General features: G+C 41.9%; 6 protein-coding genes across 17 annotated transcripts; 4 read left to right on the top strand and 2 right to left on the bottom strand.

The window, feature by feature from the left end:
• Window positions 1-5,623: 5,623 nt before the first annotated feature.
• LOC105009678 lies at window positions 5,624-12,768 on the top strand. 4 transcript variants are annotated; one of them, XM_034294982.1, is made up of 8 exons: window positions 5,624-5,920; window positions 8,200-8,391; window positions 8,985-9,087; window positions 9,224-9,620; window positions 9,707-9,743; window positions 9,933-12,215; window positions 12,348-12,405; window positions 12,573-12,768. In XM_034294982.1, exons 1-8 carry the CDS (start codon window positions 5,906-5,908, stop codon window positions 12,728-12,730), a joined length of 3,243 nt encoding a protein of 1,080 aa, XP_034150873.1. In that variant the 5' UTR covers window positions 5,624-5,905; the 3' UTR covers window positions 12,731-12,768. The 4 variants fall into 4 exon arrangements, with proteins under 4 accessions (XP_034150873.1, XP_019906209.3, XP_019906210.3 ...); XM_020050650.3 differs by having other exon boundaries at window positions 5,624-7,299; XM_020050651.3 differs by having other exon boundaries at window positions 5,624-8,391; window positions 8,985-9,066.
• Window positions 12,769-21,877: 9,109 nt separating this feature from the next.
• LOC114840420 lies at window positions 21,878-28,669 on the top strand. Of its 4 annotated transcripts, none has more exons than XM_029123791.1 (8): window positions 21,878-21,929; window positions 24,196-24,387; window positions 24,985-25,087; window positions 25,224-25,521; window positions 25,608-25,644; window positions 25,834-28,116; window positions 28,249-28,306; window positions 28,474-28,669. In XM_029123791.1, the coding sequence occupies exons 1-8, from the start codon at window positions 21,915-21,917 to the stop codon at window positions 28,629-28,631; spliced, it is 3,144 nt and encodes a 1,047-aa protein (XP_028979624.1). In that variant the 5' UTR covers window positions 21,878-21,914; the 3' UTR covers window positions 28,632-28,669. The 4 variants fall into 4 exon arrangements, with proteins under 4 accessions (XP_028979624.1, XP_028979622.1, XP_028979625.1 ...); XM_029123789.1 differs by lacking the exon at window positions 21,878-21,929 and adding an exon at window positions 21,936-23,308; XM_029123792.2 differs by lacking the exon at window positions 21,878-21,929 and having other exon boundaries at window positions 21,936-24,387; window positions 24,985-25,066.
• Window positions 28,670-39,698: 11,029 nt separating this feature from the next.
• Window positions 39,699-53,016, top strand: LOC105009676 (C-type lectin domain family 1 member B). 4 transcript variants are annotated; one of them, XM_020050628.3, is made up of 9 exons: window positions 39,699-39,982; window positions 40,140-40,241; window positions 41,596-41,703; window positions 43,039-43,143; window positions 43,323-43,493; window positions 43,720-43,865; window positions 43,989-44,086; window positions 44,273-44,401; window positions 52,359-53,016. In XM_020050628.3, exons 1-8 carry the CDS (start codon window positions 39,904-39,906, stop codon window positions 44,397-44,399), a joined length of 936 nt encoding a protein of 311 aa, XP_019906187.1. In that variant the 5' UTR covers window positions 39,699-39,903; the 3' UTR covers window positions 44,400-44,401; window positions 52,359-53,016. The 4 variants fall into 4 exon arrangements, with proteins under 4 accessions (XP_019906187.1, XP_010867409.1, XP_019906188.1 ...); XM_010869107.3 differs by lacking the exon at window positions 52,359-53,016 and having other exon boundaries at window positions 41,599-41,703; window positions 44,273-44,803; XM_010869105.5 differs by lacking the exon at window positions 52,359-53,016 and having other exon boundaries at window positions 39,701-39,982; window positions 44,273-44,803.
• A 3,542-nt stretch (window positions 53,017-56,558) lies between these two features.
• LOC105028341 (cysteine protease ATG4D) lies at window positions 56,559-63,980 on the bottom strand. Of its 3 annotated transcripts, none has more exons than XM_020050550.2 (11): window positions 63,950-63,980; window positions 61,832-62,067; window positions 61,676-61,759; window positions 61,371-61,544; window positions 59,198-59,474; window positions 59,034-59,098; window positions 58,771-58,916; window positions 58,053-58,131; window positions 57,886-57,962; window positions 57,653-57,772; window positions 56,559-57,382 (listed from the first exon to the last, which is right to left on the bottom strand). In XM_020050550.2, the coding sequence occupies exons 2-11, from the start codon at window positions 62,013-62,015 to the stop codon at window positions 57,197-57,199; spliced, it is 1,392 nt and encodes a 463-aa protein (XP_019906109.2). In that variant the 5' UTR covers window positions 62,016-62,067; window positions 63,950-63,980; the 3' UTR covers window positions 56,559-57,196. The 3 variants fall into 3 exon arrangements, with proteins under 3 accessions (XP_019906109.2, XP_010899313.2, XP_010899314.2); XM_010901011.4 differs by lacking the exon at window positions 63,950-63,980 and adding an exon at window positions 63,652-63,826; XM_010901012.4 differs by lacking the exon at window positions 63,950-63,980 and having other exon boundaries at window positions 61,676-61,745; window positions 61,832-61,907.
• Window positions 63,981-66,036: 2,056 nt separating this feature from the next.
• Window positions 66,037-108,514, bottom strand: LOC105028362 (microtubule-associated serine/threonine-protein kinase 1). The gene is made up of 26 exons (XM_013135980.4): window positions 107,727-108,514; window positions 99,173-99,204; window positions 84,483-84,580; window positions 84,310-84,385; window positions 83,682-83,754; window positions 82,362-82,598; window positions 81,763-81,972; window positions 81,368-81,469; window positions 80,136-80,268; window positions 79,969-80,036; window positions 79,670-79,746; window positions 79,196-79,404; window positions 78,554-78,692; window positions 78,313-78,445; window positions 74,415-74,580; window positions 74,227-74,328; window positions 73,975-74,097; window positions 73,455-73,564; window positions 72,354-72,514; window positions 71,984-72,240; window positions 71,654-71,884; window positions 71,286-71,515; window positions 70,031-70,153; window positions 69,812-69,948; window positions 68,491-68,678; window positions 66,037-68,090 (listed from the first exon to the last, which is right to left on the bottom strand). The coding sequence occupies exons 1-26, from the start codon at window positions 107,763-107,765 to the stop codon at window positions 66,037-66,039; spliced, it is 5,508 nt and encodes a 1,835-aa protein (XP_012991434.3). The 5' UTR covers window positions 107,766-108,514.
• Window positions 108,515-127,395: 18,881 nt separating this feature from the next.
• On the top strand, window positions 127,396-135,857 carry rtbdn (retbindin). The gene is made up of 6 exons (XM_029123033.2): window positions 127,396-127,572; window positions 128,281-128,488; window positions 128,633-128,726; window positions 128,868-128,996; window positions 129,471-129,567; window positions 134,008-135,857. Exons 2-6 carry the CDS (start codon window positions 128,326-128,328, stop codon window positions 134,377-134,379), a joined length of 855 nt encoding a protein of 284 aa, XP_028978866.1. The 5' UTR covers window positions 127,396-127,572; window positions 128,281-128,325; the 3' UTR covers window positions 134,380-135,857.
• Window positions 135,858-137,921: the final 2,064 nt, after the last annotated feature.

Raw genomic sequence — 137,921 nt, 5'->3', positions numbered from 1 at the left:
TCTACAGGTTGGTCTGGAAATGCCAGTCTCTATTGATTCTGTTGAAGTTGGGTATTATTTAAAATGACTGAGCCATATATCCACCTGACCGAAAAACACTGCCTTGGTCAATTACGATGCGCTTGGAGGCACCAAACATGTAAACGTTTTTTATAATGCAGGACGCCACTTCCTCTGCAGTTTGAAGAATGGGGAAAGCCAATCATCCATTTTGTGAAATAATCTGTGAAAACACAAATTTACTGGTTTCCACTGGATGTCCCTGTCATTTCCCCCCACAAAGTTCATACAGACCTGCTCCCATGGTTGCTTGACTTACAGGATAGTAAGGCAATGTTTACTGGATGATCATTTCGGTGTAAGAATACCATTGTAAAGAACATACACTGAATGTAATGCCATGTACAACTTCAAACATACAACTCTGGGAGTAAATGTGTCTTGTTTAAAGGAGATATTCCTTTAACCTGCCGATTAATCAAAAACATAAAGACAATATACACTCACCTAAAGGATTATTAGAAACACCTGTTCAATTTCTCATTAATGCAATTATCTAATCCACCAATCACATGGCAGTTGCTTCAATGCATTTAGGGGTGTGGTCCTGGTCAAGACAATCTCCTGAACTCCAAACTGAATGTCAGAATGGGAAAGAAAGGTGATTTAAGCAATTTTGAGGGTGGCATGGTTGTTGGTGCCAGGCGGGCCGGTCTGAGTATTTCACAATCTGCTCAGTTACTGGGATTTTCACACACAACCATTTCTAGGGTTTACAAAGAATGGTGTGAAAAGGGAAAAACATCCAGTATGCGGCAGTCCTGTGGGCGAAAACGCCATGTTGATGCTAGAGGTCAGAGGAGAATGGGCCGACTGATTCAAGCTGATAAAAGAGCAACTTTGACTGAAATAACCACTCGTTACAACCGAGGTATGCAGCAAAGCATTTGTGAAGCCACAACACGCACAACCTTGAGGCGGATGGGCTACAACAGCACAAGACCCCACCGGGTACCACTCATCTCCACTACAAATAGGAAAAAGAGGCTACAATTTGCACGAGCTCACCAAAATTGGACAGTTGAAGACTGGAAGAATGTTGCCTGGTCTGATAAGTCTCGATTTCTGTTGAGACATTCAGATGGTGGAGTCAGAATTTGGCTTAAACAGAATGAGAACATGGATCCATAATGCCTTGTTACCACTGTGCAGGCTGGTGGTGGTGGTGTAGAGGTGTGGGGGATGTTTTCTTGGCACACTTTAGGCCCCTTAGTGCCAATTGGGCATTGTTAAAATGCCACAGCCTACCTGAGCATTGTTTCTGACCATGTACATCCCTTTATGACCACCATGCACCCATCCTCTGATGGCTACTTCCAGCTGGATAATGCACCATGTCACAAAGCTCGAATCATTTCAAATTGGTTTCTTGAACATGACAATGAGTTCACTGTACTGAAATGGCCCCCAAAGTCACCAGATCTCAACCCAATAGAGCATCTTTGGGATGTGGTGGAACGGGAGCTTCGTGCCCTGGATGTGCATCCCACAAATCTCCATCAACTGCAAGATGCTATCCTATCAATATGGGCCAACATTTCTAAAGAATGCTTTCAGCACCTTGTTGAATCAATGCCACGTAGAATTAAGGCAGTTCTGAAGGCGAAAGGGGGTCAAACACAGTATTAGTAAGGTGTTCCTAATAATCCTTTAGGTGAGTGTATTATGGCAATGTTTAATGGATTATTTGGGTGTCAGAAAACTTACTACTATGAGACTGCATTTCTCTTGTTTAACCTTTTCACTCGTGAGTTTCAAATCGTAACAGTCTGTTGTTTTGCATGTGATTTCAGTACTCACTCAGAGGTCCAGAATGTGATTATGACGTCACAATGTATTTCATTGGGCTGGAACGCTGTGCAAAAGATACTGGCACGATTCAGTTGTATTAATAAAACATGCTAACTATCAGGCAATAGTGTGTAAATCATTTATGTAATTATTCAGAAACCCTCAAAAGTTTATGACAAATTATGAATTCCAATTATTGCATTAGTAATGGACAAATACGATGAATGAAAAAACTGATTTTTGAAGATTACATTGAGCTTTTTCCCCAAGAGCAATTCCTGAGGGAGACACCAAAAGTAGAGGTGTAATACTGTTTCAGTTTGCGCCATCGTTTTGCTCTCTATGGTAGACCTGCAAATTCATTATGTGAGAACCCTACCAACATAAAACAAACTGACTGGATTAACCCCACGTTATAGCTACGTGCGTTGAGTTCCTTTCAGACGGTTGACACGAACACAGTCAGCTTGCCAGCTAAGAAGCACATACAATAAATACACTGCATTGGAAGCTTCTGTCATTGACTCGAATTCAAACAGCTCTAACACTGGTTGATGTTACTGTAGGTAGCTAGCAAACGTAAGCTAACCGCTAGCTAACAAAGTGTGATCTGTAATTCAATGCAGCGAAAATGAAGATTGGTGACGGATATAAATGTGTCTTATTGTATTGAGCGGTTGACGTAAAGAAATCTTTGTTTGAACTAGTTACTGAAAGTAAGCGAACGACCGACTCCCTCAGATTCCCACACGTGGACATGTACATACAGTGGCATACATGGCAATTCTAAATGTGCAGTGCAGGCAAAGTTGCAAGATGGCATGGGCAACTGAAATGCAGGGATAGCAGGAATGAGGTTTCCGAGATATCTCATTTTTATATTTAAAAATAATAGAATTCAAGTAGTGTATCTTACCTTATGAGTTTCTCACTGTTAAGACTATAAAACACTTCAGACTAGGCCGTTTGACATGCTGGATCTCTCACTCTATAAGAACGCGTTACAAAGATTCTTTAGAGCCAGGTTAAGAAGTTCCAGAGAAGCTTCTACAAACTGGACACTCCTGAGCCTTGCCTTCCCAGCATATGTACAAACAACTGACCCAATAATCGTGGAACTATTAAAACGAATATAGTGAAGATTCGTTATATATTTAAAACGCAGAACGTATTCTAACTTAAAAATGTAAGGCACCTGAAAATTCGAGACCATATTATAGGGCTGTTGTTACTTTTCCAAACGTCTATAAAATATATGAATATAGTAACAACTATACGGCACCAGCTGATACACATTGCCATATGCCTAATAGTTTCTATGTTTTTTTATTATTATTATTGTTGCGTTTATTTAAAAAAGAATAATAATCACCGTCGTAAGACCAGGCCGACAAGAATATCAGAATTTAAAGTCCTGTCCGGTCGTGATCGGGTTCGGGCTGAGAATGAACACGTGTGTACGAACAAATCTGATCTTAAAACGATAGTACCATCATTTCACCGACTGTTCGGAGACCGTGTTAAGCAGAGGTGGGGGACTCGAGTCACAGGACTTGTGACTTGCTTGATTAAAGTATGAAAATGACTTGACTTTGACTTGAGAACAAGTTACTTGAGACTTGACTTGAAGTGGAAGACTCGACAATGACTTGAACTTATAATAAACAAACAGCAATACAATTATTTTATATGTTTTGACATCAGCACCACTAATCAGCGTATGTGCCTTTAACGCTGCACAATTCAAACCTTGCCAAACATGGCAGACAGTAACGTTAGTCGAGCTCCACAAATAGTATCGTTTGGATAAAAGGACTTTGAACTGGACCGTGTGAATAAAAAAAGATTTTCCAGATGCAAAATATGCAACAACGTCAAATTTCATTCGTTATTTTAAGAACCACAAGGAAAGGTAAGAATGTAATCTCTTTATATTCAGTTTTACTAAGATCTATAACGATTAAGTTACTAATGCAATGAATTAATCTTTTGTTTGTCATAATTTGGCCTTGGTTGCACTTTTTTTTTTCTTGTTAGAAATGTGACCATTATCATTACTGAATACGTCTGGTAAATAGATGTAAGGGAATTTGACTATAACAGTGGCATTTCCTTTATTTTAATGTTGATGGGCATCTTAAAATGAGCGGGCATGTATATTACACAAGTGTTTGTGGACTGCGTGTGGAAACTAAAAAGCATTGTGCTTACACCATAACAGTTAACTGTACTGCATGAAAGGCTAACATGGAGGCGCCGATTACTAGCACCTAAACATTTCGAAGAGTTTTTTTTTTACTCATACAGCCAAGAATAATTACAGCGTAATTACATATTAGGCAGTTTTTCAGTCACACTAATTAGTTTATTAGGTTGTTATTATTAGCCCTTATTACATGGATTGGCTGAATTCCAGTGCAGAATGCGTGTTATTTCTTGATAACAGACCGTTGCCATGAAAAACAGCGCGTTGCTATGGACGCAGCAGGATTCTAACCAGAGACGGAACGGACTATTTTCTTTAGAGGAAGCAATACAATCGTTTTTAAATCAATAAATTCCTTTTGAAATCAATATTTTGTGTCAAATTATAGATTTATTTGGTAGGTAGCCATGTAATAAGCGGGGTAAGGTATAGCGAGGCGGTTGTTATAGCGAATACAACCCCTTCAGGCTGATTCAAGATCCCTCCGCTTCGTCCCCCAAAAAAATTGTACCGCGGAGGAGAAAAATATTTGATTTTGAAATCGAGCTTCGCACCGAGCGCACGTCAGAAACAGAGGACAGTGTGTGTGTGTGTGTGTGTGTGTGTGTGTGTGTTCATCTCTTTAGTACTGTGACTTGACTTGACTTGAAACTTATAAGGACTCGACTTGACTTGCTTAGGGTGAACCCTTGACTTGACTTGCTTGATTTATCTGAACTGTGACTTGATACTTGACTCGAGACTTGATGGTTAAGACTTGAGACTTGCTTGGACTTGACCATGTGTGACTTGTCCCCATCTCTGGTGTTAAGTAAAAAAATAAGATAATGCTTGATTCGCAATAAGACCGATCATTATTACAACATTCGTAACAGCCTCAGTAACAACAGCCACAATGATATTAATGATAATAGAGGAATAACACAGAAACGTACCACAATATTAAATATTGTATCACACCGTATTAATGTATAATAATAATACATTTTATTTGAGGGATGCCTTTCAAAACACTCAAGGCCATCCTACGTGGGCCTATAGCCTAAGTGAATTAGCCAACGTTGCAAGTTTTAATAAGTCTACAATCGGGACAAATAAAACAAACTAACAGGGTAAAGATAGGAAAGGCTAGTTTGTAGGCAGGACGGAATATATGTCTTGAGACAACAAATAAGTCACTAAATTACCTAGAGATAATAAGGATAATACGAAATAAGTTACGAATAGACCACTGCTGGGCACTGCACCTCGTGTGGTCGTTTGCCAAGAATTTCTCCGACAGCGGGCAGCAGGAAAGCCCTTCAGCAGATGCGTCGCTAGGAACACAATACATTCGGGTTTATAGCTCACCCTCCCGCCCCGATCGGGACAGAAATTACAGGGTTTTGAATGTATCGGAATTATAGATGAATAGATCACGGGATATTTTTTTATTACTATAATTTTTGTTCGACTTGAGATATGGAGTTATTCATAAAAGACGCCCAGGGCTAACAACACCACTGCCCTTCAGTATCCAATATATTTAAATATCTACATAATTTGATTAATGTAATGCGTGAAAACAATAACCAAAACAATAAATGGTTGCTGGAGTTAAAGTGTTTGGATCCCTTTTCCTCAGTTTTTCCATACAAACTTATCGGTGACCATGGGTAACGAAATGTGCGTCCCCGGCTTCCCCCAAATAGTCCGTGGAGTTTGTAACTCGGAGGCGTGGTCAATCGCCTTTATGACGTCATAGTTAGGCACAATAGACTGGGTATAAATAGGGGCAGCTCGGTTATTATGCCATTATTATTCAGTTGCAAGTGGAACGCAGATACACTGTAGCCATCGAAGTTTACTATGGAGAATCAAAAGGTAAGTCTATACATAATATGCTATAAGAGGTAGAATCCCAAAGCAGCATTGATTCTGATTATGGCTGGGGTCTATGCAAGGTGCCAAAATAAGCAACCTATTATTTTTAAATCTTTCTCAAAACATGTTGATGGAGAAATCCCGACGTACCTGGCCGCTAGCATTCTCTTTAATTTCCTGGTTGCATTTATTGCTCGCTTTTCCTTATATGATTTGCTACCTACGTCCTTACCTTAATTCCTAACTTCCTTAGTCCCTTTCCTAGTTCCCTTTATTGCCTTATTTCATTTTCTGCTTCCTTAGCTTCAAGTTTCAGTGGGCCATGCTACAGCTGGATGCCATAAGGCAGAGGAAGAATGGACATGGCACCATTCTACATGTATAAAAATATTATAATGTATTTAAATAGATATGAATCCCGAATGCTGATTGGCTGATGCCGTGATATTGGACAGGGTATACCACGAGTAGAGCCAGGTTAGGAGGTTCCAGAGAAGCTTCTACAAACTGGACACTCCTGAGCCTCGCCTTCCCAGCATATGTACAAACAACTGACCCAATAATCGTGGAACTATTAAAACGAATATGAAGATTCGTTATATATTTAAAACGAAGAACGTATTCTAACTTAAAAATGTAAGGCACCTGAAAATTCGAGACCATATTATAGGGCTGTTGTTACTTTTCCAAACGTCTATAAAATATATGAATATAGTAACAACTATACGGCACCAGCTGATACACATTGCCATATGCCTAATAGTTTCTATGTTTTTTTATTATTATTATTGTTGCGTTTATTTAAAAAAGAATAATAATCACCGTCGTAAGACCAGGCCGACAAGAATATCAGAATTTAAAGTCCTGTCCGGTCATGATCGGGTTCGGGCTGAGAATGAACACGTGTGTACGAACAAATCTGATCTTAAAACGATAGTACCATCATTTCACCGACTGTTCGGAGACCGTGTTAAGTAAAAAAATAAGATAATGCTTGATTCGCAATAAGACCGATCGTTATTATAACATTCGTAGCAGCCTCAGTAACAACAACCACAATTATATGAATGATAATAGAGGAATAACACAGAAACGTACCACAATATTAAATATTGTATCATACCGTATTAATGTATAATAATAATACATTATATTTGAAGGATGACCATGGGTAAAGAAATGTGCGTCCCCGGCTTCCCCCAAATAGTCCGTGGAGTTTGTAACTCGGAGGCGTGGTCAATCGCCTTTATGACGTCATAGTTAGGCACAATAGACTGGGTATAAATAGGGGCAGCTCGGTTATTATGCCATTATTATTCAGTTGCAAGTGGAACGCAGATACACTGTAGCCATCGAAGTTTACTATGGAGAATCAAAAGGTAAGTCTATACATAATATGCTATAAGAGGTAGAATCCCAAAGCAGCATTGATTCTGATTATGGCTGGGGTCTATGCAAGGTGCCAAAATAAGCAACCTATTATTTTTAAATCTTTCTCAAAACATGTTGATGGAGAAATCCCGACGTACCTGGCCGCTAACATTCTCTTTAATTTCCTGGTTGCATTTATTGCTCCCTTTTCCTTATATGATTTGCTATCTACGTCCTTACCTTAATTCCTAACTTCCTTAGTGCCTTTCCTAGTTCCCTTTATTGCCTTATTTCATTTTCTGCTTTCTTAGCTTCAAGTTTCAGTGGGCCATGCTACAGCTGGATGTCATAAGGCAGAGGAAGAATGGGCATGGCACCATTCTACATGTATAAAAATATTATAATGTATTTAAATGGTTATGAATCCCGAATGCTGATTGGCTGATGCCGTGATATTGGACAGGGTATACCACGAGTATGACATAGCTTGTTAATGATTTCATTGTGTTAATAAAGGGTTTATAAGCGTCAGGCATCTCAGTGGTTTGTGATTATATGTTGAATCCAAACTGTGACCTGATCCAATGTAAAACCAGAGGTTTGAATCCCTCAGCTTACCAGGTGAAAAAGTCTGTTCCTGTGTTATTGAGCAAGGCACTTGACTCTTCTTGCATTTGTATGGTGCTATGGATAACAGCATCTGCTAAATGACAAAAATGTAAATGTAAAAATTGGATTATCATTAATAGTAGGCTAAATGTAGGCTCTGTGATGTTTGTAGAAATGTGTTATTGTGGTGAAATGTACAACCTATAGTGTGTCTCTGTGTCTGGAGTTAAGGAGTTAAATGAATCATGCACCCTAGCTTTTCTCATTCTGAATGATCTATGTCTTTGACTGTAATACAGCATAGCAACCTGCATGCAGCCGGCTGGTTCCTGACCCTACTCAGCCTGTTCGGTGTTGTTTGGCCCAAGGATGGGAAAGCAGACACCGTTGGAAGTGGTGTGGGACGGCCAGTAGGAGGCGCTCGCTGTGAGGTAAAGAAGGATCTCCTGCCTCAGACTGAGCAGAGGTTCGAGAACAGAAAGAAAGTCAAGGTGAGAAATCAGAATGGAGGTGACCTGGATATTTTTGTGATGTGTTTTCAGTCTCTGCAAGTTGTTCTGAGGACAGTAAATTGTACATACTATAAAAAAAATTGCCCGGACCATGTAAGCGGTTTTATTGGGACTGTTTCTAGCATGGCATAGTTCATCTTCAGTCTCTCTAGAAATTGCTCGATTCTTATGATTATTCCTAGGAAGTTAGTAGATACTAGTAACCCTATTACTGGCTAATAAGCTGTTAAAACAGCCAGTGGCAAAAGCAATACAGTTCATAGACGCTATTTGGCCAATTAACTATTAAAACAGCCAGTGGCTAAAGAGGATTTGTTCAAGATAGAGACAAGAAGCTATACTGACACCCAGCACCTGTACAGCTCTGTGGTGTAGTGCCTAAGGACCCAGCCTTTCATGTGGGTGACCTGGGTTTGAATCTCCAGGGGGCAATGTTTTATATTGCATGCCAGCTGAACTAGGCTTGCCTGGTTTCTTGTTTCTATAAAATGAAATAATCAATGTTATTGCTCTCCTAAAAGGGCTGTATTGAAGTGTCTTTAAACATGTAAATTACTGTATTTTCTTTTAAGACAAAACGGATGAAGAGAAACAAAGTGGAGCCAATCTCAGAGAGAGATCGAGGTCCGAAGTTAAACTCTCCGTTAACAACAGGTAATCGACTTGCATTTAAAGGTGATTTAGAGATATCATTTTAGTTATAATTTTACTAGGGACTTAAAATGACCAGGCTCAAAGTTGGCACATACTTGATTCAGAATGTCACATGATTATAACATATTTACCCTAGTGAATGCTGCTTTGTGCACAGGTCCCTCCACATCAACAGGATCACTTGGCATGGATGGACCTCAACCCGTACAGTCTGGAAAGAATGCCCAGACTCAGACCACCAGGACCAATCAGACCTATGGGACCAGTCAGACCCGTCAGACCAACGGGACCAGTCAGAACAATGGGACCAGTCAGACCAATGGGACCAGTCAGACCCGTCAGACCAACAGGACCAGTCAGACCAATGGGACCAGTCAGACCCGTCAGACCAATGGGACCAGTCAGACCAATGGGACCAGTCAGACCCGTCAGACCAATGGGACCAGTCAGACCAATGGGACCAGTCAGACCATCGGGGCTCCTCAACTCCAAGCCATCAATACAGATTCCTTTAATTCTGTTATCAACTGTTTTCTTGAAAAACTAACAGAGGAGTAAGTCGAAGCTTCTTTTGTATTCAGCTGTATAATGGTCTGGTTTTTGGGTTCATGTTTGTGCTAAATTATATTATTTTCCGCAGGCAATTGAAGCTGTTAAGAGGTGGCAATATGGACCCTGTAAGTTTGTTTTTTACCTAATCTGTAAATCATGATTATTAATATATTGTATGTGAAATAATGTTTCAATAAAATTAGATACAAGCCCTTGATTTACAAGAATAAAAACATTTTTAGATTGTTTTGTCTTTGAGGAGCTTGGCTACAGAGACCGGCTTTTAGGTTACCTAAATCTTTTCTGTCCTACAGGTGATGAAGACATTACTTGCCATGGTGATTTCAGAAAGTGTACTGTTTGCGTCCGAGGCCGTCCTGGAGGTGATTATGCCTGCAGTTGAGCGTTTTGTTAAAACACACAGGTCTCGTAACAGTTCGGAGGAAAAGTTAAAACATGGACAGGCTCACCTCGGTGTCAACAGTACAAAAGCCAACATAAGCCTGTCAACACAGAGTATGGACAGGTTACTTACTGAGGAGTTTCACACCAAAGCCTCTGAAACGATCAGGGATGTTGTAAGAAGATTCATCTATTGCATGTCTTGTTGTACTATACCTCCATCCACTATCTCAACACCTAGCTCAAGTCTCACGCAATCTATCGGATCAGCCAGCTCTCCAGCAGAGAGAGAGCAGATCCTTTCTTGCACTGTTGGTTGTTATAACCGCATGAAGAACAGGCTGAAGAGGATTTTTCCGTGTCTCATTAAAGAAGATCTCTCCGGTACATTTGTGGAGCCCACCACTGATTCTTCAGCACCGATTCCAACATTGAGCCCTGGTCTCTCCTCCCAAATGTTAATGCAAGACCATGTCCTCTTTCACACCGCTAAAGAGATTGTCAACCAGGTTCTGGCCTTGTCGAAGTCTGTGGTGGAGAAGGACAGCTTATCTAATGGAAGGCATCATTCCGAAGAGTCCTTTGTCCTCGATGGATTTGTGGATGCCATCTTGGCTGACTTGAATGGTTCCAATAGTTTGGTTGCGTCTGCCAGCAAACAGGGCCTCTCTGGGTTTACTTCTTTGCCATCTGTATCCCTAAGTTCTGAGGAGTTTCAAACTAAAGCCTCAACTGCAGTTAATGGGATCCTTCATTCAGGTTTGATTGACTTTGTAAATACTACAAGCCTAGATGGTAGAAGTGAGGAGTTTTTGAACAGAACAAGTATTGATAGTGATAGAGATGTCCAAAGATTCCAAAAGACTAGAACTGAATCTTTATCCACCTCTTCTCACACCAGAGCTGTAGCCTCTGAAATAGTAAAAAACATTTCTAAAAACTTTGAAAGCTTTGCCCTAATGACTCAGGCGTCTGACACCGCAATGTCTGGTCAGTTAGAGAATTCCTTGTTCGCTTCAAGCCTTCCTTCCACTGTGCTTGATAGAGTCAACATGAAAGGAAAAGAAATGCATGCACACACTTTTTTGCTGCTCAACACTGTGTTCACCAAGGTCAAAGATTTTTTTGTCAAGCAACAACCAGTCCTCATAGCAAATGTTGCTGAAGCTCCAAAACACCATGAATCTCTTAGCAGAATAGCCACTCCCATACATGTGTCAGGTACTGAACAACCCACCAGCCAGTCCTGCATTGAGCGGAATTGCAGAGCCATTGTAATTGAGACATTGAAGTGTATCCAGGACAGAATGACCAAGTCAGAGAGGTCGAGGACCTCAGCAGAAGGCCTACTGACTTGCTCCATCGTGCGCTGCATGTTGGAGGAGCTTGATGGGATGAGTCGGGACCGTAATGTTGGAACAAGCCAGGCATCTTCAGGCAGGCAGTCTTCCCGCTTCATCAGCTCTTCCAAATCCAGAGCATCCCAGTATGAAGAGGTTAGGAATTCTGTACCAGGCACTCCAATCCCAAATGAGTTGCCTGTTGAAAGTGACTGCCCTATCATTAGGAGCTCGGACAGTGACATGGGTAAGTCCAAAACCAAACCAGTGCCACCAAACGAGTTAAGACAAACAATCACTGCAATAGTTAACACAGTTATGGAGATCGTTCAAAGACAACAAAATGATGAGAAGGACAATGCAACACTCAGTTCCAGTCTTCGCTACTTTTCACGTGAGCTCACGGACAAAGTTTATGAACTCATAAACAGTCACAACAGACCCCAGGAACTTGTTGTGCCTGCCAGGAAGGCAGTGACTGATTCAAATCTTTTGAAGCTGACGACCGGATTGGAAACTACTCAAAAAGCCTGGGAGACTGAGCTGGTGAACTCCTTTACTAGGGAGTCAGTAAGACATCTGCTAGAGGATCAGATCTTGTGGCATCCTCCACAGCCTCAACTATCAGGTGCCAGCCAAACTATTGCCTCTGATGCTTCTGACAAGGCCTTGGTGAAATCATTAACCAGGGAACTACAGAACAAATGCAATGAGACCAGCTCTTCACCTCCCTCTGCGACCAAGAAGTCCTCAGACACGGCACTTGGCAGTGACAAGACCAACCCAGTTAGGCTTTGGGCCGGTGAAGAGGAAAAGAGAACAGCATTCTGTATTCGGTTTCCACTCTTCTCAAAGGTATTTATGTCATAAACATAATAATACGAATTATAAAGATTGTGTTGATTAATTATTTAGTGTGATGCTTAATACTATACCTTAATACTATAACTATTTTGTGGAATTCCTCCCACCTTTCAAATGACTTAGCATTCGAAGAAGGTCCACTGTCCTACCCAGAACCGGAACCCTGCTGTCAGTAAACAAGGTATGTCAACGCTCTCCAATATACTTGTTGTCCCAAATTAAAAATGAAACTTTTTTTATACTTAAAATTCTGCATTTTACTGAATTATAGGTACCTAAATTAGGAAGGTATGTTAAATATCCAAAGGAATTGGATTCCATTACAGATTTTTTAAAATTATTTTTCAGCAATTGTCAACGATGAAAACACAGGAAAAACTGAGAATGTTTCCTCCACCAAGAAGAAATCAAAGAAGAAATCAAGGAAGCAGTTCTTTGCAGAGGCATTTTCAGATGTCAGAAATGCCATTTCCAGTGTCTTTGCCTCTTGCAGTGGGTCTACCTGACCTGATTATTAATAATATAAAAAATATTATTAATTTCATCAACTCTTCATGTTGTTTTTTCTCATACAGTTTTAGTAGTTATAATGGTAGTATGGTTAATTATTACCTGAACTTCCAGAGTCTGAAACCACTGTAGAACTATATAAAGTGTTTACTTAGGTTCACTGCAATACCAATGATCAAAGAGAGGGAGCACTCTTTCATCTCTAATCACACACACCAGGAGGGGGCAAACACTAAAATAAATGAATGGTAAGAGGGGGAAGGTGTCCAGAAGAGGAGCTGCTGGGAGCTCTTACTCATGCCTTAGCTTTCTATAACAACAGACTTTAAAGAACATCTGTATTTGTCTGTGTAACCGTGAGTTCCATGTCAGAAGGTAACCCCAGACAGGGCCCATTGGTCTGGAAGGAACTCCACCCACTTTGCTATGTATCTGACCTAAGGGACACCAACCAATCACAACCACCCTGATAGGGGGCTGAGTATTTCCCAGAGTTCACTCCCTGGAACAGAGAACCACAGTAAGCAGGTTACTCCGCCCGCAGGTGGCATTGCAGTGAGGACATCGCACTGGAGATGAGAGACTGGTTGGTAAAGACAGCAAGGGTGGATTGTAAATCATTCCTAGACACTTACCGGTGGGGACTGAGTTCCAGCCTAAATGTTATTATTGGCTCATTAGAAAGATGAATGTGTTGAAATCATTGATCTAATGCAGAATCTTCATCTACCTTACTGTACTGCGCTCCAGCCTGAGCTGTGTGTAGTCCCAGTTTCTATCACCTGAGAACACAAAATACGAATTGGTAGCTTATCTTACAATACATTTTCACTTAGAGGTGAAGTGTATAGTTCACACAAAGCACATTATATTGAGTTTTTTAACCTCTGTTTAACCTGAATCTCCTGGTCCATATGTTAAATTAAAAAGATTAATTAGGCCCGAATCAGATCTAGAATATAAAGTATTTTTTTGTTGTTGAGACATAAATTAACATTGCATGGGTATTTAATTATACACTGATTAAGTTGTTAACACTCTGGTCCAGAACTGCTAAAAGTTCCCCCTACATGTACAATGTAGGGATGCACTCATTATTTCATAGTTTGGATTGATGTAAGACTAAACTATAAAACAAGGCCTTTGTACTGAGATGAAGACACATTTAGTCAAAGTGGCTAAGTTATAGCCTGTCAAAGAAAACAGACGAGCTGCCTAGTCATAGCATCTGGAGGCACCACTGACAATCAAGCATTACATTGATCAATATAGTTTTAAATGACATGAACCATAGATACATGCCACACTCCAAATTGCTTAAATCACCTTTCTTTCCCATTCTGACATTCAGTTTGACGGGCAACTGAATGTCTCTTGCACTGAGTTTGCATTTCTAACCTTAATTGGCAGATCAGTGAAGCTCTATGAGAAAAAGCCCTGCCGCCAGCTGTTTGTTTAGAAATTCTAAGTACAATTAAAAGGCCTGCATCTTGCGATCGTGGTTACGTGTAGGTATGTATGGCTGGATCATTTCAGCAAGGTATGTAGGACCAAGTCCATGTATTGATTTATAGGTTAAGAGTAAAACCTTAAAATCAGCCCTAACCCTAACAGGCAGCCAGTGTACAGAGGCTAGTACAGGAGTAATGTGTTCAAAAATTGTTGTTCTAGTTAGGATTCTAGCAGCCGTGTGCAGCACTAATTGAAGTTTATTTATTAGTTTGTCTGGATAACCAGAGAGAAGAGCATTGTAGTAATCTAGTCTAGAAGTAATGAAAGCATGGATACATTTTTCTGGATCAGTTTTTGATAGAAAGTTTCAAATTTTTGCAATGTTTCGAAAATGAAATATTTTATATGTTCTTCAAAGGAGAGGTCAGGGTCAAGGGTAGGTTTTTTACAGTTTTTTGGGCTGTAGCTATGTAATAGAAAGCCTAAAATAGATAGACAGACACTTTGCTGGCTACACAATTCTTTCGTCTTTTCGCTTAAACAAAAAAGTCAGTTATTGTAACCTATTTTTATAGATACTGTATCAAGGCTGTGTGTGGCTTTTTGTAAAAGCACTTTGTGAAAACTGCTGATGTAAAAAAGCTGTTAAAACGGCCAGTGATATAAGATATACATTCCATAGATGCCATTTGTCTTAGAGGTAAACTTAAGAAACGTTACTCAGTTTAACACAATGCTTCTCATGCACATGCTTTACTCAGGGTTAAGGTTGACTGAACCTATTGTTACCACATGTTCTGAAAGTTTGACAGCTCAGAGTCAGTCAACACAGAGTTTTTGTTTAAACTCAGGAAACGTGAACCTGCTTTCTAAAATACCCCCACTATCTTACAAAACCCAAACGGACGCAGTTGAACTAAACAAACGTGATTACGTCCCAAGCCTCGCATTCCTTAAAGCTACGGATCTAAAAGTTACGAATCCAGGTGCATTTTTTCAATGCGCAAATGCAAATGACATATTTGTAGGTCTATGTGTAAATTAATTTGTGAGCAATGTTAAATATATACATAGATCATGAATATATTTGTGACTTCTACTGAACATGCATACTGATCATATTTTATTAGCAAGTTTTTGAATACATAAATCATTGTTCTATTTGTGAGTTTCATAAACATGCATTGTGGAACATTTGTTCTCTAAATTTGACTCTTATTGAGCTTCATTGTTGTCGATGTTCTGCAACGTTTTCTAATAAAATTAAATCAATGTCCTGGTCTGACGGACTCCAGCATTGCAACCTCTTCTGCATTTTCTTTGAATACTCTCTAAAGAATGTAATATCTTTGGCAGTTTCAATTCCATCTGCAATAGAAAGCATTTTCCTAACCAATGGCTCTTTTCCACTGCATGGTTCCGGCTCAACTCCACTCACCTTGATTCTACCAGGGGAGCTTTGCCACCGATATGCATAGACATCATATATAAAGGCTAGATACCTTGTCCGCGCTAAAGGCTAATGGAGGTCGACGTCCGCACATGGCGGCCATCTTGTCACAGGCCGCTCGCTCACTTGTAACATTGTGTTTTATGGTGCATGTACTTTTAAATAACCATAACTTGCAAATTTTTCTACCGATTTTCAAACAGTTTGGTTTATTATAAACGTCAGAGATAAAGTTATGACACTGCATACATATGAACCATTAAAACCATGGACTTCCATATGAAAATATCATTGAACAGAACCAGATAGGTGTAATGAATATACAAACAAGGTATGTATGTTAAATCAATAAATAGGCTACAGAATGGCAACAAGACATATACACTTTTGTACTATTATAATAAAATTACTATTATAAAATAATTTTAATTACTACATGTTTTTTCTTTATGCCGGATTACAAGCATCTCTGAACTGACCACATTTCAGCCCTCTAGGTCACTTGATATGACTTTAGAAACAACTGAGCCCTAGCACCAGGTCTTGTGAAGCTGTGTGCAAAAGCAGATCAATATAGAATGAAATTGAGTACTTTAGACCATTATTTGCCAAGGTATGGTCATGCGTATTGTAAAATGCCCTATGGAAACTCCCCATAGGTCTTTGTCAGACAAAATGCTGACAATAAAATGCTTACTGTGGGGCTACCTCTTCGTGTTAAAGCATAATGAAATCAAATCAAATTAAAGGTAACACTGATGTTACTTGTAGACTATTTGGATTGTATGTCAGGGGTTCTGATATAGAATGACTACAAAAAATATGGAATAATTACACAAGTCTCTATTTTTAAACTATTATAAAGGTGACATTTATTTGCACACAAAAAATAGGTACATGATTCCCCTTTACAAATATAAATAAATCATTTATATATACAAATAAATAAATGCTGTAGAGAGCACTACACTACTGTTGAAGTAAAAGAGGACAGTACTTTGAAAACACATACCTTGGGCTAATGCCCTTTGAAAAGGACAGTTTTATTAAGTTTCTGTTGCATGTTGTTGCTCTGTGAGCTGAGGATTGTAATTCTGGCGATGTGGTGCAGCCTTAACTTAAAAAACAGGGACAGAATTATTTTTAACAGCCTATGGTGGTGGATGTCTATCCCATACTGTCTATCCCAACACAAACATCCTCTGAACCGATCCTTTTTCAGACAATGTAAACAACCTCAAGCAGTTTGATGGGCTGTGATCGTCTGGTACTGCCTGATGACTGCCGAATGACCCACTCTGCTGCCCTGACGACACTCACGGTTCCCTCTGATGGAATCAGCAGACCTCCATTGTTTTTAAAAATTCAGCAGGTGGTAGCTCTGGTCCTTGATGGCAGATTTAGCATGTCACCAGGCTGGCACGGCAGACATCACACGAAAGCTTCTTCAGAGCCTGTAGCACAACCAATCCTGAAATTTTAGTTAGTAATATCATAACTAATAACAATAATCATTAATAAGCATGGGGAAATTAAGGGAACACTTCCCTTTTTGGACAATCGTGAGATAGTTTTTCCCCAGATTGTGACTACTTTTGGTTATAGGGAAAAACGACTTTCAGTTAGCCTTCACCTGAAATGTACATGAGAGCGTTGTCCACAAGACCATCGAAGTGGACGGGAAGGTAGCTGTGATCATGTACTAGGGCAGGAATGTCAGCAAACGGGGATGGAAGATCTTCTCCTCCTGCTGCAGAGGACACATCTACAGCTGACAGGCTTGTAGATGTGTCGATGACATCCTGTGCCGTCACATTGCCTCTGCATGGTTTAACAACCCCACACTGGGCCATCAGCTTTACATCCTAAAGATGTACTTGAACTGGCTGGCATTAGGGTTGTTATTCGTTTAAGGAAAAAAAAAGATATACAAGAATAGTACACAGATATTCAATACATGCTTTAAAATGTTTTATGCTTAAAACATTTTTTACAAAAAAAGACTAATTAGAACTAGCCACCCCTGAATGATCTTTCCACATAAAATAGGTTGAATGACATTATCATACAATTCAGACTGTATCAGTGATGATAAGTTCTGCAAACAAATATTCAAACACAGGCATTTTTCTAAATACTCAAAATGGTTTGTGACACTTCCAGGTATTGTGTGTGTCTTAGGGTTAAGGTGTGTCCGCAGAAAACACATGTTACCAAAAGTAAAAAAACATCTCCACTACAAATAGGAAAAAGAGGCTACAATTTGCACGAGCTCACCAAAATTGGACAGTTGAAGACTGGAAGAATGTTGCCTGGTCTGATAAGTCTCAATTTCTGTTGAGACATTCAGATGGTAGAGTCAGAATTTGGCTTAAACAGAATGAGAACATGGATCCATAATGCCTGTTAACACTGTGCAGGCTGGTGGTGGTGGTGTAGAGGTGTGGGGTGTCAGGACTCAGCCCTCCTGAGCTGTTTCTGACATTACACCTCCCCAAGTACCAGTCTCCTTGTTCCCGGCACTCCATGAAGGCATCCGTATTTCATTGGGCTGGAACGCTGTGCAAAAGATACTGGCACGATTCAGTTGTATTAATAAAACATGCTAACTATCAGGCAATAGTGTGTAAATCATTTATGTAATTATTCAGAAACTCTCAAAAGTTTATGACAAATTATGAATTCCTATTCTTGCATTTAGTAATGGACAAATATGATGAATGAAAAAACAGATTTTTGAAGATTACATTGAGCTTTTTCCCCAAGAGCAATTCCTGAGGGAGACACCAAAAGTAGAGGTGTAATACTGTTTCAGTTTGCGCCATCGTTTTGCTCTCTATGTTCAAAGTGTATTCTGTAATTCAATGCAGCGAAAATGAAGATTGGTGACGGATATAAATGTGTCTTATTGTATTGAGCGGTTGACGTAAAGAAATGTTTGTTTGAACTAGTTACTGAAAGTAAGCGAACGACCGACTCCCTCAGATTCCCACACGTGGACATGTACATACAGTGGCATACATGGCAATTCTAAATGTGCAGTGCAGGCAAAGTTGCAAGATGGCATGGGCAACTGAAATGCAGGGATAGCAGGAATGAGGTTCCCGAGATATCTCATTTTTATATTTAAAAATAATAGAATTCAAGTAGTGTATCTTACCTTATGAGTTTCTCACTGTTAAGACTATAAAACACTTCAGACTAGGCCGTTTGACATGCTGGATCTCTCACTCTATAAGAACGCGTTACAAAGATTCTTTAGAGCCAGGTTAAGAGGTTCCAGAGAAGCTTCTACAAACTGGACACTCCTGAGCCTTGCCTTCCCAGCATATGTACAAACAACTGACCCAATAATCGTGGAACTATTAAAACGAATATAGTGAAGATTCGTTATATATTTAAAACGCAGAACGTATTCTAACTTAAAAATGTAAGGCACCTGAAAATTCGAGACCATATTATAGGGCTGTTGTTACTTTTCCAAACGTCTATAAAATATATGAATATAGTAACAACTATACGGCACCAGCTGATACACATTGCCATATGCCTAATAGTTTCTATGTTTTTTTATTATTATTATTGTTGCGTTTATTTAAAAAAGAATAATAATCACCGTCGTAAGACCAGGCCGACAAGAATATCAGAATTTAAAGTCCTGTCCGGTCGTGATCGGGTTCGGGCTGAGAATGAACACGTGTGTACGAACAAATCTGATCTTAAAACGATAGTACCATAATTTCACCGACTGATCGGAGACCGTGTTAAGCAGAGGTGGGGGACTCGAGTCACAGGACTTGTGACTTGCTTGATTAAAGTATGAAAATGACTTGACTTTGACTTGAGAACAAGTTACTTGAGACTTGACTTGAAGTGGAAGACTCGACAATGACTTGAACTTATAATAAACAAACAGCAATACAATTATTTTATATGTTTTGACATCAGCACCACTAATCAGCGTATGTGCCTTTAACGCTGCACAATTCAAACCTTGCCAAACATGGCAGACAGTAACGTTAGTCGAGCTCCACAAATAGTATCGTTTGGATATAAGGACTTTGAACTGGACCGTGTGAATAAAAAAAGATTTTCCAGATGCAAAATATGCAACAACGTCAAATTTCATTCGTTATTTTAAGAACCACAAGGAAAGGTAAGAAAGTAATCTCTTTATATTCAGTTTTACTAAGATCTATAACGATTAAGTTACTAATGCAATGAATTAATCTTTTGTTTGTCATAATTTGGCCTTGGTTGCACATTTTTTTTTCTTGTTAGAAATGTGACCATTATCATTACTGAATACGTCTGGTAAATAGATGTAAGGGAATTTGACTATAACAGTGGCATAGCCTTTATTTTAATGTTGATGGGCATCTTAAAATGAGCGGGCATGTATATTACACAAGTGTTTGTGGACTGCGTGTGGAAACTAAAAAGCATTGTGCTTACACCATAACAGTTAACTGTACTGCATGAAAGGCTAACATGGAGGCGCCGATGTGATTACTAGCACCTAAACATTTTGAAGAGTTTTTTTTTTACTCATACAGACACGAATAATTACAGCGTAATTACAAATTAGGCAGTTTTTCAGTCACACTAATTAGTTTATAAGGTTATTATTATTAGCCCTTATTACATGGATTGGCTGAATTCCAGTGCAGAATGCGTGTTATTTCTTGATAACAGACCGTTGCCATGAAAAACAGCGCGTTGCTATGGACGCAGCAGGATTCTAACCAGAGACGGAACGGACTATTTTCTTTAGAGGAAGCAATACAATCGTTTTTAAATCAATAAATTCCTTTTGAAATCAATATTTTGTGTCAAATTATAGATTTATTTGGTAGGTAGCCATGTAATAAGCGGGGTAAGGTATAGCGAGGCGGTTGTTATAGCGAATACAACCCCTTCAGGCTGATTCAAGATCCCTCCGCTTCGTCCCCCAAAAAAATTGTACCGCGGAGGAGAAAAATATTTGATTTTGAAATCGAGCTTCGCACCGAGCGCACGTCAGAAACAGAGGACAGTGTGTGTGTGTGTTCATCTCTTTAGTACTGTGACTTGACTTGAAACTTATAAGGACTCGACTTGACTTGCTTAGGGTGAACCCTTGACTTGACTTGCTTGATTTATCTGAACTGTGACTTGATACTTGACTCGAGACTTGATGGTTAAGACTTGAGACTTGCTTGGACTTGACCATGTGTGACTTGTCCCCATCTCTGGTGTTAGGTAAAAAAATAAGATAATGCTTGATTCGCAATAAGACCGATCATTATTACAACATTCGTAACAGCCTCAGTAACAACAGCCACAATGATATTAATGATAATAGAGGAATAACACAGAAACGTACCACAATATTAAATATTGTATCACACCGTATTAATGTATAATAATAATACATTTTATTTGAGGGATGCCTTTCAAAACACTCAAGGCCATCCTACGTGGGCCTATAGCCTAAGTGAATTAGCCAACGTTGCAAGTTTTAATAAGTCTAAAATCGGGACAAATAAAACAAACTAACAGGGTAAAGATAGGAAAGGCTAGTTTGTAGGCAGGACGGAATATATGTCTTGAGACAACAAATAAGTCACTAAATTACCTAGAGATAATAAGGATAATAAGAAATAAGTTACGAATAGACCACTGCTGGGCACTGCACCTCGTGTGGTCGTTTGCCAAGAATTTCTCCGACAGCGGGCAGCAGGAAAGCCCTTCAGCAGATGCGTCGCTAGGAACACAATACATTCGGGTCTATAGCTCACCCTCCCGCCCCGATCGGGACAGAAATTACAGGGTTTTGAATGTATCGGAATTATAGATGAATAGATCACGGGCTATTTTTTTATTACTATAATTTTTGTTCGACTTGAGATATGGAGTTATTCATAAAAGACGCCCAGGGCTAACAACACCACTGCCCTTCAGTATCCAATATATTTAAATATCTACATCATTTGATTAATGTAATGCGTGAAAACAATAACCAAAACAATAAATGGTTGCTGGAGTTAAAGTGTTTGGATCCCTTTTCCTCAGTTTTTCCATACAAACTTATCGGTGACCATGGGTAACGAAATGTGCGTCCCCGGCTTCCCCCAAATAGTCCGTGGAGTTTGTAACTCGGAGGCGTGGTCAATCGCCATTATGACGTCATAGTTAGGCACAATAGGCTGGGTATAAATAGGGGCAGCTCGGTTATTATGCCATTATTATTCAGTTGCAAGTGGAACGCAGATACACTGTAGCCATCGAAGTTTACTATGAAGAATCAAAAGGTAAGTCTATACATAATATGCTATAAGAGGTAGAATCCCAAAGCAGCATTGATTCTGATTATGGCTGGGGTCTATGCAAGGTGCCAAAATAAGCAACCTATTATTTTTAAATCTTTCTCAAAACATGTTGATGGAGAAATCCCGACGTACCTGGCCGCTAGCATTCTCTTTAATTTCCTGGTTGCATTTATTGCTCGCTTTTCCTTATATGATTTGCTACCTACGTCCTTACCTTAATTCCTAACTTCCTTAGTCCCTTTCCTAGTTCCCTTTATTGCCTTATTTCATTTTCTGCTTTCTTAGCTTCAAGTTTCAGTGGGCCATGCTACAGCTGGATGCCATAAGGCAGAGGAAGAATGGACATGGCACCATTCTACATGTATAAAAATATTATAATGTATTTAAATAGATATGAATCCCGAATGCTGATTGGCTGATGCCGTGATATTGGACAGGGTATACCACGAGTAGAGCCAGGTTAAGAGGTTCCAGAGAAGCTTCTACAAACTGGACACTCCTGAGCCTTGCCTTCCCAGCATATGTACAAACAACTGACCCAATAATCGTGGAACTATTAAAACGAATATGAAGATTCGTTATATATTTAAAACGAAGAACGTATTCTAACTTAAAAATGTAAGGCACCTGAAAATTCGAGACCATATTATAGGGCTGTTGTTACTTTTCCAAACGTCTATAAAATATATGAATATAGTAACAACTATACGGCACCAGCTGATACACATTGCCATATGCCTAATAGTTTCTATGTTTTTTTATTATTATTATTGTTGCGTTTATTTAAAAAAGAATAATAATCACCGTCGTAAGACCAGGCCGACAAGAATATCAGAATTTAAAGTCCTGTCCGGTCATGATCGGGTTCGGGCTGAGAATGAACACGTGTGTACGAACAAATCTGATCTTAAAACGATAGTACCATCATTTCACCGACTGTTCGGAGACCGTGTTAAGTAAAAAAATAAGATAATGCTTGATTCGCAATAAGACCGATCGTTATTATAACATTCGTAGCAGCCTCAGTAACAACAACCACAATTATATGAATGATAATAGAGGAATAACACAGAAACGTACCACAATATTAAATATTGTATCATACCGTATTAATGTATAATAATAATACATTATATTTGAAGGATGACCATGGGTAAAGAAATGTGCGTCCCCGGCTTCCCCCAAATAGTCCGTGGAGTTTGTAACTCGGAGGCGTGGTCAATCGCCTTTATGACGTCATAGTTAGGCACAATAGACTGGGTATAAATAGGGGCAGCTCGGTTATTATGCCATTATTATTCAGTTGCAAGTGGAACGCAGATACACTGTAGCCATCGAAGTTTACTATGGAGAATCAAAAGGTAAGTCTATACATAATATGCTATAAGAGGTAGAATCCCAAAGCAGCATTGATTCTGATTATGGCTGGGGTCTATGCAAGGTGCCAAAATAAGCAACCTATTATTTTTAAATCTTTCTCAAAACATGTTGATGGAGAAATCCCGACCTACCTGGCCGCTAACATTCTCTTTAATTTCCTGGTTGCATTTATTTATATGATTTGCTATCTACGTCCTTACCTTAATTCCTAACTTCCTTAGTGCCTTTCCTAGTTCCCTTTATTGCCTTATTTCATTTTCTGCTTTCTTAGCTTCAAGTTTCAGTGGGCCATGCTACAGCTGGATGTCATAAGGCAGAGGAAGAATGGGCATGGCACCATTCTACATGTATAAAAATATTATAATGTATTTAAATGGTTATGAATCCCGAATGCTGATTGGCTGATGCCGTGATATTGGACAGGGTATACCACGAGTATGACATTGCTTGTTAATGATTTCATTGTGTTAATAAAGGGTTTATAAGCGTCAGGCATCTCAGTGGTTTGTGATTATATGTTGAATCCAAACTGTGACCTGATCCAATGTAAAACCAGAGGTTTGAATCCCTCAGCTTACCAGGTGAAAAAGTCTGTTCCTGTGTTATTGAGCAAGGCACTTGACTCTTCTTGCATTTGTATGGTGCTATGGATAACAGCATCTGCTAAATGACAAAAATGTAAATGTAAAAATTGGATTATCATTAATAGTAGGCTAAATGTAGGCTCTGTGATGTTTGTAGAAATGTGTTATTGTGGTGAAATGTACAACCTATAGTGTGTCTCTGTGTCTGGAGTTAAGGAGTTAAATGAATCATGCACCCTAGCTTTTCTCATTCTGAATGATCTATGTCTTTGACTGTAATACAGCATAGCAACCTGCATGCAGCCGGCTGGTTCCTGACCCTACTCAGCCTGTTCGGTGTTGTTTGGCCCAAGGATGGGAAAGCAGACACCGTTGGAAGTGGTGTGGGACAGCCAGTAGGAGGCGCTCGCTGTGAGGTAAAGAAGGATCTCCTGCCTCAGACTGAGCAGAGGTTCGAGAACAGAAAGAAAGTCAAGGTGAGAAATCAGAATGGAGGTGACCTGGATATTTTTGTGATGTGTTTTCAGTCTCTGCAAGTTGTTCTGAGGACAGTAAATTGTACATACTATAAAAAAAATTGCCCGGACCATGTAAGCGGTTTTATTGGGACTGTTTCTAGCATGGCATAGTTCATCTTCAGTCTCTCTAGAAATTGCTCGATTCTTATGATTATTCCTAGGAAGTTAGTAGATACTAGTAACCCTATTACTGGCTAATAAGCTGTTAAAACAGCCAGTGGCAAAAGCAATACAGTTCATAGACGCTATTTGGCCAATTAACTATTAAAACAGCCAGTGGCTAAAGAGGATTTGTTCAAGATAGAGACAAGAAGCTATACTGACACCCAGCACCTGTACAGCTCTGTGGTGTTGTGGTTGACCCATCCTTTCATGTGGGTGACCTGGGTTTGAATCTCCAGGGGGCAATGTTTTATATTGCATGCCAGCTGAACTAGGCTTGCCTGGTTTCTTGTTTCTTGTTTCTATAATATGAAATAATCAATGTTATTGCTCTCCTAAAAGGGCTGTATTGAAGTGTCTTTAAACATGTAAATTACTGTATTTTCTTTTAAGACGAAACGGATGAAGAGAAACAAAGTGGAGCCAATCTCAGAGAGAGATCGAGGTCCGAAGTTAAACTCTCCGTTAACAACAGGTAATCGACTTGCATTTAAAGGTGATTTAGAGATATCATTTTAGTTATAATTTTATTAGGGACTTAAAATGACCAGGCTCAAAGTTGGCACATACTTGCTTCAGAATGTCACATGATTATAACATATTTACCCTTGTGAATGCTGCTTTGTACACAGGACCCTCCACATCAACAGGATCACTTGGCATGGATGGACCTCAACCCGTACAGTCTGGAAAGAATGCCCAGACTCAGACCACCAGGACCAATCAGACCAATGGGACCAGTCAGACCCGTCAGACCAACGGGACCAGTCAGACCAATGGGACCAGTCAGACCAATGGGACCAGTCAGACCAACGGGACCAGTCAGACCAATGGGACCAGTCAGACCATCGGGGCTCCTCAACTCCAAGCCATCAATCCAGATTCCTTTAATTCTGTTATCAACAGTTTTCTGGAAAAACTAACAGAGGAGTAAGTCCAAGCTTATTTTGTATTTAGCTGTATGATGGTCTGGTTTTTGTGTTCATGTTTGTGCTAAATTATATTATTTTCCGCAGGCAATTGAAGCTGTTAAGAGGTGGCAATATGGACCCTGTAAGTTTGTTTTTTACCTAATCTGTAAATCATGATTATTAATATATTGTATGTGAAATAATGTTTCAATAAAATTAGATACAAGCCCTTGATTTACAAGAATAAAAACATTTTTAGATTGCTTTGTCTTTGAGGAGCTTGGCTACAGAGACCGGCTTTTGGGTTACCTAAATTATTTCTGTCCCACAGGTGATGAAGACACTACTTGCCATGGTGATTTCAGAAAGTGTACTGTTTGCGTCCGAGGCTGTCCTGGAGGTGATTATGCCTGCAGTTGAGCGTTTTGTTAAAACACACAGGTCTCGTAACAGTTCGGAGGAAAAGTTAAAACATGGACAGGCTCACCTCGGTGTCAACAGTACAAAAGCCAACATAAGCCTGTCAACACAGAGTATGGACAGGTTACTTACTGAGGAGTTTCACACCAAAGCCTCTGAAACGATCAGGGATGTTGTAAGAAGATTCATCTATTGCGTGTCTTGTTGTACTATACCTCCATCCACTATCTCAACACCTAGCTCAAGTCTCACGCAATCTATCGGATCAGCCAGCTCTCCAGCAGAGAGAGAGCAGATCCTTTCTTGCACTGTTGGTTGTTATAACCGCATGAAGAACAGGCTGAAGAGGATTTTTCCGTGTCTCATTAAAGAAGATCTCTCCGGTACATTTGTGGAGCCCACCACTGATTCTTCAGCACCGATTCCAACATTGAGCCCTGGTCTCTCCTCCCAAATGTTAATGCAAGACCATGTCCTCTTTCACACCGCTAAAGAGATTGTCAACCAGGTTCTGGCCTTGTCGAAGTCTGTGGTGGAGAAGGACAGCTTATCTAATGGAAGGCATCATTCCGAAGAGTCCTTGGTCCTCGATGGATTTGTGGACGCCATCTTGGCTGACTTGAATGGTTCCAATAGTTTGGTTGCGTCTGCCAGCAAACAGGGCCTCTCTGGGTTTAATTCTTTGCCATCTGTATCCCTAAGTTCTGAGGAGTTTCAAACTAAAGCCTCAACTGCAGTTAATGGGATCCTTCATTCAGGTTTGATTGACTTTGTAAATACTACAAGCCTAGATGGTAGAAGTGAGGAGTTTTTGAACAGAACAAGTATGGATGGTGATAGAGATGTCAAAAGATTCCAAAAGACTAGAACGGAATCTTTATCCACCTCTTCTCACACCAGAGCTGTAGCCTCTGAAATAGTAAAAACCATTTCTAAAAACTTTGAAAGCTTTGCCCAAATGACTCAGGCGTCTGACACTGCAATGTCTGGTCAGTTAGAGAATTCCTTGTTTGCTTCAAGCCTTCCTTCCACTGTGCTTGATAGAGTCAACATGAAAGGAAAAGAAATGCATGCACACACTTCTATGCTGCTCAACACTGTGTTCACCAAGGTCAAAGATTTTTTTGTCAAGCAACAACCAGTCCTCATAGCAAATGTTGCTGAAGCTCCAAAACACCATGAATCTCTTAGCAGAATAGCCACTCCCATACATGTGTCAGGTACTGAACAACCCACCAGCCAGTCCTGCATTGAGCGGAATTGCAGAGCCATTGTAATTGAGACATTGAAGTGTATCCAGGACAGAATGACCAAGTCAGAGAGGTCGAGGACCTCAGCAGAAGGCCTACTGACTAGCTCCATCGTGCGCTGCATGTTGGAGGAGCTTGATGGGATGAGTCGGGACCGTAATGTTGGAACAAGCCAGGCATCTTCAGGCAGGCAGTCTTCCCGCTTCATCAGCTCTTCCAAATCCAGAGCATCCCAGTATGAAGAGGTTAGGAATTCTGTACCAGGCACTCCAATCCCAAATGAGTTGCCTGTTGAAAGTGACTGCCCTATCATTAGGAGCTCGGACAGTGACATGGGTAAGTCCAAAACCAAACCAGTGCCACCAAACGAGTTAAGACAAACAATCACTGCAATAGTTAACACAGTTATGGAGATCGTTCAAAGACAACAAAATGATGAGAAGGACAATGCAACACTCAGTTCCAGTCTTCGCTACTTTTCACGTGAGCTCACGGACAAAGTTTATGAACTCATAAACAGTCACAACAGACCCCAGGAACTTGTTGTGCCTGCCAGGAAGGCAGTGACTGATTCAAATCTTTTGAAGCTGACGACCGGATTGGAAACTACTCAAAAAGCCTGGGAGACTGAGCTGGTGAACTCCTTTACTAGGGAGTCAGTAAGACATCTGCTAGAGGATCAGATCTTGTGGCATCCTCCACAGCCTCAACTATCAGGTGCCAGCCAAACTATTGCCTCTGATGCTTCTGACAAGGCCTTGGTGAAATCATTAACCAGGGAACTACAGAACAAATGCAATGAGACCAGCTCTTCACCTCCCTCTGCGACCAAGAAGTCCTCAGACACGGCACTTGGCAGTGACAAGACCAACCCAGTTAGGCTTTGGGCCGGTGAAGAGGAAAAGAGAACAGCATTCTGTATTCGGTTTCCACTCTTCTCAAAGGTATTTATGTCATAAACATAATAATACTAATTATAAAGATTGTGTTGATTAATTATTTAGTGTGATGCTTAATACTATACCTTAATACTATAACTATTTTGTGGAATTCCTCCCACCTTTCAAATGACTTAGCATTCGAAGAAGGTCCACTGTCCTACCCAGAACCGGAACCCTGCTGTCAGTAAACAAGGTATGTCAACGCTCTCCAATATACTTGTTGTCCCAAATTAAAAATGAAACTTTTTTTATACTTAAAATTCTGCATTTTACTGAATTATAGGTACCTAAATTAGGAAGGTATGTTAAATATCCAAAGGAATTGGATTCCATTACAGATTTTTTAAAATTATTTTTCAGCAATTGTCAACGATGAAAACACAGGAAAAACTGAGAATGTTTCCTCCACCAAGAAGAAATCAAAGAAGAAATCAAGGAAGCAGTTCTTTGCAGAGGCATTTTCAGATGTCAGAAATGCCATTTCCAGTGTCTTTGCCTCTTGCAGTGGGTCTACCTGACCTGATTATTAATAATATAAAAAATATTATTAATTTCATCAATTCTTCATGTTGTTTTTTCTCATACAGTTTTAGTAGTTATAATGATAGTATGGTTAATTATTACCTGAACTTTCAGAGTCTGAAACCACTGTAGAACTATATAAAGTGTTTACTTAGGTTCACTGCAATACCAATGATCAAAGAGAGGGAGCACTCTTTCATCTCTAATCACACACACCAGGAGGGGGCAAACACTAAAATAAATGAATGGTAAGAGGGGGAAGGTGTCCAGAAGAGGAGCTGTTGGGAGCTCTTACTCATGCCTTAACTTTCTATAACAACAGACTTTAAAGAACATGTGTATTTGTCTGTGTAACCGTGAGTTCCATGTCAGAAGGTAACCCCAGACAGGGCCCATTGGTCTGGAAGGAACTCCACCCACTTTGCTATGTATCTGACCTAAGGAACACCAACCAATCACAACCACCCTGATAGGGGGCTGAGTATTTCCCAGAGTTCACTCCCTGGAACAGAGAACCACAGTAAGCAGGTTACTACGCCCGCAGGTGGCATTGCAGTGAGGACATCGCACTGGAGATGAGAGACTGGTTGGTAAAGACAGCAAGGGTGGATTGTAAATCATTCCTAGACACTTACCGGTGGGGACTGAGTTCCAGCCTAAATGTTATTATTGGCTCATTAGAAAGATGAATGTGTTGAAATCATTGATCTAATGCAGAATCTTCATCTACCTTACTGTACTGCGCTCCAGCCTGAGCTGTGCGTAGTCCCAGTTTCTATCACCTGAGAACAAAAAATATTAATTGGTAGCTTATCTTACAATACATTTTCACTTAGAGATGAAGTGTATAGTTCACACAAAGCACATTATATTGAGTTTTTTAACCTCTGTTTAACCTGAATCTCCTGGTCCATATGTTAAATTAAAAAGATTAATTAGGCCCGAATCAGATCTAGAATATAAAGTATTTTTTTTGTTGTTGAGACATAAATTAACATTGCATGGGTATTTAATTATACACTGATTAAGTTGTTAACACTCTGGTCCAGAACTGCTAAAAGTTCCCCCTACATGTACAATGTAGAGATGCACTCATTATTTTATTAGTTCATTTTATAGTTTAAACTATAAAACAAGGCCTTTGTACTGAGATGAGGACACATTTAGTCAAAGTGGCTAAGTTATAGGCTGTCAAAGAAAACAGACGAGCTGCCTAGTCATAGCATCTGGAGGCACCACTGACAATCAAGCATTACATTGATCAATATAGTTTTAAATGACATGAACCATAGATACATGCCACACTCCAAATGGCTTAAATCACCTTTCTTTCCCATTCTGACATTCAGTTTGACGGGCAACTGAATGTCTCTTGCACTGAGTTTGCATTTCTAACCTTAATTGGCGGATCATTCCACAGGAGTGGAGCTCTATGAGAAAAGGCCCTGCCGCCAGCTGTTTGTTTAAAAATTCTAGGTACAATTAAAAGGCCTGCATCTTGCGATCGTGGTTACGTGTAGGTATGTATGGCTGGATCATTTCAGCAAGGTATGTAGGACCAAGTCCATGTATTGATTTATAGGTTAAGAGTAAAACCTTAAAATCAGCCCTAACCCTAACAGGCAGCCAGTGTACAGAGGCTAGTACAGGAGTAATGTGTTCAAAAATTGTTGTTCTAGTTAGGATTCTAGCAGCTGTGTGCAGCACTAATTGAAGTTTATTTATTAGTTTGTCTGGATAACCAGAGAGAAGAGCATTGTAGTAATCTAGTCTAGAAGTAATGAAAGCATGGATACATTTTTCTGGATCAGTTTTTGATAGAAAGTTTCACATTTTTGCAATGTTTCGAAAATGAAAATAAGCAACTCTTGAGACATATTTTATATGTTCTTCAAAGGAGAGGTCAGGGTCAAGGGTAATGCCTAGGTTTTTTACAGTTTTTTGGGCTGTAGCTATGTAATAGAAAGCCTAAAATAAAACAGTTCTGTTGGATATTAGGATTTGTTCAAGATAGACAGACACTTTGCTGGCTACACAATTCTTTTGTCTTTTCGCTTTAACAAAAAAGTCAGTTATCGTCACCTATTTTTATAGATATTGTATCAAGGCTTTGTTGTGTTGCTTTTTGTAAAAGCACTTTGTGAAAACTGCTGATGTAAAAAAGCTGTTAAAACGGCAAGTGATATAAGCTATACATTTCATAGATGCCATTTGTCGTAGAGGTAAACTTAAGAAACGTTACTCAGTTTAACACAATGCTTCTCATGCACATGCTTTACTCAGGGTTAAGGTTGACTGAACCTATTGTTACCACATGTTCTGAAAGTTTGACAGCTCAGAGTCAGTCAACACAGAGTTTTTGTTTAAACTCAGGAAACGTGAACCTGCTTTCTAAAATACCCCCACTATCTTACAAAACCCAAACGGACACAGTTGAACTAAACAAACGTGATTACGTCCCAAGTCTCGCATCCCTTAAAGCTACGGATCATATTTGTAGGTCTATGTGTAAATTAATTTGTGAGCAATGTTAAATATATACATAGATCATGAATATATTTGTGACTTCTACTGAACATGCATACTGATCATATTTTATTAGCAAGTTTTTTAATACATAAATCATTGTTCTATTTGTGAGTTTCATACACATGCAATGTGGAACATTTGTTCTCTAAATTTGACTCTTATTGAGCTTCATTGTTGTTGCATTGCAACCTCTTCTGCATTTTCTTTGAATACTCTCGAAAGAATGTAATATCTTTGGCAGTTTCAATTCCATCTGCAATAGAAAGCATTTTCCTAACCAATGGCTCTTTTCCACTGCATGGTTCCGGCTCAACTCCACACCTTGATTCTACCAGGGGTGCTTTGCCACCGCTATGTACCGACTTGACTCGGTTCTACACGCCCCGCCTCGGGTCGTTTCCCACTGCAGATGGTACCCTGTGCCCGCCCACAGTGACATCACAGGAAAACTGCCACATGGGAACAACAGTGGAGGATATGGTACAACCACACCTGATACCGGAGAAAGGCCGGCGTTTTCCCACTAACATAAACCCTGCAGCGAACGGAAAACCTTTGAATGAACTCCATCAATTTTCTTCTAAACTGACAAGCTTTGAACATAAAATGCAAATCAAAAGTAAACTAAATCTGGATCACATGGCAACAGAACCTGTTTGACCCCTACAGTACAAAAGATAACTGTGCAAATGTTCTGTTAGATTTAAGTGTATATACTTAACTACAAACCAACACATTTAAAACAACCTACATAATTGCCGGCAATAATACTACACAGACTGACTCAAGAGTAGCTTACTGTACACAAGGCAGCGTTTACCTCTGAAGAGACCTCAGCCAAACTGCAGAAAAGCACAAGGTTAAATCAGAGCCGTGAGACAGGCATGAAGTCAGGACAAACTCTGAATATGTAGATCGTATTTGTTTGAACATCCGAATCACACCACTGAAATCATGGAACCCTCTTTCAGGTCTCCACATCAAAATAAGACCATCCCCACGGTTGTGTGATGGATAGTTGATATTTGAGAGTGGATACTACTTTGACCAGTGCCAGTTAGCCAATAGAAAAACCCAGCGGAGGAAAAAGATGATGTCCTTTTGTCCAAATGAACAGGCTACAAAAACGGCATGCCTTTGCGGGTCTCTCACAAGGGTTCCGATGGGGATAACGAGTGGATTTCAACGCCAGTGCATAGTTTCAAACCGAGAGGGATTTCGGCACAATACAATTGCTTAAATTACGAGTCTGATCATATGAACCCATTTCAATACAAGGACTCCTGGGACAGACCCGCAAAGACGCGCCATTCTCAGACGGCTAAAAGCAGAACAGCTTGTTTAGCTTTGCCGCACTCTGGGTTTACAGCGGTTTATGCAGGATGTCCTGTGTCGCAGTGAGTGACGAGTGACTCTTATCCAATCAAAAGTCTTCCGTCTTTTCACTTCACCTTTTGGTGTCGCCTCAGCTCGCTTGGGACCTCGACAGTGTTGACGCTGCTGCTGGAACGCAGAGTGGATACGGTTGTTATGTTGTGGTAGAGTGCAGTGCGATATTCATATCCTTCCATTTACACCTACCAAAATCTAATCCTCAACATGGGCAACACAACAGTTGTTGTTTAAAACACAAACTAAGTTGACACATGTTAACACGGTGCACAAAGTTCAATATGCAGTGCAATCTCTAGGTCATCGTACAGTTGTAAGGAGTGACTCATTATTGTGACTGAAGGAAAGACAACTAGTTATATCAATTACTTTATTTTAAAGTCTACAGCCCCTACAGACAGTCCCCCTTTGTGGAGGGGTGGCCAACACACACTGTGTGGTACCACATGCCACAGGTGGTGCACTCGATCTGAAAGGGAAAACTAGAAATATACAATAACTGTTGTATTCTGAGAGTTCACCCAGTGACATTAAGGTAGCCTATCCAAGGTGAATCCCGGTCTTCCAGCCAAGTGTCAGTCTGCAGCTGAATTTAGCTTCTTACCGTACTTTAAGTATAACTGGTAGAGTACTGCATACCGGTGTCATTTAACAAGGACCTTTCTATGTCCAGCCTTCATTTTGCCACACCCTCCTGGTCCACAGGGTACTTGCTCTGCAAGCTAAAAACATTCAGTATAATTATGTTAACTTGTTGATGATTGATGGCCACAGAAAGAACACTTACCTTGCACACACAAACACACCACATTATGTTGTGTCCTGCTGTTTGGGATGCTGTGGAGCATGTCCACTTCCCAATAGCTGGACAATGTCTCTGCACAAATGCTCTACATAGAGTGTATCTCAGGTATCTGGGAACAAAGATCGACCACTGGCTGTCCTTCACCCAGCATGCAGACAGAGTCTACAAAAAGGCCCATCAGCGCGTGTTCCTCCCATGGAAGCTGAAACGTTGTAATGTCAAAAACCTTAAAAGCTACACAAACATCAAACACATAAACTTTTAATAAGCGATTCAATCATTTAGTGAAAAAATATTTTGCACCTGCTATTGAAACAAAAAATAAATAAAGGCTAGACAATTACATCTTTAAGCAAAATGCATTTGTTTTTTCATCTGATTCAATCTACATTGGACATTTGAAATAGAGTAAAAGGGAACTACAAGAGAAAACAGGTTCAAGTGCCTTGCACAAGGCCACAGACAGAAGTTCAAAGTAGGAACATTTCATTTTCTGGACCAAAGCACTAGGTTTTCTGCTGCTGATGTCACTGATGCCAACCGTGTTGGATACTGGTATCTACAAATCCCTCGCCTGCCAATATTGGACTCAGCACATCAATGTGGATACAGGAACCATCAGCATAGGAGTTCGGGAAGTCTAAAAGCAAATCTAGACATACCATATGTTGGAGCTGACAGTAGACATTAAGGGCCGGTTTCGCAGACACGGATTATGCCCAGTCAAGGACAAAAAAAAGATTGTCCACTAAATAAGCAAACAAAGAAAATACACTGCTCCAAAAAATGAAGGGAACACTTAAATCACACATTGGGCTTCAATTAACAAAATATATTAAAGGTGAAAATCTTTACTGTACATTGTGTAATTCCTTGAGAACAAAATGACGTAACGGTCAATGGAAATCAAAATCACCCACCGATTGAGGGGTGGACTCAAACACAGGCTGTTCCAACTTCATCACAGCAACTCATAATGTGACGTTGGTGTGTGTATGGACCCTAACCCTAACCCTAACCCACCCAGACCTGGATCAGGGCGTCAGTGAGCTCCCGCTCAGTCTGTGGCGAAACCTGGTGGTGTCGGATGCACTGATACATAACGTCCCAGAGGTTCTCAACTGGATTCAGGTTGAGGGAAAGTGAGAGCCAGTCAATGGTATCAATGCCTTCGTCATGAACTGCCTACACATTCTGGCCACATGAGGCCGGGCATTGTCCTGCACCAGGAGGAACCCAGGGCCTGCTGCACCAGTGTCAAGTCTGACGATGGTTCTGAGGATTTCATCCCGGTACCTAACAGCAGTCACTACCGTTGGCTAACATCTGGAGGTTTGTGCGACCCTCCAAGGATATTCTTCCCCAGACCATCACTGACCCATCACCAAACCGGTCATGCTGGTTGATGTTGCAGGTACTATAACATATACCAGGGCGTCTTCAGACTCTGTCACGTGCTCAGTGCGAACCTGTTCTCATCTGTGAAGAGAACAAGGCGCCAATGGCAGACCAGCCAATTCTGGTGTTCTCTGGTGCGCCAATCAAGGTGCACAGTGCTGGGCTGTGAGCACAGGTTGCACTAGAGTACATTGGGCCCTCATGACCCCGCTGGAGGTCATTTTGTAGGGCTCTGCCAGTTCTTCTCCTGTTCCTTGCACAAAGAAGCATATATCGGTCCTGTTGGTGGGTTGATGCCCTTCTATGGCCCCATCCAGCTCTCGTTGTGTAACGGGCCATCACCTGGTATCTCCTCCATGCTCTGGAGGAGACTACTGGGAGACATAACAAACCTTCTTGCGATGGCACATATGGATGTGCCATCCTGGAGGACCTGGACAACCTGTGCAATCTGAATGGGCTGCAGGTACCGCTACCAGTAGTGACAAGGAAAATAGCAAAACAAAAAACTAGAGAAGAATCAATCAGGAAGCATATGGAGAGAGCAATTGTCTGTGGCCACCACCTGCAAAACCATTCCCTTTTAGGGGTGATCTTGCTGTTGCCTCTCCAGTGCACCAGTTGTCACTTTCATTTGACAGCAGAGGCTTCTTCCTAGCAACCCACCCATGAATGCCATTTTGATTCAGTGTTCTTATTGTGAAAGCATAGTAACCTAAGACACAGCTTAAAAAGATCTGCAAATTTCCAGGTGTATTTGGTTTGGCATTAATCCAATTTGATTGTTTTTCTTGTGGGTATTTTGGGAGGGCAACCACATCTAGGCTGAGTTGCTGTCGAGTTAAATGCTTTCCATTTGTAAGTGATTTGCCTCACAGTTGGGCTCAAATCTTTTGTATAGCTTTCCCCAGGCTGATGTGCTCTCATTACCTCCCTGATGTCCTCTGAGATCTCCTTTCCTAGCGGCATGGTGTTTTTTACATTCCCCTCTATGGGTAACACCAAACTGACCAGGTTTCTTGTCTCAATTTATCACTCCAACTCAAGCTATTTCCTACAGATTCCTCCTTTGATTGGTTAATTGGTTAATATAATAAATTAACCACTTGATTCAAACAAGGCAACTTGGAGTAAATTTTTTTCCACCTGCATTAAATCCTTTTTAGTTTCATCTAACTACATGCACAATTTCCTCCAAACCTACATATGGAATTAGTATGTATAAAACTTAAGTCTTAACTAAAAAAATAAATTATTTTCAATGAAGATGTCATGGTGAACACAAAGATATATAAACTTTTAAGCAGCACTGTATATCATTATTAAAAAATCGAATGCATTGTGAACAGTAGCCATTAATTTTTGTTGTTGGACTATCTGTCCTTGAGAAACACACACACACATACACACAACACACAGAGGGAGGGAGTTTTTATGACGTTTTTAGAATAAAAATAATCTCCACACTTTTGCCTTCCCAATACTTTGATCTAGGTTCACCTTTGTCTCATATGTCCATAAAACTCTGCTTTCAAACTTTACTGACTGGTCTCTGTACCGTATTTTTACCATTGTTTCCTTGTGTTTATTGCTGGCTATGGATATGGGACTCAACATTATCTCATCAAAGTTGGATTGGGCATCTTTGTGTAAGAACAAAGCTGCCTTATCTATTATTTACAAAGCAGTCCTGCCGAAACACATTTTGTAAATTTATTACATTTAGAAGCACCTATTCTCAGGGAGGCAGAACCCTTTGTTCTCGACAGAATTAGTAAAATCTCTGACATTAGATGTTCTGGTGCCTCAGGCCATTTGTATTGATTAAGGACATGAACTGCATGTGGATGAATTTCATTGCGTTTCCACTGTTTTCATTTAGTTATTTGTTTATATTATTGTGTTATAGTGTATATGTAGGGCTCTTTTGTAAAATGGTGTCATAATAGTTGTGCTGACAAAACTGGCCTTCATCTATAGCAGCAGCATGTGTGTTCGATTAAAGGTTCAAAAACAAAGAATTTTCTTCTGGAACTCATCTGTCTATTCTCGTTCTGAGAAATGAAGGTTGTTCCATGCGAGAAACTGCCAAGAAACTGAAGATCTCGTACAATGTAGTGTATTACTCCCTTCAATGTCCTTTGCAAACTGGCTCTAACCAGAATAGAAAGTGAGAGGCTCTGGTGCAAAACTGATCAAGAGGACAAAAACATTAGTGTCCAGTTTGAGAAACAGACACCTCACAGGTCCTCAATTGGCAGCTTCATTAAAAAGTCAACAGTGAAGAGGCTACACAAGGATGCTGGCCTTCGAGGCAGGGTTGCAAAGAAAAAGCCATATCTCAGACTGGCCAATAAAAAGTAAAGATTATGTTTGGCAAAAGAACACAGATACTGGACAGAGGAAGATTGGGCGGAGGTCATTATCCCGGAGTTGCCTCTTCACTGTAGAAAACCTTTGAACAGTAAGAGTCGCCAATTCTTTTTAATGAAGTGGCCATTTCGGGACCTGTGAGGCGTCTTTCTCAAACTAGACACTGTAATGGACATTACTAAGTGACCCAATATGTACGTGTGTGAGGGTGCACTACCATTCAAAGGTTTGGTGTCACTTAGAAATGTACTTATTTCTAAGTGATACCAACTTTTTTGTCCAATAAAATAACATCAACATACAGTGTAGGCATTGTTAAGGTTGTAAATGATGGTGGCCACACAACATATTGACACTTTGGGCCCAATTTGGACATTTTCACTTAGGGGTGTGTTCACTGATGTTGCCAGCGGTTTAGACATTAATGGCTGTGTGTTGAGTATTTTGAGGGGACAGCAAATGTACACTGTTATACAAGCTGTACACTCACTACTTTACATTGTAGCAAAGTGTCATTTCTTCAGTGTTGTCACATGAAAAGATATAATCAAATATTTACAAAAATTTGAGGGGTGTACTCACTTTTGTGAGATACACATACTCACAGTTCCTGAAAAAATTAAGAGACTACTGCCCCTTTTTCTTTCCTTTCCAAAAAAGTTGAAAAGGAAGGTTTTGAGTGAGGAACAGAAGGGTTAAAATGAAGAGACCACTGCAAACTGAACGCTTCTGTTCCTCACTCAAAACGTTACGTTTCAACTTTTTTGGAAAGGAAACAAAAAGATGCCGTGGTCTCTTATTTTTTTCCGGCGATGTGTGTGTGTGTGTGTGTGCATCCTTAGTAAGCAAGGGTTAGTGCTTAAAATGCCTCCACGGGTTGTTTAAAAACGTGTGTGTGTACATGAGTGGTAGAGATTCTGGAGACCATTGATTCTTCAGGAATGTGTGGTTGGGCAAAGATGGATGGTTAAAGAGAGACTCAGTGTTTCAGGGGGTGAGTGTTTTTGGCACATGTTTAAAAAGGTGTGGGTGTATTTCAGTTTAATATTTAGCTTTTTAGTTCCTCCTAGGGAGTGTTGCAAGATCTGTGTCTTGTACAGATCTGTATTAAACGTATAACAGAATATTGGCAACCTTGGCTTTAATTCTTTCAAAGTTCAAAGTATTATTTTAAATTACTTTAAACCCTACTTTTTGCATGATTGATTGTAATACCATGTCCAAAGGTGGTGGTCTTGATGTTTTTAAAACCACTTCTCATAAGAACTCTTAAAATAATGAAAAGAAAGTCATAACATTGCCAGAAATTAACTTTTTATACATTATTAACTCTGTAATTGCTAAATATTGAATATAAAATTACTCAATGGAGTGTAAATTAGGGAATGTAAATATGTGTTTAGTAATGCATTAGTCAAATATTATTATATTAGGAACATGCTGTTTACAGTTACAATTTATATATAGAAGGTATTTGTTTTTAAATGAAATTTGTTTCAGACATTAATCTAATGATTGCTAGAATGAGTAAAACATCCCAGTAGGCAATGCACTAGAATATACAAAGTTCGAAACAGCCACTTAGAAAAGACTAGGGATGTCATGGTTGGAAGTTTGGATAAAATGCCCTGGATGCAACATCCTAAAATATACAAAAAAAACAATCCCCCAATTTGGAAAGACTAGGGAGGCCATTATGTGTCATGGTTGGTAGTAAGAGCAGCACATGCCAGAATACAAAGCATTAATTATATACTGTATGTAAAAAATTAAAAAAAACACTAGATAAGACTAAGGATGTAATTTTGCACCTTGACTGCAAGTTTGAGTAACACTTCCCAGAATGCATTGCATTTAAAGACACATCAGTTGGTCCCTGATGATTTTTCCATTACAAATATCATAATTCTTAGATATGGATGTTACAGACATACAGGATTTACCATAACATTGGGCATGACTACTAGTCTCATGGTTTCCACTTTGGCCGATTACCCAGTATTCTTTGCAGTTAGGGTTGTCATCTAGAAAAGAACAGAAAGAGAACAGGTGGTCCTGTGAGCTGTAACTTATCAGCAGTCATGGAAAATTGTCAGAAAATATGTCGCTGTCTAAATGTATGAATCTTATTACACTCAGTTCTCATTAGACAAAAATATTCTATAATCTGAAGTAAATGCTTTTACATTGTCTATGAATTACAGAATGTTTGCAACAACTATTATTGTTTCAAATTGTTTAATTTTGTTTGACATTAAACAAGGTTGTCAGTCTAAAAAGACCAAAACATTTCCTGGTGTACTGCGTTCAATGAGTCAGTAATATAAATAGGGGGCGTGGCCAGTGAAGAGAAAACAACAAAGCCTTTTGTACCTAGATTGATTGATTACTCAGAATGCGGTCTTTCTAGGCGGCCGTATGTTGATTTTCCCAAGTGCATGTAAAAATAAAAAACCTTTATTGAACTTTGGACTCAAGGTCAACAGTGTTTTCTTTCACAAAAAGAACTTCAATTATTAACAGTAATGGTGATTAGGTGGCATGGCGAAATGTTTTATGAGTTGGCGAGCCAAAATCAAGGAGGAAGTATGATTGGTTAATGAAATGACGACTCACTTAATCCAGTGTTTAAACGCATTACTTTCATTTATGTGGCTCTATCTACAGATACTTTTGTATGTGACTTGCTACACTGACTTGCAAAACCAGAACCTTTCTCTGTCACTGACATCTCGAAAGTTAGAGAAGTAGACAGCAAAAACAAGACAGTCATGGAGTTGCATGAAATTACTGGAAAGATGGACAGAATTTCTGAACTGGAAGAAAGTAAGAGAGTACTGGAGACCTCAGGTACAAAAAGAGCACACCATCACCAAAGTTGAGCATTGCCTTTTCAATCTGAAATTATTTAAATTTCTACCTTAAAATACATTTTGTTCAGGCTGCATAATCTTTTGTTCTGTCCTGAAAACCTTCCCTGTAACTTGTCTATCTGCATTTTTGTCAGTGGAAGAACGTGGATCACCAGTCTCCTCCAAACAGAAGAGTGCATCAGAGAACATTTCTGTTGAAACTTCTCCTGGCCAGCTTCTCACCACAGTCTTGCCAGGTATAGATTACTGCAACACTCTCTTATTACATTAATGATCACATTTACTTTACTTTATAAATCCTTTTTAAATAAGAAGTCACAAATGGCTTCATAGATAATCACCCTAAACCTCAAAGATTATTATTATTATTGTTAGACAACATTTATATTAATTATTCCTAAATAAAATGATATTTGAAAATGTGAGTGCTACATTTTATTTCCCCTTTAAAGGGGCCATAATGGAAGATTTTTACTGTACTGCTAGCATAAACACAAGCATAAATTACCAGAAGACATCGTCAGTCATTGTTTTAAGGTCGTGTTAAAAACAAAATGTCTGAAATTTGTGCCTGAGATTTTCCCCACTGGAACTTTCTCAACCTCCATCTAGCAATTTGCACTGGCCTGTCTCCTCATGCAGGCTTCTGACACTTGCAAAGCAACCCATTCTAAACCCCCTGGAATAGATAACTAGCCCTCTCCCAACCCCCCTGAAATACAGTGGGTAATATTATTCCAGTTTTGTTTAAGAATAAAGATGGGGAGGGGTTCATCACTCCGTGAAAGACTGCGCAGGCAAATAGTGCAACAATTAAAAAATAAAGTTTCACAGCGAAAATTGGAAACAGGGTTGTATTTACAAGAAATTCTCTCCTAAAATCTTCCCCTCCCCTTACTCCCCATCTTTACTTCTGAAAGGCTTATGCCCTCTGGGATGCTCTTTTTGTACCTAATCATGTTACTGACATGTTTCACCAGGGTTTTCTTTTAGCATTACACTACTTTTACTGTCTTTTTGTTGCCCCTGTCACTTCTTTATTAAAAAGTGTTGCTGGCATTAAATTCAAAGTGGGCATAAACTATTCTCAGTTTCAACATTTGATGTCTTGTCTTTGTACTATTTTCAATTAAATAGAGGGATAAATAATTTGCACACCATAGCGCTCGGTTTTTCTTTGCATTTTATGCAGCGTCCCAGCGTTTTTGCAAACAGGGTTCTATCAGAGGCAGGTTTTTACACCTATCGTGTGCGAGTGAGAGAGTCAAGATGACCTTTATTTGCTGTATACATTGGGACATCCTCGCAGTTTTACTGGGTGTAATGGTTCTGCTAGGAGTGAACAGCATTTGGAGACGGGACAGGCAAGGTTTACTTAAAGAGAGGAAAAGATGGTATGAATAGAGAGAGACTGAAATATTTTGTGTGTTAGAGAGAAAGACAGTGGTCGATGTTACAATAAAAGTACAGTTTTCCCAGTTCCCAAATTTTCATTAGAATCACATTGCCTTGGGTTGGCCTTGAATTTCAGGTTGCGTGTTCTTGTTTTACCATCCTAAAACTGTTTCTGTGTCTCCATCTCTTTGGAAGAAGCAGAATCAACTGTCTACTCCAAACTGAGCGGTCCATCAGAAGATATTGATGCTGGATCTTCTGCTGACTGGGCCTCTGCCGCAAGTGTGACAGTGCCGCTTTTGGGTAGACAATACTCTGCCCCGGGATTCACAGGGTTAACATAAAGACAGGGAAGAGGGATAGGGAGAGTCTGAAAGAGATTGCACGTGGCAATCCCAAAGCCTTACAATAATCTCCTGTTAAAATAACTTCAAGGACTAGATGGCTCTCTGGGGCGTTTACAACTCACTCCTGCGTGTGAATTCACACCCACATATGCAATCGCACGCACACACACACGCACACACACACGCACACACAAGATCATGAATTCTCCATCTCTATCAAGCACACAAATGCAAGTAGCTAAATGTCCAGACAGCTTGGGATTCTCTCTCTCATACATACACACGTTTGGTTACAGTGTTGTGAAAAAGTATTTGCCCCCTTCCTGATTTCCTCCATTATTGCATATTTGTCACACTGAATGGTTTCAGATTCTCATTCAAAATGTAATATAGGAGGAAGCGGACCTGAGTAAACACAAAATGTTGTGTTTAAATTGTCAGATTTCTACTATCCTACTAACATAAATACAAGCACAAATGACAAGAAGACATTGCAATAGATGTGGCGAGAGCCTAAATTATTCCCCATTTTAACTTTCTCACTGGTCCATCTATCAGTTTGTATTGACTTGTAGTCCACATACTGCTTTTAGACACTACTAACCCCCCATCGCTAACCCCCCCTGGACTAACTAATACTATCCCCCACCCTAAACCACCCTGGACTAACTAATACTATCCCCCATCCTAAACCCCCAGGACTAACTAATACTATCCCCCATCCTAAACCACCCTGGACTAACTAATACTATCCCCCATCCTAAACCACTCTGGACTAACTAATACTATCCCCCATCCTAAACCACTCTGGACTAACTAATACTATCCCCCATCCAGAACAATTGGAGAAGTCCAAGCATGAGCCCAATCTGTTGTTTAAAAATCAGTCTCCAGGCCATTTACAACTCTATGTCAAACACATGTATAATCTCTCTATCGCACACACACAGACACACACGTGCGTGCGCAGAGAGGCAACAACAGAATTATGGGACAAACTGAACATTGTGTTTCAGGAATTAATTATGAAAAGGGGATGTTTCTGTAGACCACAGAGATGGCAGTGCTTTTGGCCTTCGGTCACACTCTGCCATGGGTCAGAAACGGCAACATGTTATACCACATTTTGTCGTATTGTAAGTGGAAGGCATGCCAAATTATCGGACGAGGCAAACACAGAGTTATCGGTAGAACTGAAGAAACAAAGTGGGCAAGGCAGGCAGGAACTCAACAGTTGGTTGTAGCAATTACTTATAAAATGTCAGTCTAAGACTAGTGTTTCCCTGTGTAGATCCGAAGGTCTGGAATAAATTTGGGGTGTACCGGGCCCTTTGCTTAATGCTGTCTTTCCTCTGTCTGGCTCTACTGGTGGTCGTCATCATCCTCAGTGTCAAATGTGAGTGTCATGGCAATACATTCTAAAATCCTGTTTTAGAAACAGGCAGTACTGGTTTTACTCTGGTAAAATATCTGGCTCTACACGGCCTCCTTGAAACTGTGTGCCAAAATAATGAAATAAGAAATAATAAACATTGTGATGTGAGAATTATCTTATACCTATTCTTAATTTTGTAGCACAGTCCCAGCCCCCAGTCTGCAATGAGACTGTGAAGCGGGGCGAGGCCAAAGTGGAGGGAGGCTATGTGATTGGTGAAAGGAATGAGGGGGAGGTGGAGCGTTCCCGCTCCACTCAGGTGTGCAACCTGAAGAAATGTAAAGCACTTTACTGGGAACAGCTGAATCGTGGTAGGTCCACTACTTCATGGTGTTGGTCTAATGTAGCCTAATGAATGGTGTTGTAATGCTGCCAAAGTGAGTTGTCAGTGGATGGATCCAAAGCTCTAGATCTCTACAAATCCTCAACATAATTCCATGCTCACAACTGAAATGTACTTGACTAACCTGAGGTGTGAACTGAATTGTACATTATTGTTTAATTAAAAGTACTTTCTCTCCTTAAATCCACATTCAGACTGCGAGAAATGTGAAAAGGGCTGGCTGCACTTTGAAAGCTACTGCTACTTCCTCTCCAGGAACAGAATGACATGGAACGAGAGCAGGGAGGAGTGTCAAAAGAGAAAGGGAGATCTGGTCGTCATAGACAACCAAAGACTCCAGGTTGGTCCGCCACAACTCTAATTCTAATCTACACCTTTGTGGCCTAATTCTATAATGGTGACCAAGGGTTTTGGTAAAACAATTTTTTTTGGACCAATTGGTAACACCAAATGATTCTTCCAGACCTTTCTAACGAACAATGGGAACCTGCTGTACTGGATTGGCCTGAGACAAAGGACAGGGACCTGGGTCTGGGTGAACAACACAGTGCTGGGACAAAGGTGAGGGACTGTTGATGATGATCAGGACGACGATGCGTGAGTTACCCTTCAATAGGTCTTCAACAGATATACCGTGTCTTCTATTCTCTACCACAGCAGAAATAAAAACCGCTTTCTGTCATCCAGAACTGTTATGTGTTAGTATGGACAGTACTGAGCCATTCTCTCTCTTCCTCTTATTGATAGTTACTGGTCAGAGTCCAGTGGACAATACGACTGTGGCTTAATAATGGGCAGGGATCCTCCAGAGAGAAGCTGGAAAACTTCACCTTGTCACATCTCCACCTTCTACATCTGTCAGAGAGGGTACTAAAGGTCAGACTGCTCCATCACCAGGCTCTGGTCTTTGATAGGGTTACTGCCACATGCCAACCAGCAGCAGACTAAGCTGCCTTCTGAAATAGCATCTATGCCATATATCATTCATTACAAATCAATACTATTTTACATCATGATTATGCATCTCTATCAATAGCCTATCATTCATCATTCTAGTCTACCAGTCACCATATATCAGGGGTGTGCTGGTAAATATAATGAGATTACAGTTTTGAGAGGAAGTAACCTACATACTCAGGTGCTTTTGGATTTGGACTTAGAAATGATACCTCTTGCACTTATTTGTTGTTTTGTTAAGACGTTTTATATGCTTTATTAATTACTTTCAATGTAATAATGATCTACATCCTGCTGTGCATTAAATATCATCAGGTTTTGTATTGTGGTTGAAAATCATTTAAAAGACAAATGTATTTATCATTTGTCAGGGTAATAAAATTTCATTTGTTGTACTTACCAACAATAAAATAACATACGTGAAGAATCAAACCTGCAGCAAAGTCTATATACACTGCTTAAAAAAATTACAGGAACACTGAAATCACACATCGGGTCTTGGCAAACAAAATATTATATTAAAGATCAAACTCTTTACTGTACACTGTAATTCGTTGAGAACAAAATGACGTAAAAATTGTCTGCCAGAAAGGGAGTCCCATTTTTATTAAATGAAACTCTAGAATGAAATTAAATTTCTGAAATTTTTGGTGAGGGAAAGACACAAAACTGGGTAATCTTTGGATAAATCACTGTGTACGTATACTGTACAGTATGTATACTGTGTGTATATATATATATGATTCCTGTATGTAATCTATATACAGCTTTGAAACAAACCTTTTGCAGCTGTCTATCAGTTTGCCCTTTGATTTATATCTGTGGGCCACTATAGAATTTATTTTATGTTGTATGAAAAGATGGGGTGCGGGCCCCTTTATGTAGGGGGCTTTAGCAGAAACATCCAGCATGCATCACTTCACAAATTAAAGTTAAAACAATTAATGATTATTACACAAAAACACAGGAGGAGTGTGTGCTGGATATCCCAGGGGTAGCCTTTTTACTTATCTTGACTCATTTAACTTCTCCCAGTCAGCTTTTACCACTGTTGTAAATTGCATTTAAAAAGCTCAGTGTGAAACACACCAGCATTCAGCTAGGCGATAAGGTAGAACAAAACTGACATTTATGTATAACAAACATTTCCAGGGATAACCGCCATGGTGAAAGAAAATCTAAACATTTTGACCAGTACGTCTCAAACAATGAGGGGAAGAAAGTTTACTGAAATAATTTAATTACATATTAACTAGGTTTTGAAGCATGAATTAAATGTTTTGGGTGAGTTACTACATTCTGCAGACATGCAATGGAGTTGTGATGCCCCATGAAACTGTTGTGACGATTGCACTTACCGTTAAGAGAATGTTAAGACTGTTAAAACATTTTTGCCAAAGCAATTGAGAAAAACAGTAATATGATCATATATTGGGCAAGAGATTGCAGCTTCGTTACATTACTGTAGTCAGAACAAAACCGGTCTTTGCTCTGGAACCATATCTGCCATGGCTGCCACTATTGATATCAAGGTTAGGGTTAGGGCTGATTTTCAGTCAGAGACAGAATACCTGACCACTTTGACTGACACGAAATGTAGGAAGTACCTATGTACTATGTTACTGTCCATGGTTAGGTTTAGGGTTAACGCTAACCATGGTCACTAACATAGTACATTGGTTTTTCCTAAATTCCTGACCGACTGAAAATCAGCCGTTGCGAAAGTCATATACAACCTAAACAGTGTATTTCTAAACAATTTTATGTTATGTTAATGAACAGAAAATGTGTTTATCTTTAAAAAATCATGCACATTTCAAAGTGACCCCAAACTTTTCAACGGCAGTAAATATGCATAAATGTGGCAGTTGGATTAACATAAATAAGTCAGTCCTTGGGAGATCCACCGTAAACACCAATCACAGCTGCACATCCTTTGGTGGTAAGTGTCTGCCAGCTCTTGTTTCCTGCTTTTTTTTGTAAGGGATTTCTCTTTGCACATCTTCCATGTAGGCCAGCCTTTTGGAGCAGCCTCGTAACAGACATATTCTACACTCTCCCTTCAGCACATCCACATGCATCTTACCGTCTGCCTCCAAAAACATACACCTCACGGTGATTTAAAGTTAGTGCACAACATAATGAATGCATGTACACTGTTTCTGACCCTGGCTATGATAAGATCCAGATTCCTCTATAAATAAGGTGGGCTGGAGTGACAGCAAATCAGATGTGATAAAATACCACAGTTGAAAACATGATGCTGATGGTGTAAAAACCTCATCTGGAACATTTTGTAGCTACCAAGCAGTTTACTCTGTTTATGAAACATTTTACTGTCCTTCCATCATTCATTTTGGACTGCGGACATTCTGTCTCCGTGCGGTGTTGTCAAAAAAAGAGAGAAATTATATTTGATATGCAACTTGCACGCAACAGACTTCATATGAGGAAGTTGTTACACCTCAGGGATGCTGACGAGCTCACCGGTCCAAATCACACAGCGTGTGGGATGGAGATGATATCTCCTGGGACAGGCAGTTACCATAGAATCTTGAATCTGTCACGCAGTGTGTCATCTAATTCAGCTAATTGACATAATTTTATATTTTTTACAACCGTGTTTCAGTTGTAATTATAGCCATGAGCAGTGGGGGGGCACTAGGCAGACAGAAAGTGACTGACACACGCACATCAGTCATCTCTACATCCACACTTCCACTCTCTTCATTCTGTCCCAAATGCCACCTTATCCCACAGGAAGTACACAACCCAGGGAAATGGGTTCCATTTGGGACACTGGCCATCACACAGCTGGGGGGGGCGGGGCTGGCAATGACAAGATCCGGCTTCCTTTGAACAGCCAGAGGACAGAGGTGTCAACACAGCGATCAGAGGTGTAAACATACCGCATTAAAACATGATGCCAACAATGGATAATCAGGTGTCTGTTTTAAACTTTGTGGCCACAAATTGAACAGGCACATGTCGCTTAGAAGCAACATCCAGTGGTTATAAAATACTGCAATAGAGAAGAGCATTTTCTTTGTTGCTATCTTGTCCTTGCACATTTAGGAGTTAACACTGATTTATTTGTGAACTTACGCATTAAATTGTACCCGCTGGGAACATCCTCTGAAGTTAATTCACTAGCAAATAATGTCTATGAACGTGCTCCACTCTGCGCTCTGTGCTCGGATGCTAGAGGTCAGGACATCTGGTTATTTGGGGGGGGGGGGGGGGGGGGGGGGGCTAGATGTCAGGACATGTCTGGGTGGTGGGGGGGACTAGAGGTCAGGACATGTCAGGGTGGTGGGGGGGACTAGAGGTCAGGACATGTCAGGGTGGTGGGGGGGACTAGAGGTCAGGACATGTCAGGGTGGTGGGGGGGGCTTGAGGTCAGGACATGTCTGGGTGGTGGGGGGGACTAGAGGTCAGGACATGTCAGGGTGGTGTGGGGGGGGCTTGAGGTCAGGACATGTCTGGGTGGTGGGGGGGACTAGAGGTCAGGACATGTCAGGGTGGTGTGGGGGGGACTAGAGGTCAGGACATATCAGGGTGGTGTGGGGGGGGCTTGAGGTCAGGACATGTCAGGGTGGTGTGGGGGGGGCTTGAGGTCAGGACATGTCAGGGTGGTGTGGGGGGGGCTTGAGGTCAGGACATGTCTGGGTGGTGTGGGGGGGACTAGAGGTCAGGACATGTCTGGGTGGTGGGGGGGACTAGAGGTCAGGACATATCAGGGTGGTGTGGGGGGGGCTTGAGGTCAGGACATGTCAGGGTGGTGTGGGGGGGGCTTGAGGTCAGGACATGTCAGGGTGGTGTGGGGGGGGCTTGAGGTCAGGACATGTCAGGGTGGTGGGGGGGACTAGAGGTCAGGACATGTCAGGGTGGTGTGGGGGGGACTAGAGGTCAGGACATGTCAGGGTGGTGTGGGGGGGGCTTGAGGTCAGGACATGTCAGGGTGGTGTGGGGGGGGCTTGAGGTCAGGACATGTCAGGGTGGTGTGGGGGGGGCTTGAGGTCAGGACATGTCAGGGTGGTGTGGGGGGGGCTTGAGGTCAGGACATGTCAGGGTGGTGTGGGGGGGGCTTGAGGTCAGGACATGTCAGGGTGGTGGGGGGGGGGCTTGAGGTCAGGACATGTCAGGGTGGTGGGGGCTACAACCTCCTGTCCCTCTGAGAAGAACACTGTGAGTGGATCAGACTAGGGACACGTCAGGAGTTCATGGCCTTTTATGTCATGATACCCTTTTGGTGTCACGTAATAGCAGACATAATCAGCTGAGTGGTTGACAGCCTTTCGCGTATGTTTTTCCATTGCTCACGTAATAACTTGAGTGGTTGAGCATCAGTGATGGGATGACCAGGGAGAAGTTTCCTGATGTTCTTCCATCTGACACATACATCTGATTCCCTCCACCAGTGAGATGATTGGGGTCCCATCTGATGAATCCAAAGGCCCTGTGTTTCCAACATGTCTCTGTTCCATTGGGTTCATCGTGGTTAAAGCAGGGCAGTGCAGCCTCCTCTCCCACTGACAGAGACAACACCTGTGACCAATGTATAATAATAAAAACCTGTATGTGAACACAAAGCTGTCCCACCAGTACCACACACATATAATCAAAATGCAGGGTGTTGTCCAAAGGAATGTTGCTGATGAAAAGAAAGGAGCTCTTGAAAAGAGAGGAACTGTACTATTTTGTCTCTTCCTTTATGGAACCATCTTACCGTCATATTGTCACCATCCCTCACACTGCAGCTTCTCTGTCTCTCCTGGATTAGCATGCATTTGCTTCATCTTACCTGGACCACTGCAAACTAGATCAGTACTCTCCTGGTCCATCACCCTCTCCTGGTCCATCACCCTCTCCTGGTCCATCACCCTCTCCTGGTCCATCACCCTTTCCTGGTCCATCACCTTCTCCTGGTCCATCACCCTCTCCTGGTCCATCACCTTCTCCTGGTCCATCACCCTCTCCTGGTCCATCACCCTCTCCTGGTCCATCACCCTCTCCTGGTCCATCACCCTGCCGTCTCTCCAACACTTCGTCATGTCGTTTCCAGAGTCTGATTGAGTGAGTCTGTCTGGATATAAACTGATCCTGTTTCAGTTTCAGTAGATCCTTCGTCTCTCCAGCCAGTGTGGAATTATCAAGTGGGATGGATATTTTCCACTTCCGGATCCCTCCTTCTGGGGATGTGATGATCGAACAGCAGCCTCCATCATTAGGAATGGAAAAGTAACAGGACTCTTCTTCAGTCTTGATGTCCAGGTCTGTGTGGATTGTTCAGATCAGAACAGCCAAAAAAACACACTGAGCTTCATGATCCAAGCCATCCTATTCAGAGATGTCAGTCACGTCACACTGTTTTACAAATAAAGCCTTGGTAGCTTGATCTATGAGTTACGCATGGCTATACAGCAACATTTATCTGGAATGATCAATAAGAATATCAAAAATACCCACACTCTTTTTGCCATGGTTGACAAGCTTAGAAACCTCTTAAAGCAGAAATCATCAGAACTCGTGTCCACTGTGAAATGTAATGAATTTGTGTGTTGGTTTCTTCAGTGAAAGAAAGAATGAAAAGAAAGAATGTGGCCCAGAGGTAGCATATAGAGATTGAACAGAAGTGGTCTGAGAACTGATCCCTGGGGAACTTTTCAGGTCATAGCCACCCTATCAGATTCATGATTGCCAATGGTGACCAATTAACCCCGACCATCTAAATAAGATCTGAACAAATTAAGGACTTTCCCGGAGTGTCCTACACAATTTTCCAGCTTGTCCAGAAGTGTTCTATGATCTACCGAGTCAAATGAAGCACTGAGATCTAATAGAACCAGAACAGTTATTTTATCCGAATATCATTTAAAACTTTTATCAGAGCCGGTTCAGTACTGTGGTAAAAGCCTGACTGAAATGTGTCTAAGAAAGTGTCATGGAAACCACTAAATGGGAAAAGCACAAAGACAGTAAAGTATTTTCACAAGTAAAGCTTTATTTTAGATTTGCAAACCTGGAGTCAGGTCAAAACTCTTTCTCAATGATCTTGGCTATTGTAACGGTCCCTTCCTGAAGGGACCATTCCACTTCGTGTTTTCTATGTGTCCTTGTCTTACCCTTGTATGGTCTTTCCTGTTCTTGTTTTAGTTAATCGGTATATTCATTTCACCTGTGTTTTAGCCCCCACCTGTTTCTGTTCTCCTCGTTTCTCAGTGTATTTAGTTCAGCCATTTTCTCCCTGTTATTGTTGGTCATTGTGCGTGTATGCCCGTCATGCTCTTGTGCTCTTGTGCTCTTGTGCTCTTGTGCTCTTGTGCTCTTGTGCTCTTGTGCTCTTGTGCTCTTGTGCTCTTGTGCTCTTGTGCTCTTGTGCTCTTGTGCTCTTGTGCTCTTGTGCTCTTGTGCTCTTGTGCTCTTGTGCTCTTGTGCTCTTGTGCTCTTGTGCTCTTGTGCTCTTGTGCTCTTGTGAACCCCTGAACTCTGGGGTATTTCTGCAGTGCCCGGCACTCTGTTTGGTTCTCTTTATTTTTTGTTAAATAAAAAGGGGCAACCCTCAACCTTCTGCACCTGCCTCCGTCTCCTAATCAACAAACGTGACAGCTATAAAAGGGAGATTTGATACAGGTCTGTCGTTGTTCAATATTGATGCATCCAGTGTTCTCTGGAGTATTGGGAGAGTATTAAGAGGAAAAAGACTCATGATAGCCTCATACACATACAATACATACAATACGTCAAAGACCCTAAAACCCATTTAAAGGTATGTTTCTCTAATTATGGAACATCTGTTATCTACAGTACTGTGCAAAAGTACTGTGCACCTGAAAGTCAAAATAAAGCAATTTATTTGGGTGGTAAGTGTTTTCTTTTAAATATATGTGTAAAGTACCTGTCAAATGTTTGGACACAACTACTGTTAAGGGTATTTCTTTTTACATTGTAGACTAATATTGAAGACATCAAAACAACAAAATAACACACTCTACTGACAGAAACTCTAGTATCACTGAACATCACACTACAACTGACAGAAACTCTAGTATCACTGAACATCACACTACAACTGACAGAAACTCTAGTATCAATGAAAATCACACTACAACTGACAGAAACTCTAGTATCACTGAGCATCACACTACAACTGACGGAAACTCTAGTATCACTGAACATCACAATACAACTGACAGAAACTCTAGTATCACTGAACATCACACTACAACTGACAGAAAATCTAGTATCACTGAACATCACACTACAACTTACAGAAACTCTAGTATCACTGTGCATCACACTACAACTGACAAAACATGTAGTATTACTGTACATCATACTAAAACAGACAGAAACTCTAGTAAGACTGTACATCATACTACAACAGACAGAAACTCTAGGAACATTGTACATCATACTATGTATTTATAATGCCTTTTTTACAACAGCAGTTGTTATAAAGTGCAAAACACCCAGCCCGAAACCGCAAGGAGCAAGCAACAACAGTGTTGAAGCACAGTGGTTAGGAAAAACTCCCTAAAGGGAGCCGAAATTTAGGAAACCTAGAGAGGAACCAGGCTCAGTGGGTTAACCAGTCATCTTCGGGCTAATATACAGCACTTTCTTTATTAAATTTGTAAATTTGCTATGTAAAAAATGTAATACTTCTATAACATATGTCAGGTCTCAGTGGACCTGCTCACCAGTAAAGATTCTCGTGAGAACCTTAAGTTCATGTTTATATTCCACTCTGTAATGTCTCTACTTCTCATCTTAGTAACTTCTCACTCCTGTCTTTCATCTCCTCTCTCCCCTCTTTCTTCATCACTGCTTTCTCCCTCCTCTACACATCTGCTGCTGCTCTTCCAACCAGAAGCTGTGGATGAAGAGTGAGGTCCGACAACTGCTGAAGGCATGTGACAATGCCTGCAGATTCGGCGATGTGGAGGCTTACAGCTCATCCAGGACCAACTTGAAAAGGGGCATCAAGATGGCTGAACATGACCACAAACTGCGGATTTAGGAGCACTTCAACAACAACTGTGATCCTAAACGCATGTGGCAGGACATTCAAGCCATTACTGACTACCGGTCAAAGATTCCTGCCCCCAAGGCCAGTGACGTCTTCTTCACCGACGAGTTAAACAGGTTCTACGCCTGCTTCAACAGATGATTAGAGACAAAAGAGAGCTCCCTCTCTTTGATCATTGGTAATGCAGTTACTTTATTACATTTTTCATATAGAAAGCCTTGTCGGGAATTGTTTGTGAACCTAAGTAAACAGTATGTGTAAAATGTAACAGTGCAGTCGGACTCTAAGTTCAGGTAATAATTACCACATGATCATTATAACTGCAAAAAGTGTATGAGGAAAAAAAAACAAGCATTGTAATGGTATATATATTTTATATTATAAATAATATTTAGAAAAACCGATCTGGTAGAACCGCTCTAAAAGCAAAAGGCAAAGACACTGGATAGGTCATTTCTGACATATAAAAATGGAACAGTAAAGAACTGCTTCCTTGATTTCGTCTTGGTAGAGGAAACATTCTCTGTTTTTTTGGTATTTTCATTGATGAAAATTGCTGACAATGAAATTAAAATTATTATTTCTAATGGAATCCAGAAATACTCACTTTTATTTTTATTACAATCTACTCAGAAATGAGGTGAACCTGTTGAAAGTGTTGGTGAAAAAGTGACAGGAAACATCTCAAGACATTATCTGAAAAAAAAAAACGATTTGACTGACAGGGACATGGAATGTGGAGGGCAGCAACTGCCATATTTCGTGTCACTGTTGTAATCCATAAAGGCGACAAATATTTCAGCCTATACCACATGTTCTATGGTAGGTCAAGGGGTTCTGCTATGAGCATTCCCTCCCAGGGTTGGTGGTTCAGTTCCGACCTGATCCTCTGCCATTTCAGAGATATTCTTGAGAATCACTTTCCATGAACATGGGGGCAAAGTCTCTCCCAGCATTCTGACAGAAATAGTTTTTTTTTTTTTTTTTTATTAGAATCTACTCTGAAATGAGGTGAACCTGTTGAAAGTGTTGGTGAAAAAGTGACAGGAAACATCTCAAGACATTATCTGAAAAAAAAAACTATTTGACTGACAGGGACATGGAATGTGGAGGGCAGCAACATCCCATATTTCGTGTCACTGTTGTAATCCATAAAGGCGACAAATATTTCAGCCTATACCACATGTTCTATGGTAGGTCAAGGGGTTCTGCTATGAGCATTCCCTCCCAGGGTTGGTGGTTCAGTTCCGACCTGATCCTCTGCCATTTCAGAGATATTCTTGAGAATCACTTTCCATGAACATGGGGGCAAAGTCTGTCCCAGTATTCTGACAGAAATAGTTTTTTTTTTTTTTTTTATTAGAATCTACTCTGAAATGAGGTGAACCTGTTGAAAGTGTTGGTGAAAAAGTGACAGGAAACATCTCAAGACATTATCTGAAAAAAAAAACTATTTGACTGACAGGGACATGGAATGTGGAGGGCAGCAACAGCCATATTTCGTGTCACTGTTGTAATCCATAAAGGCGACAAATATTTCAGCCTATACCACATGTTCTATGGTAGGTCAAGGGGTTCTGCTATGAGCATTCCCTCCCAGGGTTGGTGGTTCAGTTCCGACCTGATCCTCTGCCGTTTCAGAGATATTCTTGAGAATCACTTTCCATGAACATGGGGGCAAAGTCTGTCCCAGTTTCTGACAGAAATAGTTTTTTTTTTTTTTTTTATTAGAATCTACTCTGAAATGAGGTGAACCTGTTGAAAGTGTTGGTGAAAAAGTGACAGGAAACATCTCAAGACATTATCTGAAAAAAAAAACGATTTGACTGACAGGGACATGGAATGTGGAGGGCAGCAACTGCCATATTTCGTGTCACTGTTGTAATCCATAAAGGCGACAAATATTTCAGCCTGTACCACATGTTCTGTGGTAGGTCAAGGGGTTCTGCTATGAGCATTCCCTCCCAGGGTTGGTGGTTCAGTTCCGACCTGATCCTCTGCCATTTCAGAGATATTCTTGAGAATCACTTTCCATGAACATGGGGGCAAAGTCTCTCCCAGCATTTGACAGAAATAGTTTTTTTTTTTTTTTTTATTAGAATCTACTCTGAAATGAGGTGAACCTGTTGAAAGTGTTGGTGAAAAAGTGACAGGAAACATCTCAAGACATTATCTGAAAAAAAAAACTATTTGACTGACAGGGACATGGAATGTGGAGGGCAGCAACTGCCATATTTCGTGTCACTGTTGTAATCCATAAAGGCGACAAATATTTCAGCCTATACCACATTGTTCTATGGTAGGTCAAGGGGTTCTGCTATGAGCATTCCCTCCCAGGGTTGGTGGTTCAGTTCCGACCTGATCCTCTGCCATTTCAGAGATATTCTTGAGAATCACTTTCCATGAACATGGGGGCAAAGTCTCTCCCAGCATTTGACAGAAATAGTTTTTTTTTTTTTTTTTATTAGAATCTACTCTGAAATGAGGTGAACCTGTTGAAAGTGTTGGTGAAAAAGTGACAGGAAACATCTCAAGACATTATCTGAAAAAAAAACTATTTGACTGACAGGGACATGGAATGTGGAGGGCAGCAACTGCCATATTTCGTGTCACTGTTGTAATCCATAAAGGCGACAAATATTTCAGCCTATACCACTTGTTCTATGGTAGGTCAAGGGGTTCTGCTATGAGCATTCCCTCCCAGGGTTGGTGGTTCAGTTCCAACCTGATCCTCTGCCGTTTCAGAGTTATTCTTGAGAATCACTTTCCATGAACATGGGGGCAAAGTCTCTCCCAGCATTTGACAGAAATAGTTTTTTTTTTTTTTATTAGAATCTACTCTGAAATGAGGTGAACCTGTTGAAAGTGTTGGTGAAAAAGTGACAGGAAACATCTCAAGACATTATCTGAAAAAAAAAACTATTTGACTGACAGGGACTGTGGAGGGCAGCAACTGCCATATTTCGTGTCACCGATGTAATCCATAAAGGTGACAAATATTTCCGTTTATACCACTTGTTCTAGGGTAGGTAAGGGGATTCTTCTATGAGCATTTCTTACCAGCGTTTGGTGGTTCGGTTCCCACCTGATCCTCTGTTATTTTAGAGTCATTTTTGAGCATCACTTTCCATGAACATGTGGGCAAAGTCCGTCCCAGTTTTGGACAGAAATAGTATATAACACTTTTTCCTATTTGTAGTGGAGATGAGTGGTACCCGGTGGGGTCTTCTGCTGTTGTAGCCCATCCGCCTCAAGGTTGTGCGTGTTGTGGCTTCACAAATGCTTTGCTGCATACATCGGTTGTAACAAGTGGTTATTTCAGTCAAAGTTGTTCTTCTATCAGCTCGAATCAGTCGGCCTCTTCTGACTCTTCTGACCTCTAGCATCAACAAGGCATTTTCGCCCACAGGACTGCCGCATACTGGATGTTTTTCCCTTTTCACACCATTCTTTGTAAACCCCAGAAATGGTTGTGCGTGAAAATCCCAGTAACTGAGCAGATTGTGAAATACTCAGACCGGCCCGTCTGGCACCAACAACCATGCCACGCTCAAAATTGCTTAAATCACATTTCTTTCCCATTCTGACATTCAGTTTGGAGTTCAGGAGATTGTCTTGACCAGGACCACACCCCTAAATGCATTGAAGCAAATGCCATGTGATTGGTTGATTAGATAATTGCATTAATGAAAAAAAAGTGTATGTATTTGATATGTACATGTATAGTTCGAAATTGGTGCAATGTGGTTATTTACTACACCTAAGAGACAGCGCAGATCTTGCCAGGCCCAAAACCTACTAAAAACATGAAGCCACTGAGAGAATAACACCAGTGTTTAAAGCAATGTACTATGCCTTCTTTTTGAGTGTCTTGTTATCAATATTTCTTTGTCAGTCCACAGTTTTTTTCCTGTTTGTTTTTCTAATCATTGAACCTAAACTGTATGTGTTAACATTTATAGGCCGGCCCCAGCTGTAAGAGAGACCTTGGTCTCAGTCTGTGTTCTTCGGTGAAAAAAAGGTTTAATAATTTTTACGAATACATATTTTAATAGTCATTTTATAATCCGCCCCCTCAACCACATAAAACCAATACACACATCTCTAAGGAAGACTCATTCCATTCAGTGCTTCTAATGTGCACAACTAAGTCAAAGAAATCCATAACAGAGCAGACATGCTGACACATGACATCAAATTGAAGCACAGAGTTCAGAGTCTAACGCTTGACCAAGTACTTTAGTAAAAGGTTTTGGTGTAGAAACGTGTCTTTTAGCTGACTGTAGAGGTAATGTAAAGTTCAATACACAAGTCTGACATTGCCAATAACCAAAACATGCAGGACTACATGCAGTAGATTCCTTCATGTACGCAACTTAGTTGAAAGCAGGACAACCATATTAAAACATATTCTGTCACATTCATTAAACCATGTAACCTTAAAACAATATTCATCTAAATAAATACATAACAGTTCCATCCTTGGCCTGTTTTATTCAACAGCACCTCACCAGGCCTGGTTATGGTTAAATTAAGTTGGGGAGGGAGACTACAGTAATGCTGGAGCCTGTCCCTCCCTGTCAGTAATGGCAACGGTGGTGACCCAGTTCAGTAACGGTATGTAAGCATTGGTGTTATGAACGACGGTTCCTGCTGGGCCGTTTAGGGCACATTCAGTCTGTTCACAGTAACACAAACTCCTCCATGCTGTTATTAGTGTTTGTCCTTCTCAGCGTCTGCTGGTTCTTGGCGAGAATGTGGGTGACTGAGTATGGGGGTACACTGATTTCACCCTCACGCACCCCATCCTGTCCCTGACATCCTGCAATGGTGAAGATGGGGTACTTCTCTGTTGACGATGAGAGAGCCTGGGAAACAGGAGATGTGAGAGCCAGAGCTGAGAGGTCTGATTTAAACCCATAATATCAATGCAACCATTTGCCAATGGTATAATGACAGAGGAATGATGTACAAGGCTCATTGCAACTAAACCATATTCTGTACCAGAAGTCCTGTGAACCTATACAGCATTAACTTCACATATGCACATTTCATCTCGAAATACAACTTCATCGTGTCCAGGGTTCAAATCCATAATCAGACTATTCCTTTCACCCGGACTCCACAGTGCCACATACCGTGTTAAGAGCTGAGCAAAGCGACTCAAAATCCTTCCGGCTCTTGGCATAGAAGCCTATAGTGCAGCTGGGGTCCATGCGACTGAAGGCCATCTTCCTGGGATACTTGCAGTGGAAAGACTGGGGAATGAAGAGGAGGACAAGGCCCCATTAAGGTGAGTTTGCGGTGAGAGGGTGGTGTCAGGGACACAATATCGTAGCACGGCCAAAACAGGAAGAGCAGTAACCATTACCTCTAAGGGGAAGTGGTCCTGTGTAACATCCACTGTTGACTGGCTGTAGTGGGGGTCCAAGTACAACAGCTGCTCGTCTAACCAAGGAGACATGATCAGAGTCAGGGTACAAGGACTGACAAAACACTGCTGAACAGAGTGACAACAGGAACACCACACACACACACCTTGATATCCAACAAAGAACAGAGAGTGTTTGGGTTTTCCGCCAATGATTCCAATGCAGTGTTCTAAAGCCAGGAGGTTCTACGGGCAAATAAGAACAAGCATGGTTGCCATTGTCACACTGATTATGGTTTCGTAGCTGTGTGTGTGTGTGTGTGTGCACGCATGCGCACAAGTGCGAGTTTCATATTTCGGGGGACACATTTAAAATGTTTGCAAATGTTCTTATTATTGTGGGGGGGGGACCAACTGATCTGCTTCTAACCTTGTAAGCAAGCAATCAAGTTTATTTATATATCATACATGGACACACTTCAATGTGCTCTACAAAGAAAAATAAGAAAAAGACAATAGCATAAAAACAAATACCCAAATGAAAACATCAAAACATTATCATAATAATAAAACATAGAAGAAAATAAAAATAGAAGAAAAACGGGATAAAACATAGGAAGCTATAAAAGCTGTAAAGTTAAGTTGAAGCCCTCAGTCATAGGCACGTGAAAGAGAAGTGTTTTTAACCCGAATTAAAAAATTGATAAGTTTGGGGCACGTCTGGTAGTTTATTCCAGTTGTGTGCAGCATTACTGCTAAACAGCTTCTCCATGTTTAGTTTGGACTCTGGGCTCTACTATCTGACCTGTGTTCACGCCCTTGTGTGTGTGTGTGTGTGTGTGTGTGTGTGTGCGCACGCGCATGTGATTCTGACCTGACACTTACTTTGACACATCTGATGTAGGTTGGGTTGAGGATGTCTCCTCCCAGGCGAACAGGGACCAGAATGATGACAGACTTCCAGCCTGGACTTCCAGTAGGGTCGTCAGGCGGAGGCCGCTCACAGAGCCTCACCACATCATCGATGTACACTGCACAGGGACAGGGACAATATGACGTCGGACAGGAACTGAAATGCGTGACACCGCATATTTACTACAGTCTGACGGCCAAAGGGTGACATGCTGACATAATCAGGTAAAACTCACCGGTGCAGTCCTGTGCTACATGAACGACTAGATTGGGGACCACCGACGCTGCTGCGACCGCCTTGCTAAAACAGAGAGCCCGCATCACTCAGAGAGGAGTTTACTGACCAGATCGCAGCAAGGGTTGGTGGAGAGGACAGGTTTAATATGTAGTGAGTTCTCACCGGAGAATGTGTGCCACGATGGAGGGACCGTACCAGTCCCCCGCTTTCTTCCCAGAGCTCTTGCCCTTGTCCACCAGCTGATGGAGCCCGAAAGGGGCAGCGGGACAGTCCCCGAACCAGGAAACCACAAGTCTGTGAGTGACCTCAGTCCGGTTATCCAATAGCGAGCCCGTGCTCTTCCTCCTTCCCTTCTTAGTAAGCGGCGGACCCGAGGACGGAGACTGCTGCACATCCATGTCATCTCTGGCAACACGGGGGGCAGACAGCAAGGTCCAGCCTGGCAACAATGGAAAGACAAGGGGGCGGGGTTAAGTGGTGATGAACGGCAGCAGGGACATACTGAAGGAAATATAGTGCTTTCAGAAAGTATGGATCACTACAAGACCATTGCTAGAAAGACATTTTAAAAGGTCTTGTCGTTTCGACTGAAGTCAAAAGTGTAACAATGCCAGTCATTCAGTATCGTTTTGGCAACCTACTGTAGTAGATTTGGCCTTGTATTTTAGCTTACTGTACTGCTGAAAAGTGAATGCTTCTTCCAGTGTTTGTTGGAAAGCATGTCCCCACAAATACTCCATTGTCCTTGCAGATGTCAAGCACAGCCATAACACACTGCAACCAAAACCATTTGAAAATATGCAGTACTAAGTGATGCGTTGTGTTTGATTAGCCCCAACATAACCCTTTGCTTTCAAGAATAAAAACTATTTATTTGACACATTCTTTGCAGAATTACTTAATTTCCTTGTTGCAAACAATTTCCTTGTTTTCTTTTCACGGTCTGTTCCCTTAAGGTCAGTCACTTGGTATGATACTAGTGGTTTGTGCTCATATCACCTTTACTAATTAAACATTTTATACAATCGCATCTCAAAAAGACCAAGTGAATAATTGAGCCCGGGATCCTCCTGTTCTCCAGGTGCTTTAAATGATGGCTAGACTTTAACTTTCCTAATTCTTCACTTGTCATTGCAGTGAGCTGAACAACTAATGCTTCTCTAAGGAAGCACATAAGCAGGCCATTCATGGAAGTGCTAAGACAATCTGCAAAGCAATAATAGAAAAGTATTTGATCCCCTGCTGACTTTGTATGTTTGCCCACTGACAAAGAAATGATCAGTCTATAATTTTAATGGTAGGTTTATTTGAACATTGAGAGATAGAATAACAACAAAAAAATCCAGAACATTTTATAAATTGATTTGCATTTTAATGAGTGAAACAAGTATTTTATCCCCAATCATTCAGAAAGATTTTTAGCTCCTAGGTGTCATTTATACAGGTAATGAGCTGAGATTAGGAGCACACTCTTAAAGGGAGTGCTCCTAATCTCATTTTGTTACCTGTATAAAAGACACTTGTCCACAGAAGCAATCAATCAGATTTCAAACTCTCCACCATGACCAAGACATGGATTGAGACCAAGATTGTAGACCTACACAAGGTTGGAATGGGCTACAAGACCATCAACAAGCAGCTTGGTGAGAAGGTGACAACAGTTGGTGTGATTATTCACAAATGGAAAAAACACAAAAGAACTGTCAGTCTCCCTCGGTCTGGGGCTCCATGCAAGATCTCACCTCGTGAAGTTGCAATGATCATGAGAACAGTAAGGAAACAGCCCAGAATTACCCAGGAGGATCTTGTCAATGATCTCAAGGCAGCTGGGACCATAGTCATCAAGAAAACAATTGGTAACACACTACCAATTTATTTTGGTGTTATTCTGTCTCTCACAGTTCAAATAAACCTACCATTAAAATTATAGACTGATAATTTCTTTGTCAGTGGGCAAACGTACAAAATCAGCAGGGGATCGTTTCCCTCACTGTACGAAGCCCCTGGGCATTTCCGGTATGCTGTGACCAGGATTTTCATTTCAGACCACAATGATGCATCAGTACCGCAGGGCCGTGACTACTGTCCAGGGTCTATTTATTTTTGGTGTCAAGCTGGGACGATAAACTGAAAACGATCAGACAAAACCAAGTAGTTATCACAGGGATTTTTTTCTGATACCATTATGATGAAGTAATTGTCAGTTGGATAATTAATGGCCACGACAATCCACGTTGTACTAGTCAGGTGTAAAAGGTGAACACTTAATTTGGATAAATGAATGTATGCATGTATGTATGTATGTGAGAGTACCACAATGGTTTTACTATTTCACCTTGGGGCAAGAGGTGAAGCAGCAGCCCCTGGGCCAGAAGCATCTGTCCACTGCGCAACATGCAGCCCCAGCCACAATCTGTGGTCAATGAGGAACCACCCAGCTGTGGGAAGCCCCGTCTGTATGTGAGCCACAGCAGAGTGGCAAAGGCCTGGCGGAAGCGCTCCCTCTCCACTGACAAAAAACACAGGACAGACGTTGGCCATGGACACAAAATGGTTTCAAATACAGCTTAAGACCAATGTATCAGTAGGTGTGAGTCTTTTTTGAAAGGTTGACATCACAACTAAAAGCACATCTCTTACCTCCATGACTGAGCCGGTAGGACTGTCCAAGCATGGTTAGAGGAGAGGTCTTGCTGAAACGAGCCTTTGACTTAAACGACCAGCCTGGATGGGTAAAGGGAAAAATATATCTAAAATGATAAACAACATGTGACAGGTCACTGTAAGCATACATACCATATTTGACTGTGTTCCACGCGGACACTAATTTGGACTTGAGTCTGCCACGCTCAGGTCTTTCAGAGTCGTCCCAGCTTCCATCAGAGCCCATCGTTCCCAGAGACATGGTGGAGAGGTGGAACCAATCGTCTGGCGGGTGGTCCTCAGGGCTCTGGCCCTCACAGGAAGAACTTGGGTTCATGACTACAGGGCTTGACCAATTAAGTCTCTCATTTCCTTACAGCCATAGCAACCTTAAGACCAGAAACAGCAATGAATATGTAGCTAATAAAAAGAGATGTGTAGTTAACATACTTTATAGCTAGGTTTTCATAAAGCAGTCGGGTTCTCTACTGTCCTAGCTTCAAGGGGAAACTGGTTCCACCATGGGGGTGTAATGGCATTGTGGAACTATGACTGGCCTGAGCTCGAGCTACCTGGCGCTGACATCAACTTTGAACGGTTTAATTGGAGGACCGACATCCAAGCAGAGATGTCGGCCGAGCACACAGATGTGCTGCCACCTGGGTGTCAGAAGCGGGGAAAGAGAATATAATGTAATCAAGAAAATAATGCAACCATGTGAGCCAGAGATGCCCAGACTCATGTGGGTGGAGAGGAAGATCTGATGGTTGTCAAAGGCCACAGATGGTTTTGGGAGGATGACAAGATCCATCTGTAACGGTTAGTCAGTCAGCGCTGTGGTTGGCGTTAAAATCATTCCAATAGGTGACGTCACAAGACCATGAAGTTGTTGTTTCATTTATCACAGAAAAGACTGTGATGGAGAAGAGGGTCAGTTGTGAGGACCCATCTTAAAGCCTGACTAGTCAAGGAGATCGCTCTGAGAAAGAATACAGGAGACGTGGTCCAAAATAGCACACAAAGGAAAGGAACGACAGAAGGCATAGTGTGGTTTACCCCTGAAGTACCCCCTCATGTTAATTTCACTAGTAAGTCTATGTTGTCATGAGTGTTTTCAAGTACCCCCTGTGGAGAGGCCAAGTACCCCCAGGGGTCCTAGTACCCCTGGTTGGGAACCACTGAACTAGACAACATGGGGGGAAATAAATGGAAAGACAATTCACCAGATAGAGCAACTTCTTAAATCAGATAAAGGTTTTTTTCTGCAACAAAACAAATGTGGATTCATAGGGGTTATGGCCGATTAAAAAACACTTCTGCATGAGGATACAAATCCAGTATTATTGATGATAGGTGGCTTAATGTTAATAGGGATTTGGGGTATAATGAGTTTTTTCTAAATAGACAGTGTTGGCTATTATGGTGGAGCATCGCTTTTTCATTTTATCAGACACACAGAAATTCAATTTCTCAAAGCCGCTACAGCTTATCGGTATTGGCATGTAGCTAGTAACGAACAATTTCTCAGCAATTTAAACATTAAAGCTGAATGGTCTATAGCCCACCTATTGGCTAACAAATTGTGCTGTTGTGATTCTTCTTTAAAGTAATAATTTTGTAACAGTGTGACAACCAGGTTTTTGGTCCGTATCTGTCTCAATAATACAGAATCATCAACAGTTTTGATTCGCATTCATTTGTCACTTCGTTGTTGGTTAAGTGAGGGTGTTCTCCCTTTTGTAAGTAGTAACAAGCAAGCGATAAAACAACTATAGCTCACAGAAATATTGGCGATTATTACAGTTGAACTTTTCAGCTGTTTTGCTTAACTATCCGTTTGCTGAATGTTAGCTGCTAGAGCATCTAGCTATACATTCTGTAAACTAGCCAAGTTAACCTTTGTAGCTAAGCTATCTGACGTTAGCTGTTTTCACCAGAGCCCCTTGTAGCCGGTCAGACATTTGACCTCTTACCTTCCTTCACACATATCCCATCTTATATGTTTCGCTTATTATCAAACTAATGTAAAAAAAATACTTAATTACACATTTTGAAGTACTTTTCAAAAACAAGTTACTACAGATTTGTGATTAGCTAGCGTTATGGCTTCCTGTTAGAGGTGCGTTCAGTAGCCTATTCCGCAATGTTTTGAAACGTTCAGACAGAAATATGTTTTGTAGAACATGCCTCTGATATTTAGAATTAAAAATAAATGTAGGATCTATTACTGGCTTTTCTATCTGCAACGTTAGACAACGTTTAGCTTCCTACCAGCTGTAGGGCGATCCAATATCCATACACAGGCGGAAAAAAAAGAAAGAAAAAAAAAAACTCAAACAAGCACAGTATAATTGAAGGATCTCATGATTTTATTAGACTTTCTGCAGTTTAGGCTTTTTTTTGCATTGGTTTCACACAGTGCCTAGGGAATTAAATAACATGGACAACAATGAATAGAGAGAACAGTCATAAAAAAAGGTTTAAGCTCACACACAGTAAGCTAACATGGACAGAGGCCTCATATTGCAACTCTCAGTCTTACGGAATGAAAGTAGACTACACAAAATAGGACAACCATACATATTTGGTGAATTCTCTTTTGTAGACTTATAATCTGGAGATATTAACAATTCAAAGATAAATGCACACGTAAACAATTTGAGAGCATTGACAATTCATCTAATACAAATAAAAAGGATAATAAATAGATAAATAAATACATTTGACACAGAATAAAGTGCAAATTCCACAAACATCCTGACTTACACAAACACATGATTTTGACTATCTTTCATCTAAATATGAGCAGTTTGACATTTCCTAGGGGAACTATTACAGTATTGTGTATCTCTCTTCATCAGGCATTATTACACAACATTCATGATAAACAAAATTTTTTTTTTACTGCTTCTATTGGATTAAGTAGCTATATGGGTTATCTGTTAAAATAGAAAATCAAGAAGATATGAAGAAAACAAATTATAATCTGCTACCAATAGATTTTGAACTAAGTGTGAATTACATTTTGACCTCAAATACCAGCAGCCTTTGTTTAGGCCATTCAGGTGACAACCACAAGATGGCAGTCTGATAAAGGTCTGGCTATGAACAAAACCAGTTGTCACTGATGGGTACTGATGAGTGCTCCCCATGTCTTTGTAGGGCTCTCAGACCTGACCAGGAATTCTACATTTAGATCTTGCATATCATCACTAATCGCTGTAAACAACACGTTTACAACAAACAAACTAAATTAAAACACTGGCACATTTCTTCACATATCACACTATACAATGCTCATTTTGCATACATTTAAAAGGGAGAAATTTATAACCTACTTTGCCAGAGTACAAATAAGTCTCATTCAATACACCCATCCAAAGTGTCTCATGACCTGACAACAGTTACACACACAAAGACACATATGCTTCCTCTATTTCTGTTCAATTTATTAGCACTGTGTTCATTTAAGAACCTAAATAATTGCACAGTTCACGTATGAATGGAGACAATATGTAGAACAGTATCGGCTTGCATGGCTTATTGCAGACCTTGATCTCCCTCCTAACATCTTTTCATGGGCACATTGTAAACTTATTAATATGGGGGCACACAGGAAATTACCTAAAATGCCCATTGCATAGTGTCCCTGTGCAAGCTCAGATAGTCAACCCAAATCCAACTAGGACTCAGCCCTTAAAACACACAAACAAATGTATCCAGTTGTCCTTTTAATCATTGTACTTACAGTCCCAGTTCCCCTCAGTAGGCAGGTCATCATCTTAGTCCAGTTAGTGACACATTGTCATTTGTTGGTATGTTTTTGTTTTTTCTGGGGATATATGTCACACCAAGGTAACAATTCTCCTCGTAGGAACAAGATGGTATTTTCGTAGGTTTACTGACTGAAAAGATGGCACCAGATTTTACATCCATGGGTAACACTCACTGTGGGGATGGACTGTGAGCCATGCCTGAATACAGACATGCGAAAGCATGAGGACAGTTGACATAATATTCACAGTGCCACCATCAGGTCTGTGGGATTTTGTCTCATCCCTTTAAATATCATTTTTAATCTCTCATGTACAATTTGGAACATGCAATAAGACGCATTATTTAACTATATACACATACAATGGTGCACAGTACATAGCTACATGAAACAGCATTACAGCAACTTCCATATACACTTGTTTTATCTGCAGGTCTGTATTTTCTGGCTATTTGGCATGTGTTTTTTAGGCATACATGTTTTGGTCTCTTTTCTTAGGTGCCCCCGACTATGCCTGAAATTGTGACAGGTTTTGATAATCTGTTCTAAAAGGCATTTTCCTTGCAATCCCAGGTCCCTGAGATCAGGAGTGGTGCTTGCCAGAATTCCTTGTGTTTGCCTTTTCGTGCTGAGATGAGCTGGCAGGACATGGAGATGTCTCCTGGGCCCCAAGTCGACTACCTCTAGATGGAGCCTCAGACTTTCCTGCTAAGCTACCCCGTTTCTCCTCACCTGCCTTGGGAGTGTCTTTGCTCTTGGGCCCTTCCTGTGATCCCATCTTAATAGGCCCCAGTACATTTTTGGCCACGCTAGTCAACTGAGTCACAAAGCTTGCTTTTTCTCCAGGGGAGACAGTGTGCAACTTGCCAGAGCAGGGGGAGGCAGCAGGTGAGGAGGGGGACATTGGATTCTCCTCCAACACCTCAAGATGAATCCGATCCTCCCTGGTCCCTCGATAGCTGCTCGACGGGGCAGAAAACCTATCTGCTCTGGTTTTCGTTGAAGCTAGACCTTGACCTGTGGCAACAGGGGCTGGTGGCTTGGTTGCGGCTGGTACCTGGGTTGGTGGTGGTGTCTGGGTTGGGGCTGGTGCCTTGGTTGGGGCTGATTCCTTGGTTGGGGCTGGTACCTTGGTTGGGGCTGGTACCTTGGTTGGGGCTGGTGCCTTGGTTGGGGCTGGTTCCTTGGTTGGGGCTGGTACCTTGGTTGGGGCTGGTTCCTTGGTTGGGGCTGGTTCCTTGGTTGGGGCTGGTACCTTGGTTGGGGCTGGTTCCTTGGTTGGGGCTGGTTCCTTGGTTGGGGCTGGTTCCTTGGTTGGGGCTGGGGCTGATACCTGGTTTTGGTCTGGTTTCTGGATTGGGAATGGTGCCTTGGTTAGAGTTGGTGCCAGGGATGGTTCCTGGGTTGGAGTTGGTATCTTGATTTGGACTGGTATCTGGGTTGGGGCTGGGGACGCAGGTCCTTTAACACTGGTCCCAGTGGCTTTTTCACTGCCAAACATCCCTCCATTAAAAATGTCCTCTCCAGTCTGGTTTACTTTACTTGGCTTTGCGACCTCTGTAGATCCTGCACACTGTGTCTTGACTATGTCTGGGCCCACGCTCCCTGTTTCCTTACTTTTCTCCTGGCTTCTGCTTGCTAGGGTTGTGTCTGTCTGGACAGCCTGGTGTTTACGCTCCTGGGTGAGCAGACTCTGTGCTGTTGCCATGACTGGGGTCCTGTCAGTGGGTTTAGGACCCGAGCATCCACTAGCTGTCTCAGAGCTCAGAGCACTGGGGCTAAGAAGTTTGTCTACAGGGCTGGATTTGGCCGTTGAAGTGGAGGGGGTTGTGGCTTGGCTATGCTGGGCCTCAACTGCGAATGTAATGGGTTTGCTATATGCAACCTCACAAGGAGTTAATGTTATTGCTGTCTCAGCAGCACTTAGGTTAGGCTCCACGTCATCAGATGCTGTGTTCTGGGAAGTTCTTTCCTTCCCTGTCAGCAGGGTGTCGCGGCTCAGGGGCGACTCCTGCCTCCCCAGCCTCCTAGCAGGCTTTAGGCACCCTGTCTCTCCACCCGTTGGGGGCGAGGGTGAAGAGGAAGATGAGGGAGAGGGTGGAACAGGCCCATTCTCGCCCTCCATTTCCAAAAGGCTCTGCAGGCTGTGCTCACAGTGAAAAGACTCCCTCCTGTAGTCCCCGTGCGAAACCTCCAAGCTGTGCTTACGCATCGTCACCCCGCCTGCGAGTGGAGAGGAAGACGACGACGAAGAGGACGAAGAAGAGGGCACGAGGGGCGCACCCACTTTTTCTGACGACTGCACCCGCTGCAGCAGGGGTGAGCGGGGCGGCTCGGCGCTTTTGGGCCTGGGCCGGGCCACAGGGGGGGAGGAGTGGAGCTTCGCCGGGAAGGCCTGTGTGGTGTTGGAGCTGCCCACTGTGTGGCCAGACAAGGGCGGGGGGGACGAAGTGGTAGGGGACGGGGTGTGGGCCAGGGGGGACAGGGGGATGTTGCCCGCTGACTTGCAGCGGGCCGAGCGATACTGGCGGTGCAGCTTGGGGGACAGGCCGTGCAGGGAGCTGGGTCTCATATGCTGGGACGCGGCGGGAGAGTTAGGAGTGCTGGTCGCCGGGGAGCTGCTCTGGGAAGAGTTGCCTGAGGAGTGAAGAGGGGACATACAATAATTGTTAATTTATTAGTTTTTACCCCCTTTTTATTTTCATGTTGTGGTCTCTAACTGTGTTGGAGTTATAGCTCTGTCTAACCGGAAAGAACTCCCGGCTCCCAGAATTTCAAGATTAAAACATGCTTCCTCCGATACGTGATGTGCCAAGCGATTTGAATACTTTTTTTTTGGAGTGCTTGCCCGACCAGGAATTTAGCAAAATAAGTGGTGTGAGGTCACCTTAGTTAGCTTGCTAGAGTAAGCTGGTAGAGCACAGCTGGGTCAAGGAACTCCCTGACAAACAATGCCTTACACCATCCCCCCATTTTGCGGACATTTAGATATGTGTTGTTACAGTGAATTTGCTGGAGCAACGCCCTCCATACTGACCCAGGTAGATGGGGTCGGGGGTGGAGCGGTAGCTCTGCGTGGGGGAGCGGGCAGAGAGGCTGTGGGTGGGAGAGCCTGGGAGACTGTCGCCAGATGAAAGGGAGCGGTTCAGGGAGGAGAGGCTGCGACTTGTGTGTAGCAAGTTGGACTGCTTGGCGATCTTCCTAAACAACGAGCTGCGTTTCTTACTAAAGGAGAGAAGAGAAAGTAACAGAAAGATTTAGATGGGAGAAGAGAGAGAAAGAGTTACTGGATGTCCAGAATCCATCAGCAAAAAGCTTGAGCCCCTGAAGTTAAGGTGGGAGGGTATAGCACTGCGAGTGTCTAAAGACTAAAGGTTACGGGGCACTGCAAACTAATTCACAGACTGGTGAGAAAATTTGAATGGGAAATAGCTCAGGCAAAATGTATTTGAAACATAAATTTGAAACATAACCTTAAAACATTCCCTTGCAGCAGTCTTCTGGACATTTCTTTTTCTAGTACAGTGAAAATCATGGCCCCTTTAACATTTCAAATGTCATTTAGAAGAAGCGCTTATGCAGAACTTAAAATAGTCAGTGCATACATTTTCATACTTTTTCACCAAATAATTAAAACAAATTCTGGTCACTAGCAAAGTGAGGTTTGGTAATGTAAATGTCAGTTATTAAAACTTAACCAGATAAAGTGTAGACAAACATCAACTGACTAATAAAAGTAAATGTACTCTATGACACTATCACTATTAGCTTTGCTACAGTGTGCTGGCTGCCAACCTACTGAACATGTTTTGTTGCCAGGTAATGTTATTTTCCCAAGAATTCATCAATATTTTTTATCTAACTGGTTAGCTATTAGATGAGATTGATTGAAATGGGCAAAAAAAATTACATATTGTTAGAATACAACATTTTATGTTCTAGAAAACTATTATACAGCACGCCTTGATACTGTTGCCAGGTAAATCAAGGCGCTGCTTTGTGAACCACAACTCCATTCATTGGTCTTTGTCTGGCAAATGCAGAGATACTCTCTCACACACAGAGCTTTGAACATTGTGTTTTCTGCCTCTGTTTAACAAGGATGGTGCATGCAGCTCTACCACACCAGGACATCTGTGTCTGGTGGAGCACCGGCTATTGACAATTTTTTTGTTAATTTCCGGTAATCCAACAGATTATTAATCTTTCATTGATAAACTTCTTTAATAGAAGATATCTGTTGTCATTACATGTTGCTCGGAACATAAGTGTCGAGTGAACAGCAATTCTCAAACCCAGGCCATCAGTACCAATGACGAATAACCATTAAGAGTTGTTCAGAGCTGTGTGTCCTGTACCTCTCCTGTCCTTCCTTTGGCCCTGTCTTCTTGTTGCGCCGTGCCATCTTGGATTTGTAGCTGCACTTGCGGGCAGGACCAATCTTAATTGAGGTGTTTTCAAAGGGTGTGGTGGTCACAGTCACTTTGTTCCCACTCTGGAGAAACAATGGGAACACATACAGTTAGGCCTCACCTGTTTTCCATCCAAATTCAGGATCTCCCTCCCTGTCTCCTCACCTTCAGAATGAGCTCCACCACCTCAGTGTGCACCAGCCCATGGACGGACTCCCCGTTCACATGAGTGATGAGATCACCAGCGCAGAGTCCTGCCTCTTGGGCAGGGCCTCCGTCTTCCACATGCTGTGATAGGTGCAAATCAACATCAATCCATCAAGTCAATATGCCATTGGACTAGTACAGTGAGGAAAAAATGTTTCTGATCCCCTGCTGATTTTGTACTTTTGCCCACTGACAAAGAAATGATCAGTCTATAATTTTATTGGTAGGTTTATTTGAACTGAAATCCTGCAGTGCCCGCAAGTTCCCCCTGCTCAAGAAAGCACATGTAAAGGCCCGTCTGAAGTTGGCCAATGAACATCTGAATGATTCAGAGGAGAACTGGGTGAAAGCATTGTGGTCAGATGAGACCAAAATCAAGCTCTTTTGGCATCAACTCAACTCGCGTGTTTGGAGGAGGAGGAATGCTGCCTATGACCCCAAGAACACCATCCCCACCGTCAAACATGGAGGTGGAAACATTATGCTTTGGGGGTGTTTTTCTGCTAAGGGGACAGGACAACTTCACCGCATCAAAGGGACGATGGACGGGGCCATGTACCGTCAAACCTTGGGTGAAAAACCTCCTTCCCTCAGCCAGGGCATTGAAAATGGGTGGTGGATGAGTATTCCAGCATTACAATGACCCAAAACACATGGCCAAGGCAACAAAGGAGTGGCTCACGAAGAAGCACATTAAGGTCCTGGAGTGGCCTAGCCAGTCTCCAGACCGTAATCCCATAGAAAATCTGTGGAGGCAGCTGAAGGTTCAAGTTGCCAAACATCAGTCTCGAAACTTTGATGACTTGGAGAAGATCTGCAAAGAGTGAGACAAAATTCCTGGTGGCCAACTACAAGAAACGTCTGACCTCTGTGATTGCCAACAAGGGTTTTCCCACCAAGTACTAAGTCATGTTTTGCAGAGGGGTCGAATATTTATTTCACTCATTAAAATGCAAATTCATAAAATTTTTGACATGCGTTTTTCTGGATTTTTTTGTTGTTATTCTGTCTCTCACTGTTCAAATAAACCTACCATTAAAATTATAGACTGATAATTTCTTTGTCAGTGGGCAAACGTACAAAATCAGCAGGGGATCAAATAACTTTTTAATGTGTTTCCAACATCCCTTATTATGACACAAGACCTTTTTCATACGAGTCATGTGTCCAGCCAACACTGCTGTTTCCACGGAAACAAAAATGGCTTCCTCACCCAGACCATGTGGTGGACGCTGTACACGTCACTCTCTCCCATGTAGACTCGAATGGCTCGGAGGGTGAAGCCGTACTTCTTCCCAGAGCGCTGGATGGTGATGGGCGAACGCAGCACGTTGACCGTGGGTGAGTAGTCCCGGCTGGGCGAGGAGTCTCGGGACGAGGGGTCGGAGGAGATGGAGCGAGGAGACATGGGGCTGGCCAGAGGTGAGGTGCCATGCTGCTCCACTGAGGAGGGGGGCGAGAAGCACATCAATCAAAATCATACATTGAAATAATTGGTAAAGTCTATAGAAAAATACTGTTTTCAAAAGAAGCCCAGGAAACCATTTAGCTTGAATACTGTCCTAAGCAGCAGTCTCTCACCTGCAGGTATGATGACAGATAAGCCTGTGGCAGAAGCAGACTTGATGACCTTGTTTCCGGGTCGCGAGTTGCGATTCTCTCCCTCAGCGGAGAGCTGGCTGTGGCGGACCCTCCTCAGGACCAGGTCGTTGGTAGCCCGGGGCCCCTGGGGCTCTTTGGCCCCAGCAGTCACAGAATTGCTGGGAACGGAGGGGGCTCCCATTGGTACATCAGCTGGCCTCAGCAGTTTGTCTGGACCATAGCAGAAAGATGAGGAATTAATATCATATAAGGTATGCAAGTGTACGACAAGCCAAGATTCATCCATTATCTGATGTCAGATGCCGTCACCTCCAGCTGTCAACCCATTGCTTTCCTTTTCCTTCCTAAAATCCCCCTGGCTGGACACGGTGCCCAGGACCCCCTCCAGGGAGGCGCCCCTGGCCTTAACCGGGGGCTGTCTGGTGTGCACAGGCAGCTCAGGGTCAGACTCTAATGGGGAGGCAAAGCGATGGGTGTCCATGAGGGCCGAGAAGCGTCGCCGGGCCCCAGATGGAGGACTGGAGTCACTCTCAGTGAAGGAGGACTCTGAGCAAGACAATCGTTTCCTGCACACAAGAAACGCACACAACTAAAGTATTCACGAGAACAAACAACACTGTTTTTCTTTTTGTGCAAGGTAGGAGGGCAGTAGTAACAATCAAGTAGTGGCTGTACTCACATCTCAGGGGATCCTGTCCTCCAGGTCTTATCTCTCAAGGTCAGACTGCCCAGGCTTTCTCTGTTGGCCATCCGGTCCTCCCTGGGGCCCTTGTGTTCCCGCCGGGTCACTGTTGGGGGCTTGTGCTCCAGCTGGGACAGGTGCTCCATGCTGCTGTACACCTGCACTTTCAGAAGTAAAGATGGGGAGAGGTTCATCACTCCGTGAAAGACTGTGCGAGCAAACAGTTTCAACAATAACGTTTCTTAACAGATAATTGCAAAGAAGTTGGGGATCTCATCATCTACAGTACATAATATCATTAAAATATTCAGAGAATCCAGAGAAATCTCTGAATGCAAAAGACAACTCCGAAAACCAATATTGGACGGCTGTGATCTTCTGGGTCTCAGGCGGCACTGCGTAAAAACAAGACAACATTCTGTAGTGGAAATCACTGTATGGATGTTAGGAACACTAACAAAAACCCTTGTCTGTGAACAAAGTATGTCACTGCATCCACAAATGCAAGTTAAAACTCTACCATGCAAAGAAGACTTCATATATAAACAAGATCCAGAAACGCTGCTGCCTTCTCTGGGAATCATGGAAGCCACATCCTCCAGGCTAAAGAGGAGAGGGACCATCCGGCTTGTTATCAGCACACAGGTCAAAAGCCAGCATCTATGATGGTGTGGGTGTGCATTAGTGCACGTGGTATGGGTGACATGCACATCTGTGCAGGCACCATTAATGCTGAACAATATATACAGGTTTTGGAGCAACATGCGCTGCCATCCAGACAATGTCTATTTCAGGGAATTGTCTATTTTCAGGGAACTTTGCTTATTTCATCATGACGATGCCAAAACACATTCTGCGTGTATTACAACAGCATGGCTCTGTAGTAAACAAGCCCAGGTGCGTGGCTGTCATAAAATCAGTTCCTCTCAGTAAAAAAATGTATTATACTATTTCCTGACTAGCAACAAGGTGAGAAAGCAGACAAATAAGGCTGAATTAGGTTGAAGGATGACCCAAGTATTAGGCGAAAGCAGGTTAAAGGATGAATAAGTATTAGGGCTGAAGGAGGTTGAAAGATGAGTATGTATAGAGTCTGACCTTGCTGAAGCGAGAAGAACAGGAGGAGAAGCGTCGGATCTCTACAGGTTCATCATCATTGGTGTCATCCTCATCATATGAGTGGATGTGATGGTAGCGGTCCGAGCGGGCTGGCGACAGGAGAGGACCGGGTGTTAAAGCCCCATTAACAGGACTGGGACTGTTTAACACTTAGGCCATTAGGGCACATTTACTTTTCTATCTTGGCAGGGACCTCAGCAATGATTCCTTGTCCCCTTACTTATCCTATAACAAACGTCTACAAACACACACACAAATCCAAACACATGTAAAATAATAATGCAGCAACTTTTAATATAATTGTGGACTATACATATATATTTTGTTTTTTGCTAGCACATTTCTCGTTAGCACTTGTCAAGTCTGAAACGTTGAAGCTACAACATTACAAACATTAGAAGTATTTTTAAACAATTAATACACCACAACATTGCATTTAAATAAAAAGAGTGTTGACAGAGCTGCCCCCCACATGGCAAGGGGGCAGTGAGATACCCACTGTCAAAGTAACTGGTGTCCTCCTCTGACTCCAGTTGAGGGATGAACTCAGCCTTCTGTCTCAGCACACTGTTCCAGTCCAGCTCTATGAAGAACGGATGCTGCTTCACCTCAAATGCACCACCTAGGACAGCGACAGGGAAAGAGAAGACCGTGTGGTGGAGTGAATGTACATTTTCATTGTGTATTGGCAGTTTAGTCCATCTAGATTCCAACACACACAATGTTAAGTATTTGAAACATGAATGCTGACCTGTGCCCAGTCGTACCAGCGGGTTGGTCTGAAGCAGAGCAGAGATCAGATGCTGGGCATCGGCTGGAAGAGCCTCCTCACCTTCTGGCCACACTATGTCATCTACAGAATGTAGGTGTGTAAGAAAGAGGCCTGCGCACAATGGCTGACCGATTCTGCTCAATGAAACAAACTCCCCAACCGCTCACCTGTTATGACCTGACCGAAGAGCTCCTCTGGTGTGTCCCCGAAGAAGGGCACGCAGCCCACCAGGAACTCATAGAGGATGATGCCCATAGCCCACCAGTCCACTGGCTTCCCATAGCCCTGACGCAGGATCACCTCTGGGGCAATGTACTCTGGCGTGCCACACACCTGATGGAACCCAGGCTTCTATTAGGAACGCTCATCCAAACTGTCAAAAATGCTTTCAAGACAACTGTAATAAATGCAGCTTTGGAAATGGATGAGGATAACCTTGCCATGGTGTGGAATTTAACGTTTTTGTTTTTAATAGAATAGAAAAAAATATTCAAGGGGTAAGATGACCATCACTATCCTCTGTTAAATGTACAAAATATATCAGCTGGGTTTTCATGAATTAGCAATAAAAAACTATATATAGAGGGTGCAAGAAGTCAGATCCTCCAGACAAAATGGAAATGTCAGTTGGCTTTTTATAGGCAAATGTGAAGAGACTGAGACAAAAATAACAACGCGACATGATGTTGTGGACATGACAGCTGGAGCTATTGAACAAGGCATTCATTCCTTAACCAATAAGTGGTGTTCTTGTAGATGTAACAAAACACCTTTCTTTTTCATTGAGCCCATTTCAGCTCTTACTGCAGTGGGTGTTGCAGGTCATTACATTTCTTTTTCCAAATATGTGTTGGCCAATTGTACAAGCAAGAGTGGGAAATATACCAGAGTATATTAAAAGCATCAATCCAGCAAGCGTTTAAATGACAGGTGGATTTTGTTGCCCTCAAACACAGGAAATAAGAGGTAAAGAAAAATAGTTAATTAAAAATAGTGGGTGGGCTTAGAGGGATCGAAAAGCTGCAATACAAGCAGAAAACTACTCCAAAACACTTCAAACTACATACACCAACTACTACACTAGAATCAATTTTGGCTGAATTCAAACTGGCACTATAAAACAATTTCCTATTGCCACCATATACACCATATACATATACATACAGTTTTTCGGCAGTGAAGTCATCGAGGTGAGCGTGAACTTTAAGCTCAACAAGGATAAGTTGCTTCACCTAGCTAGCCCATTTTTGTTGGTGGACATCAGAATAATATTTGTAATTGTGGAAAATGCCGTGGTCATAAGAAAGGTACAAGGGACGTGAGGGAGGAGACTTGAGGTTTCAGTCGTTGCGATGTCTGTAAGCTCTGTTCATCTCTCAACCCCATCACCAGGACATGATATAGCCTCGAGATCCAAAGATCCTCCAGATCCCAATCACCGAAATACCAAGCCTGTTCACACTGGCGTAGCTTGTTGACGCCAGGCCAGGGTGCAAGTTGTCGTAATGGGGCCCCCTCTCGTCTCTATCTCACGTTTTGACAATGCTAATTACGTTAATTACAGACTGGGACAGAGCTGAATAATGGATTGTTTGAAAAAATCTGGACTATCTCTTGGTGAGTGGACCTTGAGAAAAATATGAATTTTGGACGAACTATCCCTGTAAACATTGCTATTCCTGAGTGGTTCTGTTACATCAAATTGATTTTATAAAGCAAGTTTTACCTCAGTAAATAGTATAACTGCAGATGCAAAAAAGTGTTAAAACACAGGACCTACAAACTCCTCTCAGGTTGTGCTGGGTGGAGTTTCATGAGCGAGTACAGGAGTACATGACCTTTTAAGGCACATTGTCCATCAATACACTGCGTGCACAGTTATTAGGCCAATCGTATCCCCCAGATTTATTTTATTGTTGAACAAACACAATGCTCTCAGTCAATCCAAAATGTAATTGAACCTGAAACCTGAATGGTTAACAAAGGAAAAGTGAGTTTTGAACTTTCTCAGGGAAGAGTACAGAATTATTAGGCAACAATTGGTGTGCAGAATTATTAGGCAACTAATAAAAAATAAAAAATAAATTAAAATTGCATGTTTATTCTAAATGTTTAAAATAACTGTAACAAATAACACAAAAGTACAATAAAAATGTTTGTCCTTTCAAAAATATTCAGTGACCAATATAGCCCCCCTTCTGTTCAATAACTGCCATGAGCCTTCCATCCATGGAGTCTGTCAGTTTCTTGATCTGTTCACGATCGACTTTTGCTGAAGCATCAACCACAGCCTCCCAAATGATGTTCAAAGAGGTGTATTGTCTTCCCTTACTGTAAATCTCACATTTGAGAAGGGCCCACAAATTCTCAATAGGATTTAAGTCAGGTAAGGAAGGGGGCCAGGTCATTATTCGAGCATCTTTGTGGCTCTTGCTGGCTAGCCAAGCAGTGGACTACTTGGATGCATGTGGTGGAGCACTGTCCTGCATGAATATCATGGCCTTCTTGAATGCTAAGGACTTCTTCCTGTATCACTGTTTGAAGAAAGTATCTTCCAGAAACTGTCAGTAGGTTTGGGAGTTGAGCTTCAGTCCATCTTCAACCTGAAGAGGTCCAACTACCTCATCTTTAATGATAGCAGCCCATACCAGTACCCCTCCTCCACCTGGCTGGCGCCTGACTGAAGTGGTGCTGTGTGTCCATTAGTGATCCAGCCACGGGCCCATCCATCTGGTCCGTCCAGAGTCACTCTCGTTTAATCTCTACATAAAACCTGTGAAAAATCTGTCTTCAGGCATTTCTTTGCCCAATCTATACAGTACATTTCAAATCTTGTTCAGTGGTGGTCGTGTTTCAGGCTTCTTGACCTTGGCCATGTCTCTGAGCACTTGACACCTTGTACTTCTGGACACTCCAGTTAGGTTACAGTTCTAGAATATGATGACACTGGAGGATAATGGGTTCCTGATAGCTTCATGTTTAATTATTCTCAAGTCTTTTGCAGTTAATTTGTCTTCTCCGTGTGTTTTTTGCACCCCAGCTGATTATTCGCAACAAAACGTTTGATTGGTCGGTGGTCACACCTCAATAGTTTAGCTATTTCAAGAGTGTTGCATCCGCCTGAAAGGCATTTTACAATTTATGACTTTTCATTGTCAGTTAAATCTCTTTTTTGGCCCATTTTACCTGAGGTCATGAAGGTGCCTAATAATTATGCACACCTTGATATAAGGAGTTATTCACTGTTGCCACACCTTCCCTCATTACATAAATACATATCACCTGAAAATGATTCAATCCAATGAGCATTCAAGTTTAGAAAATGTGCATATACATAAAGATATGATCAGCATACTCACTTGCCTAATAATTGTGCACGCAGTGTATATTTACGCATTCAGATGACCAGCAGTTAAAAATATATATATATGGGAACAGATGGGCAGTAGCCAGCAACAGAAATAGTCTACAAGCAGAAACTAAATCAGAAACATGACAAGGAGGACTTTGGACAGGGCCATCCAGGTGGTCTGTGAACAAAGACAGCAGAAGCAGTCAGGCAGAATATATATTCTTACCTACAGTATGGATGAAACATTACTGGCAAAATGTCTTTTTTAAAAGGTCTGTCTCCCTCTTAAATATGTGAGTTGGAGGACATTTGTGGCCAATATAGCTTTGTGAAGAACTGAGGGGACCAATGAGAGAATGCCAAGAGAAAACATGAAAGATCTGGAAAAAAATTGAACATGTGCAGATGGAGATTTGTGGCTTTGAGGAAGCCGAGCCAATAAATAATTCAGGATTTATTTGAAAGCAGTGCCCATTCAAAGGATGCCTGAAAATAGTTAATTAGAAGGACTGAGACATAATCGCTTTCTACTTTGTTAGATGCTGTTCATGTCATTTAATTTTGTTTTTGAAAACTATATGTAAAAATGTATAATTCAGCATACAGTAATGACTTAATCCAGAAATAAATGAATGAGAAAGTGATATGTTACTGCTAAGTCACTTTTTTGAGTTCCTGACAAGGTATCTGCTATATAAATGTACACTACACACCTGTTTGTCCAGGAACTCTCTAGTGTCCTTCTCGATATGTCCCTCGTACATGTTTGTGGTAAGACTCATCAGGCCCATCTTAGACAAGCCAAAGTCTGTCAGCTTGATGTGCCCCATGGAGGTGATCAGAAGACTGGGAAGGACAAGTCAAAGGTCACCTAAAACACTCCAGTTTGTTATACAATCAAACTTTGAGTTCACCCCAACGCTTGTTCATTGCCAACACGAGTGTGTGTCTTACTTGTCAGGTTTGAGGTCGCGGTGCACAATGCCATAGTTGTGGATGTACTCCAGTGCCAGAACGGTCTCTGCGAAGTACATGCGTGCCATCTCTACTGGCAACGCCCCAATGTTTTTCAGCAAGGTGGCACAGTCCCCTCCTGGAGGAAGTAACCACAGGATCAGACTGAAAGTCAGCACAGCCTTCACAATCGTTGTCTCAAATGGTTAAACCTTTCTACACATCCTAACATTGGCTCGTCAACTAACCCTAAACACTGCACTCTGTGTACCAGTTATACTACGTCCAGGTTAGGACCCACTGCTTAGTCAATGTATGCAGTGAATCAGAAAACATTAACGTAGGCTCTCCCCCAGCTCAGAATGCATCACCTAATGAGCAGCTGTGTCGATTCCTGTCATTCCTCCTTTTTATGTACCTTATGTGATCATCAGCTGTTGTCACACACAGGGCCTTAAAAAATATATTCTGTTCCTCAATCGCATACAACCTATCCTACCAGATGACAAGCCAAAATGAGTATGACGTCATGGCATTTAATGCTTCCAAAATGTTCTATTTTTGCATACGGAATAAGCTTAGTATTAACAGCACAAGTATTCGCAGGCCTTCAGACACGGTCATGGTGTTCAGCCAGCGTACCCTCCACGTACTCCATGACCATACAGAGGTGTCTGCGGGTCTCAAAGGAACAGAACATGGAAACCACAAAGGGGTTCTCGGCAAAGGTCAGGATATCTCTCTCCACAAAGGCCTGCTGGATCTGGTTCCTCAGGATTAGATTCTGCTTGTTGATCTTCTTGATGGCAAAGCGCTGACGGGTCTCCAAGTGACGGACCAGGTACACAGCACTGGAGACACACACACACACACACACATACATACACACACACGTTCATAATCTGCTCATTACCCATTTTACTGAGAAGATCTAACACCTTTTTAGATAGCAGTTGAAAATAAATGGCTTGTCTACATGTTACACTGTATTATTCATATGACACACAGACACACACACACACACAGACAAACACTCACAGACACACACTCACAGACACACACTCACAGACAAACACTCACAGACAAACACTCACAGACAAACACACACTCCCTCACCCATAGGCTCCATTGCTGATTAACTTGATGGTCTGGAAGTCAGCCTCCTCAGGTGGCTTCATTACTCTCATCTTGCACTGAGGAAGTGAATATAACCATAGGGTCAGACCAGTGTGGATTGGACTCTTATTCCAGGCCCCCAGCAGGGACATTCATGATGTCCCCCAAGATTCCCTTCCCGATTCCCTGCTTATTCTCTCCAGATTCTGGGAATCCTCCGACATGGATTTCCAGAGAACCTGTTCATTGTGAGAAGGTTCAGAGAATTTTCTATTTCAAGGTAAGGACACGGTTCTCACCTCTGTTGAGTCTTCTGTTTCGGGGGTGAGAGGTCCCTCGCTTTCGTAGTTGTCCAGGTTTACCATTTCTGAGTACATGGGAATCAAAACACGTTCCATTTCAGAGTCAGAGGAAGCATAATATGTAACACTAGTCAAGGTTTTTTCTGGTTGTCCTTTTCTCTCACCCTCTACTGGGTCTCTGGTCAATCCAAGCTGGCTGATGATATAGCGAGGGATATCTGTCTTCATCAGGTGTCCTTCCTTGGCATGGTCCTCTGCTGCTTCCAGCAGGTGGTAGAACTCCTCTGGGTTAAACTCCTGAGGGGGATCACATTCAGAGGGGGACCACATTCAGAAGGAGAGCACATTCAGAGGGGTGGCAGATTTAGAGGAAGTGCACTTTCAGAGGGAGGGCACATTCAAAGGGGGGGCACATTCAGAGGGGGGCCACATTCAGGAAGGCCCACATTCAGAGGGGGACCACATTCAGAGGTGGACCACATTCAGAGGGGGACCACATTCAGTGATACACAGGTATAGTACTACTACAATCCAAACACACAATGTAAGTTTATGAAACAAGCTTGGTTAAAAAATGTGTGTAAGTTCAGTTCAGTAATGTCCAAATTGTTTGTTAAATTTGGACATTAACCACAAACAATGCTAGGGGTGGCTTGGGTAGACTTGTGTCCAAATTTTTTTTGTTTTGGGTCTAAGAGAGTTTAGAGATTAACAACTGCCAAACCACTGACATTTTTGGACAAATTTTCTTAAATACTTATCATGAATGGATGAATAGAAATTGGCTATACTACATGTCGTATATCATTGTGTTACTATGCTCTGTCCATAGCACTGGCAGAGGAATTGGGCACAAAAGTGTGTATGTCCCAGAACAAATTCAATACCATGCTGTCTGAGCTCATTCAGCTTATTACCACCGCCTGGGAGACGGCCCAGGTCCTCATACTACCCATGATGCAACTCAACTTCGAAGTAGGTTCTGTAGGGCTTTTTTTAAAGTTATTGTATGTCAAGCAAGATTCCATCTTACCAGCTTGAATGTGTAATGAAATCCCACAGTAAGGGTTTAATAGTAAAGATCTGAGTCAAGCTGTGTGAATATGAACTGTTCCTAGCCATATGGATTGGGCCTTTTGTCTTCGCGATTCGCTGTAGCTCAGCATTTCTGCCCCTACTGGGTAATACGTACTCCAGTTTTAATGTTTAGAATGGTAGCGCAAATAATGGTTCTCATATTTATTCACAGACATGAATTTGCCTTCGCCTCAGACCAGAGAGATATGGTTTGTGAAATGTTTATTGGTGGCCAGTGAATGTGCCTGTGAAACGTTGACCGTCAACGTAACTCTGGCTGTGCTGAAGCTGAGTGAAGAGGTTCGCGTTATGCTCTCACCAGGCATTCCAGCAGCCGTGCTGGGCGAGATATGATGATGAGGAGTTTCTTCACCAACTCCGTGACGAAGGCCACCTCAGAGCTCTCTGAACGCTCATAAGCCTTAGACAGATAGACAGGTGTTAGAGCCTTTTGGCCCTGAGGTCTTCCCGAATAACAGTGTCTGCTAAATTAGCAACATGTAGATATAAACAGATGTACATAGATAAGCTTTATTTTCTCTAACTATTTTTCATTCACACTACAAGGCACATTGCTAGCACTAAGAAGTATGACGATGTCATACAATTCAACTTAATTTCAGCTTACTGCATCTAGAATTGCACCCAGCATGGCATTTATTATGGCACCTTCATCGGCATCTCATCTGATAGGTAAGTGTCTGTCCGACTCACGTCATTCAGCAGCTTCTCCAGTTTCTGCTGCAGCTCAAAGAAGTAGACAGTAGTAATGAGGCCCTCGCGAGCTTTAGACAGGCAGTCCCTGGACAGCTCTGCGATCTGGTGGTGGATGAAGCTAAGGACCCCGTCGGCCAGCGGCAACACGCTCTCAGGGGAGAAGGCATGGATGAACTCAGCCAGACGCTCTTCCATCTGAGCTGTGGCCTGAGAAAAGGGATAGGGCGGGGGGCGGGAGGGGGGAGGGGGGGTTACCTCATAGTGTCAGTTCATTTAAGGCCATTCAGCTGATGTAATCTTCACTGCAGTTTAGAATGCACCTCACTCCTGCTGCACATTCAAACCACTGCCCACAGAAAACGCTGAGCCTTTGGCTGCTCAATGAAATTTGGGCTGCCTCCAGATGGGTATACAAAAAGCCTTTCATATTCAACTTGAACCGTTGAACTTAGTTTTCATTTGGTATCTTTAGGGACAATGACGTTGCACATAGTAAATTCATATGGTTTTAATTATTAGGATATTAACTCTGCTGCATTTGTTGAGGTTTATTATGCGTGTGTGTGTGTGTGTGTTTGCTAGCGACTAAATCGTACCTTGGGGAAGCGTTCTTTGTACACATGGTTCATCATGACAATCTCGTTGTCGTAGCAGGATGGGGAGCGTCCCGGACTGAGGCTGCGGGAGCGCGGGCGCATCTGGGGCGAGCAGCGACCCCCGTCGTCGTCGGTGATGCTCTCCGTGCTGCCAAAGTGCTTGGACAGGAAGTGTAGCTCATCCATGGTCGGCTGGAAGGGCAGCTGGTGCAGTCGCTCCTGGGACGAACTGGAGGACTGCAGGAGGAACAGAGGCATGAGGACGACGGCGATGACCAGTGGAGTACGAGGAGTACGAGGAGTCGGACAGCAGAAAAAAAAAGAGGGCGGAGGAAGAAGTGAAAAAGTTGCACATACAAATCTGGTGGTGGGCTTTGTAGTAGCTGTACTGGGGACTGCTAACATTAACCAACTCTCTGATCTCCCTCTCTCTCAGCTACAGACCAGTGATCCACCCATGCAGAAAGACTCTTCATTAGTGGGTCTCTTTCGGACACAACCACACAGACTCATTTCACTTCCAGTCAAATCACTGGGACGTTGGACTCGGACAACCGCCACCAACCTCCGGATCAATCACAAAGTCCCAGTGGCCATCTCCGCTTAACACCACCAAGGATGAAGACCTTACTCAGTTACTTTATTACAAAACGTTAGTTATTTCTAAGTGCTGCTTTCTTTATGTCTGTCATGGAATTCAATGCATCCTTTCTACCCCTGTAGATGTCTCCACCCAGAAGAGGGCAGTCTGTGGTGGGACTGAATCTACCCAGTCAGCCCTGCCACTTCCTTTATATACTAAGCAATGTCTGGGCTCATTCAGATAAGTATTTGTTGTTCCAATGGGGGTATTTAGCTAAATATTGCCTGTAATGAATTTAAAATGGGACACTGCGTACTCGCTGTCTCTCTTCTCCTCCTCCTCTACTTTACTCTCCTCCCTCAGGTCGTCTGGCACTTATCTAGCTATCCTCTTCTGTTCCTTCCTCTCTCCCGAGCCAGGCCTCGGATGTTACATAAGTGAGAAAAAACCGAGAGTGTGTTTTTAAGTGGAAGACAGTGTGTAAAAGACAGTCAGAGGGGTATCACAAAAACACAGCATTTGGGTAGACTTGAAGTGTCTGACTAAGAGAGAGAGAAACTGAACAAGACCCTGAAAGTGATATAGTATCCCTTAATGTGACTCGGAGAAAGGTGGATGAAGTGAGATAAAGGAGAATGATAAAGCAGAAGAGTGCTACGTGCTTTTTAGGAAACTGCATATTGATGAGTTAAAGTGCGGTACGGTAGTTAAAGGACATGTAAAAACTGTAAATGTACCGTGGAGCTGGGTGTGGTGGTGCCATACCCAGAGGACGGCAGGGATGCCAGGGACCATCGTCGACCGTCCGCCCTACAGACAAAACAAAGAGCCATTGAAGCCGGGTGGCACAGTGAACCTGAGAGCATCAGCCTTCTTTACTATGTAACTAGTATATGGTTTTGCCAACTGATAACACATGGCCAACTGATAACACAACTGATGTAGCCAGAACACTGTATTAGCTATAGGATACATCAGCAGGGAGGGTGTGAGGAAGCCGGAGCAGCCTGGCCACTGGGTTTCCGGGGGGGGGGGGCAGCTTCACTGCAGCAGTAGAGACAGCCGGCTCCTCTAACTCCAACAGACTGGAAAGACAGGGGATGACTGACGTGGAAATTACCAGAACCAACAGCGTGTACCTCCCTTGTTCTGTCTGTCTGGCCAGAGTTGGTTGGTTCTTCAGCCCTTCCTCACCCCTGACACAGAGGTGTGAAAATTCTCAAGGGGAGGTGACAGACCTACATCCAGAGTGTTTTCACCCCCCCCCCCCTCCACACACATGCACACACAACCAACACTCCCTCCACCTAACGCACAAGAGTGCACACACAAACATTCGCACAAACAGTGAAAGGGAGGTGTTACCTTCTAGAGGAGGCGAAGGAGAAGTGTGCTGGTGTGCTCGGAGAGAAGGTGCGTGGACTGTCCAGAGGACTGCTTCCTGGAAACATGAAGGACAGGGAGAGAGAAACAGCTAGAGCATGATAGGACAACAGAAGCTCCATCAGAAGTCCCAAAGACTTGGCTGTAGTACGTACCAAGGTGTCCTGGGAGGGGAAGAGGAGAGTGTGGGCGGTGGGGTAGAGTGGGGGACGTGGTGGTCAGGATCAGACTCTTCCTGTTGCTGGTACGACAACTAGGAAAACAGATAGACAGGCGGAGCTTTAGAAACAATACTTTTAAATTGTGTTCAGGTTTAGTGTGTTAAGAAAGTGTGTGTGATACTGTGTGTGATTGTGTTTGAGGTTTTGTGAGTGTCTGTGTGTACTGTATGCGTGCGTGTGCGTGCGTGTGTGTGAGCGCATGCGCGTGTGTTTTTGTGGACACGTTCGTCTGCAGAGCTCACTGGAAGACTACCATGGTGATAAAGAAAATTCAATTTCCTCTGCCATCAATCCCCAGCTGTGTCCTCTCATGCATGCTAAGCATGAGCTGTGAGGAGGACAGAGAGATGGAGGGAAGAGAAAATGAGAGAAGAGGGTGAAGGCAGAAAATGAAAGAGTAAAAGTGTGAGACTGTATGGAGTGGAGAGAGAGACATAATGGCTAAAAAGCAGTAGTGAAATGGGATAGGCATCATCCTCTCAGATCTATGAGAGAACCACCAAATCCTATCTGGGACCTGAAGTCCTCACAGAGCCAACGTACAGAATCAACTCACAGAGTCACCTCAGAAAGGAACCTCAAAAAGACAACTGACAAGGACAACTGACACAGACACCTCACAGAGCTTCCTCACAGAGCGACCTAACAAAGACAACTCACAAAGATTAAACTCATCACCTCATATCGTAGCCCACTTCAGATCCAATCCGAAATTCACTCAGAGAGCTCCATCACCAGTGCGATGACAGGCTGCCCCATCCATTCCTGTTTAGTACGGCATTCTGGATAGTCACATCCTACCTCTGTCACAAATATAGACAGATGAGAGGATCTCTCACACACGCGCAAATGTTTATCTGCCTGAACAGATGCTAAGTCATTGGTACTAAAGGCTGAGTCATGGTGAGAGCTGACCGTACCCCACCAGGCAGACGCAGAGACAGCCCCCTCCATCCCATTGGGAGATGGTGACGGACAACTGGTAGCGACCAATCTCAGACAGACAACAGAGGCAGCTTCTTGATTAATGCAAAAAATAAAATGACTGCAGATCAGTTTTCATTCGACCCATGTGTTTACTGTATCTTTTTAACTGGCATGTTTATCGAAAACTCACTATCATGATAAATCATGTCAGAACTTTTTCCACGTTTAATGTGACCTACAGTGGGGAGAACAAGTATTTGATACACTACCGATTTTGCAGCTTTTCCCACTTACAAAGCATGTAGAAGTCGGTAATTTTTATCATAGGTACTCTTCAACTGTGAGTGATGGAATCTAAAACAAAAATCCAGAAAATCACATTGAATGATTTTTAAGTAATTCATTTGCATTTTATTGCATGACTTAAGTATTTGATCACCTACCAACCAATAAGAATTCCGGCTCTCACAGACCTGTTAGTTTTTCTTTAAGAAGCATTCCTGTTCTCCACACATTACCTGTATTAACTGCACCTGTTTGAACTCATTACCTGTATAAAAGACACCTGTCCACACACTGTGGACAGGTGTCTTTTACAGTCTGTTTGATTGAGTGTGTGGAAAGGTGTCTACATGCTTTGTAAGTAGGAAAACCTGCAAAATCGCCAGTGTATCAAATACTTGTTCTCCCCACTGTATAATGTGAACAATTCAATTGAAAAACAAACTGAAATCTTCCAGGGGGAAAAATGAAAAACCTTACAATAACCTGGTGGCATAAGTGTGCACACTTATAACTGGGGATGTGGCTGTGTTCAGAATAAACCAATCACATTCAGACTCATGTTAAATAGAAGTCATTACACACCTGCCATCATTTAAAGTGACTCTGATTAATCACAAATAAAGTTCAGATGTTCTAGTAGGATTTTTCTGACATTTTCTTAGTTGCATCTCAGAGCAAAAGCCATGGTATCAGAGAGCTTCCAAAGCATCAGAGGGATCTCACTTTTGAAAGATATCAGTCAGGAGAAGGGTACAAAATAATTTCCAAAGCATTAGATAAACCATGGAACACAGTGAAGACAGTCATCATCAAGTGTAGAAAATGTGTCACAACAGAGACATTACCAAGAACTGGACGTTCCTCCAAAATTGATGAAAAGACGAGAAGAAAACTGGTCAGGGAGACTTCCAAGAGGCCTACAGCAACTTGCCAGAAATTCTGGCAAGTACTTGGTGTGTGCTACATGTGACAACAATCTCCCGTATTCTTCATATGAATGGGCTATGGGGTAGGGTGGCAAGACCTTAATCAGGGTGGAGGGAATTATTAACAGTTCCAAATACATCAAGATGTGCCATGCTAATAGACTCCTACCCAAAAAGACAGAGTGATGTAATAAAGTCAAAAGGTGTTTCAACAAAATATTAGTTAAAGGGTATGCACACTTATGCAACCAGGTTATTGTGAGTTTTTTATTTATTTATTTTCCCCCTCAAAGATTTCAGTTTGTTTTTCAATTGAATTGTTCACATTATAGGTCACATTAAAGGTGGAAAAAGTTCTGACATGATTTATCTTTGTCTCATTCTTTTACATCACAAGTACCTGGCATTTTAACAGGGGTGTGTAGACTTTTTATATCCACTGAGAAATTATATTTTCACTTATCAAAAATCAAGATAAATGCATTTTATAGTGCAGAAAAAAATAAGTACACCACTAATTTCAATAGCTGGTGTTGCTCCCTTTAGCTGAAATAACTTTATTTAGATTTATTGTAACAGTTTAGTCGGTTTATTCTCTTAAATCCACTGGAAGTAATTTCTAATCACTCTTTATGGTACTGCTTTAACTGGAACAAATCGGTCACCCATTCCATAAGCGTTCATTGCTTATTTTTGAGCCAATTTTGTTGTAGCTTTGTTTGTTTTGAACCATTGTCCTAAAGCAAGATCCTTATTTGGTTCAGTTTCAGCTTTTTGACAGACGGCATCATATTTTCCCCAAGAATGCTCTGGTATAATATAGATTTTAGGGTTGACTAAATGATGGCAAATTGGCCAGGCCCTGAAGCAGCAAATCAGACCCAAACCATAATGCCACCGCCTCCATGCTTTATGATTCTTCTGTTTAAAGGCAATGTTTATAGACTCCTATGTCAAAAATACATTGTTCTAATAGTTTTAGTCTTTACCTAGGTGTTGTCTGGCAACATGATATTCTTTTTTTTTAAAGCAAAGGATTAATTCTTCGTGAATACAAGTTTGTGCAGGCTCTTTCCCGAAAGTTGAGTTATGCACATCCAAATTGACTGTGGCAAGAGAGGCCTGTAGACCGCTTGATGCTACCCTGGCATTCTTGGAGACTTCAATGAGCATCTTTCAGTCAGCTCTTGGGTTGAATTTGGTGGGATGACCTGTCCTATGTAGATTGCCACTCGTCTGGACATTTCCCTATATGAAGACAATCTATTGGACAGTGAAAATATGAAATTTAAATAGCTTGAAAATTTGGTTTTGTTACCTCTTCCAGAATGGGCATCAATTATCTTCCTTCGGAGGATCTTAATCTTGGCATGATGCGTTATCGCACACCCATATGGTTAAGACCAACCAGACCAAGTTTGTAATGGAAACTTATGGAAAGCTTGAACCCACCAAGTCACACTTTTCGTGCATCTGATTCTAATACTAGACATTTTGTGTGATGGTAAATGTATGAGTTTGCTAGCTTTTTTGCACCAAGAAACTGTGTTTCTATTTATTTTAATTGCATAAATCTTTTCAAAGTACAAACATTTTGCACTGGAATTGAGCTTAAGTGTAGAATTAAAGGCCCTAGGGGGTGTGCTTCTCACATGACTATAGTTTTTATGTATGGCTGTGTCTGAAACACGGTTCCCATGCTGAGGTTGCTGGATCTTGATGGCTTACTTTAGGCGTGTAGCTTTTCTTGTGGAACTGCAAATCCCACTCTCCCCGAGGCATCCTCGAAGAGTAGGGTCACAGCCAGGGGATCAGACATTTGTAAGACAAGTAGGCTAATCGTTTTACATTTACACGTGTGTAATTTAGCAAAAGCTCTTCCCCCGAGGCACTCACAGGAGCAGTTAGGAGTAACTGTCTTTCTCAGAATAACAGTTTTTCACCTTGTTGGCTTTGAACTGGATATAGTTGGTGATCAGATGCCCTAACCTCTAGGCTACAGGCTGCACTCAATAAGCCGAAATATAAACGCATGCACCTAAGACACATCAACATGTGTTAACGCCCATGTACAGTGTGCTCACCAGCCAGTCAGCACAACCACCTACCCATTCTCAAAAAGAATTTAGTCTAGCTGTAATGGCTTTATCATTTAGCACCAGTCCCTTGGGGCCGTCCTCTGGTTGCTGATTGAGGGTCATGAGCGGGCAGGACCGTGGGGAGATGTGGCCGTTTGTTTCAACCCCACTGACTAAGACTGGACTGAACCGGCTGACTCCACACAACCTCCCAGCTGACAGGCTGCTCACTGCTGGAAGCTTCCTACTGAGGAGGAGGAGGGGAGCGAGCGAAGAGAGGAAGATAGAGTGTTTTATTGCCTTAATCAGAGAGTACAAAGTGGCAGAAAACTACAACGCCTGTTCCAAAAAATAAGTAAAAGACCTAGCTTGAGTACAGAATCAATGAGCATTGCCTTGCTACTGAGAGGTCGCCACAGACAGACATGATTCTTGAGAAAAGACAATCTATGTGCTCACTGTCCACAACATGAGGTGGAAATGGAGCTGCACAACCCATGCTAGATGCATGACAAATCTAGAAACACATATTTCTCTCAGTTCTGACATCCTACAGACCAACAAAGAACCTTAAAGCAATTTTAACATTGATAAACTCTGGTATAGTTTATGCAAAATAATACAATGGGCAACCACTGCAGCAAGCCCAGTGCCACAAGAAAAGGGCACAAACAACACTGAAAACACACAATATTTATCTCCATTTATTTTCCCTTGTCATTCTTACTTGAATTATTTGAATATTGGTACCATGGAAAACTATAGGCCAACAGTGCTATTGATATACCACTCTAAAATGCTTTTTCTCATTTTGTGTGATGTTTGTTTTTTTAGATTATTCTTCAATCGTTATTTTATTTTCCATGTTTTCTTTCCAATGTAAACAAACATTTTCCATAACAATACAGGCCTTTACATTGAAATTAAGAGTGAGAGAGAGGGGAAAAAGAGACATAAACAAAACATATAAAAGGAAGGATGAAAAAGAAGAAAATAACGGAGGCAGGACAAAAGGGATAGGTAGAGAGTTACAATGAAAGTGGAAAAAAGTGAGTGAAGTCAAACAAAAACAAATGAAACAGGGATAATTTTCTGGCAGCGGTGCAGTTCTCACATGCGGAAGGCAAACATGCCCCAGTTCTTTCACAGGTCTGTACACACACATTCAGTGCACTGACACAAACAAACACACACACACACACACACACAGCTCATACATACGGTAGTGTCAACACAATGAAAACACATGGTGCTTCTGCTTGAACAAAAAGCCAGACAAATAGGAGACCTTATCAATCTATTTCTACCCATCTTCCTCATCTGTTACCCTCTCTCCTCCATCCAAAGCCCAAGAAACAATCATATTGATCAAACTAAACCATTCATATGGATGTTCAGACAAATGAATACATGAGAGACAGTTAAGAGAGAGAGTCATGGGGGAACATTGAATAGAAGACAGGGATGCTGCCCTTTTGTTTTCTTCCTCTGTCCAGTGACTGTGTTCTTTTGCCCTTCTTAATCTTTCCTTTTTATTGGCCAGTCGGAGATATGGCTTTTTCTTTGCAACACTGCCTAAAAGGCCAGCATCCCGGAGTCGCCTCTTCACTGTTGACATTGTGACTGGTGTTTTGAGGGTACTGTTTCATGAAGCCTCCAGTTGAGGACCTGTGAGGTGTCTGTTTCTCAAACTAGACACTCTAATGTATTTGTCCTCTTGCTCAGTTGTGCACCGAGGCCTCCCACTCCTCTTTCTACTGAGGTTAGAGACGGTTTGCACTGGTCTGTGAAGGGAGTAGTACAATGTTGTGCAAGATATTCAGTTCAGAGAGAAAACACCACGTACGAGCTTAATTATGTATTAGAGAACTTATGTACAGCCCTGTACATGCAAGTCTTGGCATTAGGTTCTGCTCCTTTAACCTTTTCACGCGTGAGTTTCAAATATTCCTTACCGACCCCCCAGCGTGAGTTTTTTTGCACGTGACTTCGGTACTCTGCAGCATTTGAACTCACGCCAGCCTTTGAACAGTCACCTTGCTAGGTAAGGAACACTACATGCATTGCATTGCAAGCTTCTCTCGTTGACTCGAATTCTAAGAGCTACAAAAGTTGGTTGATTTATTACTGTAGCTAGCTAGAAAACGTCAGCTAACCGCTAGCAAACGTCAGCTGCCTGCTAGCTAACAAATCGTGACCAGTTATTCAATGCAGTGAAAATGAATAAACTATATAAAATGCATACAACGGGGAACGTAACTTCTAGAAAGTTTTTGCAATGGTTTTGATCGGTAGTAGTCGCTAATATAATTCGTTTTTGTGCATTAGTGTTGGCTGTCTGTTGGTACGTAACTAACACTTCTTGTCCCGATTTGAATGCTTTCTACCTGGTTAATATCATAGTATGGTCTTGAAACAATTACAATCAGGAAATATAGTTATAAACACTGTTTGAGCTAAATGTGAGTAAATAATAGCGCGGTTTTACCAGCCATTGTTACGTTACTTGTAGCTAGGTATGCTAATGGTGCGTTCTAAACATGACGTTCTAATCACACCAGTGTGATCGTACGCTCCAGGGACCACTCTAGATTGATCACACTGGTGTGATCGTACGCGCCAAAGGGTTAAACTAATTGCCATCGTATGATCACGTATACCATACTACCACAATAACATACCTTTGATATTATTTATGCAATTCCCATGGCAATGAACAAGGTACATAATACCAACCCTCCCACCCCAACAAGGAACACAAAATCTAACAGGTGAAGGCAGGGGTGGTGGGTGGGCGTGCACCCGCATGCTGGTACAAGCCCAACAACCGACTGAGTGAGTAACTTGATGGTTATATAGACAGGTTGCAATCGGACATGTGATAGGAGTGATCCTGTATCAGCTGATGCGTTGCTGACCAATTACCACTCAGGGTTCCCGGCTGAACTGGCTACGCTAATGTAATAGCCTTCATTTCTCAGAACAAGAACATGAGTTTCAGAAGAATGTTCTGTTTCTGGCCATTTTGAACCTGTTATCGAAACCACAATTGCTGTATTAGTAATGTATTAATGCACAATCTACTATTTTTACGCTCAGTTCACTGTTCTTATTTGTTTTTACATCCTTTATTCCTTTTGTATATATTGTTGCCACAACGGCCAGAACAAATTCCTTGTTTGTTGTGAAACTTACTTGGCAATAAACCCTTAATGATTCTGATGGTTGCTGATAATGGGCCTCTGTATACCTATGTAAATATTCCATTTTAAAAAATCTGCCGTTTCCAGCAACAATAGTCATTTATAACATTAACAATGTCTACACTGTTATTTTAATGGACAAAACGTTCTGCTTTTTCTATCAAAAACCAATATATTTCTGTGAATCCTAACATTTGGACAGTAGTGTACATACTGCTGCTCAAAGAGATTAACATTACAGTAGTTCAGAAAGACCATACAGAATCTATATTATATACAGCACGAAATAAGACAGCAGTTTTACAAGTTTGCTGTGTAACTAGAATGATGGATATAGCTCACTAAACCATGACTGATTTTGAAATGGACTTTTTGCAGAGATCTGACTAAGACTGCTTTAAAAAACATCTGCACTGGACCGACAATGCTGTATGTTAAATGTCTAATTTCATTACACCAACCGGAGAAGTGAAACGTCTAGTGACCTTCTTTCAGATTGTCTGAGACATAAGCTGGAGTTCCTGGTACATAATGCCCTGAGGCACAGATCTTGAATCACATCCTCATCCAGCTGACCTTAGTTCAGTGTATGGAGGCATACTTCAAAGCTCCAAAAGCTTTTCATGCTGCTTTCTCTGAGACAAAATATAGATTGTTATTGTCTTTAAAAATAAAGATTATTTGTAGGAAAGTGTTGCTTGGATCAGATTTAGTATTGGGGGGATACATTTTCTGAAGCGTTTTACTGGAACTGAAGTCTGAATCTGAAGGGACAAGAGAGGATCAAAGAGAATAAAAGGCCCATTTCTCCACGGAATAGATTTTTACTGTGAAACAGAAAAAATGCTACTCTTAACACCAAAGCTACAGCTATTGAACTCAACCCTGAGAGACTGTGGAGTGCTGAGAGGAAGGAGACTTAGGTATATTGACCCCCAACTCACCTCCTTTGATGTGTGATGTGTGCAACTGGGGAAAATCGGTCTGACAGTGTGTGAGAAGTGTGTATGTGTGTAGAATGTGCGTGTCTGTTGAGATGTATTTTAGAGATTGGGGATGAGACTGTGTTGTTTTCCTCCTGATGTTGTCTATGATGAGGTACATCTGAGCACAGTGCCTGAGGGATGTGCTGTGTGATTAGCAACACTCTTTATCTGTCCTGTTATCTCGTCTTCCCTGTTTCTCCTCTTAAGCTCTCTCAACCAACTTCCTAAACACACACACTCTACATCTGTCTTTACACTCACATGGAAACACAACACACACCCTACATCTGTCTTTACACTCATATGGAAACATCACACACACATTCTACACCTGTCTTTAAACTCACATGGAAACACCACACACATTCTACATCTGTCTTTACACTCACATGGAAACACCACACACATTCTACATCTGTCTTTACACTTACATGGAAACACCACACACATTCTACAACTGTCTTTACACTTACATGGAAACATCACAAACATTCTACATCTGTCTTTACACTTACATGGAAACACCACACACATTCTACACCTGTCTTTACACTCACATGGAAACACCACAAACATTCTACATCTGTCTTTACACTTACATGGAAACACCACACACATTCTACAGCTGTCTTTACACTCACATGGAAACACCACACATATTCTACACCTGTCTTTACACTCACATGGAAACACCACACACATTCTACACCTGTCTTTACACTTTCTATCACAACACTCACATCTGTCTTAGAAACACACACACAGAAGAGAGGAGACCTGTGAATCCATGGGCTGAATAGACACTCACATCCCAGGACAACTCTCACTCTCTTCCTCTCTTTAGCTCTTTTATTTCTCTTTCATGTTAAAACTTTGATGAGCTGGATGCAGACAAACAGAGTGTGAAAGAATGATAAGGACTGTGGGAGAAAATGAGGGAGGAAGAGACAAATAGAAACAAAGAGTAGGAGGTAGAGTACGAAGAAAGGCTGGGCTTATCTTCACTGTTGACATACTCCAGTGTTTAAGTCCCTAATGGAGGCAGACATATTACCCCTGGGCCTTGTGTTCTTCCTCAACCACTCACTGTCTCACTGTGCCCCTCCCTCCCTCTCACTGTCTCTATGTGCCCCTCCCTCCCTCTCACTGTCTCTATGTGCCCCTCCCTCCCTCTCACTGTCTCTATGTGCCCCTCCCTCCCTCTCACTGTCTCACTGTGCCCCTCCCTCCCTCTCACTGTCTCACTGTGCCCCTCCCTCCCTCTCACTGTCTCACTGTGCCCCTCCCTCCCTCTCACTGTCTCACTGTGCCCCTCCCTCCCTCTCACTGTCTCACTGTGCCCCTCCCTCCCTCTCACTGTCTCTATGTGCCCCTCCCTCCCTCTCACTGTCTCTTTGTATCCCTCCCTCCCTCTTACTGTCTCTTTGTATCCCTCCCTCCCTCTCACTGTCTCACTGTACCCCTCCCTCCCTCTCACTGTCTCACTGTACCCCTCCCTCCCTCTCACTGTCTCTATGTATCCCTCCCTCCCTCTCACTGTCTCTGTGTACTACTCCCACCCTCTCACTCTCTACAAACTCCTCAATACTGTGTGGTACGTCTCAAACATGCCGGTGTAAATTAAAATGCTATGGAAATGATTAGAAAGTAAGATAAGTCTATCGTTTTATTCTCTCTCTCATAATAATGTAAACAAGCCCTTATTGTCTCCATGTACCTTTCCCTTGCTCTCCATCTTCTTCTGGTCACTACATACCCCTCCCACAGTATCACTGTGTCTACAAACAACTCTCTCCCTCTCAGATTTTGAAAGGTTTCACTTGTTTTCACTTCTGAACGTGTACAGATAAACGTTCTAATGTAATCTAAACAAAACAAGCATACATTCATACAATTCTACACTTATATTGCATGTGAAACATTTGCCAAAGCTAGTGAAAAATGAAAATATATAAGAAATAACAGATGTGAAACATGTTTTTTTTTAATATTTAATATTACAAAAAGTTCAAGGATAAATTACAAATGTTTGTTATCTTACAATTTTGTTTATGCTCTACTGGTTGCCATTTTCTCATGGAAATGGGTCACACATCATGCTGCTGGGGTTGCATATTAGTTGCATATTTCCCCTAACATATTTAAGAGTTTAACAATGTTTTATTTTATGTGTCTATGATCTGAGGTAAATAAGGGTCCCTAATATGGTCAGACATTTGACCATTTCAGCGGCTTTCAGGGGCTTTTGGAAGAGCAAAAGCCTAATTTCCATCTCAAGAGCCATGTCTGCCTAAGGTGGTCTCTCTCAATAGCAAAGCCATGCTCCCTGTCCATAATATAATGTTGGGTCAGTCACAGTGCTCAGGTATTTTACCACTGTGTAGTCTTTGTTTAGGGCATGGTTTTTTAAGAGTATTTCCAGTGTGTAAAATGAATGTATTTTTCTTTTATTTGGTTCAGTCTATATCACTCCCCAGGGGCTTTGTGGAGCCACAAACCCATCTGGCTTAGAAGGCTCTTCTGTGTGTTCATCTATCTGTAGATGAGGTCTATGTTTTGGAAGGTTTTTGGATTGTTTTCCTTAGGTGGGTGTGACATTTAACAGCTATTCTCCTTGATAATTAGAGGGTTTAGTTCTTAGCTGTACATGCATTATTTGGGGATGTGCCTTGTAATGTGAATACTTGTGTAAAATGTTTGCAATTGGGTATTTTTCCCATTTTGTAAATTCTTGGTTGGTAAGTGGCCCCTAAACCTCACAAACATACAGGGTGATGGGTTATATAACTGACTGGAGAATTTTAAGGCAGAATCAAATTGGGATGTTGACTTTTATGTTCTTTTTAATGACAAAGAATTACCTTCTTGCCCGATCTCTAAGGTAATCATAGCCTTACAGAATTTACCTTTCTGAATTGTCTCTACATACTGAGAGGAAGATTATGTAATGTCTTAGAGTCCTGTTGATAAACCAGCCAAGACAGGCTGACAGATCTATTACTGTAATGTCAGAGGAGACGTATTTGTTTCCAAGTAATTATATAGGGTTTGGCATTTGGACAAAATCTAACAAATTAATACAAAACTACTGCCATCAGCAGAACAGCATTCTGACTAAATGTAGAATCTTTTGTCTAGCATGTGTGTGTCTGTGAGTGGGTTCAGGTGTGAGCTGCTGAGTAATACATACTGTAATAACAGGTCAAGAAGGAAGCCGAAGCCCCGGCTGATCAGCAGGAGAAATGTTCTTAGAGGTCGAAAGGACTGGGGCACAGCAGGACAACCAGTCTGAGATAGAATTTTTGCTATTTATGTTTCTCTTGGCTAGAACTGTTTTGTAATACTGTATAGGCGTTGTTTAATAACACAACTGTTGTTTAATATAAGCGTTGTTTAATAACACAAATGTTGTTTAATATAAGCGTTGTTTAATAATACAAATGATGTTTAATATAAGCGTTGTTTAATAATACAACTGTTGTTTAATATAAGCGTTGTTTAATAATACAACTGTTGTTTAATATAAGCGTTGTTTAATAATACAACTGTTGTTTAATATAAGCATTGTTTAATAATACACATGTTTAATATAAGTATTGTTTAATAATACAACTGTTGTTTAATATAAGTATTGTTTAATAATACAACTGTTGTTTAATATAAGTATTGTTTAATAATACACATGTTTAATATAAGTATTGTTTAATAATACAACTGTTGTTTAATATAAGCATTGTTTAATAATACAACTGTTGTTTAATATAAGCATTGTTTAATAATACACATGTTTAATATAAGCGTTGTTTAATAATACAACTGTTGTTTAATATAAGCGCTGTTTAATAATACAACTGTTGTTTAATATAAGCCCTGTTTAATAATACAACTGTTGTTTTATAATTAAGCAATAAAATATGTCTGGGTTGGGTTTACGGTCAATCTACAATGACGGGCTGTTCATAAGCGAAACGCAATACAAGTGAATAAAGCATTTAAACATGCTATATTAACCCTATACTACACACCCTCCATTTGCCTTGTTGCTATGACAAACCAGTTGTCAATACAATTTGTTTGATTTCTTACTCATGGTATATGGTTTCCATGATGCATCATGCCTAAGAACCACAGCTCTTAGCCATGGTATATTGGCAATATATCACAAACTCCCAATATGCCGTATTGCTCTTATAAACCAGTTACAAATAAAATTAGAGCAGTAAAAAGGAATGTAATAGCTAAGGTATACAATCTCACATAGCATGACAATTAGCCAATCAGCAAATAAAATTCAAACTATTTGGTTTATAAGGAAATATACCACAGGTATGACATCAACATTTTCTGCTCTCATTGTGTTAGTAACCAGTTTATAAGAGTAATAAGGCATGTTGGGGGTTTGTGATATATTGCCAATATACCATGGCTAAGAGCTGTGGTTCTTAGGCATGATGCATCATGGAAACTATATACTATGAGTAAGAAATATATTTTTTTTATGGACAACTGGTTTGTCATAGCAACAAGGCAAATGGAGGGTGTGTAGTATAGAGTTAATATAGCATGGTTAAATGCTTTATTCAGTAAGCTTGTATTGCGTTTCGCTTATGAACAGCCCGTCATGGTACATTGACAGTAAACCCAACCCAGTCATATGTTATTGCTTAATTATAAAACAACAGTTGTATTATTAAACAACGCTTGAATTAAATGTGAAATACGTGATATTTCACATTTAAGAACAGCTTACGTATATTGGCCATATACCAGCATTCAGGTTGTGAACGACATAAGTTATTATATTTCACATGCCTGGAAGCTACCAATCGGGTTCCTCAAAAGTAATTGACAAACACAGAGCATCTCAGCATCTCTTAGTCAACCTGATTGAAACAATGAGTCATGTTAATTAGTCCTTTGATATGTAAACTGACTACAATACGCCCTCACTAACCAGATTTTTAGTATGATGGTTTGAACAGAGCCAATGCTACAGTCCTGTCCGTGCTGATACAGTAGACTTACTGATACAACCGTCTTCATAAACACACTCCACACACAGACAGACTCAACTGTATGGAAATACCAAACCAGATGGATGGACATACACACACACACACACACACACACACACACACACACCACACTTGGTGACATTAGCCCAAAAAACAATCTGCACTGTTGCTGCTAACCTAACAAACTTAGCTACAGCAGCTACTTAAACTCAGACAGAGCAAGAGAGAGAGAGAGACTACAAGAGATGAGGTGAGGGAGAAAGGGATATGGAGATTGAGTTATAGGGAGGAAGCGATCAAAACAAGGAGGAGTAGAGGATACAATACCACATATTACAAAGAGAGTGTCACCACAACCCTCAGGACACAGACCTTTTGTTTTATATTTACCTCTTGGTGCACTGAAACATGCTGATAGGTAGAAAGGCTGGCTTAGCGTACGGCTAGCAGTGACAGTAGCTGACAGACAGTCAGGAAGCAGCAAGGTCTCTTCAAAATGTAAACATAACTCTTCCTCAACATTTAGATAGGTGCACCAGTGTCTGAGTGATGTGGAGGTGGACCAAACGACAGGGAAGGAGAAAGAAGCAGGGAGGGAGGGAGGGAGGGAGGGAGGGAGGGAGGGAGACCGCCTTGGCTTTCAGACAGGAACAAAAAAGCAGACAGGGAATTTTAGGTTGCTTCTCAAGGGTGAGGTGCCATGGCAAGTTGTTCAGAGGGGAGGCGGATGGTGTGTGTGCGCGTCATTAATAACATGCAACAGCATTTAAAGAACACAAGCCATTATGTCCTACTGAAAGATAGAGTGAGAGACAGACAGAGAGACGGACAGAGTGAAACAGCACCACGGACAGAAGGACAGAGTGACAGACAGACAGAGAGACAGACAGAGTGAAACAGCACCACGGACAGAAGGACAGAGTGACAGACAGACAGAGAAAGAGTGAAACAGCACCATGGACAGCAATCAAACTCTCATTTTATCTCCCAGGAGACACGCAAAAGGATTGCCTCCTCCGTTCTTTCTATTTCCCTCTGGGGAACTGTAAATGCCTCAATATGGTGTGCAAATGCTAATCCTGTCAGTGATTGGATGCAGGTAACAGAATAGCCTTCAGCTGATACATGAGTTGTTTCCAAACACAAACTTGGGGGTTGGGTATGGAGAGCCCAGCTGGCCAGAAGGGAACAAAACTCTACTCACCTGCTGTTCTTGCGAGGCAGTGGCAGATCCTTCTGGAACAAAGGCAGAACAAGAAAGAACAAGAGAGATCAGGTACTGGGAAAAGATTTACTTGTACCAGGAAACGAGCACATGATGTAAAATAACATGTTGATACAAAATCTGTAAACCAGTACATTGACAATAAAGTTGTAAACTACCATTTTAATATAAAATATGTACACTACCACATATCCATAACCTGTAAACTACCACATGAATCCATAACGTGTAAACTACCACATGTATCCAATACCTGTGAACTACTATATGTATCCAAAACCTGTGAACTACCACATAGCTAGAAAACAAACTACTACATAACTTACAACCTACTACAAAACTAAATAGCATGTAAAATAACATGTAAAACTAAACTACAACAAAATCCTATAACCTGTAAACTACTAAATAACCTGTAAATTGCTACACTGATACTGAACATATACCCTACCACAATGCACAAATTAAGCAATGGATTGTTATATTACAGTCTGTAAATATAACAATCCATTCAGTCTGTAAATTCACTTATACCTTGTCTATGCAATAAGGAAACCCATTCTTATGATGCACCTGATATTCTAGCTGTTTAACATTGTATTAAAGTGTGTGCTTCGATAATGTACTTGGCTGTATCATTTTCTGCCAGTGCTTTGAAGTGGACCCCTGGTTTGTCTGTCTGTTCCCACACCAGAGCAGAACAGTGTCGCAGCTACATGCATCTCTCCCTGGGTCCCAGATGGACTAAGAACACTGGGCTGGAACAGCAGCAAATGCTCTGTACCCTGAATAAAAAGCATGTAAAGGGGTGCCAAATCCTGCACTAGCCCAGCCTGGCTTTGAAATCCTATTCACAGAGGAAGGTAGGGAGGGGCGCCAGCCTGACCAGAACAGATCTCAGCCTCCATCTGAGCCTGATACTGAGTCTCTCTGTCCCTGACCGCACAATTTCACCACAGAGACTCCATTTTTACACAATTCCACTACAGAGACATCAACCTCTCCAGACAAAGAACATGAAAGAGAGACGGTGACATTTCAAACTGACCATGTAGTAGTGCAAAATAGACGGCGACACAGACCACAGGCATGATGTTGGGGACTACCCCTGTGGCTGTCTCACAGGTGTATGTTGTGTAGAGCACTAACGAATGCATTTGCCACTTGGCTGCCAATGAGGGGTGACTCAGAAAAGATGCCATTAGCACTGACTACCAGGCAGTCCGGAAACAAGCAATACACATTTTAGGTTAACCTTGAGGTTAAAGTGTGTGTGATTAATACTGTATAAGCGGTTGAATTTGGTGTAATATGCTTGCTCCACTCTGTGATTGTGATGATCTTTATGTTACAGGGACAATGCCCTGATATGTGAATGACACACTCCAAAGATATATTCTGGATGAGTGGATATGGAAAAAAAGGGATAAGATTTAGTGTTCAAAAGAGAAGCAACTTCACCATCGTAAACTCAGTTATTCACATGACTTCTACTCCCAGCACAAATGGAATCTATTGATAGCCTAGTTGCTATTGATAGTTGTTAAGAGACACAAATCCCTCTTTACAAGAACAGACCAATATTCAACCTATTGATTACTTCTCCTTCATCCTCTATTGATCAGGCTAATTGACCCTGAGCTGTCAGAGCTCTGTGCAACATGACTTTCATGGTGGAAGGAGGGAAGACCGTGATGAAGGAGGGTGTATAAACATGCCAGACACCCCTCATATAGGTGGATGGAGGGAGGACAGTAGTGATGAGGGAGGGTGTATAAACATGAAAGACACCCCTTCTTGCTTATTCCCATCATGCTGTGCATTCCAGCAAAGCACATTAGAATTGCCTCTTTCATATTGAGTCTGTGTCGTGGAAATGCAATTCCAATAGACACTCTCATAGATTGTGTCCACTATTAATCAAAGACAGGGTAACCTCTCCAAATCCGATTGTGAGGAGAATATTTCCTTTGACAACTGACACACAGACAAGGGCTTTTTTTTAAAATCTAGAATGGTAAGAGTATGAAATAACACTCTGAAGTTATCAGTCTAAAACCAAAGGAACAAGACAGGTTAAATACAGCATTGTATCAAGCGCTCATGATCATACAGTTACGTCAGGCGGCCGTCTGGTTCCTAGAGATACGTTTGCGTTTGTAATCGTGCCGTGTGCACATTATGTCATGTTATCATTAGGACCCTTGGGTGCTTGGGCAAGTCTGTTTTCATTAGGGACTAGACATGCCTCAATAGGATGCAAAGACATCCTGGCTCTGGGAAAAAGGAATGAGGACAGTGGACAAGGCCTACTTTAGAGGAAGGAATCAGGACAGTGGACAAGGCCTACTTTGGAGGAAGGAATCAGGACAGTCGACAAGGCCTACTTTGGAGGAAGGAATCAGGACAGTGGACAAGGCCTACTTTAGAGGAAGGAATGAGGACAGTGGACAAGGCCTACTTTGGAGGAAGGAATCAGGACAGTGGACAAGGCCTACTTTGGAGGAAGGAATCAGGACAGTGGACAAGGCCTACTTTGGAGGAAGGAATGAGGACAGTGGACAAGGCCTACTTTGGAGGAAGGAATCAGGACAGTGGACAAGGTCTACTTCGGAGGACTGATGTGACCACGGAGTGTCAAATCTGATCAACACAACAACGTCGTTGGTCAGACTCTTCATGAATAACTATTCTGTAGCTATACAGAAAAGGCTGAAGTGAGATAGCTAACGCCAATCATCACTCTTCCTTGTTTAGGGAAGCGCACTCACTTTTGACAATCTAAAATGTCTTTGAAGGGCTGAGGGTGTATGGCAGAGGGGCTTGGAGGGTAGAGCCAGGGACATACTGAGGAGCTCACTGCACATTACCAAATCAAGAGTGGGATACTGCACTAATGGAAGGGTATAGCCACGGTTACTAGGTCAACAAAATCTAGACCAAAACCATGTAATTGCCATGGAAATGTTTTGGGGGGGAAATGCAGTGGGAACATTACTGAATCTCCTCACCCAAATGTAGGTGATTGTATGTGTATTTCACATTAAGCTGAGGTAAAAAAAATATATATATGTTAAATGGAGTATGACACTTGGACATATAGATTCCAACCCAACTATATTTTAATGTAATTGTCACAAATCAGCTGCATTACAGATAAAAGTGACTAACAGCTTTTAAAAACAGTAGGTAGCATTTAGCAGTGACTCACGAAAAGGAGAACTTCTGCATGTTATGGAGCAAAAACAGTCCTAGTTATCCAAATCAGCATTGAGAAACCACTCTTGTGCTGTTACAACCAGTCATGAGGAATTTGCTAATTATCCACTTGGGGGGTGTGTCAATGGTGGTGTCCTCCTTGAATTCCCCATGGGCAGAATACCATTGACCCCTTCAACACATCCATGGGTTTACAAAGACAGGATGACATGAAGAGACAAGGGGCTTGATGTTGTCTATCCACAAAATGATATTATATGGAATACCATCTGGAAAGTGGTCCAAGCAAGGTGCCTCCCATCCTAACTGTTTTGCTGGATTTGAAACACCAAAACATCCACCCGGAACATTTCATTCAGTTTAAAATGAGAATTTCAGATAATCTCATGGGTTCTAGTGAATCAAATTTGAATGATAACAGTAATTCCCGTAACCTGCTCTGTGAACAACATAATGTTTATTGTTGAAATAACATTGGACAGAAATTGGTGGGATAATTTTTTATGTAGGCTGACCACAAGAGATTATTGTTGAACCAGTATTCTAATGCTCTCTCACTTTGCCATGTCCTGATTCTGAGGAAGTAATCTCCCACAGAAATCTGGACTTGATCAGTGGCCAGCTGTTGTGTCACCGTGGTTCTCTGTCGGCCATAGTGACTAAGTCAGGCCAAGAAGCTGAGTCTAATGGAATGGATTATAATTGAGTTACCACTCATGAGCGTTAAAGGACTATTTCCCTATACTAACTATTTAATCACTATGTAGTCTGCATTTCTCATATTCATTTGTTAAATCAAGATACTTAAAAAAAAATATATATGACTAGGTTTTGAGTAACTTACATTGGCGCCCTGAGCATTGTCCTTGAGACCACAAAACAATACCAAGAATGGGTCCAAAAAACCAATGTTGTAACCCATTTTGTGCAATTTCAGATTATATTTTTCTGTGCATGTGGACTTTTCCATATTTCTCAAACTGCTGCAAGAGTGAGGTGAGGGATTCCAATGATGGAGGTAACATTTTTAATGACACATTTATTTTTACGACATATACAAACCTGCCCCTTGACACTGAGCTATGCAGCATGTAAAATTACAAGAGTGAGGTGAGGGATTCCAATGATGGAGGTAACATTTTTAATGACACATTTATTTTTACGACATATACAAACCTGCCCCTTGACACTGAGCTATGCAGCATGTAAAATTACAAGAGTGAGGTGAGGGATTCCAATGATGGAGGTAACATTTTTAATGACACATTTATTTTTACAACATATACAAACCTGCCCCTTGACACTGTGAGCTATGCAACATGTAACATTACATCTTTGTGTGCTTTTAGGGTCTTTGTGTTTTTGATTTTGCCCTGAATCTGCAGAACAATGCCTTGAAAAGTCATTTAAATCAGTGATATTATTTGTTTTTGTCATTTTTAAAAAGGTGTGTTTACCCTTCAAAAACATAGCATTCATACAAAAGATTTGTGTCCTAAAGAGTGAAATTGCTCTTTAAGGACATTAAACCAACTGGCTGACTGTGGAAACTGATTAGTGGTCTGAATCCCACAGATCCAGCTGGCTTGGAATGATGACCAACGTGGCTCCATCATAACCCTAATGTCGCCACTGACCACAGACTCCACAGCAAAACATTTCCACTCACATCTACCCTCTCTTTCTCTGAAGAGGATGACTGCTCTTTTCCAGAAGGTTCCGCAGAGTGGGTTGAGTGGGCTCCTATAGAGTCTGAATGGTCCATCTGAGTCATATGCACATTGGGAATTTGTGACACGATGTCAGTCAAATGTCTCAAATTATTCTAGTGGGCTCCGCATTTTCCGTGGCTGCTGTAGATATAATCTGCAAATGCTTGATATTGGATCTTGCTTTGTTTTCCGGATGTATTGTTGCTTTAGTACCAAACCTGCTCTAGAGGTGTTAGTTCTGTCAGGAGCATGCTCACATTGACAGCAGAATGCCGGCCCATCCTGAGGCTGGTTGTAACACCAAGTACAGCACAGTCACACAATAGGGTGGTTGAACCTGGAATAATACAGCTCAGCTGTTAGAGAGACCATGGTCTCACTTGATTTCTGTGTATAAATAAAGGGAAATAAATAAATAAGTCACTCTTCCAACAGGCACACCAGAATATGTCTTGTCTTTTAGTCCAGAGCAGAATGTGCCATTCCAGAGGCATGATCTTCAGCAGATGATGAATCTCAAGATGTTTAATAAAAAATCTCTGATTAATAGAACACAAGTGATTTGATTTTATGACGACATAACACTTACATCATGCCTTAAGGAAGAGACTGATTTACTATTTTAATTTGATAAAATTTGTATCACAGTTTAAAAGATCCTCTAACTTACAAATTGAAAACCAAGCTCTGACAGTATCTTCATATTTCATATTTCCTATCGCTACAGGAATATTTCCTACCATAAGAAACTGGTCAACTTAAGATATTTTCAGAATTCAGAAAAACCCTCAATAATAATAATATTCTGGAGACATCAGTACAAAGACCAGTGTACCTTAGATGCTTCTTTAATAACCTTTCTTGAGACCACTTCCTGGCAGGCCTCTCATGGAGGCTCTTTGATAATGAGATGGGTTGGCTGAGACACAATCCAGCCAGGCTGGAGGTAATGCTGAGGCAGAGGTAATGCTGAGGCAGAGGTAATGCTGACACTGGACCCTGACACATTTTCTTCAGGATATGAGAAACAGCTCCTCTATAAATGGCCCTCTGACGTCATACCCTTCATCTTGTCTGCGCCAGAGGAAAAATGGCCCCAATCATAATGAAATGGTGCTGGCTGGGCTCCTTGCCCACTGCTACTCTACTGCTCGCCCAACATTATGTGGACAAGAACAGGACAGAAGTGAGAAAGTGAGTCTGGGGGGCTGAGACACGGTCTATTGTTGTTTGCCACCATGCTGCCAAGACATGTTAGTGGTTAACTTATCTTGATGACGTGGAAGAATGGTGGAGGGGTTAGGAAGGTGATGTGGAGGGGTTAGGAAGGGGATGTGGAGGGGTTAGGAAGGGGATGTGGAGGGGTTAGGAAGGGGATGTGGAGGGGTTAGGAAGGGGATGTGGAGGGGTTAGGAAGGGGATGTGGAGGGGTTAGGAAGGGGATGTGGAGGGGTTAGGGAGGGGATGTGGAGGGGATGTGGAGGGGTTAGGAAGGGGATGTGGAGGGGTTAGGAAGGGGATGTGGAGGGGTTAGGAAGGGGATGTGGAGGGGATGTGGAGTGGATGTGGAGGGGTTAGGAAGGGGATGTGGAGGGGATGTGGAGGGGTTAGGAAGGGGATGTGGAGGGATTAGGAAGGGGATGTGGAGGGGTTAGGAAGGGGATGTGGAGGGGATGTGGAGTGGATGTGGAGGGGTTAGGAAGGGGATGTGGAGGGGATGTGGAGGGGTTAGGAAGGGGATGTGGAAGGGTTAGGAAGGGGATGTGGAGGGGATGTGGAGGGGATGTGGAGTGGATGTGGAGGGGTTAGGAAGGGGATGTGGAGGGGATGTGGAGGGGTTAGGAAGGGGGTGTGGAGGGGTTAGGAAGGGGATGGGGAGTGGATGTGGAGGGGCTGTGGAGGGGATGTGGAGGGGTTAGGAAGGGGATGTGGAGGGGTTAGGAAGGATATGTGGAGGGGCTGTGGAGGGGATGTGGAGGGGTTAGGAAGGGGATGTGGAGGGGTTAGGAAGGGGATGTGGAGGGGATGTGGAGGGGATGTGGAGGGGTTAGGAAGGGGATGTGGAGGGGCTGTGGAGGGGATGTGGAGGGGTTAGGAAGGGGATGTGGAGGGGATGTGGAGGGGTTAGAAAGGGGATGTGGAGGGGTTAGGAAGGGGATGTGGAGGGGATGTGGAGGGGTTAGGAAGGGGATGTGGAGGGGTTAATTATGGAAGAGCTGTGGAGGGGTTAGGGAGGGAATGGGTAGGTGTTTTGAAGGGAAAGGGAGGGTTTAGGGAGGGGCAGGGGATGAGCTGGGGGGAGTCATGTCATCACATCATCCTCAGTACAAACTATCTTTTTCACATCTGTCTGTCCTACCGATGTGCTTCTGTGCAACTGTGTGTGTGTTTGTAGGCTGGAGGGATAATGTCAGACGAAGCACACACAAAGATGTTTGTTTCACGTCAGTCATGTTGAAGCATTGCATCATGGGTCTGACCCTTGGCCTGCTCTTCTCAGTAAGGGAGGTGGGGGTGAAGAAGGCTATGACAGGAGGTGGACTTCAAACAGACACCAACTGTTGTGAGAGGATGGTGACACTCCAGGGAAAGGGGCTGTTCAATGATAGAAAGGAATGTCATCTAGACCCTATCCATCTTCATAAACACACACACCTTCCTTATGCATGACGCTTAGTGCAAAGTCATGCTCACGCACGCTGATACAGACAACACACACACGATATTCTACCTAGCTACAATAACAGTGACTGTGAATCAAACACTACGGAATAAGTCCTTAGTCACTCCTGTTGTACATTACCATGACAATTGGTGCAGCCAGAAAATGATGAAACTTATCAACATCCACACCTTGCTCGCTCTCACCCTCTCTCACCCTCTCTCACCCTCTCTCCCACAATCCTCACCCTCTCTCCCCCAATCCTCACAGCTTCTCAGTAAAGAGGCTCATCTTTTTCAGATGGAATGATTGCTCGTTTCTAAAAGCTGACAATGCCATGGGGTGGATTTACCCACTACAACAAAGAACATTTGTAAAGGTCAACCCCAGTTTCCTTTTTTGAAGCTCCCTCTACCTCCTCTTCTTCAGGATGCTGCAGCCCTGAGGAAGCCCAACCATACCTAGACTGGCTGCCTGGCCGTGCAGCTCAGTTCACTTGACTAAATCATGTCCTGAGGGGGAGGGGTGACCCAAACTTAACGAGGCTACTTCATAATGAATGAACACATATGGTGCTGTTAACATGAACATGTCACATCAATATACATGACTGCTGGCATACAGTTCCATTATGGAGCTTTTACCTCGAATGGGATTATAAAAATGACCTGACCTCTGCCGAGCTACATTAAATTAAATATTTATGGAGCTGAGTATACGTGCATGTTTGAAGTCACAAATGCACGGCTGTTACAACAAATGCTCTAAAGAGGATGTTGTGCGTGGATAGTTGGGTATTGAGCCTAACATTCCACCCTGAACATTCCATCAAACCAGAACGCCAATTAATTGCACATTCATTGTGTTTTACTGATTTAAGATTAGCCAATATAGAACTGACAAAGAAAGTAAATATCAAAATGTTATGCACGTATCTCACCTGCAGCCTCCGACGCCGAATTATTCCAGAGTCATCCATGGAGTAATTGGGGTAAAATGGGGATTTCCTTTCAAAACAGCCGCTTGACAGTTCACTTGTTTCAGCTTCAACCCTAACAACTTCGCGGTGTCTCCGGCCGGTAACACGCAAACAAAAGCAGAGACTGTAACAGCGTTGCTATGAGCCAATTCGCCCAGGGCTCGTCTCGCACAGTGTCACGTTAAGGAATCTACTGAAAACAAACAAACACAGATATGTCCCATTGTACCTGGAAAAGGCAGGCTATTGGAGTTTTTAATTCCCCAAAATAAAGTACTAATTCAGTAAAAAGTCAGTAATTCAGAAATGTCGAAAATAGACAGTCACCTGCTTCATCTGGTTGTTTATAGAGGATCTTGGAGCATCACCAACATTAACTTTACTTGCAATAATATAGTGCACACATGATGTGGTGACAACTGACGTAATGTTACATTTAGGCTAGAACATTAGCCCTATTTTCACACATACTATAATCTTCATTTCGTGGTTGATAGCCTTCTGATCGAGCCTTCTTGCGAGACGTGCGAACCCGCGTTACTCGAGCTCAATCCCGTAGACATTGCTGTCGATTCGCCCAGGAATCCGTTTAGATTCCCAAAGCAGCAACAGTCCGTGAAATAACAGAATCGCACTGCCTAATCCTTAAAAACAATCGAGACTATGTTATTCTCCATGCCAGGATGCATACGGCGGTCCATTCATTCATCCACCATCACTTCTTTGATGATAGACGACAACAACGCGATATCTGTAACCCTTCGCTGCCTGGGATTCCCTCAAGCCCCTCCTCCACGCGCAACCCTCAACTGGGCCCGTATATAAACTAACTGCCGTATTTCAGTACTCCGCTTGAACCAGCCTTGCGGCTATCATGTTCAGAATAATGAAATTGGTATGGGATTAAATACTAAATTGTTTGGCAATGATTCTAGCATCTTGCATGTGACACATACTGGTCCTTCAGGACCATGGACAGCACTACAAAGCCGACAGTAGAAAATGAGCCCCTTGGCTATTAGATTGCTTACTGAGAGCCATTGAGATATTTTCTTTTCTTGAGCACTGCAATTCATAGTGTTCTTCATTGTACATGGTACATACATGTGTACAGGGGTGTTCCCCCAATGTGTGTGGGAGGGGGGGTTCCCCCAATGTTGGAAGCAGATACTTGGTCCTCCCCCCAATAATAAGAACACTTTGTAAACAACACCCTTGCATGTATATATCATGCAACTATATAACATACAATTTCTATATACTTTCATGCTGTACATATACGTGTTACGGGGAGAGGTGATAAGACAACTGTTCAAGACTCAGGGAGTCTTCATCTGGGTTAGGCGGTTTTGGAGGAACGGATGGGGGCGGTCGAAATCTGGGCAGCACCTGCCTGGATTTTCCCTTGGGGTTGTTGGTGCAACGCTTATGCTGGTGAGGGTGTGTTCGCGCCACAACACTGTATGACAGGGGTTCCCAAACCTTTTTGGCCGACGACCCCATTTCGAGATCAAAAAATTCTCGCGACCCCAAACATGTGAAGAAGATTTATATAATCATTATTTGTTTTTAATTTGAGGCTATAAGAGTCAATTGTAAAACATTCTCCCCAGACTCCATTCTCATATCAGGTGACCCCATATGGGGTCGCAACCCCTAGTTTGGGACCCTCTGCTGTATAAAATACTACCCCATTTCCGAAAAAGTTGGGACGCTGCATAAAATGTAAATATAAAATATAATGCAATGTTGTGTGCTGTCATTCTTAGTTGGTGAAACATACGCGTTGAAACAGCCAGAAATAAAAGATGACAGTCTACACTTTTGCTTCATCTTTTAATCGTATGTTCATCGAGTGTACAGAAACATAAGCAATTTTGACTTTCCCAATACTTGTGGAGGGCACTGTATATAAAATGGAGCAAAACAAACAAGGGTCAGTGTTTGCATTTTAGCAGTTGACCACTAGAGAGACCCAGATATCCTATGGAATCACTTCTGCTCATACAGTTTGTTTGTCTGTGAAGATGATGGACAGATGGGCCGCCCTTTGGCAGAGAGCGGTTGTGTAAAGCTTTGCGGCTGAGGATTAGGACTTTCACACGTTTTTATGTAACATATGGTGGTTCTGAGTGCCCGGGCCCGCCCACGCATTGATGACCTCACCCTCAGCCAGAACACAACCAGCACATAAACACTTCACAACACATACTAGCACACGCCCACAAACGCATGCAGGCCAGCTCGACTGTCCAATCCAAACCCATGCAATGTGACCAAACAGGGCCTTGCGATGGTAGACTGTGCCTATAATGTGCAACTCAAGCAGATGAGCTGTGGCTGGCAGACATCGGTTCACTTAATGAAAAACCCATCAAGGCTGGCACTCTTTACTGATGCTGATTGTTCCGTTTCTATGCAGCCAACACTGACCTCACAGACGCAAGCATTCACAGCACCACAAGCCAGCCAATTGATTGCCTTATCCAACCTCTGTTGCATTGCCTCTTTTCAACTTAATGGAAGCCTCTGCCCTCTCAACTTTGAGAAATACTGCAGGTACTGGAATGGTCCCTGAGGTTAATGCCTGATGGGCTCAGGAGAAAATTATTAAATGGTATTTTCTTGCTTTGAAATAATTTTATTATTTCTATGCAAATTAGCACTGAACTAGACCCCATATTGTGAGCAGAGGAGAAGTCTTATTTGTTGGGGTAAATAATAGCCTGCTGGAACTGTTTGGCCATATATATGGTAATCTCAGCTCTGAAAGCCTTTGCTATCATTCCCTCTCCTCTGCTCATCTTCATCACTTACCATTCACACACCACAGTTCACCCTCCTACAGAGTTTTTTTCTGAGGTCCCTTTCTGGCGTAGTCTTATTTCTGAGGTTGTTTTTGATGACTGGGAACCTCTCTGACTTAGGTTTTTATTTGGGCATATGAGGTACCTTTTATAAAAAACTTTTTTCTTCTTATTACTACTATTTATTTTGTATAAATTGTATGCACTAATGAGCCAGAACAAACAGCGTGTTTGTTGTGAAACCTACTTGGCAATAAAGCTCTTTCTGATTCTGATTTCTGATTCTGATTTCTCCTCCTGCAGGTACCTTAAATAAACTATTGCTTCTACCCCTACAAGTATCTTTTATATAATAACCCTTTTTGAAGTGAATGTTAATGTAGTGGAATGGTAGCAAGCAGCCAGCATGTTTTATTGAGAAGGAAAGACTGGACATAGAGATCCAAGGTTTTTACTAAAGCACTATTCTGGGAAGGCATACAGACTGTGTAGATTATGAAGAGATTTTCATGACCCCTTGAACCACAAGCAAGGGAACTGATTAAAAGACACATGTGTTGGTGGTGGATTATGTCAAGGGGGATGAGAGGCAACATCTACAGGGGGTGATGTAACAAGAAATACCAGTGTACAACCCAAGAACACCAGACACACACACACTAACTTACTAATTTACCATAATATTTCCATGAAAGATCATATTTTCTCTAACCCCTAACCTCTCAAACCACAAAATCTAAATGTAACACTAAGTCCTAACCCTCAAAAGTTAACCTTAATGCCTAACCTTAACCCTTATTCTAAACCCCACTATAACCCTAACCTTAACCCAAGCATAAAAAAGCTATTTATAAAGTTGAGGACCTCTGGACCTCACGACAATATTAACACACATGCACGCTAACACAATTGTATGTATGCACACACACACACACACACACACACACAAACCCACACACAGAGGGATAGGGAAGCACAGATGGAAATTTAGAGATGCATTCTGGTTCAAAGCCCATTCCCCTCCCACTCTGCCAGAAAGCTAACCAAGCGTTCCCCAAGACAGTGGTAAAGCTGTCACTCAATGCCCCAAAGTGCTCGTTTCTTGGTGCTCAAAAATCCAGAGGGTTGAAAGATGGTTTAATGACATACAATCAACTTGAATTCAAAGAGTTTATCATTCAAGCTTCAGTCAAATGTGCAATGCTTTTTCTTTTAATGATGAGTGATATTGTATGTCATTATAAATGTCTTTCACTTACTCTGAGGCAATGTGTGCATGTGTATGTGTCAGTTAGAGACAAAGGGAAAAACATAGAATATCTGCTTTAAATACTACAAAGTCATTCATTTCCAAGTAAAAAAGTGGGTCACAAATACCCAAGTTACACACACAAACACACACACTCACACAGAGCCTGCATGCAGAGATACATCCCCAGAGAATCATCATTAAGAGAAAACAGACGATGCTTTGGGCTTTAGAGAACACACTGAGACAGAGAGGCTTGTTCCAATACTATGACAACATGAGGGTAAAATCAGCTAAACACCAAGATAGGGACGAGAAGACTACACACACACAGAGAAGAAAACACAGCTGATTTTGGCCGTTGTTCTCCCTCCTCCGCTCAGTACAATCAATAGACAGCACTTATTCTTCTTTGTTTCATTTCACAGACCAGTTGAATCGGGTTGCCCTATACTGAGTCTGAGTCATTTACCAGATGTTCTTATCCAGAGCAACTTACATACATTACAGATTGCGTACATTTTGTGCCTCTATGGCGTTGCTATTCTATAATGACCCAACTGGGTGATTCGGTGGCCATAACGGTGTGAGGGCTGGGTTGGACATAAACAACTGCATGTTATAATGCGTACCATGGGATGTTATAATGCGTACCATGGGATGTTATAATGCGTACCATGGGATGTTATAATGCGTACCATGGGATGTTATAATGCGTACCATGGGATGTTATAATGCGTACCATGGGATGTTATAATGCGTACCATGGGATGTTTGGTGACCACTGAGAATCAGGACACCCAGTTCATTTCCATCCTTCACTACCATGGGGCATTGGGATTGGATTCTTAAACCAGAGGAAAAGGTTTCCCTTCTGTCTTCCCAGCAATACTTCCAGCAGTGTCGGGGTCTTCATTCCAGGGCACTGACCAGGACAGACTGCGTTTTGGCCAGCCAGCAGTGGAATGCAGTGTGGTACCCTTTATATATATATATCGCTAACGAGTAATATAGCGGTTTGAGTTTGGTGGTAAAGTTGTGTTATATTTGAGAGTGATTAGCTGAGATTTCTTTGCCACACAGTTGTTGTTCTTCAGAGGGATCAAGTTCACTGTAATAAATCACAAGGAAGCGTCTGCCACCAAGTGGTGACAAGTGACAGTGCAACAAATACAGCTCTGGAAAACATTAAGAGACCACTGCACCTTTTTCTTTCCGTTCCAAAAAAGTTTGAAAGGAAGTTTTTGAGTGAGGAACAGAAGGGTTAAAATTAAGAGACCACTGCAAATTGAACACTTCTGTTCCTCACTCAAAACTTAACTTTTTTTGGAAAGGAAAGAAAAAGGTGCAGTGGTCTCTTAATTTTTTCCAGAGCTGTATGTCAGGCCTAGTAAACTAGCATTAAGTGTCCCTATGCCGCCTTTCTGTCAGTGAGTTACTTCGTCTCTGAATGCAAATCTGAGGTGCTCAGTTTTGCAGTTGGCTGGCAGATCACTTCTGTTTGCATATTATTTCACTCACAAAGTCACTATTGTTTTATGTCGGGGCAGTCCTTAATTGGTTCAGGTGTTACTTAGATGGCGGGAGTTACTTTGTCACCATAATGAATCTGATAGGGTGGCTATGACAGGCGGAGTTCCACAGGGATCTGTTCTTGCACCGCTTCAGTTCAATCTCTATATGCTACCTCTGGGCCAAATTCTACAGAACAACAACATTATCTACCATAGCTATGCAGTAAATACTCAAATGGCTAACGTGCACGCTAACACAATTGTGTTAGCGTGCACGTGTGTTAATATTGTCGTGAGGTCCAGAGGTCCTCAACTTTATAAATAGCTTTTTTATGCTTGGGTTAAGGTTAGGGTTATAGTGGGGTTTAGAATAGGGGTTAAGGATTAGAATAATGTTTAAGGTTATGGATTAAGGTTAACTTTTGAGGGTTAGGACTTAGTGTTACATTTAGATTTTGTGGTTTGAGAGGTTAGGGGTTAGAGAAAATAGGATTTTCATGGAAATATTATGGTAAATTAGTAAGTTAGTGTGTGTGGTTAGAGTCCCACTTGTTTTATTATTAGGTGGTTAGAGTCCCCCTTGTTTTATCATTAAGGTGGTTAGAGTCCCCCTTGTTTTATCATTAAGGTGGTTAGAGTCCCCGTTGTTTTATTATTAGGTGGTTAGAGTCTCCCTTGTTTTATCATTAAGGTGGTTAGGTTGTCCGACTGTGCTATTGCATTTCTTTCTCTCTCACACACTCAACACCCTTCCGCACTGAGACGGAAGCAGTATCACTTGGTCAGAAAGCTGTTTTGTCTGTGAGTCGGGAGGTGAGTCTGTCCCCACAGCTAAACCAGTGGATGAGCCCAGCAGGATGCCATTAGCCTCTGAGCAGCACCAACAGCCTGCTCATGGGTGATCACTCTAAGAGGATTGGTCCAGCATGGTCAAACACACACACACACACACACACACATACAAGCACTGATACACACAAATAAACAAATACACACAACCCAAACAGCCTTCCCTAATGACCTGGCCCGCCATGGCTCCTCTGATTTGGACCTCTCCTTCAGACACCTAAACATCCTGGTGGAAAAGAGTCCTCGGTTTCCTGTAGCTGACAGGGGAGGCCACGGTAGACGTCAATCGTAAGCCCATGTGTCGGATAACACTATCAGAGTTCCAGGGACAACAAGTCCCGGTTCCTGACTGAAAACAGGGATTTCAAAGGAGGAATTTCATTACTGAACTTGGCTTGAACATATATAAACTCTACATTTCTTTTTACTCAATGGTTACTCAATGTTTCATGGTAAACGACAACCAATAAGCGAGATTATGCTGAGAGTTGCTCGTCTTCGTTTATAATATCTAGGTAGCTGCACTTAGATTGCTACACCATGAACAAGTAATTAAACCTTAACTGAAGACAAGCACAGCTAACATCAAAAGAGGAAAGCTTCTGCAAGTTGAGATCAAGGGGTATGAGTGCAATATGTGTGTGTGTGTGTGTGTGTTTGGGTGTGTTTGCTGGACCAATCCTCTTAGAGTTTTTGTCACTGTGGAGTAGAAAAATGATATGGCACTTTGACTGTCTGTGTGAGAAATAGAGAGGGCCGGATCTGAACGGATGTCACTCCCACCATGTAACCCTGGGACTGAGTGTGAACAACTCCCGTTGATGTGAACAACTCCCGTTGATGTGAACAACTCCCGTTGATGTGAACAACTCCCGTTGATGTGAGCAACTCCCGTTGATGTGAGCAACTCCCGTTGATGTGAGCAACTCCCGTTGATGTGAACAACTCCCGTTGATGTGAGCAACTCCCGTTGATGTGAGCCACTCCCGTTGATGTGAACAACTCCCGTTGATGTGAACAACTCCCGTAGATGTGAACAACTCCCGTTGATGTGAACAACTCCCGTTGATGTGAGGAACCGCAGATATAGTCTCCATCACATACTGAGGGTTCCACATACTGAGGGTTCCACGAAGAGTAAATAGCAGTTTAGTTAAATTTAGTTAAGTATAGTACAGAGTGTACACATGGCCCCTTGTACTTATGATAGCCCAGTAACAGTCAATATGTTATAGTAACCCATGAGAATTACACATTAATGTACAACACACATCTTTTCTTATTTAACGAGAGTTTTCTCATGAATTGTTGTTATTTTGTTGTCTATATTCATCCAACTGGAGTTAATAAGTACACGTTTAAGACAACTGTATCTGTAGTAGCCCACCACACCCCATCAATAAAGCCACCAGCTCTTGGCCATCATCTCCCTTCTTGCTTTCCTTAGGAGGCTCTAAAAACGGGCACATTGTGTTGGTGTGATTATACTAATGACGGCCACTCAGGGACGTACACAGGCATGCTGCTCCAATCCAGCTAAGCTCATTCAATGGAAGTGGAGGGTCAGTGTTTTAATCGGTTTGAGAGCATGTGAGGGCGTGAGAAAAACAGTGTACAGCTGCCATAACAGGCTTACAGTGGTAAGACTCCACTGACCCACTGAACCTAGGCCAAATGAGATTTCTTTGTTGATGTCTTCACGTCTTTAAGATTCAGCTAGTTTACTGGAACGCAACGTTAATGTTGATACCAGCACACCGGCGAACGATGTTACCGTTAATACAAAGAGGGATCAGATCAGCACACAAACAGGTGTTGGGCTGTTCCCCCTCAGGTGTCACTCTAAAGGTTCAATGTATTGATCTGTTCCCCCTGAGGTGTCACTCTAAAGGTTCAATATATTGGTCTGTTCCCCCTGAGGTGTCACTGTAAAGGTTCAATGTATTGGTCTGTTCCCCCTGAGGTGTCACTCTAAAGGTTCAATGTATTGATCTGTTCCCCCTCAGGTGTCACTCTAAAGGTTCAATGTATTGATCTGTTCCCCCTCAGGTGTCACTCTAAAGGTTCAATGTATTGATCTGTTCCCCCGACGTGTCACTGTAAAGGTTCAATGTATTGATCTGTTCCCCCTGAGGTGTCACTGTAAAGGTCCAATGTATTGATCTGTTCCCCCTGAGGTGTCACTGTAAAGGTTCAATGTATTGATCTGTTCCCCCGAGGTGTCACTGTAAAGGATCAATGTATTGATCTGTTCCCCCTGAGGTGTCACTGTAAAGGTTCAATATATTGATCTGTTCCCTCTGAGATGTGTCTGTACAGGTTCAATATATTGGTCTGTTCCCTCTGAGGTGTCTCTGTAAAGGTTGACTTTATTGTTTTTTTCCCCCTTTGATGTCACTGTAAAGGTTCAGTATATTGGTTTGTTTCCCCTAAGGTGTCATTGTAAAGGTTCAGTATATTGGTTTGTTTCCCCTGAGGTATCCCTATAAAGGTTCAGTGTATTCGTTTGTTTCCCCTGAGGTGTCATTGTAAAGGTTCAGTATATTGGTCTTTTCCCCCTGATGTGTCATTGTAAAGACTGAATAATGAGAAATTGCGTTTCATTGATTTTTCCTCTGTGATCTACTCTATGCTTCTCTGAGGCTGCCTGTCACATCTCTGCCTGTGGTAAGGAAATTAAACAAGATCTTCTCAGATAGTTTATAATGTCCTCTGCTTCCACCCCACCAGGTTGTGGGCTGGATGAATGTCAAAACAAATAAAACAGACAATTACGTTTTTTTCAAACAAATCAAAAATGGAATGCCATCTTACCTAAAATACATAAATTTTCATCTTAGGAGTGTTGAAAGAATTCACATTTTAAGTTGTCCAACTCTTTTTAAAGAATTTGGTTGTTTAGAAATGCTACATTGATTAACATTGTTGTTGACTTCAAAGGTGACCTTAACTCTCTGTTGTCCTGTCATGAATTCTTGAATTCAGTCACCAGACATCTTGGGTTTACAAGGGAGTGTCAACTGTTCCTGTATGCACAATAGAGTGTCAACTGTTTCTGAATGCACAATAGAGTGTCAACTGTTTCTGTATGCACAATAGAGTGTCAACTGTTTCTGTATGCACAATAGAGTGTCAACTGTTCCTGTATGCACAATAGAGTGTCAACTGTTTCTGAATGCACAATAGAGTGTCAACTGTTTCTGTACGCGCAATAGAGTGTCAACTGTTTATGTAAACGCAATAGAGTGTCACCTGTTTTTGTTCGCGCGATAGAGGGTCACCTGTTTATGTATGCGCAATAGAGTGTCAACTGTTTCTGTACGAGCAATGGAGTGTCAACTGTTTCTGTATGAGCAATAGAGTGTCAACTGTCTTTGTTCACGCAATAGAGTGTCAACTGTTTCTGTACGCACAATAGAGTGTCAACTGTTTCTGTACGCACAATAGAGTGTCAACTGTTTCTGTACGCGCAATAGAGGGTCAAATGTTTCTGTACGCACAATAGAGTGTCAACTGTTTTTGTTCACGCAATAGAGTGTCAACTTGAGCTCCGATCCCAACAGTCCAATGGTCCTTCATTTCTAAAAGAGTCCACTTGCTATGGGAAGTCTTCTATTTTAGAACTGAGAAAGTCAGCAAATAGAAACGTGGAGACGATATAGTCAAAGCTGTAGGTCCAGAGAGACTTTCTCAATCCACTTTCTGGAAACTACAGCTAATGCTGGTAAATTATTATATAATGTTTTGTGCTAAACCTGGTAAAGGATTATAGATTTTTTTGTGCTAAACCTGGTAAAGGATTATAAAATGTTTTGTGCTAAACCTGGTAAAAGATTATAAAATGTTTTGTGCTAAACCTGATAAATTATTATAGAATGTTTTGTGCTAAACCTGATAAATTATTATAGAATGTTTTGTGCTAAACCTGGTAAAGGATTATATAATGTTTTGTGCTAAACCTGGTAAAGGATTATAGAATGTTTTGTGCTAAACCTGGTAAAGGATTATAGAATGTTTTGTGCTAAACCTGGTAAAGGATTATAGAATGTTTTGTGAAGGCCCTATGTACTTACGATAGCTCAGTTACAGTCAGTATGTTATAGTAACCTATGTGCTACACATGAGAATTACATATTAATGTACAAACACATATTTTCTTATTTAACTATAGTTTTCTCATGAATTGATGTTATTTTTCGGTGTTGTCTATATTCATCCAACTGGAGTTAATGAGTACACTTTAAGACAATGGTACCTGTAGTAGCCTACCACACCCCATCAGTAAAGACACCAGCTGTTGGCCATCATCTCCCTTGTTTCCCTTAGGAGGCTATAAAATCTTGTGTTCGTATGATTATACTATTGAAGGCCGTTGTAGACCAAAACCATGTAGTTAAAACAACGCAACTCTCTTGAACAACACTGTAACTTGATATTGAGCTTGAACCCAGAGAAAGGGGCAAACAGAGTTAAGTTGGCCTGACCTGCTGTATTTAGTTCTTTCCTTCGTCTTGCCTTGGGCTGACGGCAGAGGATTTACAATGCTGTGTGGACTTTTCTTTGAACAATGGATTAATATGTGGCACTCATTTGGCTTGGCAGGTCTTTCTAATTACGTTAAAATCTTTCCATCCTTTGCTAAGAATGATGGCAATTAAACATATCCAAGGGCAGGCCAAAAGCCATCGTGTTGACAAGGCAGCCCAGGGAGCCATTTAATCAAAGACACAGAAGATATTAGAACAGTAAGACAGAGGTTAGAAACCCATTCATCCTGAACAGCCATATGGCCATGGAAAAAAGACATGGATCATCTCACAATCGTTCCCATGTAGCCCAGTTGATAGAGCATGGCGCTTGCAATGCCAGAGGTTTTGTATTTATTTGCCATGGTGGACCATATTGGAAATGTATGCACTGAAGTTGAATGCCTGAAATGTAAATGTAAAATAAATCAAATTTCAATCAATCAAATTTGTTTATAAAGCCCTTTTAACATCACCAGTTGTCACAAAGTGCTTTTACAAAACACCCTGCCTAAAACCCCAAGGAGCAACAACAATGTTGAAGCACAGTGGCTAGGAAAACCTCCCTAAGAGGGACCAAAATTTAGGAAGAAACCTAGAGAGGAACCAGGCTCAGTGGGGTGACCAGTCCTCTTCTGGCTGTTCCGGGGGAAAATTTTCAGAGTCCAAGTTGTAATAATTAGTTAATGCATTTAGGTTGCATCCAGAGTCTATAAATCCTAAACCAGAAGCATGGTCAGAAGCATGGTCAGAAGCATGGTCAGAAGCATGGTCAGAAGCATGGTCAGAAGCATGGTCAGATGGACAAGGACAAGGAAAACCGGGAGAAGGGGGTGGGGTTATCAGACTGGCAGCTGGAATCGTCAGGTATCGTCTTGATCTGCAACACAACCAGGAAGAGTTTGGACAGTGACAGCAACAAGTCTTTAGAGCCTGGTACTCGGGAGGTGTGGGCAAGGACCTCATGTCCTCAAAAGTTTGAACAGAGCAGAAGACAAGAAAACCCACCCACATTGCCAAGCATCAACCAAAGGGACACCAACCATCCACTACCACCCTGAAATGAGGGCCAAGTATTGCCAGCAGAGTTCACCCCAATTACACAATGGGCAAAACTGAGAGACAACAACAAGCCAGTGACTCCGCCTCTGAATGGCATTGGAAAGAGGGCAACCCAGTGGCGATGAGAGCCCACCTGGCAAGACGGCAAGGGTGGACAGTATCAAGCCTTTCCATTCACCTTCAGACCCATGGGCCAGACTACACTTAATCATAGACCATGCTGTAGAGATGGGTCTTTAGTAGACACGTGAAAGTGTGAAAGTTTGCATTTCTAACCTTAATTGGCAGATCATCCCACAGTAGTGGAGCTCAATGAGAGAAAGCCCTGCCTCCAGCTGTTTGTTTAGAAATTGTAGGTACAATTAGAAGGCCTGCATCTTGCAAACTTAGGTTACGAGTAGGTATGTATGTCTGGATCTTTTTAGTGAGGTAAGAAGGAGCAGATCCATGTATTGCTTTATAGGTTAACAACAAAACGTATAGGTTAACAGCCCCAACTCTAACAGGCAGACATTTTTTAGTTCTAGTTTGGATTCTAGCAGCCGTGTTCAGCACTAATTGAAGTTTATTTATTGATTTATCAGGGTAACAGGAGAGATCATTACAGTAATCTAATCTAGAAGTGACCAAAGCATGAATTCGTTTTTCTGCATCAGTTTTTGATTTAAAAAAACGCGGGCTCGCTGCCCAACGCCGACTGCGGCGCCGGAGGTCCCTTCCCTACACAAGTACGTGGAGGAAGCGTGGGGGGGCCCCCTTCATGACCCAGGGTATGGTTAAGTCCCACCCGCATTCACCACGGTGGGGGGACAGCTGGAGACTTTAAATATGGGCATCCCGCCCCTGGAACTCGCCCTGGCGACTTCCCTGGTCCCGGGCCTGAGCACCTGGAGCGACAGGTGTTCAGCTCTACTGTCCGTCAAGGACCGTGTCTCCGCCAGCCTGGTGGAGAAGCAGTACCAGTCTCTGGCGGCCTGCACCACCCTGGGCCTCCTGGCGGCGGCTTTGTCTGGGATGACCGAGGGTCACACCACGTTATCCCCGGCTGAGGTGAGTGAGGCGGATCGGGCTTCGGCGGCCATTCTCAAACTCACTCTGGGCTGGATGGGTGATGGGCACGTCGGTAGTGCAGGTCACCTGTGGCTGGCGCTGACTTCCCTGAAGGAGCTGGAGAAGGTGCCAGATTTAGTGTTATACTGTGATTATTACGTGTTCCCTTAATTTTTTTATGCAGTGCAGTATTGAAGTCTGTACATATAGGCTGTTGAATAAATTAGGCTTGAAATTTGGAGGCTCTTGCAATAAAAAATAATGTATTGATTTAAGAGGTTCTCTATTAAAGAACTAAATATAGGTATGGTTTCTCATTATGGTTTATGATTTCTTGAGATAATAGGATCGGTCACTCTTGCTGTATAATGATTTATAATGTTATATGCTGGTGAATGACACTATGCAATACCTGACTATGTAATTACACAATAACCCATTAAATGTCTGCCTTCTGGGCATATGTGACCAACACGTGACTATAGAATCAAAGGATTTATCTTCAAGTAACCAAGTAACTTAAATATGTAACTTAACTTTCTACAGCAAGTAACTAAGTTACATAATTACTTAATGTGAATTGTAACTACTAACTGTAATTAGTTACTTTTAACGTATAACGTTCTCCAACACTGACCACAAACCCCTGAGACTATAATTACTAAGAGAATTAAAAAAGTTAAAATATACTTCCTTTTCTCATAAACCTCACCATTCTGCCCTCTTCTATTTGCATTTCTGGTTAGATGCTAACTGCATTTCTTTGTGCTGCATTTAATTGAATAAGTACTTGTACTTGATCAATGACAATAAAGTTGAATCTAATCTCATTCAGCCAATCCGCATTCAGGATGCATATATACAGAATATTACCATACACACTGTGGTATCCCTCAATCATGTAGTTTCTACTAGAACTTGAACATTTTATATAACACTGTTTATAACACAAATTATAACACACTTTTTTAACAACATTTAATTTGCATATTTCCTGCCTGGTCCATCCTCCTTCCCCATATCCCAATTCCTCAATTTGAATCATGATACTAGCAGAACGTTGAGTCGTTCCTGGTCACAGAAACAGTCCTACAAACATACAGGTTATGGAAAATATAAATGATTTCTTCAACAGAATAAAAGATAATAAAACAGAAACCTTAAGGTGAACATACAGTATTCCAGTATTGTTCCATTACAGTATACTGCAGGTCTCCCTGTCTAGAACAAGCACATCCAGATTTAACGATGAATATTTAAGATGAGTAGAACTTATAAATGGTTGACGGGAATGTTGTAGTTATTCTCATTTACACACACATTACACACACCATACCCCATGTGCCGATGGACAAACTTTTATCTATTTTTAAGTTGTTTCCGTGCTCATCTGTTCAGTTCGGCCTCAGGCTAACAGCCTGATCCAGCAACATGCAATGAGTTAATACAACCACAGGGTGGAGGTGTTGCCACCAGAGAAACTGACAATTGTTTTATGTACTTTTTTTTACAATAAATCTTTCCACTCTCCAGGAAAAAAAAATATCTGTTGACAAAAATGTAATCGGGGGTGGGGGCTGCACATTGTATGGGTATGATTTGTGTCATTAATTTGCATAATGTATAAAGAATTATCAACAAGCATCCTCTCTGATTTTCTCTTTCCCTTTTACATGCATACATTCACCTGGACATGCATGCAGACACACACACACACACACACATTTTAAATTAATCAGAATCAAATGTATAGCACCAAGACATTTGCTTTGCCAGTGTCTTTGGCAGCCAAAAATGTGGGGAACACGCATTGCAAGCCTGAGTACATGTTCAAGACTGCCAAATATCAGCACTACCGCAACCCTGCACCTATATCCGAAGCTGTCCAATTACGCTACGAGGGGCTGGTCCATAAGGAGCTTTCCTGTAAAATCCTGCTCCATGTAGAAATTGAAGGAGCAAACCACTTCCAGAATTAGCAGCTCCATCTGTCCTCCTCACACGGGAATATCTGGCTTATTCTGTATTCTAGAAAACACTATCACCAGCTTCAAACCAGGCTCCTCTGAATAAGTAACATTTGTGGGTGTGCTGTTTCACCTCACTTGCTTCCAGGTTGACAAGTCAGTAATTCCTAGTATTGTACAAGACTTTCTACATAACAACTGTTTACTTATATTAATTTATGGTATTAAATACAGGACAGATCATGTTTTGCAAAATCCGGATAAAACTCCGCCCAACCGGAGTAAATAAATATTGTGCTCTCAAATAGGTCACTGTGCGGGCCACTCCATTATGGACAGAATACCAGCTGACTGCTTCTTCTCTTAATAGTTCTTGCATAGTTTGGAGCTGTGAATTGGGTCATTGTTCTGTTGTAGGAGGAAATCGGCTTCAATAAAACACAGTCCACAAGGTATGGCATAAATGGAGTGATAGCATTCCTTCTTCAAGATCCCTTTAACTCTGTACAAATCTTCCACTTCACCACCACCAAAGCACCCCCAGACCATGTCACTGCCTCCACCATGCTTGACATATGGCGTCAAGCACTCCTCTGGCTTCTTTTCAGTACAATTACACAAAATGCTTTACACACAATAAAAATAGAAATACATTAAAATAATAATGAAAATATATCTAAAAACATATATATTATTTAAAAAAGTAAATTGAGTATAAAGAATAAACTAAATCTAAAATCACAATGATGAAAGATTCATAAAAGCCATGTTATAAAAATTTGTTTTTAGGTTAGATTTAAAGGAATGCACTGACATAGCATCTCATTCTGTGGTAGGCTGTTCCAGAGTCTAGGGGCCCAAATAGCAAAGGCCCGGTTCCCTTTAGTTTTCAGTCTAGACTCCGGGGCAGCCAGAAGTCCTTTTACAGCTGACCTGATTACATTATGTTGCTACGGTAATCAGGTACCAGACCATGAAGTGCCTTAAAAAGAGAAAAGTGGAATTTTTAAATCCACTCTGAAATTAATCAGTAACCAATGCAGAGCAGCCAACACTGGGGTTATATGAGACCTTGATTTAGTCCTTGTAGAAGTCTGGCAGCTGAATTCTGTACAACTTGGAGTTTAACTAGGGACTTACTATTAAGCCATGTAAACAAAGCATTACAGTGGTCTAGGTCAGTGTCTCCCAACCTTTTTCAGTTACTGTACCCCCAGAATTTTTTTGCACTGCTTTCAGTACCCTTGAAGTACCCCCTCATGTTAATTTCACTAGCAGGTCTATGGTGTCATGAGTGTTTTCAAGTACCCCCTGTGGAGAGGCCAAGTACCCCCAGGGGTCCTAGTACCCCTGGTGGGGACCACTGGTCTAGGTGATATGTAAATAAAGCATGTATAGTTTTCTCAGTGTCCTCAAAAGATAAAACCTATTTTATTTTGGCAATGTTTCTAAGTTGGTAAAAGCATTTATGCACCAATTCTTTGGTCTGGATCAAAGAAAACTCCCAGATTTCTGGCCACAGGCACAATATTTTTGCTAGCGATCCTAGAGCCAATCTTAGTTCTTGTGAAATAGATGGGGGGCCAATAATTAAAACTTACTAATTATAAAAATTAAAGACTAACAAGTTTCAGAAGAAATCATTCTTTGTGGCCAATTTGAGCCTGTTATCAAACCCACAAAAACTGATGCTCCAGATACTCAACTAGTCGAAAGAAGACCAGTTCTATTGTTTCTTTAATCAGCACAACAGTTTTCAGCTGTGCTAACATAATTGCAAAAGGGTTTTCTAATGATCAATTAGCCTTTTAAAATTGTACACTTTGATTAGCAAACACATGTGCCAAATTCTGCCATTTGTAGCTACAATAGTCATTTACATCATTAACAGTGTCAATTTGATGTTATTTTAATGGACAAAACATTTGCACAGAACAACATGCAACATGGATGTTCGAGTATGTCCATTGCTTGCGGTACCTCTACTGAAGGAGAAGGCTATGGTGTTTTTTACAGTTTGTATTCATCCTTTTACACTATGTCTTGCTCATTTTTGCATATGAGGCGATCAAGGGCAACGTTGTTTTACACCCCTGAATAGTTCAGAGGGTCCAGAGAAGTAGCCACATTTTGCCACATTTTGGATAAAGGCATGTTAAGACATGATAAAACATGACTTTCATCCAGTTTTATACATTGAAACGCTGAAGGATTAGGGCCCTCCAGTGTGTTGGGGGTTAGGGCCTTTAGACTTAAAGGGCATTTGCTCCCACCTTGTGGATGTTAGCTAAGTTACAACAACAGCGCATTCAAACCTACTCACCCGCACTAATTTTACTTTCGATTTGGTCAAAATCTATAACTGTATCAACTACATATTTTGGATATTAAAAACATTATTTAAGTGCTTGTTTTCTCACTTGAATAGAAATTGAGTGAACTGAGGGAAGATAGAGGGATTTGATTTGCACTCAATATTCTGTTGCTCTATTGTGGAAAGATAATTATGTGTGAGCGTTAGCGCCCCCAGTGGAAGACCGGAAAACTGCCCCTTTTCCATTTGACAATGATTAACTCTTGAACGCAGCCAAAATCAATTCTGGTGATTAAATGTTGACAAACACTATAATGACACTATTACTGCAGAAATATGATAACATTTTGATATTTTACAAAGCAAGAATTCTACAAAATGCCCCTTTAATATCACTAAAAAGTAACCAATTTGTGCTTCTCAATGAGGAGACACACTCTGGTAGATATTTTGCATATTCTGCTATTGCAATCTTATGCAAAGAAAAAAAAATCTTCATTTGTATCATTTCAAGTATGAAATACTGTAATTATTCTTTAACTACAGATTTTTTTTCACATCATTTCTAGTGTTGAGTCTGGATAAAGTACCAATCAGTTCACATTCTGTTGGGCAGGAATTCCAGTCAGTATGCATTTTCCTTTTCATTGCATGAGAGGGAAAGCTGTGTGTAGCATCTCTAAGCTTACATAACCACACAGCCTCTGCAAAGTTTGGAGGGGGTCCATGTCTTCCTTTTTAGCCACAACTCTTAAGACGATAAGAAGAACTGAACAAAAGCCCAAGAAAAGTGGCACTGGATCAAAGAAAAGAATATCTAAATGGTGGAAATGAATGTCTTGCAATTAGACGACAAGGATGGTTACACCATTTGAAAACTCTAGGCCTGGTTCCCGATGACCCCTCTGTGAATGAAAACAACAGTTCACTGGAAGCAGCGAAGCAGTGCTGTCCCCCATTTCATTGGTCCCTGAATAGCTCCCGCACAAAGCATATCATTCTTCGCCTTCTAATTGCCAAATGGAAATTGTTTCAGTCTGCCTCTCACCCCTAACGTCCCCAGAAATATAGTGCATTGTGAACAACACTTAATTATGCCTGGTGAATATGTGGAAATTTAAGGCTCATGTGTAGAATCCTCATCGTGTCAATAGGATTATGTGTATCTAGGCATTCTATAGGCTAAAGGTTTTGTCTATGTTACTGCTCCATGGACTTCAAATCAACACTGTACAATGGACTTATATAAGGCTTAAGCTATGACACACAGAATGCTTCCAAACTCTCATGTAAATAGCCTCTGAATGTCATTATCTTATATAATTTCCGAGCCTTGGTTTTAGGAAACTGTATCTGGGCCACAAGACACTCCATCTGCTGTGATGAGGCCAAAAGGCTTGAGATGACACAGGGAGTCTGAGGCAGGGATTAGTGGGCACCCAGGGTCTGTGGCGAAAAGAGATTACAGGACAAGAGTGCTGAACAGGATGAACACTAGTTCAAGCGTCTGGTTAGATCTTCCCCAACAGACAGTAGGTCTTCAAAGCCCACCAAAAATATTAAGAAATAGTAACATAAATTAATACTTGGTTTCAAAAAGGGACAGAGAAATGTTTTTTTGTGTGTCAATGTTTGTCAGCAAGGAGATGTGTATTCCAGTGCACTCAGCATATCACACGGTATCATATCTCACCCCAAACCGGAAAAGACCTGACCTCCGAGTTCGTTGACTCAGCATCTGAAGATGATGCACGAATACCAAGGACAAAGCAGTGTCAATGTATGCATACTGTACAGGACTCCATTGTTTGATCCACTGACAGCCACGTACTGGTGATTCCAGTGAACTGGGAAATGATGCAGAACACAGTTCCTCAACATATTATGATTGGGCCAAACAGTTTAAAGGGCCAGTTGCTACATATATTTTCCGCTAACATAATTATATATAGCCTATTGATTCTTGAAAAATATAAAATGTCAGTGTATCATGAGATTGATTCCACTGTTGTATCCCATCAGAACACAGAAATATAATAATATAGATTGTTTTACTTCATGTTTGTAAACAATGTAAAACTATGGGTAGAAAGTCCTTACAACAAAGCTCTATCTTGGATTTTAAGAGCAGTCGCATTTATTCAGGCCCATTCCTTGGCTTTTTACCAAAGCAGGTGGGGTGACGGGTTTGTTATTGTGTGCGTGTGTGTGTGTGTTTGTGTGTGTGTCTGTGTGAGTTTGTAATAGGGATTCAGAGCAAAGTGGGTGGGGGTAAGGAGGTGGAGAGGGGCTTAGATGTCCTTCAGTTAAACCAGTGAGTAACTGGCGCGCGGCTTCTGTGTTGGGGAGATCAGCACACAGCCCGAGGTAAGAGCTGCGTAGAGTGATTCGACGACGATTCCAACGCGAAGAGACACGTCGCACAAGACCAGGCAGAATCAATAGTAAATCTGTTTCTCACACAGACAGGTAAGGCGTGCCAGGATTAAGGTTTTTTCCAATAGTGGTGGAAAATAAACAAGTAGAAAAATCGATTGCAAAACTACGCAGTTATGATGTTCAGTTGTTCACTTAAAAATATTACTGTTCACGTTATTTTGTTTCCAGCTACTCAAACGATTGGTTGAGTCAGGTTTGTCATCGTTTTACTGTAAGAATGAGCATCATATTTGGATGATTGTAGATGAATGGGGTCTCACAGGCGCATGGCTACAGAAATAAGTATTCTGTATCTAACAAAGCGATATTGTACATCGATTGTTCTTGTATACGTTATAGGATACATCCGAAAGTGTTTGTAACTCATTTGATATTAAACTGAACTTTTACGAATTGAAGCTCATATCGAAATGCCGTATTTAAAATATAATCAGTTGTTAAACATGCTTAGAGTTATCGTAATGTTTAACAGGCTGAAAATCATTACAACAATCAATCATTCAATCTCTTTTACTAGGCTCGATATGTTCCTTTGCTGAAAAGGCTTGTGATGCATGTCATGGACAGACTGAACAAATTGTGTGATCAGTGTTGTATGATCCTACTGTGATATGAACATTATCTTTAAAGTTATTGGTAAAAGGTTTATATTGAAATGTCACATTATTTTGAAACGTGTTTTTGACAAAATACTGTATAGCTCACTGAACTTGCTTTTCTCCCCCTCCGCTGTCCAAGGTACTGATTTGAGCCAGGTGACTGCAAGGATACCAGGTTGAAGACATGTCCTTCACGTCAAACTCCCTGGCATTGGTCTGCGCATATTTGATGACTGCCCTAATTGGTCACATTTTGTGTTTGGAGGGGGCATGCCTACAGGACGGTAGACCCAAGGCCACGCCCAGCCCGGAACCTCACTTGAAGGAGTGCACAATCTATGCCGAGAGTAAGCAAGAACGTTTCAAAGACATGAACGTGTGTTGTCAAACCATGAATGCGAGGTTTGCTGTATATTGATCCACTGTCCTCCTGCGAGGGACTGTCTCCAAACCCAATGGTTATTCTCTCTCCGTACCTGTCCTTTCATCAGATGCCTGTTGTTCAGAGAGTGACATTCAGGATCTGGGTCCCACGGCCAATGAGAAGAGCAACCCCTGGGACAAGTGTGGTAAACTGAGCCCAACGTGAGTCTAAAACAAAAGGCGTCCGGTTTTGCTTAGGACTTAGTCGATATCTTACAGAGACACTGTAATTGCACTGCTACAGCCAAGAGAGTTAGGTGCAGTTGTCTGCTCTTTCTTTACAAACTGTCTCTTTGTCTCTAGATGTGAGAGCTATCTGAAGCGCCTGGCCTGTTTCTACCGCTGTTCCCCCGATGCAGCTCGCTGGCCACACCCTCGCCGCCAGTCCTCCATGCAGGCAGTCCCCCTGTGCCACAGCTTCTGCCGTGACTGGTGAGCGCGCTACTTTAACCGAGTTATTTCATCATTATTTAAGTAAATTAAATGACGCTCTCATCCAGGGTAACTTACAGTAACACATATTATTGGAGGAATCCATTGAGTAGCTTTAGTTCTTTAGAATTATGACTACCTTCGTACGAGGGAAGGTTGCAAATGTAGCCAGGGGACAGGTTTCATGGGTCCACAGAGAGTGCAGATACCCATTTAGTTTCCCATTCGAAAGACGACAGAACAATGTCCCCTTAACCACAGTATATGGCATTTGATATGTACAGCAGAGGGAATGTGTCCCCTACGGGACTTTTCTGCACCACTTCCCTCAACAGGGACCAGAACTAACCCTGCTTAGCTTCAGAAGTCGGGCCAGCAGTGGGATTAGAGTAGTATCCTGTTATGCTCATCACATCATCCATAAGTACCAAACTTTAATCTGTCGTCTGGTCACTGCTAACGTTCTTTCTTCAGGTATGAGGCCTGCCGGATGGACATGACCTGTGCTCGGAACTGGGCCAGAGACCCTCGAGGACAGAACTGCACTGGGAACTGTGTGCTGTACCAGCAGGTAGGCTGTTGTTTACATGGCCCAATTGGATGGTAGTTAGTCCTTTTGAGTGGGCTGTAATGCTTTCTTGGCTTAGGTTTTTATATGAATTAATAGTTTTTGTATTAAAAACACACTTTTGATTTTGAAAATAGATGTTTTGATTGAAAGATTTACTTCATTGAATCTATAAGGTACTGCTGTGTGTTTTATACAGCATAAAAGGGATGTAGAAATAAGTCTTGCATGCAGGTCTAAGATGGGTACAAGTCTAGCGTGCTGGTCTAGGATGGGTACAAGTCTAGCATGCTGGTCTAAGATGGCTACAAGTCTAGCATGCTGGTCTAAGATGGGTACAAGTCTAGCATGCTGGTCTAAGATGGGTACAAGTCTAGCATGCAGGTCTAAGATGGGTACAAGTCTAGCATGCTGGTCTAAGATGGGTACAAGTCTAGTATACAGGTCTAAGATGGGTACAAGTCTAGCATGCAGGTCTAAGATGGGTACAAGTCTAGCATGCAGGTCTAAGATGGGTACAAGTCTAGCATGCTGGTCTAAGATGGGTACAAGTCTAGCATGCAGGTCTAAGATGGGTACAAGTCTAGCATGCAGGTCTAAGATGGGTACAAGTCTAGCATTCTGGTCTAGGATGGGTACAAGTCTAGCATGCTGGTCTAAGATGGGTACAAGTCTAGCATTCTGGTCTAGGATGGGTACAAGTCTAGCATGCTGGTCTAGGATGGGTACAAGTCTAGCATGCTGGTCTAAGATGGCTACAAGTCTAGCATTCTGGTCTAGGATGGGTACAGGTCTAGCATTCTGGTCTAGGATGGGTACAAGTCTAGCATGCAAAATCCTGTGCAGTATTGCTGACTCTGTGTTCTGCTGGCAATCCTGGAGTGAATTCTTTCTGCTGATTGCATTGCAAAACATTTGTTAAATGAAGCAAACAAAACAAAACAGGGTGGGACTCTGTATTTGTTCAAGACAATTACTTTGTGATCGTTCTAATTGGACATTAATGACAAATGTTGGAATTATTGAAAACATCCCGGGTCTTAGTCAAGAATTCTTAGTCAGTCCTTAGCTAGAGTCTTCATACCCTACACAATGTTTTTACCTCCCTGAGGAAGCAGCACATACTTGCCATCTCACGTCTGGATTATTGCAACTGGTTCTTGGTGGGGCTCCTGGCATGTGTAACAAAACCCCTGATACTCCAACAAAAAGAGGAGCTTTTCCTCGCTTCCTTCAGGCAATGTTCAAACCCTACATTCCTACCCAGGCTCTTTGTTCAGCCACCTCTGGGCTTTTTGGCTGTCCTGCTCCATTCCCTGATGCCCCGTTCCCTGATGCCCCGTTCCCTGATGCCCTGTTCCCTGAAAAAAACATCTGAAAACTTACCTTTTAATAGTTCCATTGGCACCACCTCTGTCTGTTGTCTCTTGTTAACTTCTTAAGTTTTATGTTTATTATTTGTGTGGTCTTTTTTCCAGCACTGACCTTGGCAGATAAATAATTTGTCGAGTAGAATGCATATTAAACTGTGTGGTTGTTTCACCTAGCTCTTTTAAAATGTATCCACTCGCTGTAAGTCACTCTAAATAAGAGTGTCTGCTAAAGGATTAAGATGTAAATCTAGTAGTTAGTAAGCGGTTAAGGACACAACCTGGCTTGTTGGGATAAAGGAGATGGGGCTCCGCTCCATACTGCTTCACTGGAGGATATAAAAATAGGCAGTATAACCCAGGGCTGGAGCGCAGCTGGGACCCACTATGAACCTCTCTGTCACACTCTACCATGTACAGAATGTACTCACAAATATAACAAAATAAAACTCATACAAAATAAAAATGTGAGGCCAATCGATTAAAGATGAACTGCTGTGAGAAGAGCAAGGACTCTGATATACAGAGATATTTGAAAGACCTTGGAGGGATTTGTCAAATTGTTTTCAGCAAAACAACATGCATACACTACTGTAAACACTGCCAGTATTTGCACTGATTTCTGACTCCACTTTCTAAATTGGTCCAACAGAATTTCTGTACTATTTTTCATTAATCCTGAGATAGAGAATGTGTAGGTTGAATGTGTAGGTAGAATGAGTAGGTAGAATGTGTAGGATGAATCTGTAAGTAGAATGTGTACGTTGAATGTGTAGGTAGAATTTGTAGGTAGAATGTGTAGGTTGAATGTGTAGGTAGAATTTGTAGGTAGAATGTGTAGGTAGAATGTGTAGGTAGAATGTGTAGGTTGAATGTGTAGGTAGAATGTGTAGGTAGAATGTGTAGGTAGAATGTGTAGGTAGAATGTGTAGGTTGAATGTGTAGGAATAATGTGTAGGTAGAATGTGTCGGTAGAATGTGTAGGTTGGACTGCAATGTTCAGTTTGACAGAGGAACTGGGAATTCAACTGCACCGCACCCATTCACAGTCCTCCCTAATCGAGCTGACAAGTCTTCAGTCTGCCCAGGGCCACTATACACAGCAGGGCAGGCTCTACAAAAATACATGTGAACACATACACACACACACAAACACACTTGCATATATTGCTGCACTCACACATAGGCTACACACCCAAGCAAACAGGCATGTGCTACATTCACACAGGCTGGACGCACAGGAAAAGCCATTAGTCCATGCGCCCCCTCAGCTTTCTCTCTGCCTCTCTGCCTCATGATCAGTAAGCTTTGCTGGCTGCTCTTCCTCGGCTCACTGGCCACAGCGACATTATTTACATCATCACGGAATCCAACGCTCTTGTGTCACACTTTGTCCAATCAAAGATCGAGTCTGGCGGCGGAAGTGACTGCATGTGCAGAGAGACTCACGTTCTGGACGTCCCTACCGCCAGGATAATAAACACACGACGAGAGCAGGATGTATCACAATGGTTGTTATACTTCATGCAATATATGCAAAGTTTTCTGTATTTTACTTTTTTTGGTTTCTACTCACGAGTGTCCTTACTTTCTCACAGCAACCCATTCACGCCCTAATCACACTGCTCGCTCAAGCACGATGCAGGTCATAAGCAACACGCTCGGGGGACAGTGCTCCTCGGGCTAATGACCACAATTACTCTTTCTACATTACGACTTACCCAGTGGAATTGCCAGAGGCTGACGTGGGGAGACAACCCTAACCCGGATGTTTCTGAGCCAATTTGATAGAATTATACACAGACCATCGCAGGTCTCCCAGGCTCAATCGGTGTGACTCAACCTGGATAGGACCCAGTTTGCAATGACGCATCCACCCTGCGATGCAGTGGCTTGAGTATCTGTGCCAATCTGGAGTCCTCTAAAATACCTGAGATTATTGCGCCTCAAATTATACTTGGATATAAATCCGTTTTAACTGATTCATTTGAAAGCCAATAGGCTTCAGGAGATGAATCCAACATTTCTTTGGAATTGTATCATGATAAGTGGTTGATTGGTGGTAGGCTTTTGTCTGTGCTTCATAAAGACACTTCACTAAACGCATTGGGGAACAAGCCCCAGGACGTCGCTCGGGACTCCCTGTGACATTTCCTTTTCATCCTTTGTATACCCAAGTGCCTGTTGCAGTTTCACTGTTGCCATTCATTTAACACCCTGCCAGTTGATGCATCTTCAGCCAAGGGGACACAAAACTGGCACACAACCATGGCCGCCCCAGGTGAAGAGGCGCGTGATAAGACCAGCTAGTAGCTATCTGCCGCACAGCAACAGCTCTGCCTTTCTCACACAGTCTGTAGAGCCGTGCTTCGCAAATGTTCTGAGTGACTCACTCCTAATAATCCCTCAGACAGACAGGATGAAAGATGGGGAAGAGACGGGTAGGAGAGTGGAGAGGCTGGTGGAGGGGAGAGTGCTGAGTTTAAATGGTAGCAGTTTTTACAAAGCGGTGTTGACTCATAGCCCTGAGATTCAGAGCTTAAATGCAGAACCCCAGTGTCACTACCGTTCCAATAATGAGTGTTACAATCTCAGGCCTGTCTGAGAAACATTGACTAAGACTTCATGAGGTTGTTGTTGTTGTTGGTTTTTTTTTTAACCTAAAACCTGTTTTGAATTTTGATAAAGGCAAGGGATTGTATTTTTTGTTAGCTGTCTTTTAGATGAGAGAGGCAGGCAGCCTGACCTCATGTAATTCTCTCCTGAGTCCCTAAAAGCCTATCTGCGTTGTTACGGTAACTAATGGGTGGATTAACAAAGGGTGGGCGGGGCAGCCGCCCGTCACTGTAGGTGAACACCACACAGGAAACCGGGGTTTCTTTTCTCACATTTGACATTGTGCCCGGAAGTTCCCGTCTTCGTGTGACAAGCGGTTTTATTCAAACCGAATGCTTTTTATCAGAGGTACCATTTGAGATGTGTTGAAAAAATAAGGGCGCACGTTTCCCCCCCGAGATATTTAGTTTGAATCTAATCTCAGGCTCCAACTCCAGTGACTTTGTGTTCTGTCCAGATGTACCAGCACGGCCGAGACCTGTGCGAGAGCCTGTGGGGCGACGCCTTCATGACGGTGGAGGATGAGGAGGACGAACGGGAAGGGTCAGAGGGCAACAGCCACGGCAGCGGCGGACGCCCCTGCGGGTGCCTGACCCTCAGCCCCTCCGACAGGGAGGTGATCGCAGCCCTCAGGGCCCTGGAGGAGGACCCGGAGGAGTTAGACACCACCAAGAGCGGCCTGCCTCAGTACCGTGCCCCCTGCCACGCGCACCCCCAGACCAAGCCTGCCGCGCTGCCCCCGCAGGCGCGGAGGGGCGGCGGCAACATTGTGATGCGGAAACGCTCCGTGGCGGTGGACGACGTGGAGGGCAGTGGGAGTGGCCTGTAGAGGGACTGACGGAACGGGATGTCTGAATCTGTAGCACGATGCCCTGCAGGTGTTGTTATGTCCTGCTCCTTTAACAAAACCTTACCTCACACATCGTACCTGACATCTGTACTCATCATTAGTCATCGTCACCCGTCAATCAAATGTCGCTTCTACACCATTTATAGCCTCTCTCAATGTTGGATATTTAAATGTCAGTCATGTATGCTCGTTATCAACGTTATGTAGTCTTGCAGCTACATGAGTAGGCCTACAGATGTTAATAGACTAAATCTTGTGAGGGGCCTGGGGCTGGTGTGATGCATATCATACTGTATAGTTCTGTTCACCCATCAGTAGACTACAGTGGGTCATTTACAAACTGCAGCTGTGTGTCTTTGGATGAGATGTACGTACCAATATGGAAGCATCCAACATTCTTCTATTGCTCAATCCTAAACCCTTTCCAGGCATACCTGTACTGACCTGTGAACATGCTTGATTTATTTTACTACAGTGATATAACGGTCTTCTTGTCATGAAATGTGTAGCTAAGAGGTAGTCTTTGGGTGTTTGTGATAGTGGAGGCGACAGGATGCTAGTGAAAGTGGAAATGTGAGGTGGCCTATGGTGTTAATGATAGTGGAGGTAAGACAGGACCTAGGGTGTTAATGATAGTGGAGGTAAGACATGACCTAGGGTGTTAATGATAGTGGAGGTAAGACATGATCTAGGGTGTTAATGATAGTGGAGGTAAGACATGACCTAGGGTGTTAATGATAGTGGAGGTAAGACATGACCTAGGGTGTTAATGATAGTGGAGGTAAGACATGACCTAGTTGTGAGTGATATTGGAGGTAAGACATGACCTAGGTTGTTAATGATAGTGGAGGTAAGACATGACCTAGGGTGTTAATGATAGTGGAGGTAAGACATGATCTAGGGTGTTAATGATAGTGGAGGTAAGACAGGACCTATGGTGTTAATGATATTGGAGGTAAGACATGATCTAGGGTGTTAGTGATAGTGGAGGTAAGACATGATCTAGGGTGTTAGTGATAGTGGAGGTAAGAGTGACCTAGGTGTTAATGCTGGGGATTCACACAACCATCATCAGATCTAAGTTGCTAACCTGCACTCGTAGCAGTCAGTCAGTATGGTGTAAAAATGCTGCAGTAGCATTGCTTTTACGAATCACTTTTTTTTCTATAGCTGGAGGAAGTCTTGAATTTCAGGAAGAGGATCTGCTGATAGGACAGTCTGTAAACACTGCTCTTGCAGCAAAGGCTTTTGTGTTAGTTTGACAAAGCATCAGCACTCTATTGAGGCCACGTCAGTCAAAATGCTGCGAAGTAGAATTAGACCCAAACTCTACAGAATGACAACCTACAGAGTCAAGGACCAAAAGGGAATCTGAAGTGTAAGTGTGACATGAACACCGGGTTTGGTGTTCTTTTGTTTCTTGACATCCTCAATAAAAACTGGATTTGTAAACCGTTCCTTGGCATTTAATTGTGTGTTATTATTAGAGCCAGATGGAGATGCATGGTGAGTGTGTTCTGTGTGGTCTCAATGCATCACTGTCACCTCCCCGCAAGAACACTATGGGGGCTTTGAGTTGATTGGCTAGGTACATCAGACCACTGCTGGCCCGTCAGAGTCGCTGCGTTTGTGAAAGACCGACCCTGACAGTCAATAAGATAGTGCCAACATTGCTGCTTTGGTTTACAAAAGTTTATATAAATGTAAAATAAACTTTCTTGACTATAACGGTCACAAGAATGCCAACTATGCCATCTGGTGGAGAGTTTGAGTACCAGGACTTTAATAAATATTCAGGTTCAGTAATAATTTGTTTACAAATACCCCAGAATGTTACTTGGTGTTATGGTGCTGCTAGTGGTAGGTGGCATATAGGGGGCAGGATACACTAAATCTATACATACACAGTTTTGATACGTTGGCTAAGCCTTATATAAATCAACAAATTCACCTGTTAGTGTAAGATGAAGACACTGTAGGAGATGCAGAGCCATAGCCGGGTCCATTTAGTGACTGCACACAGCATTTTCATATTGTAGTATGCATTCAGTATTTTCATATTGTAGTATGAAAAAAAAAACACTTAGCAAGTTGAACAGGGAGCTTTATTAACTTCCCATTAGATGGTGCTACTCAGACATTCAATCAACAACGTTCCTGTTTCTCTGGATACATTGTTACGCGATTTGGCCCACTGATACAGATTACTCTTCAAGGTTTCATATTATAAATGTACTGTATTCTGCCTCCCATTCTCTGTATTCTGCCTCCCATTCTCTGTATTCTGACTCCCATTCTCTGTATTCTGCCTCCCATTCTCTGTATTCTGACTCCCATTCTCTGTATTCTGCCTCCCATTCTCTGTATTCTGACTCCCATTCTCTGTATTCTGACTCCCATTCTCTGTATTCTGACTCCCATTCTCTGTATTCTGCCTCCCATTCTCTGTATTCTGACTCCCATTCTCTGTATTCTGACTCCCATTCTCTGTGTTTTAGAATGACTCCACATATAATAAACTCACTGGTTCTTGTCTGTGATAAAATGGTGACGTGAGCCTGTTTATATGTCAGGAAAGGAGCATCAGTCCTCCACAGGTTAATAATGGTGAGCGTTTTATACTGACATCATCTCAGTTTTATCACAATGTAAGTTACCATGGTAACATGGCACAAAACGACCCACCAGATCTCCCTCGTTTTGACATGAATTAACATGTTTTTTTAAAAAGCTGGAGATGCGCCATTAGACTGCTCACTTTAAGACCTACATTGGCTTTACATATAAGACGTAACCCACTCATTCACGCCGCATTGTCCTACTTCAGCCTCGAGGAAACTATTGACTAGTAATTATCGGAAAGAATCTCAGATGGCCACTGTGAGGTGGAGGAATATGCATGATGTTAGATTAGTGTCAGAGTAGGAGCCAGGCACCAAGAAGCGCTAGAAGGGGGCTGGAGGACAGGAAAATAAACCCACCCCAGAAATGTATACGTCACCATTCACATCACAGATGACACCACAGACACTCAGTGTGGGCAGAGGTAGCGAGAGGTGGTTTGGCGCAAATGGGAAGGTTGGTTGTGTATATTTAACCCACTGTCTCGGCCAGTAAACAATCAGCTTCACAGACATGTTTCCCCCTCGGGTGGGATCTGGGGAAACACAGCAGCATTTTGTATGTGGCAATGGAACCTTTGATTCTGTCAGTTGTGACATTTCACCCATGTGGTTAAGAGGTGAAAACAAAACTCAACAGAAATTGGTGATGATAGAAATGGATCAGGTTATACGACACCAGGCTCGGTTATCTTTTTATTGTTTGTTGTGTTTGCTTTTCTTAATGTGTATCTGTATGTCTTTTCGTTGATGCTGTAATACAGACCTTAACTTAAAAAAAAGACCACGGTCTCAGCTTTGTTTCTCTGTATGAGGGGTACAAATAAAATATTTTAATGTCATTACAAAATTATTCACATTCATTTTCTACTAAAAGACGGAAACTGATTAACACTAAAA

The sequence above is a fragment of the Esox lucius genome, chromosome 11 (genome assembly GCF_011004845.1).
Source record: "Esox lucius isolate fEsoLuc1 chromosome 11, fEsoLuc1.pri, whole genome shotgun sequence".
Taxonomy (NCBI): Eukaryota; Metazoa; Chordata; class Actinopteri; order Esociformes; family Esocidae; genus Esox; species Esox lucius.
The sequence above is the reverse complement of the archived record's forward strand: the minus strand, read 5'-3'. Positions and strand labels throughout refer to the sequence as shown.

Bases quoted from the DNA above. Each gene is read 5' to 3' on its own strand.
- LOC105009678 (XM_020050648.3), top strand. From the start codon at position 8,179: ATGTCTTTGACTGTAATACAGCATAGCAACCTGCATGCAGCCGGCTGG. The intron at 8,392-8,984 runs GTGAGAAATCAG...TTTTCTTTTAAG, and splicing joins AGAACAGAAAGAAAGTCAAG to ACAAAACGGATGAAGAGAAA. The intron at 12,406-12,572 runs GTATGTCAACGC...ATTATTTTTCAG, and splicing joins CCCTGCTGTCAGTAAACAAG to CAATTGTCAACGATGAAAAC.
- LOC114840420 (XM_029123788.2), top strand. From the start codon at position 24,175: ATGTCTTTGACTGTAATACAGCATAGCAACCTGCATGCAGCCGGCTGG. The intron at 24,388-24,984 runs GTGAGAAATCAG...TTTTCTTTTAAG, and splicing joins AGAACAGAAAGAAAGTCAAG to ACGAAACGGATGAAGAGAAA. The intron at 25,088-25,223 runs GTGATTTAGAGA...CTTTGTACACAG, and splicing joins TAATCGACTTGCATTTAAAG to GACCCTCCACATCAACAGGA.
- LOC105009676 (XM_020050628.3), top strand. From the start codon at position 39,904: ATGGAGTTGCATGAAATTACTGGAAAGATGGACAGAATTTCTGAACTG. The intron at 41,704-43,038 runs GTAGACAATACT...TTCCCTGTGTAG, and splicing joins TGTGACAGTGCCGCTTTTGG to ATCCGAAGGTCTGGAATAAA. The intron at 44,087-44,272 runs GTGAGGGACTGT...TCTTATTGATAG, and splicing joins AACACAGTGCTGGGACAAAG to TTACTGGTCAGAGTCCAGTG.
- LOC105028341 (XM_020050550.2), bottom strand. From the start codon at position 62,015: ATGAACCCAAGTTCTTCCTGTGAGGGCCAGAGCCCTGAGGACCACCCG. The intron at 58,132-58,770 runs GTAAGTGTCAGG...ATTTGCCCGTAG, and splicing joins CCTACATCAGATGTGTCAAA to AACCTCCTGGCTTTAGAACA. The intron at 57,383-57,652 runs GTATGTGGCACT...CCTGTTTCCCAG, and splicing joins TTTGCTCAGCTCTTAACACG to GCTCTCTCATCGTCAACAGA.
- LOC105028362 (XM_013135980.4), bottom strand. From the start codon at position 107,765: ATGGATGACTCTGGAATAATTCGGCGTCGGAGGCTGCAG. The intron at 81,973-82,361 runs GTACGATTTAGT...CCCTTTTCTCAG, and splicing joins ACAAAGAACGCTTCCCCAAG to GCCACAGCTCAGATGGAAGA. The intron at 72,241-72,353 runs GTGAGTACAGCC...TCTTGTGTGCAG, and splicing joins AGGACAGGATCCCCTGAGAT to GAAACGATTGTCTTGCTCAG.
- rtbdn (XM_029123033.2), top strand. From the start codon at position 128,326: ATGTCCTTCACGTCAAACTCCCTGGCATTGGTCTGCGCATATTTGATG. The intron at 128,727-128,867 runs GTGAGTCTAAAA...CTTTGTCTCTAG, and splicing joins TGTGGTAAACTGAGCCCAAC to ATGTGAGAGCTATCTGAAGC. The intron at 128,997-129,470 runs GTGAGCGCGCTA...TTCTTTCTTCAG, and splicing joins CACAGCTTCTGCCGTGACTG to GTATGAGGCCTGCCGGATGG.